Below are 144179 nucleotides of genomic sequence, written 5' to 3' on the forward strand. Positions count from 1 at the left end.
GTTCTGATTTTAGGGGTGGGGTAGTTTTGTTTTTGGGGGTGGGGCTCACGGTATTCGAGGTAGTTTTATTTTTAGGGGTGGGGTATTGGGGTTGTTTTATTTTTAGGGGCGGGGTGGGGGATCGGGGTTGTTTTGTTTTTAGTGGGTTGGGGGATTGGGGTTGTTTTGTTTTTAGGGGTGGGGGGTTCAGGGTTGTTTTGGTTTTAGTGGTGGAAGTGAGGGGTCAGGGTAGTTTTGTTTTTAGGGGCGGGGTGGGGGGTCTGTTGTTTTTAGGGCTGGTGGGGGAGGTCCGGAAAGATTTTAGGGCTCAGGGTGGGAGTTATCTGGGATAGTTTTGTTTTTAGGGGTGGGGGTTGGGGTAGTTTTAGTATTAGGGGTGGGGTACTTCTGGGCTTTAGGGCAGGTGGGGGGTTGCATGCTAGAACCACACATGCCGTTCCCACACATGCCTTTACTAGGCATGCTTTTACAACGAAAAATCGCCATAAAGACTGGTAACAACGCAGTCGTTGTTCTGACTGCGTTGTTCAGGCATGTGTGGTGCCAGCATTCGGTATTCCATCATACATTCGGGGTTTGATATCAAAAGGCCCCTGGGTATTACAGGTGGTGAGAGGATGTCACATACAATGCAAAGCAACCCCAATACAGACAAGGTAACCTTTGCCAATACATTTTTCTCAGGAAGGGTGGGATCAGGTTGCAACAAGGAGCTATAAAACCATGTTGCTTATATCCTAATTGTTTAGTAAGCAACATCTTCCTTGTGCAGAAGAACAGAAAATATAAGCCAGAAAAAAACAATTTGTTCTTCATCGCCATTTCAAAATGGAGACTAGCATATGCCTGAGGAATATCTTTCTTCTGGGGGACTGCTTACTGCGTCTGGATTTAAAAGACACCTCTCTGACATTGTCAATATGTCAAGAGCACAGGGAGAACCTGCAATTTCCGTGGCAAACATAGGTGGTCAGATTCAAGTCCCTCCCATTCATTCTATACTCCACTCCTTGGTGCTTCACGTTGATGAGACCTATGGCAGAGGCCCTCAGAGTATAGGGACCCAGGGTGGTTGCGTACCTGGACAATATCCTATTCCTGGGACAGAAGAGAGGGAGGCTGGTGAAACAAATTCAGGGGCACACAGAGTTGATTCTGTCACTGTGTTTCATTATCAATGTGGGAAAATAAGACTTGGTGCCCTCAGGAAGGATGGAATTATTGAGGTTTCTGGTGGATTCCATTAAGAAGAGTCTTCTGTTGCTAGAAGTAAAGCTTAAGTTGATAAAGGACTTGAGGGTGACGTCACAACATTAGTTTTCTATCCTCCAGTTGATGAGGCTGGTGGGCCGGCTTTCGCCTTCAATTCAGGAATTTTTTCCAGGACTACTTCATTACATGTCTATCCAGGCACTTCCAGTGAGGTCTGGAATATACAAGAAACAGTCCCTTTAGATCAGGGGTCAAAATAGAAGATAAGTTGGTGGCTTAGGCTTGCAGACACACTTAAAGGCGTGAGTCATCTTCCCTAAATCCCCAGGTCTTGTCTTAGAATTGAATAGAAGGATGGTTCAGGAAGGAATACTTAATGTTCATAAATTGTTTAGAGCTTCTTCCTGGCTCCTTTGCAATCCATCTCTCCGAAAACAAATCAGGGTCAAATGTGCAACCCTTCTTTGCATGGACAACATTACAGCAGTCCGGTACATAAACATACTCGGGGGAACCAAGTCATAGCTATTGGCAGGTCTACCCAGGTTCCCTCAGGAACATTGTGTGCAGAGGAAAATATCTGTGAAGGCAGAATACCTTCCAGAACTGAACAATGCAGTAGCGGATTGGTAGTCAAGGTCCACATATGAAAGCATTGAGTGGTGTCTGTCTCTGAACAAGACATGGGATTATTTCAGTGTGAACCTCTTTGCAACCTGCTTGATAGCTCAGTTAGGAGGATTTTACAGATAGAGACCGGATCCCAAAGTTTTAGCAACTGAAGCTTTTTTTCAGGATTGTCCAGTGGGGATCTTTGCGCTTTTCCACCATTTATCGTGATTCCATACGTGTTTCCCAGATCCACAGACAGTTGGCAAAGGTCACATTTGTAACTCCAATGTGGGGGCACAGCCTTGTTTCCCTTCACTCCAAGAAATGCCAGTCAATTACTCAATTTCTTATTTCAACCTTTCCTCAGCTGAGGGACCTTCTGGGGCAATTTCACAACCTGGTTCGGGAGGGCAGATTTACTCTGATGGCATAGAGGCTTTCAAGTTGTTCAAAGGCAAGCCAGGCTTTTCACAATCTGCTTCTACTTATATTAGAGTGTCCTGGGCAACAGACAGGCACAACAAGGGCATGTTAGATAACATCAGCTTCTTGGAGAAGCGGGTGTGTGGGAAAAGGTATTGGATCCCATTTTCTCTGATGTCACAGTTGTGCTCAATTTTCTTGCATCCTTAGCAGTGGGAGAAAAGGCTTATAGAACTACTAATAAATAGAGATCACAACACATCAGAAAGCTGAAAGTAAACTGGTTGGGGAGCAACTGCTAGCTTGCAAATTATTGAAGGGTATCAGGTGTATGCATCCACCTAAGCCTAAGGGCCTGATTTAGAACTTGGCGGATGGGTTACTCGGTCACTACAGTGACGGACATCCAGTCTGCCAAAATCTAATTCCCATAGGATAGGAATGGATTTAGAGTTTGGCAGACGGGATATTTGTGACAGAGTAATCCGTCCGCCGAGTTCTAAATTAGGCCCTAAGTTTTATACTTTATGGGATGTGGAATTGGTTCTACAGCTTTTTCTTTCTTGGGAGGACAATGACAGGTTATGCTTGGAACTGTTGTCAGCAAACATGCTAATGCTATTATGTTTGGTTGCTTTGTGAAGGTTATAAGATGTTGGAGTGCTAACATTAAGCATTGTTCTCCTCTGGGGGTTCATTTTACAATGCCAAGACATAGCAAAAAAGCCTCTGATGCCTTTGAATTTTCCTGCATTACCTTTACAACCCATGTTGTGTGTAGATAAATGTATCAAGCAGTATGTACATATAATGCAGAGTTTGAGGACATCTGAGCAAGTGAGCAGCTTTTGATAACTCTGTGCAAACTATTTAAGTTGGTGCTATATACTGCCCTTAGTCAGTGGGCTAAAACCATAATAGCCATGAAAGGGGTAGACACTGATTGTTTTGGGCCTCAAAACACAAAGTGATGTATGGAATGCTTAAATTAATCTCAGCCACTGGCGATTGCTCAGGTTGCATCCTAATCCAGCGTTCTTTACTCACCATGCCATCTCAGTTTGGACCCAACCGTATGCAAATTAACCTTTGGTCCTGCTCCATTGGGAACAGTCTAGCCTGAACTGCCAGGCCACTTCCTCCCTGAACCAGGAAACAAGCACACAAGGACCGGTTTCACCCTCATTATGGGATTATCAGTCAGCAATAGCTTGATTCCAGTGGCACATCTATGTGGGCTCTTGCCTACCAACCAATGTAAAGAAAAACTTCAGTCAGAATCTGGCCACACTCCCAACCTTGCACAAGTCGGGCGCCTTCTATTTCTTCCAGTGTCCCTTTTGAATTTGGTGTCCATGTATGTAAAGGCAGTATTGTAGTGGGGTGAGTAGGCCCAGGCATGGGTTCAGAGCACACTACTCTTACTGGAATCAAGCTATACCTGGCTGAATAGCCTAGAACAAGGGCGGAACTGGTCCTGGGTTGCTTGTGTTCCAGTTCGGGGAAGGCCTGGCTTGGCAGTTTGGGCTGGACTGTTCCACTGGAGTAGGGATAAGTCTGATTTGCATATAACTGAGTCCAAACTGAGGTGGCATGGTGTGCAAAGTAAAGATGGACTGGAATGCGGCCCGAGCCATTCGCAGTGGCTGAGATTAATTCAAGCATTCCTACCATCACATTTTGTATACAGTAATTGTTTTGGGGCACAATCTGCAAGGGTTGTGTTGGCTCCTAAAGATTTTTGGGCCAGGGCAAGGTTGGGGGATATTTTAAGAACTGCAGATGGGATTAGGGTTTCTGCATTTAAACATTCTATTGCAAACATGTAAAGCATGAAGCTTGAGCAGTTGTGCAAAAGATTTGAACCTGCTTAATAGAGCCTACTGTCTTGTAATAAAAATGTGGATTACCCTCAATGTTATTGAAAGAAAGACCTGATTCTATAAAGGGAAATAGGGCAAATATATTCCCATCTCCAATATTTGTTAGCCCTTCCTATGGCTAATGGTAATAAATCTGTTTGATTGCTTCTAGTAGCAATCTCGACTAGCTAAGCAATGGGTTTAAGCATCTAACAATAGTGTGGCTTTACAAATGAACGCAACACAAGCTGAACATTGGTCCCAGGGGAGGGATGATCAAAGGAAAGTAGTTCTTTCGCTGCCTCTTGATTTTCTGTTAAAATGTATGATTTTGTTTCATCAAGAAAAGAGGAAATGGTGTATGGGCTGTGGCTATTTAAAAGTGGGGGTAATCATTTTTGTGTTAATAACTTCCTGCCCAGGGAAGCAGTATTATGGGAGCTGTAGTGCTCTTTTGTGGGCTGTACAACATAAAGCAAGAAGAGAGAATGCAGAATATTAACCTCCTTTGCCTTAAAGAAATTCATTGAGGATAAAATAATATTATCTAGGATAATCTGCAATCTTCATAAATTTCAGTGCCTACAGACTTTAGGATTTTTAGGAATTCCAATAAAAGTAGCAGTTGTATGAACATCAAGTCCCCTGATGTTTAGCAGCCATTGCTTTTGCTGTAGTTTTCTTACAATAATGGTACTGCAAATTATAAAGTACTCTTGTGAAGATTTATTACATGTACACATATCACCAGAAATCTGCTTCAACATATTTATTGGTACATACAGAGTGTGTATTTTACAGGCCTAGTATCCCATTTGCTATATTATGTGTACTTTGTAACTGACTAGGTAGTGGGGTTATCTTCAGATTTCTCACTTAACATGAAGTGGAGATGGCACAAAAGTAGTTATTAAAAAAGGTCTGCAGACGAAGGATGACCAGTTTTCTGCCATAATACATTACATACCTGTACTTAAGTAGGAAAGAAAGAATTGCCTTAATGCAAATGTGTAAAAACCAAAACTAAGACAGACATATTTTCACTCCATGCTGTGGTAAAACGTGTTATCTCTTATCTGTTGCCTTTAGAGCAGTGGACCTGAAAATACTTTGAAAACTTCAGAAAGATTAAATACTTTATTTTATATAAGATAATATAAAGCAAACTGTGTGTAAAGTGGGGATGTGTTACATACTGCTCCTTACTGACTTCTTTCTATTTCACTTGCACACTTAAATGAGAACTATAACATTCACATACAATGTTTATTGAAGTCTTCTTGAATGCTACTCTGTCATGCCAAGGCATTTCTTCAGTTCTGCAACTGTTTTTTCCATCTGCTGAATGTTCCATTTCCGTTGTCGGTTGCTCAATTGAACTTTATTCAGTTGACAATGCAAACGTTTTAAAATTGCTTCATACCGTTTGTTTTGAACCTATTCCGATTTAAGTGACATAAAATATCTTTAAATGTCTTTGAAATATCTAGTGAATAAACAAAATCACTATGCAATACTACGGCATAAAACATCTATTTGAAAAAAAGTAATGTTCACAGGAATGTTGTGAAGAAAACAAAGATTTATTCTCAGGTAGCAGCTTCTAAGGATGGGACTTCAACTGATGTCATATTCTAGGTTTATGAGGAACACATTCTAATTGCGAATTCTACAATGCCGCCTTTACATAAAAGGACTGCCAATTCAAAAGGAACCCTGGGAGAAATAGAAGGCTTCCATCCTGTGCCAGGTTGGAAGGGTTAACTGAAGGTTTTCTTTACAATGGTTGGTGGGGGCATGCCCAGATAGATTTGAGGAACTGAACATCAGAAGAGCTGCAGCCCACTCCCAAGTTAGCAAGGAAAGAATGAAGATATGCTAAGTAACTTTTTTTCTGTTGAGTTGTTTTTTGTGACCCCTCGTTATTCGGTAATTATCCTTAAGATTCATTATAGTAAAAGTATTTTTGATTGTTAATAACTGGTCATATTTTACAAATTTGTATGAAACTGTATATCGTATAAAAGAATGAGGGCCAGATGTATCATCATCCCGGTTTGCATTTCCTAAATAGCGATTTTTAAGAAATCGCTATTTAAGAAATGCAAAATGGGCTGTATGAAAATTGCGATTCGGTAATAGCGATTTCCTAAAAATTGCAATCGCTATTACCAAATCGCAATTAGGGAATGGGACTCCATTTATTCCTATGGGCATGTAGGCCCATAGTTGTAAATGGTTTTGCATTACCTAATTTGCAAATTCCTAAATTAGGTAATGCAAACCCCAGGGTGCTGGGGGCCTAAGGCCCCCTTTGATGCACCCCAAAAAAATATTTGTGGACATGTAAAGCATACATGGTAGTTTTAAAAATGCATTTGTATTTTTCTTTTTTTAATTTGCACATGCTTACCACCAAAACCTGAGTGTGTGGTAATTGCATTTCCTAAATGCCAAATTCGCATTTAGGAAATGCATGATACATGTGCTTTGGAAATCGCAAATAGGAATTCCCTATTTGCGATATCCTATTTAGAGAATCACAATTTGTGATTCATTATTCACAGTTGCAATGTTAGGGAATCGCAAAAAATAGCGATTCCCTAAACTTGCACTGCACTGCCTCTCGTACATCCCGAAAGGCAATGATATTGCTTTCGCAAATGGTGGAATTTACCGATTCGCACCGTTTGCGAATGCAAAATCCTTTGATACATCTGGCCCTGAGTTACTTACCTTTGGAAATGCTTTTCTGGTGGATACTCTATCGCTGACAGGTGGTTCCATCGATCTCTGTTGTAAATATGTCCCACTGCCTGACATGACCACATGGAGCTACATAAATGGCCCTAGTGCTCTTTTTCAGCACTCAAACACACAGATCCAGAGCTACAAACATACAGATTTCAGATTTACTGAATTTCTCAAAACTAGAAACTTTGGAAATGTGGAGGGAGGTGACCCCAGAAGACAACAGTTTTTAAACTATGCCACATAATGGAAGACGTCAGTAATGGACCCATGGACTTTCCTCTAATGGACGCCTCAAGAACAAGCATGACTGTTTGTCAATTGACAAATGTTGTTTGATGCACACTTTCAGAAGGCACAGGTCGTGAAGTCAATACAGAAGAAGAGAAGGATGAAGTACGTAAAGCAGATCAGGTGCTGAAGTCTGTGTCACTGCCAGAGCTGAAGGGATTGTTAGAAGCTGGGAGAAGCGAGACGGAGAAATTCTGCAAGCTACAAATTGAGTACTTAACATTTGTGATACTTAAGAAGGAAGTCAAGGGATGTGTCAGAAAGGCAGTGGTTGGAAAATAATTGTTGGCCGGAAGGATGGGCTGCTTTATAGTGAGCCCATGAATCCTGATCAAGGAGCTAGCGAGCGGTTAGTGGTTGCATTTGTGCACAGGATTTTCCTGTTGTCACTGTCCCATGATGTGCCATAGAGAAAACACTTGTATATTGGAAAAACCCAGCATGGATTAAACTGTCTTTTCTTCAGGCCAGGAATGTGCAGAGATACACAGAAGTTGAGCAGAACCCATCCCATGTGCAATTAAGTGGTAATTCAGGAGGTAAGACCAAGGCACAATTAGTGCCACTACCAGTTCCGTATGAGAGGGTGGGAATTTACATTGTTGGTCCATTTGAACAAGTACATTTTGGTCTGGTGGCTCTTGCCACCAGGTATCCCAAGGAGGTACCTCTGAAAGCACAACTGCAAAGGTGGCAATCGTAAGGTCAGATTTCCTATGACAACGTTTATGGACCGTGGAACCAGCTTCATCACCTCATAGAGGAGAGACATGTGGGAGAAAGCTGATGTGACCTACCACGTCATCACAACATATCACCCAGAGATGAATGGGCTGAATGAAAAATTCAAGAAGACCCATAGGCGCTTGACTAGGCCTCTACCAGAGTATCGAGGAGGAAGTAAAATCTCCTCAAGCCATGCCTCTTATTGCCTATAGTTAAACTACACTTTAATTGAACTCCAGTCTCAGTAAGAAAAGTCAGAGAAGGGTGGGAAGGAATATCTGAGTCACCATAAAAGGGCATACCCAACAAAGAGTTGAGCATCCACCCGTAACCCTTTGGTATGATCAGGGTAGAACAGCAATGCTCTTTTTGGTCTAGGAGGTGGAGTTTCTTCTCTTCCTTAGAAGGGTGTGGCAGTGCGTAAAAATTAGGCAAAATGATGGATTAGCCTACACGAAAGGGTGTGATCACTTTTGGCAAAAAGGAAGCCCTGGTGAGTAGCACCGCTTTGTCATGATAGATGGAAAGGTAGGGTGGCTTACATGATAATGCCTGCAGCACGCTCACCCTGCAGGCAGAGGTAATGGCTGCAAGGAAGTCTGTTTTTAATGTTAGAAGTCTTAGGCAACAATTGTGAAGAGGCTCAAAAGGAGCAAACATGAGAAATGTCAGAACCAAATTCAAAGTCCTTAAGGGACCTACTGACAATGAGAGACTTAAAGAGGGTTGTCAGGTAACTTAAGATATGCAGAGATAGCAGACCAATAACCTTGGAGGGTGCCCATAGCAAAGCCCTGCTGGGCCAAAGAAAGTATAAACAAGAGGAACTCATAAAGAGAGGAAGAGAGTGGGTCAACTGACTTGTCTGTGCACCATGCTCTAATTTATGCACACGACTGGCATATACCGTTTTGGCAGTTGCATGCCTGGCTGGCAAGATAACTTTTCATACTTCGGGCAGAAGGTCAAAAGCCGTCAACTGCTGCCGCTCAATCTCTACAAAAAGGGCAGAGCCGGGACAGGTTCGGTTGGAGAACCCTCCCCAGGTGCTGTAACAGAAGATCTTCCTGAAGGGGCAGGAGGGTGACAGATGTAGTCACGAAAGGGGCAAAAAGTAGATTGTTCGGGTGAGGGGCAACTGCGAGACCCAAGGACCTGGCCATAGCCCAGGACTACTTAAATCGCTTGAGCGCCAAGATTGCTTTTTCTCCGAAGAGGCAGGTACCATCAAAGGGTATGTACATTAGGATGGATTGGCCATCCCTCGAAAAGCCAGACATCCTCAACCAGGCGTGGCGCCTCAAAGCTACCATCAATGCAACCGGTCTTCCTAGTGAATCAGTCGTATCCAGCCCACACTGTATTGTGAACTGCAGTGCATCTCTGCCATCAGCAACAACTTGGGAGAGAATGGCCCGGGCCTCCTCCAAGACCTGTGCAGATCCTGCACAACCTTGTCCCATACAGTATGGGTGTAATGCACCAAAAGACAGGTAGTGTTCAAGGACCGCAACGCCAGACTGGAGGAACAAAACATCTTCTTGCCAAGTTGATCCAGCCTCTTGAATTCCCTAACAGGGGGTGCGGAAGGGAATGTGCCCGGGGATATGGAGGCTTGGTCGCGCTCTCGACACCTCAAGCACACGAGGTGCAGACCCGGCACGGCCATTGCCTGATGACAAGATCCGCAGGGCTTGAATCCAGTCTTATGATGCACCATAGTGTAGACACTCAAAAATCTTAGACAAAAAAAAAGAACTGTCAAAAAGTGACTGAGGGCTAGCTCTTCTCCGGGATCTGTCAGGCTGGGGCAGAAAGAAAAGAACTGAGGTCAGCGTGGCAGGGTGGCGCCTATATAGGTCCCATGACGTCATATCCAGTGCACATGACACCAACGACGGGCGCGGAGCCGACCAACACCACCTGACAGCGTGCAGAGCTACTGCTTAAGAAAAATCTCAGGATCCAGACTGATGTCATGGGGAAATTCTAAGGTGAGGAATGTACAACTAGAAGTCTCTATCAAATATTCAAGAAACAACCGAAGAATGTGATATGTGCTGAGGAGTGTCTAAAATCTTTTGAGGATCTAAAAAGTACTATGCAATGCATTTGGACTTTTTAAGCCCTCTGAGCGCCCTGATTACAGTCAGCTCTTCATAGTGCAAACAGTTGCCTTAGATAAAGGAATTGGGGCAGTGCTAGATCAACCTGATGACAAGAGTAAAGAGCATCCGTGGCCTTTATCAATTGCAGATTACTCCCTAAACAGCAGAATTGGGCAGCCATTGAAAAACAATGCTTTGCCTTAGTGTGAGCTTTGAGGTGATTTAAACCTTATCCGTATGGTACCAAGTTTGTGGTCGGGGCAGATCACAAACCAATCCAGCGTTAGGTGACAATGAAGGGTGAGTATCCGAAGTTGCTGAGATGGTCTATTTCACTGCAATGTCAAAATTTCACAGTGGAAGACAAAGGCAAAATGAATTCTAGGAATGCAGATGAACTTTACCACCACTCACTATGCAGAGCAACAGTAGGATTGAGCCCAGGACTTCAGTGATAAGAGACTTCAACCCCCATGGTTGAGGTCTAGTAGCCCCTGTCTACCCTTTGGATCCCAAAACGGGGTTTAAAATCATATAAGTTCAAGGCCCATTATTCGACGTTTGTCTGACAGGGAGAGCATCATCTTTCAAGATCATGTGATGGGCAAAATCCAAATACACATCTAACTTCTCACTGAAAACTGAGCAAATTTTCCTCAATTGGTCATACACAGTAAAGGCGAGTGGGACAGTAGGAGGACCAAAATATTCCCCCCCTATAACTAGTGTCTACAAAAGATATCTGGTCCCTTATGTACATTTAAAACAAGATCTGTTTTGAAGGATCCTTGGGTCTACGGTGTGGTGCTCTGTGTGTTTTTTCTAAAAAAGGAGAAAATTTGTCAACCACCCAGGTGGCAGGCTTAATCTTCGGCTACTCCTTTTTATAAATTGCATGATTAATGAGTGTGGTCTGCTCTACCCAGACCTCTTTAAGAGGTTATAAGTGTCTTTTTTTATGCGTTTTTTTGATTGGCATCTGCCAACTAGTCCGGTGAACACAGACCCTATTTATAAAGATAAAAGTGCATCCAGGAAAACTACTAGATTTTTTGGTGCTTAGCAAATAGACCAAACCATTTTGGTGTTCTTTATGTTAATCTGCCCTCCCATCTCATCCAATGAAGTGTCTTCCTCCAGAACTTTATGCTAACTTGATTCGCAGGGAGAAGAGAAGGTTCCTGGGACCAGAGCTCCATAAACAAGGTTCAATGTACATGTATCTTCGAAGAGGTCCCAAACAGTATGGAACGCTTTCTCTAACCAGCCAATTGTTTAGACCAGTCACTTGAGGGGCCCAATATTAGAGATGGATGCTTCCTCCCATCAGAAACTAAACGAGTGTCTTTGTCAAAAGCATACTTTAGAGCTTCACTTGTCCAACGAAAAACAATTTGATTGTATCCGTTTAAGGAACTGAATCAAGATTGGTATGGATCATTTTGGATTATATATAGAATTTTGGGCAGCAGAATCATTCTATATAAGGCTGTCCTGTCCAACAACTTAGTTGGCAGCTTGCTCCAACTAGAGGCATGTCTTTGTGTCTTCTCCCATAGTTCCACCATATTTAATTATCTGCTTTTGCTTTTTGTGGGATCTCTGTTAACACAAATCTCAAGATAATTTAAATATGTGGCCTGGACAGATAACTGTATACTCCAGTTGTGGGGGATGGAACCTCCTTGGTGGTGGTGAGGGGTGGGGGGGGGGAGGGGGCAAGAACAGACTTGCCACTATTGGCTTGGAACTAAAAAGCCTCAGCATATAGCTCCATCATATCCATCAATCTTTTCCTGTCAATTTTGGGTAGCACATGAAAAGGAGTATGTCATCCACAAATATGGATATGTGGTATTCAAAATTCCCTTCCACTGAAATCCCTGTACTAGGCTATCATATGTAATTTGTAATCCAGGCCACCAGTGACTCAATTAAAAGGGCAATGAGTGCGGGAAAATAGGATACCGCTGCCTGGTGCCTCTCTAAATCTCAAAGAAGGACTGAACCCCACTGAACCACATCCTTATCATTGGCTGATCATTTAAAAATCTGACATATGGGGGAGCGTAGCCAACTGCCGAACACGAGGGCCGCATCCCAACCACTGTCATCCTGATTCATCTGACTGAAATTCCCAGCTGAACACTGCAATCTGCAACTCTCCCAAGGGTCTGTTCACTGCTGGCGACAAATGAACCGTCATTCCCAAAAGGTGGCCAGGTGGGGCTTGAGGCCTACAGAGTCGTAGGAGCTTAGGGGCAGTGCACTCGGTGAGGCCGCCCGATGAACTGACCAGCCTAGTGGCACAAGACCAGGTCAGGTGGCGGTGCATTCCTGGGAGCACAGCGACCTCCGTCTTTGCTGGGGAGTTCCCCTTCTACCCCAATGCGAGGCGCCACACGTGACCCAGGCCTGAGGCTGCCGGGGTGTATAGGGCAGCTCTGGCGCACTGTCCCCCCGAGGGACAAGAGCACATGACGCAAGCGGGAGGGGACTGAGTGGCAGAGTCCTGGGCCTCTCATTTTGCTTCTGCATCTTTGGACTGTGAACGTGTTTGGGGTACTTGGGTGGTGTCAGAGGGGAAAGTCGGGGGTTGTCCACTGGCTCCTGGAGCGGCGACTACCCTACACGGCCACAAACTCTACCCTTCAAACAACACTGTCCACAAACACCAGAGGAAAGGGGTCTCAGACTACCCAAAAGACAAAGCTAGATAAATATACCCTCCCGCAAGACCTTCCGCAGGACCAGGCTAAGGGGGATGCCCAGAAACTTGCAGCCAGAAGGGGGTCCCCCCAAAACTGACAGATATAATGGCAGTCTTTCAGGGGGTCCATGGCCCCTGGAACCAAAATATGTGGAAAAGTGAAAGAAGCAGAAGATGCCTTTGTGACTTTGCATGGTGAAACTAACACTCTAAAAGGCCAGGTTGAAGTGCTTAGGGCCAAAGAAGATGAAACGGAGGTGCAGCTAAAAGATCATGAGGTGGCGATAACAGATCCGATAGATGGTTTCTGCATTCCTGTCAGCCAGCTTCTCTGGGGACAGGCCTTGAGAAGACACATTGCTCTCTGCTCCAGCAGGAAGCTCCAACTCGGGAGACAAGTCATCCATCCCAGCTGACAGCTGCATCTAAGGACTGGTATTCAATTTGTCTCTCATCCTTCCCACATCTTCATTTCCTTCTGTTGCTGTAACCACTGACTGGTGGACTTCCGTCCCAGCCTTTATGTGCCTTTTGGAGCTCCGTCTTTGGGGAACTTCAGGTTTACAACAAGTAAGGTAGAAACTACAGTTGCTAAACGTCCTTTTGCCTGCCTAGCTCTATAATGTTGAACAGGAGTAACATGTTACAAAAGTATGCACAAAAAAGTATCTAAAGTTCATGCCTCTTGCAAACAGATAATCTCAAATTTTAAGATGATAGCCAGCCAGTCTGGATTAGTTAATTTGGTAGATACATCTTCTGCATTCCAAGTGCCCAGATTAACAATACCACCCAAATTACAGGGATTACTCCCTTTATGTCCATCCAAATCTACTGCATTAGCAAGTGGAGTACAACGATTGAACGGAGGGATGCAAACTATCAGAACTGTTACTGCCACCTGCCCTCTTAATTTAGGGGCAAATGCCAGTGAGGTAAAACACTTGGCTTTTTGACACAGATGTTGATAAAATAACCCAAAGAGGAGAAGCTGAATGGACGATGGGGACAAAGGCCTGTGCTGACTGAATCCAACAGAAAGACCGCCACCTTGATGCCTTAAATTGGCACAATTCCCAAAATATTCCTTACACAAAGGGCCAACCCAATCCACTCTTGTGACCATTAAAATATTGCTATAATAATAATTATTAATTTTAACCGGGCCACTCAGCCAATGAAAACTTTGTTCTATAATTGCTCAGTTGATTCCAGAACCCGAGGGACTACAGAGGGAATATTAGTTGAAATTGTCAGGGCAAGCGAAGGGAAGGAGATTGACATCGGAAAATCTGTAGTTGTCACATGTGCCTTCGAACTGGCATTGTAAGATGAGACTCTCTGTTTTGCAAATAAAAGTGATCACCCCAGACTAAATATTATCATTAGTACTTGGAGACTGAGTAGTGTGGGAGGAATCCCGGGAAAGTTGTACAGCAGGTAGCAACAAACTTACTTCTTTTAAACTGGGAGCAATTGACCCAGATTGAGATTCAACAATTTTTAATTCCCAATTTACCAGGAACTATGTCAATGGTGCCCAGGCATTCATATAAATACCTGTAGGGTCTCCTCCAAAAGAAACATTCTGCAACATAACATGTCTATTGGGGCATTTGCAACATACAACGGAAGCACCAACGCATTTTCTGTTTGCTGTGGCAAAGAATGTTGGGCCTTTCTAGACCATGTCTTCCCCGCTTTTTTCTGCCACTTTGGAGCAGGCCCGAGTTGGAGGACTCAGGCGAAGATTTGGGGCTGATGAATGCTTTAGTGAATCTGAACTTCAGTAGTTAACATATACGAAGCAACTGGGCCCATACGGCGCTCAGATGATTTAGCTGGATGGATTTCATTTGACAGAGCCAAACACCTTTCAGCAATTTCTATTTCCTTAGAAATCACCCAAACTGCAAGACTTAGAAAACCTTCAATCGCTTGTCTTGGCTAGTTTAACTCCCCCCGGAAGCTTCCTTTTTGCCATGGATGGTACTTACAGTAAACCAAGAAGACCAAAGGGGGTGGCCCTGCATTGTCCAGCCCTAGACGGGCAGACGAGGCAACTCTCGGCCCAGTCTACACGTGGACACGCACCCTGATGTCCCCACGCAGCAGGACTGCTGAATGCACTTTGTTGAGCTAGGCTACCCTTCGTGGCCTCTTCTCCTCTCTCATCAGGTGCGGAAGCAGGAGAGTGTAGAACTGTGAGTCCCCCTGAGCTGCATTCTTCCCACACTGCAGGGCTGCTGAATGTGCTTTGTAGTGCTAGCCCCTTTGTGGCCCCTCCTCCTCTCTCAGCAGGTGTAGGACAATGTGAGTGTGGGACTGCAAGTCCCTGGAGCTGCAGGCATTCTTCCCATGCAGCAGGGCTGCTGATTGCACTTTGTAGCCCTAGGCTCCCTTTTGTGGCCCCACCTTCTTTCTCAGAAGGTGCAGGAGCAGGCTGTGTGGGACTGTGATTCCCCCTGAGCTACAGTCATTCTTCCCATGCAGGCGGACTGCTGAATGTGTTTTGTGGCGCTAGGCTCCCTTTCGTGGACCTTCAATCAGCAAGTGAAGGAGCAGATGAGTGTGGGACTCAATCTCTTGGAGTTGCAGGCGTTTTCCCTGTGCAGCAGAGCTGCTGAATTTACTTTGCAGAGCTCTGCTCTCTTTTGTGGCCCCCCTCCTAATCTCTCAGCAGGTGCGGAAGCTGGTGAGTGTGGGACTGTGAGTCCATCAGAACTACAGGCATTTTTCCAGTGCAGTTGGGCTGCTGAATGTGCTTTGTAGAGCTAGGTTCCTCTTTGTGGCCGCTCAGCAGGTGCGGGGGCAGGTGAGTGTGGGAAGTCGAGTCCCCCAGAGCTGCAGGCATTGACAAGTCTGTCAATCATATCATTTTGCAGAGGGAGCTGCTGCTCTCGGGATGGAGTCCAGTTAATATGGAGGGATGCAAGATTGCAATACGGTACAAAATGGCTGTTCGTGATAGTACAGCAACTGGAGAATTTACTGCAGTTTGGTGGCGCTGAACGTCTTTACAGGGTTGCTTGATAGCAATGCAAGGGTAGAAGTGCTCCGCTGCCTGGGCCAGAAACCCTAAACCATTGTGGTATCAGCTCTAGATGGCCATGCTCGCCAGACACAGGTTGTAAGCCCAGGTTGGTGACAGTCCGTTTGCACATACATGCAGTACTCACCTGTGGTGGAATGGGGCAGTGCCTGTGCCTAGAAGCAGAGCTGTGTTGCTCTAGAAGGAGGGGCAGCACTGATCCGGTTATTGTGGATCACCTGCATCTTCCAGGTGCTCCAGACCCAGATGCTGCTTCCCTGAAAATGGACAAGGAAGACTGGACACAGCCAGGCAACCACAGTGTCTGCCCACTCATCAATCCCATATCAGTTCAGAAAAATTGAGTGTATTTTAATAAATAAATCAAGACTAAAACAATAACAATCTAAACAGTACAACCAGAGATATGCAAGTTTGAAGATTCCAGAGGAAATAACGCAAAAAAGCACAAAGCACCAACTGTGGTTTTCTGGTCATGCTGTACCGGGACAAAGCACAAGTTCAGGCTGACCACAATGAGTGCGGGTGAGCTACAGGGACCCACTTAGGCAGCTGAGAAGAGTACCTTTATCCTGTTTGTGGAGAGTTGCAAAGTCCTGGGTCGATGACATTTTGCCCAGCAGAGGTGATGCAAGGTCCGAGTGAGAAGCTGCACTGCGAAGCGGCAGTTCCAAGGAACTGCAAACTGCAATGCGATGTGCAGCAGTCCTTACAATGGGCTGCTTTGAGTGAGGCTTGGAGATCCACCGTGCAGCAGCAGTTCTGATGGGCTGCGTTGGGTGAAGTAATATCCTTGTGTGGAGATGCTACATGCAACAGCAGTTCTGATGGGCTGTGATGACTATGCAAACTCCTTGCATCACGGAAGTCCATGCAGCAGAGGTGATGTGTTGATTTCAAGGAAAATGATTGAGCAGCAGAGGAAATACGCAGTCCAGCAGGAGATGTGCCACGGAGCAGATCTGTTGGTTCTGCTGAATCTACAGATGGGCTGGCAAGCCTTCAGGCCCAGTTCTAAGGGTCCGGGACTGGGGTGGCACAACTTGGGAGGGTAGAACGTACAGATGGCAGAGTCCAGGTGCCAGGTTCAAGGTTGTTGTAAGTTTGGTATGCTCCTGATACTTCTGATCAGGAGGCCAGCCAACTAGTCCTAGCAGTCACTCTGGGGTTCTGGGTTCAAAGATGCAGGTTCCGTCATTCTCAATCAGGCAGGATGGAAGCAGGTCAGCACAGGTGCAGCAGCAGTCCTTCAGAGCAGCAGTTCAGCAGAGTGGCAGTCCTTTCAGCAGCACAACAGTCCTTCTTCCTTGCAGAGTCCAACGGTCCAGAAGTGCACTGAAGAGTTGAGTCTAAGGGTCCAATATTTTTTCCTGGTGCCCACTGTAAAGTGGAGGAAGCTTTTAGAGGTTTCCAACCCTCTCAGATTTCAGACACCCCTTCCTTCCTGTCCTAGCCCCATCTTAGCCTCCCTCTGTGTGGGGCCTATCCTAGGGGTGACACCTATGTATTAAAAATGAAAGTTTGGGCCTACAATTAGGCTATCTTGACAGGTTGAGATGGCAGTTTACAAGCTGCAAATAGAGGCTGCATGGCAGCCCTGAGACAACTTAAAGGGGTACTGAAGTGGGTGGCACAATCAGTGCTGCAAGCCCACCAGTATCATTTAATTTACATGTCCTGGGCACAGGTAGTGCCTCTTTACTAGGGACTTACAAGTAAATTAAATAGGTCAATATGTATAACCAAATTCTACTATGTTTTAAAAGGAGAGTATTGGCACTTTAGCACTGTTTAGCAATGGCAAAGTGCACATAGTCCTAAAGCCAGCAAAAACAGCCAGCAAAACAGGGGGATTGAAGGCAAAACGTTAGGCAAGAATCACGCCAAGGATGCCAGGTTTAATGATTACTAACTCTACTATCAACAGACAAATACTTTAAACACCCCAACCTAACGCTCTCTTACCTATTCTTCCACCCCAGAAGCACCTGTCAGCCCTAACCACTTCCATACTGTAGGAAAGTACCATCTTGCCTGGCATGTTACCCCCATATTTCACTGTATATATGTTGTTTTAGTTGTATGTGTCACTGGGACCCTGCCAGCCAGGGCCCAGTGCTCATAAGTGTGCCCTGTATGTTTTACCTGTGTTATGACTAACTGTCTCACTGAGGCTCTGCTAATCAGAACCTCAGTGGTTATGCTCTCTCATTTCTTTCCAAATTGTCACTAACAGGCTAGTGACCAATTTCACCAATTTACATTGGCATACTGGAACACCCTTATAATTCCCTAGTATATGGTACTAAGGTACCCAGAGTATTGGGGTTCCAGGAGATCCCTATGGGCTGCAGCATTTCTTTTGCCACCCATAGGGAGCTCTGACAATTCTTACACAGGCCTGCCACTGCAGCCTGAGTGAAATAACGTCCACGTTATTTCACAGCCATTTACCACTGCACTTAAGTAACTTATAAGTCACCTATATGTCTAACCTTTACCTGGTAAAGGTTGGGTGCTAAGTTACTTAGTGTGTGGGCACCCTGGCACTAGCCAAGGTGGCCCCACATTGTTCAGGGCAAATTCCCCGGACTTTGTGAGTGCGGGGACACCATTACACGCGTGCACTACACATAGGTCACTACCTATGTGTAGCTTCACAATGGTAACTCCGAACATGGCCATGTAACATGTCTAAGATCATGGAATTCCCCCCCAAATGCCATCCTGGTATTGGGGAGCCAATCCCATGATTCCCCGGGTCTCTAGCACAGACCCGGGTACTGCCAAACTGCCTTTTCAGGGGTTTCACTGCAGCTGCTGCTGCTGCCAACCCCTCAGACAGGTTTCTGCCCCCCTGGGGTCCAGCCAGGCTTGGCCCAGGAAGGCAGAACAAAGGACTTCCTCAGAGAGAGGGTGTTACACCCTCTCCCTTTGGAAAAAGGTGTTAAGGCAGGGGAGGAGTAGCCTCCGCCAGCCTCTGGAAATGCTTTCATGGGCACAGATGGTGCCCATTTCTGCATAAGCCAGTCTACACCGGTTCAGGGATCCCCCAGCCCTGCTCTGGCGTGAAACTGGACAAAGGAAAGGGGAGTGACCACTCCCCTGACCTGCACCTCCCCTGGGAGGTGCCCAGAGCTCCTCCAGTGTGCTCCAGACCTCTGCCATCTTGGAAACAGAGGTGCTGCTGGCACACTGGACTGCTCTGAGTGGCCAGGGCCAGCAGGTGACGTCAGAGACTCCTTCTGATAGGCTCCTCCAGGTGTTGCTAGCCTATCCTCTCTCCTAAGTAGCCAAACCTCCTTTTCTGGCTATTTAGGGTCTCTGCTTTGGGGAATTCTTTAGATAACGAATGCAAGAGCTCATCAGAGTTCCTCTGCATCTCTCTCTCCACCTTCTGCCAAGGAATCGACTGCTGACTGTGCTGGAAGCCTGCAAAACTGCAACAAAGTAGCAAAGACGACTACTGCGACCTTGTAACGCTGATCCTGCCGCCTTCTCGACTGTTTTCCTGGTGGTGCATGCTGTGGGGGTAGTCTGCCTCCTCTCTGCACTAGAAGCTCCGAAGAAATCTCCCGTGGGTCGACTGAATCTTCCCCCTGCAACCGCAGGCACCAAAGAACTGCTTCACCGGTCCTCTGGGTCTCCTCTCAGCACGACGAGCGAGGTCCCTTGAACTCAGCAACTCTGTCCAAGTGACTCCCACAGTCCAGTAACTCTTCAGTCCAAGTTTGGTGGAGGTAAGTCCTTGCCTCCCCACGCTAGACTGCATTGCTGGGAACCGCGTGTTTTGCAGCTACTCCGGCTCCTGTGCACTCTTCCAGGATTTCCTTTGTGCACAGCAAAGCCTGGGTCCCCGGCACTCTAACCTGCAGTGCACGACCTCCTGAGTTGTCCTCCGGCGTCGTGGGACCCTCTTTCGTGACTTCGGGTGAGCTCCGGTTCACTCCACTTCGTAGTGCCTGTTCCAGCACTTCTGTGGGTGCTGCTTGCTTCTGAGTGGGCTCCTTGTCTTGCTGGACGCCCCCTCTGTCTCCTCACGCAATTGGCGACATCCTGGTCCCTCCTGGGCCACAGCAGCATCCAAAAACCCTAACCGCGACACTTGCAGCTAGTAAGGCTTGTTTGTGGTCTTTCTGCACGGAAACACCTCTGCACGACTCTTCACGACGTAAGACATGCATCCTCCAAAGGGGAAGTTTCTAGCCCTTGTCGTTCTTGCAGAATCCACAGCTTCTACCATCCGGTGGCAGCTTCTTTGCACCCACAGCAGGCATTTCCTGGGCATCTGCCCACTCCCGACTTGATCGTGACTCTTGGACTTGGTCCCCTTGTTCCACAGGTACTCTCGTCAGGAAATCCATCATTGTTGCATTGCTGGTGCTGGTCTTTCTTGCAGAATTCCCCTATCACGACTTCTGTGCTCTTTGGGGAACTTAGGTGCACTTTGCACCCACTTTTCAGGGTCTTGGGGTGGACTATTTTTCTAACCCTCACTGTTTTCTTACAGTCCCAGCGACCCTCTATAAGGTCACATAGGTTTGGGGTCCATTCGTGGTTCGCATTCCACTTCTAGAGTATATGGTTTGTGTTGCCCCTATCCCTATGTGCTCCCATTGCATTCTATTGTGACTATACATTGTTTGCACTGTTTTCTATTGCTATTACTGCATATTTTGGTATTGTGTACATATATCTTGTGTATATTTGCTATCCTCATACTGAGGGTACTCACTGAGATACTTTTGGCATATTGTCATAAAAATAAAGTACCTTTATTTTTAGTATATCTGTGTATTGTGTTTTCTTACGATATTGTGCATATGACACTAGTGGTACTGTAGGAGCTTCACTCATCTCCTAGTTCAGCCTAAGCTGCTCTGCTAAGCTACCCTTTCTATCAGCCTAAGCTGCTAGACACCCCTCTACACTAATAAGGGATAACTGGACCTGGTGCAAGGTGTACGTACCCCTTGGTACTCACTACAAGCCAGGCCAGCCTCCTACACATACACTATGGAGATATATGGGGCTTTGTCTTGTGCACTCATTTCAGCCTGTGCAATGTTACATTTTCTATTGACTTCCTACTTCTAAACCATCACAGAAAGTATTACTTGATTGTTTTGGGGGTTCCATCTCTTTACACATCATTTCAAACAAAGGTATCAAGCATTCAAAGACTGCAGTCAGTTGGGGAGATCTGGGACTGCTGTTCTACTGATTTGTGATTCTTCCTCACCCACTAAGTACTCTGTTCCTTCAGGGATGGTATGTTTTTTAGCAGTGTCCATCACATTCTGTCTCCACACCAACTGGTTCCTCTGGGATTCCTTGGGGAGTGCCTTGCACAGGAATTAGCTTTCTGCCTGTTCCATTTGTATGTATTGAGTGTGCAACTCTTTCTGTTCCTCCACACACTACCATACAGATTCAGGGTTTGAAAGAAGTAAGCCGTGCCTTGGAATATCACTTTCAATTTTGATGAATATAGGACTTTGTAGTCCAGCTTCATTGCTCAAGTGTCGTTTGAATTCCAGAAAATACTCTTGTTGATTAGAAGAAGATGTGCCTGTTAGTCCTGGCCACTTCCAGAATAATGACCTGATCATTATAGCTAAGGAGTCTTACAACCACATGTTGTGGGGGAGGCATCCACTGGAGGTTTGGATGATACGGCTCGATGTGCCCTTTCAGTGATAAAGCATGTCAAAAGCATCTCCTCTTGAACTCAAGATCAACACCATTTTCTTAAAAACATCACTCTGCATTTGACCCTTGCACCTCCTCAGATATGCAGGGATGTTGAATTTCTATTGCCTGACAACTGGGACATATTGTTTAGGGTAAAAGGAAAAATGTTTTCATGTCCTTGGAACAAGTAGGCCCAGCCCCCTTCAGCACAAACCCTTTGCCTGCCAGTTTACAGAGAAGGGAACTCTCTGCAGTTCAGGTAATATGTGTGCCCATATGTTAATGCTGTTTGAACTTGTATTTATGGTTCATTAATGAAAAGCCTTCATTATTAGGGTGAGTGCTGTAAATACATGTTTTAAGATCACACTGCACTAAATGATAGTAGTTCCAGTAAAAGAAAAAAAAAAGTGTGCACACGTTTGAAAAGCTTAACAATATGAGGCTAAATATAATGCTCCCAAAATGCTTTCTGATTAGACGCAAATGTTTGCAGAAGCTTGTAAGCAAGAGTGATGATTCTTTGCTTTCCAAATAAAATGTTCCGAAAAAATGCAAGTAGGCCAAAAAATGTAGGTGCTATTTCTCTGAAGCGTCATTTAGTAAAATGTGTTGATGCATGCTAGTATTTCCAAAAAATATTCCTGATGGAAAAATCACTGTAATAATTTTGAACAATATTATGAGAATCATAAAAATAAACATGCACTGGTAAAGCCAACCGATCCACCATTTTTTGTGAGTCTTTTGGTTTTGTCAATGCGTGAACTGTTTTGACATGGATTTTGTAACACTTTATTGTTAAGGGAACTGCCAGGCCCTCACCAGTGTAACATTTATTGACAAAATAAAAAAGGTTTTTGGTCTCAAAATGCACACATTGCCAACAGCGGCATAACAAAGGCCCTGCAGCCCGCCTCCTGGGGGGGCGCTCAGCACCTGCTCTGAGTGAGTCCAGAGGGGGAGCGGGCCTCCATGTTCTTTGCAAGGGGGCCCTCTCTAGTTTTGTAACATCACTGATTGCCACAGTAGATTCTGTCACTGAACAAAACTACTTTGTGTGCCAATATGCTCCTTGTGGATGAGCAGAATGCGATCACTAACAGTCAAGCCAGCTATTGGAGAAAGAAATAGGAGTTTAATAAAAAACAAAATGTCTCTCCTAACATCAGTCATACCTAGGGATGCAATTCTTAAAGAAAGTCACAAAAGTGTGCCCATTGTATATGTCTTTGAATAAGTGGCTTTCATGAATTCACAAGAACTTACAGAAGTAGACCAGGAAATCGTACTCCTAGAAAATATTTGTGAACTGTATTTATGCTCATGTCAAAATATACTGAGCGTTTACAAGTTCACTTTCCCTCAAACCACTTTTTCCCAAACCTGGAAGATCGTCTACTTCTGCAATTGTCAGGGGTAAATTTCCAACCATTCTCATTATGGGAAAATATTAGAGAAGAGTTGGTTAAAATCCTTAAAACATACAACTTAGTAGGTTTGCAGACTAAAAGGCATTCTAGCACTGTAACTGTAGCTTACTGCTTCCTCCAGTCCCAGTAGGTAGATGTGCGGAAAGGTGGCAAAATAAGGAAATTGCTATAGTTGGGATTGAAATTGCAAGTATTCAAGCCCTAATATAGTAATAGCGTTGGCATAATCAGAGAGGCTATTATCAGAGCTCTTACATAATAACATTGCTGCTATAATTTGTTGCTGTACTACATTGCACCAAAGGGACAAGTCGATTTGTTTACCTGACAAGCAGATTTAAGATGCAACCTGTCCCATGGACAAGTAAATATTTTATTAAATTCCACACCCCTGGATATGCCTAGTATTCATAGCTTTTTGCATCTTGTGCACCTCTCTGCATACTTCACACTGTCCTCAAGTCCTTTAGAATTCTCCATGCGTCGCTGCACCATAGCTCCATAGCTCCAAAGAATCTCTGCTTCTGAGATTCCACCTTCCACTGCTATGACATGTTCTATTACATTATACGGATCCTGGCACAGCTGAGAGAGGTCTGTAGCCCGTTCCTCAATTTTTGATTCAAGAGACAGAATGGATGGGATGGCCTTAGGATAATTTCTGTTAATGAAGGTGGGTGCAGGAACTCTTCATACTGTTCTGGCTGATATGATGATTGAGCAGGTGTGTCATAGGAAACATTTGGAAATGGCGCCATCTTTGTCTGTACTTGCTGTTTGGTGGTTTTGTATTTTACCATGGTGCAAGTATTGGGGTAAAGTTATTCACAGATTGTAGTGTTGCATTGAGACCGATTTTTGTGATACTCTTCATTAGCATACTGCAAGTGGAAGCTTCATATGTACACTGGTATAGAAGTCCTGATGTAAAATAACATTTCTTGTTATGTTATGGTGCAGAGGAATGCAGCATTGGCCATACTGATGAAGTCAAGAAGTGGAAGGAAACCCTCTAAGGACCATCCGGAAGGACTCAGGAAAAGTAAACATCCTTCCAAGTCATGCACATGTTATTAAATTACTTTTAGACAGGAATCTAAAGTTTTTTAGACAAGAAATATGACGCTATGTAGTCAAAATATTATACTAAGAATTTAATGAGATCTAGAACCAAGCCAGCATGTGTTTTGCAACTTTCAAAGTCATTTGTCACTTCATCAGAGCATATTGTTTTCTAAACCTTTTTACCATTAACAACAAAAATTGCAAATCAAACAAGAATGACCCAAAATAATTTGATAAATTAAGGGATGGAAAAGAAATTTCATGGGAAAAGGAAAACAAAAAGCATATTGACATAAACAAACATGGACACATTTAAAAAGCCAAGAATGAATATCATTCACCCTAATTTTCATCTTCAATAAATACATTCTAACTCAATAAATTCATAAATACTTATTAATGCCATATAATTACTCTCCAATTACATTAATGTATTTTAAATCATGGACCCCAAGATCACTACACTGTATACATTGCTTATTGGTGGAGCATAAATATAATACTGCTCCTAAAGGGACAAACCATAAAACCTAAAACCAGACTGATCAGTAAGCAAGTAGTTACTTATGCGTGAGGTTATGGTACACAACATTAATGAACTCCATTTTCATTATTTTATGAAAATCTTACATCTGATCAGGCAAATTGTGGAGGCTAGACAATATACTGAGGTCATTAGAATAAAAAGTTAGGCATAGGATAAAGACAAAAAACGTGAAAAGGATTGCAACTTTTATAAGGGATTGTAACTTTCAGCTATAGCAGATAAATACAAAAGCTAGAAGTATTTTTTAAATTGTGCTATTGCAGATAAATACAAAGGCTGGAAGTATTCTGTTATGAGGAAAAGTGGCTAAACTAAACGTAGGATGTTCACCACCATTATCAGTGAACTGAGTAGCCTAAAAAGATATGCAATTCCTCTTCAATCCTAAAACTGTTTGCAATTTAAAAATCCAACAACATTCTGGTTTTCTTACTACAAGTTCTCTATTGTCACCTTGTCTATTTTGCTTAATAGTACAAATGGCTAGAAATCCTATTTTCAATTCTGAATCTTCAGTCTGAGTTGTGCATATGTACTGACATTGGATACTTAGGGTCTAATTTTCAATAAGCACGAAGATGCTCCAACTTCGTATTTACCCACTACAGCTCAACGTTATGTTCCCTTCACGATATAATGCAAACTTAACAACATTAAGGTCCAAATCCAACCCTCTACTGCAGAATGTAAGCACAATATCAATAGGGTGTGAATCTGGCTTTTCACCCTTTGATTTTTTGTTATTATTTTTGCTTTCCATTTTCCATTATTAAAAGAATGTTTACAATTTCCATAATTTTGAGAAATATACACTTACATTCCACAGTTCAATATCTTTAAAAAAATGGTTTATCCTTTGGTAATTGTCCCTGGAAAATATGGCAACTTGGAAAAACAATGTTTTAAAATCTCAATATATACAATTACAACCAAATCCCACAAAGTGAGAGCGTCCGTTATGATCTTTACATATATGTAGTATCTAAGATGGTGGTCAGTATATTTCTTTGGGAAGATGACCGGCTGCTTCTTGGATGTGGCATAAACTGGGAAAGAAGGTTATTATGTCTCTTTGCTTTGTGAATGTATGCACCCATTTGCTTGCAAAAAAGGACTCCTTGAGAATTATTTCCACCCTATTAAAGTCTTACTTAATTTTCTTATATCAAGTGTTTTCCCATTTTATTTTGAGAGAATTAGCATTAATTATAAAACAGCTTTTGAAGAAATGATCATTCCTGCTGATCCTTTAGGGTAGGTTGTAAGCCCAATCGCTCGCTTGATAATAGATTTTTGGTCAATCCACTTAAAAACATCATGCAAATTAGGGTCTTGTTTCTGTTCTTTAGAGCTGAAACATTTGTACTGAAGCTTTCCTACTGAAAGAATGTTGCCATACTTATTGAAAAGACCACTGTGTAGTAAGGAAAATGTGCCCACGCTTGTTTAATACTGAGACAACAAAATTAAATTGCAGCCTTTGATTCCCTTATAAAAGTTTAAAAGACGTCTTTTCAATCCGTATATTGTGTAGCCTCCACTATGGCATTATCAGACATGATATTTTCCTAAAATAATGAAAATTGATTAATCCTGTATGGCAAAGCCGCATGCATAAGCAACTGCTTGCTAACCGATCAATCTGGTTTTAGATTTTATGTTTTTTCTCTTTGAGAGCTCTATTACATGATTATATGATCCATCAATAAGCAATGCATACAATGCATAGTTTGGGGTTCCTATTTTAAAACTCATGAATGTAATTTAATTGGAGAGTAATCATATGGCATTAAGTATTAATGAATTCAATGTATGAGAACAGTGGTTCCCAACCTGTGGTCCTAGGGCCCCTGGGGGTCCGCGAAGCCTCCTCATGGGGTCTGCGACTGCTCAGAAAAATAAATAATATTAACAGATCAGGTCTCCAATTTTCAGTAATGACTCAGTGGGGGGTCCCTGGATTCCAATAATGATTCAGTGTGGGTCCCCGGGTTCCAGTAATGATAACGTGGGGGTCCACAGAAGTCAAAAGGTTGTGGGTACCACTGTATTAGAATGTCTTTATTGAATCGATCAAAATTAGGATGGATGATATTTACTCTTACATTTTTAAATGTGTCCATGTCTGTTTATGTCTTTTTTTTTTCCCCTGAAATTTCTTCTTCGTCCCACAATGTATAACATTGTTTTTGGTTCACTCTTGTTTGATTATGCAATTTTTTACTTTTGTTAATGTTATTTTTTTTTTTAAAGTAAAGATGATGATACATATGGCTTTGAAAGTCCTGAACTACATGTTAATTGGTTCTAGGGCTCATTAAATTCTTAATCAAATATTTTGTACTACATAACAATGTTTCTTGTCTAAAAAATGTGGATCCCTTTCTATAATGGGCCATCCTTATATATGCATGACAACCTGCAACCTAGTGTTACCTAGTGTCATTGCTCAGCCAAGGTCAGTCATATTGATAACCGTGACCTTAAGTTGCAGGCCTGCCTTCGAACTGCCCCCACCTACTGAGGCCACAAGAAGAAGTTAAGCAGAAAAGGAAGCCCTGCCTATCACAACATTCAACCGTCACCATCGAGCCAGTTCTCCAAACTCTCCACTGAGCTGCTAGGTCTGCCTGATTCATATTTTGGCCATTCTTGGCTCTTGAAGATGTCAAAAGCCACAGGAGCAGTGTCAGGCTGCACATATCACCACTCCATAGCCCAAATGGATCGTACTAGAGATGAGGCACCCCTGAGTCTCAGGATGCTAATGAGAGACTCATATTATTCGGGATATTAATAGAATACTGCAGGATGTAGTGGCCATTCACTACAGCAGGTCCGCTATTCTGGCATTGCATGCCATGCCCCCTCAATGCCGTTGTCTCTTAATAAAAATGCTAGTGCACCTTCTCTAACTTTGTCATTTTGTTTTTTACAATTAACCCTGCCCCTGCATACATATTGTCCATTACTTTTCATTCAGGGCACTCTGAAAAATAATCTGTCCAAACTATATCTCAAAAGACCATTACTCTGAATAGGACCCATTATGTCAATACTGGCTGTTCCCATAACATGCCCAGGCTTGCAATAGGACCTAGAGGTCGTCTCAACACCTTCAAGCTCTTATGCACCCATTCACATGAAACACATTTTCTCAAAAGGTGCTCTACTTCTATATGTATTTCAGGTGATCAAAAACTCTCCTCTAAACACCCCATTATGTAGATAATGCCCTGATGCCCTTCATGACATCGTTTTTTCCTGATTCCCGCAGAATGAATGATTTTGTCTCCTCTGTTTAGAACATGTCCTTCTATTGTTAACTTGCTGCTGGCCTTTTTCCAAAGGGTTACTTACATCTGTTCTAATGAGGTTTTCTTTGGCCAACCATCTTTTACGAAGGACTTCACTTTACACAAAGCTACATCCTTATCATAGCTACGGTTTCATTCATCCTTACACAACACATCATTACCAGTACCCACTACACTGTCTTTGCAAAGTTATCCCAAGTTATTATCTTCATTCACTTCCAGCGGAATAGCACTCTGCATACCACGATATGAGTATTTTGCAGCTTAATTATGATCTATCAATCTTTCCTGATAGGTGTGGCAGAGCTGTTCCCTGTCTCATTTACATTTCAAGGGGGTTGCCTCAGCACACTCACAACTTGACCCCAGGCTTTTGTCACGTCAGACCTCTTGGAGCCTGGGCAGGGGGAAAGGAAATTACAGAACCAATTGTGGGTAAAACACTCCAGATGTTTCTTCTACTTCAAAGCTGGTAGCAGGTATAAATATTAGACCCTAAGACAAAATCTTCAGATCACTCTGGGCCTGTAGAAGACTCAGAAGTAGGACTTCCTGCTGCCTTGTTGCTGGAAGGACTGTGCAAGAAGGACTTCCCTGCTGCCTGAGGAATTAAGACTGGACCTGCTCCTTAAACCCAGAACCAACAGAGACTCCAGGGGCTAGCTGACTGGCCTCCTGTTTTGAGTTACTGGGTCACAAGCTTCAGAGGCCTCGCTGTAACTGGCCAGCTGACCTACTGCATCTGGCCGTTAGGACATGCAACTGCATCTGCTGAGCCCTTCTGGCCTTCTCTGCAGTGAGTTCCTCATCTGCAAGAGGTGCATCCAAAGGTCCTGAACCCTGGTTGGCATCCGTTGAGCTCTTCTTGTGAAATCCTGAAGTTCTGAACTCTGCATACCAGACTTTCAGAAGGCAACTTTTTCAACTGGATTAACCTGGTCCCTTTATCCAGCCCGCACTCCAATATGGTTGACTTAAACTTGTGACTTTGTACCAGTCTAGCTCAACCCGATACCCACTGTTAGAACTTTGTGCCTCTTGGCAATATTTTTTATGTAACACTTAAAAATGGATATCGCTGGTTCTACTGATTGAATTTTGTCATTTTGGTCTCATTGTATGTATTACCATTTATTCTATTTTTTTCTAGAATGGTGTAGGATTTTTCATATGTTGTGTTTTCACTTTGTTACTGTTTGAGCACTGCATAAATACTTTACACATTTCTTCTAAGTTAAGCCTGACTGCTTTTGTGCCAAGCTACCAGAGGGTACCCCCTTCAACCAACAACCCAATTTTTCACAAGTAGCATATCTTCTTGTCACGTTCCTAACTGTATCCCTCTGGATTCATGTCTGAGGGTAATAAAATCTTTCCAATTTTTCAAACAAATTTTCTCTCCGCAACTACTCCTAAACATATCTACTCTGTTATCATGTAATGCTTTCTTCCCCAACTGTTAAAGCACCTATGTTTGTTTCCTATTCCCTATGCTTACCATTTAAAACTACATTGACACTTGAATCACTTCTGGTGTATTTCTGCTCCTTATCAATCATGCATTTAACTCTAATGGTTTTACTTCACCGTTTTGCAAATTCTTGTAAAGTGTCAGACCATGCCGTAGTTGCCACACTTAACTTTAGTTGCATGCCATCTCTTAGTTTCACAGTTTGTTTCTGACTCACAACTCACTTCTCTTTTATTTCCTTATTTATTTGAAGAACTGCCAATCATATTCACCCTCTCTCTAATTTGTGCACTACTTCTTCACAACTTACTGTCATTACTTTTGCATTGCACATTGTAAGCTTGATTCTTCTGATTATGGCCATAATGTCTTGGAGAGATGCTTCTCTATTTATCCATGGTGTCTCTTGAACTGTGCTACTGTGCAGGTGCATTACAATTTGGTAGCAAGTCAGCTCATAGTTGAGTATACCAAATCTACTTGACAATGATACATCATACTGATTTCTAGCCTCTCACACTTTGGAATAAAAGATGCATTTATGTCTTCTCTAGACAAAGGTGGTACTTTCCACTCCTTGTGCAGTGCTGCTCAATGGTGGTTCTTCCTTTCGGTCTAAAAACTAGGTTGACTGCATGCTGAACATTGGAGTAATGGTGCATTCCATTGCAGCTTTATTTTGCCAACCACAGCTCAAGGGCTCTCACATCAGTTCTTCCTCATAGTGACTGACTGCTTGATGTTCTCTGGAGTAATGGCTGCACAATACAGGTATCATTTCTATTAAATGTGCATTAGCACTGCACTCTTACCTTTTCAATCCCTCATATCCTCCATGTCTTTTGGTAGATTGCGATGTTCTTTGTCAGGTCAAAGTATTCTATGTGAGTATAGACAAAGAGCTGGGTACAGGTGGTCAGTGGACCTAAAGCACTTGTTACTAATCTGTAGTGTAAGGAAATATGTACTGCTTTCTAATTGTGGAAGAAAGATATCTTTATTCATTGGATCCACAGCACACAGCTTCTCACAGTTTCTCACCAGGCTTGCTTCCAATCAACTCCCCTAGAAGAGTTCTCCCCATAAACACTAGGCCCCAGTGCCCAATAAGGTGTATCATATATAGTAAAATGAGGATACATGCTACAGCTAGATAGGTCCTCTTTCCTGATACTTTTGAAACAACTATATACAATGCACATGTAAGCAAGAGTACACACAGGGGAATAAATTACCACTGTGGTAGACAATATTTTAATGGCATGGTTGGATAGTTTTCTTACATTTAAAGTACCTTTAGAGCAATTTTAGAAACCTTCAGAGTTCCCAAACGTATTGCTTCATAAACTACTGTATCCAAACTGTGATTCTCTTCTGCCATCAATACAATATTATAGTCAGAAACAGAATATTTGACAAACAGATGACATCAGGGGAACTAGGTGAGCTCTTTTTATTATTTTGGGATAAATATGTCACTTTAGCCCATATGGCAAGTGGCATGAAGCAGTAGCCCCAGTGGGAATATTGCTCCAGGCTATTTTGAAAAGCCTGGTGTTTTATTAGCCTGTAATTACTTGCTCTGGAAATACCATATCCAGTAATACACAGCCCGAGACCCTGAACTTGGAGGCTTCCCCAGTGCCATGGGTACCTGATGCACTTCACAGCCACCTTCCTGCTGCAAAACTAGAGGAGCAGCAAAAGCCTGCCCTGGCTCTCTCCTCACTTACACTCCACACCACCCACAACACAGCACTCACAATAGTCTTCCTACTAATTTACCATGTGCTCCATGAAGGTGGTAAATGGGTGCAGATTGGGGTCTGTTTTTTCCACGGAATAGGTGAAAATCATGCAGTACTGCACTCAGTAGTAACAAGTCCATGTGTTGCTCCCCACTTTGAGGGGAATAATTCATACCCTCTGATATTGTAAATTGGATAATGGTTGTCATGGGTGATTCCCACTTCACCCCTGATAGCCCCCACACCTAAATCAGTGAAAAATGTAATGAGGCCTGAATGCTGATACACCTGTTAAACATGTTTTAATACTTCTTTTAGGATTTTTCAGTAAAAGACAGCTGAAGCCTAACTAATACTGAGAACAAGCAAATAAACACATAAATAATGTCAAAATGCTAATAAACTGTATTAATAATACTGAATGTGTGGAGAGGGAGTCACAATACTCAAAACCAGGTAGGAATGGTGTGAAGGGAGAGAAGGGGAGAAAGTGAAGTGTTAAACTAAAGAGGAGCTTTGGAAACAGTCTACGCTAAAAAGGAGGACAAAAGCATTAACTACTAAGGACCTGATTTAGAACTTGGCATATTAGTTACTCTGTCACAAGGGTGACGGACGGGATATCCGGATGTCTAAATCAGGCCCAAAGCATTTTGTACAGGACACTTATTGTTAATGAATCGTTAGAATATTTAAAATAACATCATATCCTGATTTTGGTACAATTTTAACCCCTTTGCTGCCAGGCCTTTTCCCCTCCTGGGCTGAGCCTTTTTTTGCCTATTTGGGGCAGTTTGTGCTTAGGCCCTCATAACTTTTTGTCCACATAAGCTATCCACGCCAAATTGGCGTCCTATTGTTCCAACATCCTAGGGATTCTAGGGGTACCCAGTGGGTTCCCCTGGAGGAGACCAAGAAATTAGCCAAAATACATCAAAAATGTCGTTTGTTTTTTTTTAAATGAGAAAAAAGGGCTGCAGAAGAAGGCTTGTAGTTTTTTATTCCTGAAAATGGCATAAACAAAGGGTATGCGGTGCTAAGATCACCATCTTCCCTGCTTTCGGGAACAGTCAGACTTGAATCAGAAAACCACATTTTCAACACAATTGTGGCATTTTACTGGGACATACCCCATTTTTACTATTTTTTGTCCTTTCAGTGTCCTTCCAATTAGTGGCAGAAATGGGTGTGAAACCAATGCTGGATCCCAGTAAGCTAAACATTTTTTTTTAAATAAACAGAATTCTGAATTCAGCAAGGGGTCATTTGTGTAGATCCTAAAATGTTTTCCTACAGAAAATAACAGCTGAAATAAAAAAAAGATTGAAATTGAGGTGAAAAAAACAACCATTTTTCTCCATGTTTTACTTTGCAAATTGTTCTTGTGATGTCAGATTTTTTAAAGCAATATACCGTTACGTCTGCTGGACTCTTCTGGTTGCGGGGATATATAGGGCTTGTAGGTTCATCAAGAACCCTAGGTACCCAGAGCCAATAAAGGAGATGCACCTTGCAATGGGTTTTCACTCTATACCGGATATACAGCAATTCATTTGCTGAAATATAAAGAGTGAAAAATAGGTATCAAGAAAACCTTTGTATTTCCAAAATGGGCACAAGATAAGGATAAGGTGTTAAGAAGCAGTGGTTATTTGCACATCTCTGAATTCTGGGATGCCCATACTAGCATGTGAATTACAGGGCATTTCTTAAATAGACATCTTTTTTACACACTGTCTTACATTTGGAAGGATAAAATGTAGGGAAAGACAAGGGGCAATAACACTTGTTTTGCTATTCTGTGTTCCCTCAAGTCTCCCAATAAAAATGGTACCTCACTTGCATGGGTAGGCCTATTGCTCGCAACAGGAAATGCAACATGGACACATCACATTTTTACATTAAAATCTGACGTGTTTTTTCCAAACTGCCCAGCTGTAGATTTTGGCCTCTAGCTCAGCCGGCACCTAGGGAAACCTACCAAACCTGCACATTTTTGAAAACTAGACAACTAGGAGAATCCAGGATGGGGGGACTTGTGGAGCTCTCACCAGGTTCTGTTACCCAGAATCCGATGCAAACCTCAAAATTTGGCCAAAAACACACTTTTTCCTCACATATCGGTGACAGAAGTTCTGGAATCTGAGAGGAGCCACAAATTTCCTTCCACCCAGCATTCCCCTAAGTCTCCCGATAAAAATGGTACCTCACTTGTGTGGGTAGGCCTAGTGCCCGTGACAGGAAATGCCCCAGAACACAACGTGGACACATCACATTTTCCCAAAGAAAAACAGAGCTGTTTTTTGCTATGAGCCAAGCTGTGGATTTTGGCCTCTAGATCAGCCGGCGCCTAGGGAAACCTACTAAACATGCGCATTTATGAAAAGTAGACACCTAGGGGAATCCAAGATGGGATGACTTGTGGGGATCTCACCTGGTTCTACTACCCAGAATCCTTTGGAAACCTCAAAATGTGGCTAAAAAAACACTTTTTTCTCACATTTTGGTGACAGAAAGTTCTAGAATCTGAGAGGAGCCACAAATGTCCTTCCACCCAGCGTTCCCCCAAGTCTCCAGATAGGAATGGCACCTCACTTGTGTGGGTAGGCCTAGCACCCGTGACAGTAAATGCCCCAAAACACAACGTGGACACATTACATTTTCCCATAGAAAACAGACCTGTTTTTTTAAAAGTGCCAAGCTGTGGATTTTGGCCTCTAGCTCATCCGGCACCTAGGGAAACCTACCAAACCTGCGCATTTTTTAAAACTAGACACCTAGGGGGATCCAAGATGGGGTGACTTGTAGGGCTCTCACCAGGTTCTATTACCCAGAATCCTTTGCAAACCTCAAAATGTGGCCAAAAACACACTTTTTCCTCACATTTCGGTGACAGAAAATTCTGGAATCTGAGAGGACCCACACATTTCCTTCCACCCAGCGTTCCCCCAAGTCTCCCGATAAAAATGGTACCTCACTTGTGTGGGTAGGCCTAGAGCCCGTGACAGGAAATGCCCCAAAACACAACATGGACACATCACATTTTCCCAAAGAAAACAGAGCTGTTTTTTGCAAAGTGCCAAGCTGTGGATTTTGGCCTTTAGCTCAGCCAGCACCTAGGGAAACCTACCAAACCTGTTCATTTTTTAAAACTAGACACCTAGGGGAATCGAAGATGGGGTGACTTGTGGGGATCTCACCAGGTTATGTTACCCAGAATCCTTTGCAAACCTCAAAATTTGGCTAAAAAAACACTTTTTCCTCACATTTCGGTGACAGGAAGTTCTGGAATTTGAGGAGCCACAAATGTCCTTACACCGAGCGTTACCACAAGTCTCCTGATAAAAATGGTACCTCACTTGTGTGGGTAGGCCTAGTGCCCGCAAAAGGAAATGCCCCAGAACACTATGTGGACACATAAAAATGATCAAATACTGCATTTTTGGTCCTGGGCTCAGCAGCCACATGGGGAAACCTACCAAACCCAAACATTTCTGAAAACTAGACACCCCAGGGAATCCATGGAGGTGTGACTTGCACAGATCCCCCAATGTTTTGCTACCCAGAATCCTCAGCAAACCTCAAATTTAGCTAAAAAAATCAAATCAAATTTTTCCCAAATTTCTGTGTGGGATCACCGCACCGGAACAAATTTCCTACCACCCAATGTTCCCCTCAGTCTCCCGGTAAAAATGATACCTCACTTGTGTAGGTGGGCCAAGTGCCTGTGACAGGGGAAAGCCAAAAACATGTCGAAATTGAGGGGGAACCAAAAGGGCAGTTTGGAAAAAAAATATTTTTAGGCTGACAGGTGGGGCAAAATGTTTATCGGTATAGGGGAGACAATGCTGGGTGGTAGGAATTTTGTGGATTACTGCAGATTCCAGAAGGTTCCATCACAAAAATGTGTAAAAAATTAGTGATTTCCAGCAAAGTTGGAGGATTGCAAGACATTGTTGGTAAGAAAATGGTGTGGGGTGCATGTGAAGCATTCCACCCTGGACTCACCAAGATGTATAGTTTTCAGATGTGCCTAGGTCTTTTTCTACATGGCAGCGTCCCAAAGTCCAAAAGGTGCAGCCCTCACCATATCAAGTGGGACGATGTTGAGAGTTAGCCAAGCTCTCATGGCCCAAATGTTAAACCAAAAACCAAAATAATCAAATGTCCTCTTGCTTGCTGTGGAATAAGATGTTTTAGGGTGCAGGGGAGAGCTGAAAGACTGTTACCCCCTTTAGTTGGGTTGGGGGCATAACCATGCCCATACTGGTTGGTAGCCACCACCAAACGATTTATTTTTATTTTTATTCCCTGGCATCTAGTAAACTTTCTGCTCCCCATGTGTTTATCAGGGGTAATTGCCCCATCTGCCCACTGGTGGGCAGAACAACTTTGGCACCATTTATTTGGGGTGGGGGTATGGACATACCCCTCCTTCTTATTTTGAAAAATAAATCTTCCTTGGTCTCTGGTGGGCTTACTGGCCCCCTTGGGGGCAGAAGGGCCTTCCAAAAATAGGCTGATCTGCCCCCAAGGGGGGCAGATATGGCCAACAGTAATGTGCCCCCATGGGGAGCGACCCTTGCTCAAGGGGCTGCCCCCCCAAACAAAACACACACATACACACATACCAATCCCTGGTGTCTAAGTGGTTTCTGCCCCCCTAGGGGCAAATTGACCTAATAGAAATAGGCCGATCTGCCCCCAAGGGGAGCAGAAATGGCCTAAAATAAATTTGCCCCCCAGGGGAGCGACCCTTGCCTAAGGGGTCGCTGGCCTTGTGTGAAATTAACGCAAAAAAATAAAAATCCCTGATGTCTAGTGGTTTCTGCTCTAATAAAAATAAGCCGACCTGTCCCCAAGGGGGGCAGAAATGGCCTAAAATAAATTTGCCCCCCGGGGGAATGAACCTTGCCTAAGGAGTCGCTCACCTTGTGTGAAATTGATGCAAAAATATAAAAATCCCTGGTGTCTAGTGGTTTCTGCCCCCCTTGGGGGCAGATTGGCCTAATAAAAATAGGCCGATCTGCCCCCAAGGTGGGGCAGAAATGGCCTAAATACGATTTGCCTCCCAGGGGAGTGACCCTTGCCTAAGGGGTCGCTCCCTATACATAATAACATAAAGTAAATTAAAAATATATATATCCCTGGTGTCTAGAGGTTTCTGCCCATTAGGGCAGAAAAGGCCTAATTATAATAGGCCGACCTGCCCCTAGGGGCGGGAGGGGGCAGAAAAGGTCTAAAAATATTTTGGCCCCCTGGGGAGCGGCCCTTGCCCAAGGGGCCACTCCCTTATGCGTAAGTGTAAAAAGAAAAATATTCCCTGGTGTCTAGTGGTTTCTGCCGCCCTCGGGGGAAGATTGGCCTAATAAAAATAGGCCTATCTGCCCCCAAGAGGGTCAGAAATGGCCTAAAAGTAATTTTGCCCCCCGGGAGCGACCCTTGTCTAAGGGGTCGCTCCCCACATATAAAAAATTAAAAGGTGTCTAGGTGGTTTCTGCTCCCCTTGGGGGCAGTTCTGCCTAATTATATGAGGGCGATCTGCCCCTGGGTGGCAGAAGTGACTTAAAAATAATCTGGCCCCCTGGGGAGCGGCCCTTGCCCAAGGGGCTGCTTCCCTTATGAGTAAGTCTAAAAAAAAAAATCCCTGGTGTCTAGTGGGCATTTCTGCTGCCCGATCGCATCGCGAACGGGCAGCAGAAATGCTTGCAGAGACATGAAAGGAAAGGCCTTTCCTTTCCTTTCATGCCTTTGCCTGCCCCCTCACCTGAGCGGAAGAGAAATGCTGAGCATTTCTCTTCCGCATCGTGCTGGAAGCATGCTTCCAGCGCAATGGGAGGTGACCTCTGATGAGGTCAGCACGCGATCGCGTGCTGAAGTCATCAGTCATCACAGGGGGGGTTGCGGGGTGTCGGGGGTGGAAGGGGAAGCGATTACCCTTCCAACCCTGCCATGAGGGGGGGAGGCCACAAAAGGAGCACTGTGCTGCGGGGTGTAACCATTATGTCCCTCGCATAGAACAAGTTCACTAAATTCTACATCATGATTTGTCTTTGATATGTGCACTCATAAACAAGAGCAGCACTGTACTTGTGCGCACTATGCTCAATCCATTAACTGAAGGAGACTAGTTGAGCCTTGCCCCTCTTTGCAGTTTTTAGGTTTCACCTGCACAGCGCTTGCACTGTGCTTGTAAAATCTATTGTTAATATATATCATAAAAAGGCTTACATTCCGCCCCCTTACATTTCATTGATTCCTGTGCTTGCCACTTACTTTACCTCTGTTTCCATGCTATTTCCTGCTGTTCCTTTTGTGTTTGCTCTTATCAGTGTCTCAAGGCCCAAGAACTCTTTCAGTCTCCATTTGTGGGAGGAGGCCTCTTTTTGCATAGTTGGCACCCACTTTTTGCCTGATGTTGATATGTCCTAAAAGTTATAGTGCCCAGGGCCCCTGCTAACCAGTCTCCTGGGCCAGAGCTCTTTCCCTAAATCTGTTGTGATGCTTGACACAAATAGATACACTCTTTTATATCACTTTAAGTCCCTAGTAAATGGGTACCCCAGTATCCAGCGCATGGGATACTAGAGGGTAGGCCCCTAGGGGCAGCAGCACTGATTGTGCCACCCTCTAGGGTCCTGCAGCCAGATGCACCCAGCACTGCCATTGCAGGATGAGTGTACTGGGGCAAACTTAAAAAGGCAAACCCGACATGGCACACCCCGTGTGCCCTGTCCACTCTACACTGCATATGTTATGGGTAAGTCACCCCTCTGGTAGGCCTTACAGCCCTAAGGCAGGGTGCACCATACTATATGTGAGGGCATGATTGCATGAGCAATATGCCCCCACTGTGTCCTTGCCAAACCTGGGATATAGTGTGTTAACAGAGCAGCCATTTTAAGAACATGTACTGGTCACTGGTCAAACATGAGTTCCCCAACTACAAGATGGACACTCTGCACCCTGGGTTGTTTGGTATCAAACAACTCAGGATGATAAATCCAAGCTGGTACCAGTATTGAATTTTGCCCTAAATGTACGCAGGGGTCACCCTAGAGGTGCCCTCTGCAAAAGTTAATCTAACTGGCATAATTGCTGAATGGTTCCATCCAGCATGCCACTTCCAGACAGCGAAAATAAACCTGGAGGTGTGGGGGAGCTGGCTATCTGATTTGTAAAACAACGTCCTGCCTGGGTGGAGGAGCTAACCCCCTCCCCTTTCCTGGTGCTGAGCTTCAAAGGGCTGCTTCCCCTGAAACTCGAGCCCACAGGCCTACTGCTAGCAGCAGATGGTTTCCCCCTTTCACAACCCCCACTTGTGGTGGGAGCAAAGGTGGGAAACCACACAAAGGGTAGGTGTAGGGGTCTGTGACCGGGTGCGTCAGTGATGATACGCGAACAATGAACAGCTTTTCAGAAGTCTTTTATTGTTTTCTTGATTATATGATGTTGTGAACATGCGATATAGCCTCTCTTGGTTCAATTTCTTCTTTCAACAGCTGGTCTTCAATGCTATTTCCTTTTCTCTCCTTCTTACAGGGCTCCAGGAGGCGCATGTGAAGGAAGACAAGACAAGGTATCGGTAAGTTGCTTTTCTTGTCTCTAAATGTCTTTCCCTCTCTCTGTCTCACCCTTTTCCCTTTCCTCTATCTCAACCTTCGGAGTGTTTTCAGGTACTTCTTTCCTCTGTGTTCTGTTCTCTTTCGTCTCTGTTCCTTTTCCTCTAGTTGGTAGACCTATCTGTCTGTATCTCTCACTCTTCGAACCTTCCCTGTCTGTTTCTTTATCCCTTTGTCTTTTGTTTTTCGTAGCTTATTCTTCTTCTCTAGTCTTCTGGGTCTGTTATTGTCTTCTCACTCTTGTCTATCCCAGCCGTCTTTCTTTCTTTCTGCCGTTTTCTTGCTTGCTTCTCTTTAAGTGTTGAGTACTCCTCTTACTGTCCCTTTCCTCTAATCATTCTTTCCTAGGTTTGTGGGTGGTTTTCCTCCCCTCCCCTCTTGTCCTTTCTTGTCTCTTCCCTCTGCTTCCCACCTTTCAAATCAAATCAAATCATTAACATTTATAAAGCGCGCTACTCACCCGTGCGGGTCTCAAGGCGCTAGGGGAAGGGGGGGTTACTGCTGCTCGAATAGCCAGGTTTTTAGGAGTCTCCGGAAAGCGGAGTGGTCCTGGGTGGTCCTGAGGCTGGTGGGGAGGGAGTTCCAGGTCTTGGCCGCCAGGAAGGAGAAAGATCTCCCACCCGCCGTGGAGCGGCGGATGCGAGGGACGGCAGCGAGCGCGAGGCCAGAGGAACGGAGGAGGCGGGTGGGGACCTTTCCCTTCTCGTTTTTCCCCGGCTTCCCCCTTCTACCACCCGTATTTTCCCCCTGTCTTTAAGACTGACGCACCTGGCTTGGTCACGCTTCTCCAGAAGCGTGGGTGGAAAAGTCGCAAAACGCCTCCCAGTCGCAGCGTTTCTTCCTCCGACTCCGTTTCTTCCGGGTCTTTCGCGTTGTCGACTCCGTCCGCTGGTTCCTCTTCTTTCTCGACGTCTCAGGCGTCGCGGGTAGTTCTTTTCTGCCGTCTTCTCCCCGGAAGCGCTAAGGGATTGGCAAGTGCCCGTTCCTGTTCCGGGCTGGAGGCGGCAGAGTCAGCACCAGTCACCTCCCCAGACGGGCTTGACAGCAGCGGCCCGTCACAGACACTCCCCCTAGAGAGCGGCTGATAGAGGCGCTCTGGACCCGGGTGCCTAGGTAGGTAATCTGCATTGGTCATGTGTGCTCCCGGGGAATGACGAATCTGGAAGGAAAAAGGCTGGAGTGAGAGAAACCATCAGAGCACCTGAGCATTGGTATCTTTATGTTGGGCAAGCCAGGTGAGGGGCGCATGATCTGTTATCAGGATGAAAATTCTACCAGTCAGATAATATCGTAGGGATTCCACTGCCCGCTTAATCGCCAGCCATTCTTTTTCCAATATGGGGTAGTGTTGTTCCCGGGGAAGTAGCTTGCGGCTGATATAGACGATGGGGTGTAACACCCCATCTTCTTTCTCCTGGGATAATACCGCCCCTAGGTCCACATCTGAGGCGTCTGTTTGTACTACAAAGGGTTTGGTAAAGTCAGGACAACAGAGTACCGGTTCCGAAGACAGGCATCGCTTTAACATCTCAAAACTCTTCCTTTCAATAGCAGAGAGGGCAAGTAACTTGTTGGGGCATGTGTTCTTTAGTAAGTCTGTAAGGGGCCCTGCTATGGTTGAAAACCGGGGAATAAATCTACGGTAATAACCTACCAAACCTAAGAAGGCCCGGATGTCATTTTTCATGCGAGGAATGGGTATTTGGGTAATGGCTTGGATCTTTTCTACCTGGGGTTTTACTTGTCCTTCCCCTAGTATATAGCCTAAATACTTAATTAGGGTGTGTCCCAATTTAAATTTTTCTGGGTTAGCCGTGAGATTGGCTTCCCTCAAAGCCTGTATAATGTGGCTTAGGTGTTCTAGATGGTCCTCCCACGTGGTGCTACAGACCACTATATCGTCCAGGTATGCGGCTGCATACTGGTGGTATGGTCGGAGAATTTTGTCAATTAGACGCTGGAAGGTGGCTGGGGCCCCATGAAGTCCAAACGGAAAGACCGTGAAATGATAAAGGCCAGAGGGAGTAGCAAACGCGTTTATTTCCCTATCTTCCTGGCGTAAAGGAATCTGCCAATATCTTTTCGATAAGTGCAGGGTGGACATGTATCTACCTTGGCCTAAACGGTCTAGGAGTTCATCTATTCGTAGCATCGGGTAGGAGTCAAAATATGATGACGCGTTCATTTGTCTGAAGTCTACACAGAATCTGGTGCTACCATCTGGTTTTGGTATGCATACTAGAGAGAGGTATAGCCTCAGGATACCGGGTTGCGTAGTCTACCAGAACTAAAAGGTATTGGCGTCCTTTGACAGATGGTGTTAACGGACCCACAATATCCATGCCCACTCATGAAAAAGGGGTGTCTATGATAGGCAGGGGTTGTAGAGGGACTGGCCCATAAACAGATGGGTTAATCAGTTGACATTATGGGCATTTTTGACAGTGTTTTCTGATGTCAACATAAACCCCTGGCCAATAGAACCTTTTCAATACTGCTGCCTCAGTCTTCTCTCTTCCCATATGTCCCTCCCCCTGATCCCCGTGAGCCAAGTGCAGAACCTGTTGTCTGTGGGTTAGAGGAACCACTAGCTGAGGGTTTCTCCCAGAACTATTGGGACTAGACCTGTACAACAGATTATTTATTTTCACAAAGGAGGTACCTAGGTGTTTTTCAGTGTGGGGTCCTCTCGTTGGGCTTCTCTAAAACTCCCTGTAGATGTTAGAACGGTAGCGGCCCTGGGAACGGACATATGAGTGTCAGTAATCGGGGTGGCTTGGTGTTCCTTTCGTTGCTCTCGTTTTTGTTTTCTGCTGAGTTTCATTTTCAAATGTCTATCGTCTACCTCAACTACCCCATGTGGTGCTTCTTCCCACCAGGCGCTGGTTACATATTCGTGGCAGGCCTTTTCTAACAGTGGGCTGAAGTCAGGATAATCAGTGCCAAGTATTAAATCCTCCCCTAGGTTTGGGATAATTCCAACCATGATGGCTTCTTCTATCCCTCTCCAGTTGAGCATCACGGTTGCCACTGGATATAGTCATTGGTCTCCATGTACACATGTGATCAGGAATTGGGAATGGGGAGCCCTTTGTTCAGGTCTCACTAAATCCTGTCTAACAACACTTTGGCTACACCCCGAGTCTAACAGATCTTTTCTTTCCATGCCATTAATACAAACCCTAAGGGTATACTTTGTTTTCTTATGTCCTGACCATAACACTCGGCCTCTCATCATCCCTATCTCCATGGGTTCTTCTGTCTCTTTTTTTAATGGACAGTTGCAGGCAATGTGTCCCCATTCAGAACAGTGGAAAAATTGAGGTCCGGTTACGGGATGGCTTGAGCGGGGGAAAGTATAGGTGTGACCCAGTCGGAACCGTGAAGCAGCGTGGGTCATGACTGTCCCGGCTTCCCATGTCCTGAACAAGGGTTAGTGGCGGTAGGCGTTTTAGTGGGGATGCTACGGAAATCAGGGGCTCTGTGGTATGCACAAGCAAGTTCTACTGCTGTCTGGTTGGTTAATCCCAGATGTTGTCGGACCCAGTTCCGTGTACTGAGAGGGAGGGCTTCCAAATATTGATCAAGAATAATGGCATCAAACATCTCTTCTCTCGCAGTCTCTGTGGGGTGTAACCATTTACCCCCTGCATGGTGTACACGGTAATATAGTGTATGTGGATTCTCCTGGTGTATCCACTTGGTTTGCCGAAACTTGGACCTGTAGCTTTCCTTATCCAACCCGACGCGTTCTAGGATGGCCTTCTTTATTTCAGTGTAAGGTGTAACCCCTCCGGGGTTTACAGCCTGATAAGCAGCTTGCAATTGTCCTGTTAGCAATGGTGCTATATATTGTCCCCATTTTTCCTCAGGCCAATTAGCAGTACTGGCTACTCGCTCAAAGTTAGTGAAAAACGAGTCAGGATCCTCGTTGTCCTGATACTTCTGAAGGACACTGCTCGGAACATTAGGGTGCACCTTCGTGTATGCAATGGTATCGGTTAACTTTCCTAACGCGGTTTCATGTACCAATTGATTGTTAGCCATGATGGTGGCCTGGCTTTTTAAGGCTGTTTGTAGTGCCTCTCGTTCTTCTTTGGCTTCCTTGAGCTGTTGTTCCCAGACCAGTTGTAAGTGGCGCTGCCCTTCAGCCAACTGCGCGATCATGTCTGCAAGAGTGGGTTTTTCCTCCACGGCGTTGGGTTTTCACACTTCCCGAGATCCCAATTCTGACACCACTTGTGACCGGGTGCGTCAGTGATGACACGCGAACAATGAATAGCTTTTCAGAAGTCTTTTATTGTTTTCTTGATTATATGACGTTGTGAACATGCGATATAGCCTCTATTGGTTCAATTTCTTCTTTCAACAGCTGGTCTTCAATGCTATTTCCTTCTCTCTCCTTCTTACAGGGCTCCAGGAGGCGCATGTGAAGAAAGACAAGACAAGGTATGGGTAAGTTGCTTTTCTTGTCTCTAAATGTCTTTCCCTCTCTCTGTCTCACTCTTTTCCCTTTCCTCTATCTCAACCTTCGGAGTGTTTTCAGGTACTTCTTTCCTCTGTGTTCTGTTCTCTCTCGTCTCTGTTCCTTTTCCTCTAGTTGGTAGACCTATCTGTCTGTATCTCTCACTCTTCGAACTTTCCCTGTCTGTTTCTTTATCCCTTTGTCTTTTGTTTTTCGAAGTTTATTCTTCTTCTCTTGTCTTTTGGGTCTGTTATTGTCTTCTCACTCTTGTCTATGCCAGCCGTCTTTCTTTCTTTCAGCCATTTTCTTGTTTGCTTCTCTTTAAGTGTTGAGTACTCCTCTTACTGTCCCTTTCCTCTAATCATTCTTTCCTAGGTTCGTGGGTGGTTCTCGTCCCCTCCCCTCTTGTCCTTTCTTGTCTTTTCCCTTTGCTTCCCACCTTTCCCTTCTCGTTTTTCCACCGGCTTCCCCATTCCACCACCTGTATTTTACCACCGTCTTTAAGACTGACGCACCTGGCTTGGCCACGCTTCTCCAGAAGCGTGGCTGGAAAAGTCGCAAAACGCCTCCCAGTCCGCTGTTGAGTTGGGGCTCTCCACGCAGGTACGGTCTTCTGGTTCCCGGCGTCCGAGGGAATCCTCCTCCACCGCCGGCTCCAGTCGCAGCGTTTCTTCCTATGTCTCAGTTTCTTCCGGGTCTTTCGCGTTGTCGACTCCGTCCACTGGTTACTCTTCTTTTTCGACGTCTCTGGCGTCGCGGGTAGCTCTTTTCTGCCGTCTTCTCCCCCAAAGCGCTAAGGGATTGGCGAGTGCCCGTTCCTGTTCCAGGTTGGAGGCAGCAGAGTCAGCACCAGTGGCCTCCCCGGACGGGCTTGACGGCAGCGGCCCGTCACAGGGTCTCACTGAGCATGCACCACACCTAGGGGCTTACAAGCGAAGTGGACCCTCCATTTCATTTTCCTCCATGTTGGATGGCAGGAAAATATCCAGTGAGGTTTAGGGAAGTGACCCTTCCCGCAGGAAGTGGTCACTGTAGTGGGTGTAGCCATCCAAGGGTGTGTCTTATTGGACACTACCAGTTTCCCCCTAAAATGCCCACTAAATGCAGTATTCCAGCAAGAAAAGAAGACAGCACCAAAGAACTCGACAGCCCGAGAAGAGAGTACTTGTTGCACCAGATGAGGCTCCAAGACCCCTGCTTGCTGTATCAGAGTCCCAACAAGCACCGCTGTGGAGGAGCTGACCACGGGACTGATCTCAAAAGACCCAGAGGACCTCCAGGCTTTGAAAATAGCCTAAATCTCCCTCTTGAGTGGAGGCACCACTCAAGAAACCAAAGAAACCTACAAGGAACCAGAAAACCGGTGAGGGTCACTTCACAGACTGGACAATATCTCCACAACCGGAAGTCACATCCAGACTCGAAGAGACACCAATGACAGCCCGGATGAGACCTGCAGGTGGGGCAACTTTGGTGGCCAGCACCCTCGTGTGGCCGAATTGTGGCAATACCCCAGATACTGGTCAGTGTATGTCGGACACCACTAAAAATAGCTCACCCAGAGCTTCAACTGTACCAGGAGGAAACCCCTGTTTCGGGACTTCAGTGACACCCAGGACCTCCCACCAGAGTGCTCTTGTCGTCCTGCAAGGCCCCCGGAAGAAGACTTACTTCTAGCTCCAAAGGGTTCCATTGCGCACAGCATCCAAGACCTCCAACTGCCCTGCAACCGGCCGCCCTGAGCCCTGTATCGCAGAATCTGCTGTGTGCCCCAGGTCCCTAACCCCTTACAACCTCAACAGCCGAAGAGGACCCCCAAGGCACCAACTTTAAATCTGCAAACTATCACCTTTTCCAGGTGGCCCCTCCAAGAGGCCTTGTGCCTGTGCCAAGAGACATTCCAGCTCTGCTCCCGCCGGAACCGGGATGCACCCGAGGCTTTCCAGCTAGCACGGTGTGCCCACCGACTGCTTCGACCTTCCTGCAAAAGAAGAGACTGGTAACCCAGCTGTACAATTTTTAATGCATTTTTTAAAGTGACTACCTGTTGATTCCCATGGTGCGTAATTACTCACAGAAAGACTAACTTTATTAAAACTTTGAAAAGTCATATCTCAAAATGTACTTAAAGTATCTTAAAGATCTTGATCTTAAAATATATATAAAAGTCTGAAGTATTTTTATAAATTCTGGTCTCGAGTTATTCATTGAGTGTGTGTGGTGCATGACTGGATTTGTGTGTACAACAAATGCTTAGCACATCTCCTGGATTAGCCTAACTGCTCTACCAGCTCCAATAAAAAATGGGGAATTAGGTGGTCTCATTTTGAACTCTGGAAACCAAAGTGTGGTTGCCTGGACCCCCTGCACAGTGTTCCAAGTTTTACACACTACAGAGATGGCCAGCCTCCTGGATCCTTGTTATGTTCTGAAATTACCATGGTTCCAGGATAAGGCGGATCTTAATGCCCCACCCCTCGGTTCTTATAAAGCATTCTCCTTTACTACCTCCCAATTTGTCTCAGAAACGCCCCCATGGGCCACTGCACCTACCTGTGGTTGGACTACCGTGTAGTGGGGTCCGAAGTCCAGGGTGAGACAGATCTGAACGCCCCTCCATTCTTGGAACGCATTCTCTTCCTATAGTGCCTCCCCGAACCATAATCTATGTGTTCCTCATTGGGTTGTTCACCCCCCTGTTATCTGGGACAATGTAGAGGCTTCCAGACACCCTTTTATAAACTGGGTTTTGAGGGATGGGCACACCTCCTCCAACCTGCTCTGTCCTTCGAAGGCATCCTTCTCGCCCTGCCTCCAGCCATCACGGAGACGTGGGGTGATGGACAGTACATGCCAGCCATGCCTCTTACACCCCAGTCAGGAGGGCTCCGAGGCCAGCACTGCCCTCAAATAGCGTTTCGTATTAAAAACATTAGTATTTTGTGTTACCTTTACATCTCTGGCCTGCACAGGGGATGGAACCATCATATCTGCTATTTCAGATTTTTATTTTGTCTGTGCACTTGAGATATTTAAAAAAGGATGAAACATCAGACTCAGCGAGCAGGGGGCTTCTTCTCGGGCGGTGATGTGAAGAAATGGTGGGTGTGGACTGAAGAAACAGTGGTAAAAATGGAGCTGTCTCCTGCACCATGCTCATTTCCTGCAGTGGATTATGAAATGGAGGCTGGCCCCGGCTATGGCTCTTCCTCCTTCCTAAGGCCACATGCATGTTTTTTACATGTTTCGCCTTTCGTTGCCCTGTGTGCAAATAAATGTTGGTCTTGCAGATGGGGAGGGGCCTGTAGCTACATTTTTTGGTGTGTACACTACAGCAGCAGAAACTGCCACAAGCAGCTTCCACAGACACTTAACCTCATTTTAATTTGCACGGAAGTGCAAGCGCCGAGCCACCCTTGAGCGTGTCATAGCGCTATTTTCTTTACTTTAAGCTATGCTGTACAGTAACACTGTTGCTGCTGTGCAACATGCCTAAAAAACATTTAACAAAGCCAATATATCTTGCATAGGCGAACCATGTTGGCTTTACCATTCCTTGTTAATGAAATGCTCCTAAAATTTTTAGAATGGTCTCCCAGACGTTTGTGTTGGATTTTGGAAATATGACTTATGTCAAAAACAGTCTTCCCATCATGCTTGTGCACACCATAAAATTCCTTAAATGATCTTCTCTTTTCTTCCTGCTTGGCAGTGACAGATGTGCATTTCGTAAAGGCATAAGCCTTGTACACTTTTCTCAGGTGCTATTGCCTTAATATTGCTGCCGCGTTCATAACTGAGCTACGACTCCACAAACAAAACTGAGTGCGGGGCGGTCCTCAGCGCCGCAAGGGGGCACATGTTAAGCTTCTCCTTGTTAACCATCTCATGCATGTCCACCCACCGAGTTTTACATAGAGACGGCGAGGGCTTTCTCTCTGTGTCAGAAGGTGGTCTTTGTTTCTATATATAAGTGCATTTTGCCTGACTGCCTGACTGCCTGACATGATTGATTCCCTCATAAAGAGAGCAGTTTCAGAGGTCCTCGAACCCAAAGAAAGGCAAATGCTACTCTTAGCAGTAACCCACTCAGACTTCCTCCCTGTGAGGGACGCCCCTGTCAGTCACGCTGGGTCCCCTGATCCCCAGAGGGACTGGGAGTCTGGAGAAGCCCAGTAGGGGGTAAGACAAGGAGCAAGAAGGATGATTCTGTGATTTAGAACACCTTAGGGAGACTTTTTGAAATGCAACGACATTCCTGCATTTCCATTCAAAGAAGGCTGGTGTTGAGGCTCCTGGGGCTCCTTCAAAGGAGCTGCCAAAACCTCAGGAAGAACCTTCCTTCTTCCCTTCTAAATTTGGGAGGAAAGGAAGGTTAGCAAACTGCCTCACAGCATTGAAGTGTATCACAAGAGGCTCATGGGTACATCAGACCATCTCAGGGTTCCACAGAGTTCTACAAGTTTCCCAAAAACTGGAATGGAGGCTGTTTTTACACTCACCTTTTCTAAGGAACAAGCAACTTTGGTAGACTCATAGGTTGTAGAGTTGGAGTCCAAAGAGGCAATAGTCTAGTCTCATCTTCATCTCATGGGGCTTCTGAGCAATATTTTTATTGTGAAAAAGAAGAAGAAACAATACCGACCTGAGATCAACCTGCTCAATAACTGGTTGATCTATGGGCAATTCAAAATGGATGGCATTTACCACCCTTGGGATATCCTCCTTCTGAATGACTGGTTGGTCAGGCTAGATCTGAAGGATGTATATCTGACAGTGCCTCAAGCTCCAAATCAACTATCTGGGACTCCTTGCCGGATCCTTTGTGGGGAAGTGGCTAACGTAAGTCAAGGCATCTTACTGTGTCCTCATTCAAATGGACAACATGTCGGTAGTTAGGGAGATCAACCGTTGGGGGGCACAAAGTCCATAATGCTGGCAGGACAGCACTCGCCCAGGGTTTCTGGCATTCCTGTCAGGACAGAAAGATTGCAGCAAGTGTATACCATCTGCCTTGTTCCTTAAAGTAGTAACAGACTGGCACACCAGACATGTGGAGGACTCCAGTGACTGAAAGCTAAAAACGGGGGTCTTTTGCAGCATGATTAGCTATTGGTATACTTGCAAAGTGGACCATTTCGCCACCCACCTCAATCACCAGATGGATAACTTTTACAGGTGGCATCCGGACCTAAGGCTTCTTATAGTAGACACTTTTCTTATAGGATTGGTAATCCTCTTACTCGGACGCAGAGTACTTACACAACTAGCGGGACGGGTGGCATACGGCCGGGCCCGTCTTTACTTTTGGTCACCGGCCCTTTATAATATTTGGATCACCGCGCAGCAACCTATTGCTATACTCTTTTCAGGATTTCCATATGCCTTTGTGCACGTGCACATCGTGAATAATATTTTCGTTTCAATTGGAATACTACCTTGCCCTGAAGAAGCCCATCTGTATAGGGCGAAACGCGTTGGCTGCTTCTTTTTCATGAACCTTATGTCGTAACAAGTTCCTTACACCAATTAAAGTCTTCGGGAAGAAACTAACAGAAGTTTTGCACCATTATTTACTTAACAGTATTGGACTTTTTCTACTCACTGCGTCTTATTGGATGTTTTGAAGTGGTGCACCCCCTTAATGTTCTGTATTGTTGGGGTTCTCTTTTGCCCCTTAGGCTCTTCTTTGCTGCAGGGGCCTTGGTGGAGTTGCACACCACAGAGTCTAAATAGCTACCATCTCATATATTGTGATTCACTGGGTACCCATAGGGATTGATGCGTTCGCGTTGGGCCTGCTGCATCCTGTCTTTTTAGTTTGTTCCTAAGACTGTATTTATGAATTTTAAGATGCAAGGTTATGTTATGTTTGTACTGTATTGTTTTGATCGTTTGGAGCTCTTTTGAGTTCCAAATCATGAATAAAGAATTGAACTGAAAAAATAGAAATTACTCTAACAGCTAGGTGGAGCAACTTTGCCCACATAAATCTAAATATGCAGAAAAAGAAAAACATAAACAGCCTGTCCAGTTCTCATTAAATGCAGGAATGTGTTCATATACATGAGGGATACTTTTACTTCCTTTGACACTGACTACAGAATGCCAATTTTGAATTAAACTATAGTCCTTTTTCATTACATTGTTACATTCAATTCCTATAAGCAAACACCCAGTATATTGAGCATCAGTCTCATTATGTAAAACACTCACACTTTAATATGAATTCAGAGGACTTACTCATTTTCATACTAGCCACTAAATCAAGACCTATGGCAAGACATATGAATTTTGTTTTGCGAATCACAATTTGAGATTCGGGTTTTGGGAATCGCAAATTGTGAGTTGCAAAACAACATGTACAAAAGTGTTGTTAGACCTGACAGCCTTAGGGAGGTCATCCCCCAACTTTTTTGCCTGCCTCCATCCACTTTTCTGACACTGTTTTTGCTGGATTTAGGACTCTGCAATATTTACCACTGCTATCCAGTGCTAAGGTGCATATGCTCTCTCCCTTAAACATGGTAGCATTGGTTCATTCCCAACTGGCATGTTTGATTTACTTATAAGTCCCTAGCACAGTGAACCACATGTGCCCACGGCCTGTAAATTAAATGCTTCTAGTAGGCCTGCAGCACTGATTGTACCACCCACATAAGTAGCCCCTTAACCATGTCTCAGGTCTGCCATTGCAAGGCCTGTGTGTGCAGTTTCACTGCCACTTCGACTTGGCATTTAAAAATATCTGCCAAGCCTTAAACCTCCCTTTTTCTACATATAACTCAGGCCCTACGTAACCCTTAGGGCAGGGTGCTATGTAGGTAAACGGTAGGACATGTACATATGTGTTTGATATGTCCTGGTAGTGAAAAACTCCTAAATTTGTTTTCCACTACTGTGAGGCCTGCTCCTTTCATAGACTAGCATTAGGACTGCACTCATAGACTTTTTGAGTGGTAGATTCTTACCTGAAAGGGGTAACCAGGTCATATTTAGTATGGCCAGAATTTTAGTAGAATACCCTGCTTATTGGTGGGGTTGGATTTATTATTACTATTTTAGAAATGCCACTTTTAGAAAGTGAGTATTTCTCTGCACTTAAAACTATATGTGCCTTAAAGCTGGTCTCCAATCAACGTCTGGTCTATGCTGGTTCACAGCTCCCTTGTGCATTTCACCCAGACAGCCACACAAATAGGACACTCAGTCACATCTGCTGCATTCACCTGGATATTTAATGGGTCTTCCTGGGCTGGAAGGGTGGAGGGCCTGCCACTTACATTTCGAAAGCCAGTGGCCTGCCCTCACACAATGGACTGATAAACCGCCCATCCCCCCCTCCTCCCCACTGGGACCCTGGCAGACAGGACTGAGCTGAAAGGGGAAATTGTGCTCTTCAAAACCACTCTTTGAAGTCTGCCCCACTCCAAAGGCATTTCTGGGTATATAAACTGGGCCTCTGACCCCACCAAATCAGATACTTCTTGACCTACACCTGCACCCTGTCAGAGGAGCTGCCTGACTGCCCAAAGTGCTCATCTGGACTGCTTTGCTGAGAAGAACTGCTGCCCTGCTGTTGCCCTGCTGGCCTCTGACTTTGCTGGAAGGACTCTGCCTTCCCCAGAAATGAACTTCCAGGGCTTGGATTGACCTTGCCTCCTGTTTCTTAAGTCTGAGGGCCAACAAAGACTTCATCTTTTCAAGAAACTCCTTGTGCGTCGAAAATCGATGAACCACCTGCAGAAATCGATGCAAAGCCTGCATTGTGAACAAGAAATCTCCGCACAGCTGACTGGAACAACGCAGCCCCAACTTCACGACTGGAAATTTGACACAGCGTCTACCTTGCGATGGAAAATTCGACGCACCGCCTACCAGATCGACGCAGAACCTGTGCCCTCTTCCAGCACGTCATGGATTTTCAACATATCGTCCCTGGGCATCAAAATATCCCCGCATCGCAGTGAGGACCCAAGGCTGCTTGCTGAAAAATGATGCAAACCCCTTGCTGTGTGGAAAGAAACAACGCATTGTCTGTGCTGCGCTGGAAAATTCAACTCAACACCTTATTTTTCCACACATCTCCTCCTCTGCGGTCTTGTGGCCACTGCTGCTGCTGCTTCTGCTGCAGTCTCTTCAAAGAGCCTGCCGGCTCTGTGTTCGAGGTTCGAGGCCCGCCTCTACCCACAGGCACCGTATTGACGCCGGGACCCTCCACGCACTGAACCCTGGACGTCGGAGCACCTGCCACCCTACTTCCCCCAAGGACACCCACGGACCTTTCTCCTGCCGCAACTGCCACGTCACTCTCTCCGCACACCAAACACCAGACCTCCCAGTGCCAGAATCACCTCCAAACCACCTCAAGTGCATCCTCCTCAATGTCCGCTCCCTGCACAAACACGTCGTGGAGATTTGGGACCTGATAGACACCACCCGCCTGGACATAAGTTTTCTCACCGAGACATGGACTAACACGCCATCCAGACCGGACACAGCCATCCCCACTCTTAAACTCATCAAAGAATTCGCCAAACCAGAAGCTGAGACCACCGACATCCCCCCATCTCAGAATCTCTGCAACAGACTTGCCACCAACTTCCATCAGAAGATTAAAGACATCTATGACAGCTTCGGACCCCAAGACTCGCTGAACTCTTCAACAGCACTCCTGCCAGGACCCTCCAAACCTGGACCCCCTCAAGACGGACGAGACCCGCTCAATCATGAGCAGCATCCGCTCCGGAGCCCCTACCAACCCCTTCCCCCACTACATCTTCAACAAGGCCAGCACCTCGATGGCGCCCGAACTCTGCAAGACCATCAACTGCTCCCTAGAGTCAGCAACCTACCCAGAAGACTGGAAGCACACTGAGATCTGACCACTTCTGAAAAAACCCACAGCCGACCCAACAGATCTCACGAACTACTGCCCCATCTCTCTGCTGCCCTTCCCAGCTAAGGTCGCCAAGAAAGCAATCAACACTCAACTATGCCAACACATCGAGGACAACAACAACCTGGACGTCTCCCAATCAGGATTCAGAACTGACCACAGCACCGAAACCGCCCTTCTCGCCACCACAGACGGCATCCGCTCCCTCCTTGAACACGGACATGTAGCAGCCCTCATCCTACTTGATCATTCAGCCGCTTTTGATATAGTTTCCTACCGCACCCTATGCACTAGACTCCACACAGCTGGCATACGCGGCAAGGCCCTTTGATGGATACACTCCTTCCTAACAGGCAGAACACAGAAAGTCAGACTCCCGTCACATCTGTCACAACCTACAGACATCAGCTGTGGAGTACCCTAAGGATCATCGTTGAGTGCTACGCTGTTCAACTTCTACATGACCCTGGTCGCCCCTATCATCAGGAACTATGGTATGCACGTCGTCTCCTATGCAGATGACACCCAGCTGATCATCTCCTTGAACGAGAAGTCCTCAACAGCCAAGAAGAATTTTAGGGACGGGATGGAAGCAGTCGCCACCTGGATGAGGGAGAGCTGCCTTAGGCTGAACTCCCTCAAAAGCGAGATCCTCATCATGGGACCTTTCTCCTTAGCCTGGGACAACTCCTGGTGCCCCTCAACACCCGGCAGGGCCCCCACCCTCACAGACCACGCACATAATCTCGGCATCATCCTCGCCTCAATGCTCACCATGACCAGATAGGTCAACTCCGTCGCCTCTACCTGCATCCACACCCTCCGACTCCTACGAAAGATCTTCAGATTGATACCAACCGACTGCCAAAAAACCGTGACACGTGCACTAATCACGAGCAGACTTGACTACAGCAGTGCCCTCTATGCCGGAGTCGCCAAGAAGAACCTCAACAAGCTTCAACAAATTCAGAATGCCACTGCCAGACTCGCCCTAAACATTCCCCGTCGAGAGCACATCACTGAACACCTGAAAAACCTCCACTGGCTCACTGTTGAGAAGAGAATCAATTTCAAACTCCTCGTGCACACCTACAGAGCCCTCCACAACAGCGGACCCAACTACCCTAACCACTGCATCACCTGGTACTCCCCTTCCAGACCTCTCCGTTCGTCTCAGCAGTTACTCACCAAAGTACCTGGCATAAAGAAGCCCTGAGCTAGAGGAAGATCTTTCACATACTTGGCAGCAAAGGGTTGGAACACCTTACCCCTTCATCTCAGACAATCACAATTGCTGCCTCAGTTCAGGAAGGACCTCACGACCTGGCTCTTCAACTGATCTCTGAGGACACACACCTCAATGCCTTGAGACCCTATGGGTGAGTGGTGCACTTTAAAACAGTTGATTGATTGATTGATGGTGAGCTGTGAGTTCTGCAATTTGAGATCCTTCATCCAGCTGCATCGTGCTATGCCAGTGGGATGAGGAGCTGTGAGAGGGCTGTGATGAAAACACTCCAAAAAATATATGTACACAATTCAAACAACACTGGTTTGTGCATTAAAATCCCTTACCTAAGTGGAGAACATTGTTTATTTTGAAATGCCATGTATTAATCTGCCATTTCTATTGGATTGTGTTGTACAGCAGCCATTTATATAGTGACTTAATCCCCATTGTGGGGTGCCAAAGAACACAGCATAGAGGAGTGTGTAGTTGTCAGTGTTGTATCTTTATGTCACCCTATCTGGGAAACTTTTTGTTGTTGTGCATGAGGGATCAGCGAGGTGCTCGTGCCATGTCTTGGGGTACAGCTCCTCATAGTGTGATGTAGAAGATGTTAGAGACAGACACGCAAATTATGTTAGGAATTTATGCTGCAGGTCCATTTTTATGTTTCCTGTTATCGATTATGATTTCAGTTCATCTCACATGCAGACTGCAGCAGTTGCGTCTGCTCTATAAAGTTTTGTGAGTCCCTGATGACTGCAGGCGGAGGGAAGGGGAAAGGATGGTCTGCATTATATATAAAGTCCAGCTTGGCGACAAGGGTGTTTGAGGGATTAAAACATATAGGCAGTTCCACAGCACCAGCTAGCTAGAGCAGATGGGCATTTCTCTTGACACTTCTTCGAAGCGTTCACTCACATGTTGATGCAAATGTTTTCCTCAGGCAGACAGTGTCACTTCTACGTCTACTTGTGCGAAGCTTAACGTAGAAAAAAGACAGAATGGTGGAAAAATGCCCGGGTTGCCCGCACATCAAACCATATGTAATGACAAAGTTCTTGAGAAAAGTCCTGGAAGATAACAGCTATCTGGTATGGGGTGGGTGCCGACCGGTGGAAACACCTGTCTACCACAAATGTTCATAGTTACTGACTGCGGAGGCAATCAGTAAGGACAAATAAATATGCAATACCAGGGCACACCAAAAGAAGTCCTGTGTCCAAATTCCAAGTGGTCAATGATAAGCATTGGTCTGCAACAATGAAGCGGGTGCAAAAAGAGTTTATTGGTTCAAGAAGGCGTAGAGTCAGTATCAAAGGCACCAATCCAGTAACCAACGAGTCATCATGAGTGCAGAAAAATTCCAAACCATCTTATATACAGCAAAACAGCCGACACGTGTTTCGTCTCCTAGACTTTGTCAAGGCTGATGGGGTATTGAGAATGAAGGAATCAATTTACCGACGCGAGCAGGCACGGTTATGCTTTGCATACAGGCTTATCAGGGCCATCTGCGCGCTTCACCATCTCTGGTTACTCTGGCCTAACGAGACCGGATTCATATCTGCCTTGGGCGGCGAAATTATTTTCATAAGATTGCGTTATGCAATCCAGGCAATCTCCCAACTTTTGGTCACAGTACAGAACCTTACTGGGTGTAAAATAGGGATACAACAATGGCGAAAACACAACAAGGTGTCACAAAAAGCACGTAGAGGGGCGAATTTTAAAAGAATCACTCTTTACTCCAAATGGTTGCTTCGTTACACCCCTGCTAGAATAAAGGAAATGCACCCAGAGGCATCAGGACTGTGCCCGCGCTGCCAAAAGACCCAGGGGGATTGGCTTCATATGTGCTTTTCCTGTATGCACTTGGTGGGTTACTGGGAGAAGATCTTTCAAAGGATCAGCGCCATGATATCATTCGAGCTAGCCCCTAGCCCATTAGTGGCATTATGGGGCATTGCGCCAAACTCAGACTTGCCTACATCCTCTAGACAAACTATATTTGTGGGTAGCTTGATAGCTAAATCCTTGATTCTCCAGGCATGGAAATCCCCAGTGCCCCCTACTTGTGCGGCATGGGAGGCAAAGATGGAGGCAACACGGGTAAAAGAAAAACGGTATGCTCAACGGGTCGGAGCACTGCGGAGGTATCAGGGTATATGGGGAAGATGAGTAATTCGGAGAATGAATAGGTCTGGGGGGAGAAGGTGGGATCAAGATATAAGATTCTTCTTATAGATATACTGGTCGAAATATGTTTGAGACAAGAGTATTTGAAAGTACTGCAGTACATTAAACTGATTTACAGAAGATGTATGTGATAACAGGATTGAGATGTTGATATATGCAATGTAATCACACCTGCAAATAATTAATAAAAAAAGACACTGCGATTTGTGTCTGGCTTTGAGAGTCATAGTGTCCACAATGCAAGTTCTTGCAAATTGTAAGGAAGAGGTGATAAGAGGAGGGTGTTTCACTTTCCTTGCGACTCGCAATGATATGTATTAACAGTTTGTGACCACTTCTACAGTCGAAACCCTTGACAGACTTTCGACGCCTGATAGGGGGTTGGATCCGTTTGCAAAGCAGAAGCTGTTCATAAGGCACTACTCATGCAACATAAATGTCAACTGCAATCACTGAGGCGTGCAGGTATCAGTTTATGTAACCAATGCATGTTCTCCCCTCAATGTCCCTTCACACAGAGGTAAATTCCTCTTCAAGGAACAGGGAATGTAATCACAGAATTTTGTGAATGCAGGGGTGGAGGTCTTCACTCTCCGCAGAAATCCATTCCTGCATTGACAGCCATTCGCCAGGATTCCCCGTGAGAAAGTTAGGGCCATATGTATGAACACTTTTTCCCATAGACACAGAATGGGTGAAAACCTTTGCTACATCTGGCCCTTAGCTCGTTGGCGTTACTGCATCAAGGGGTCTGCGAGTCCTAGCGACTGTCCTTTGGGCACTGTGCTAGACTTAGTACATCCGACGCAACTCAAGAAAAACATCAGATTCACAGGGCAACATTGTGCAAACACGGTGTCTGAATTTCGACGTAATTCTTGATAGATATATTAGGTGCATATTCCCGACAGCTACACTGTTGTAAAGGACTTTTGTGATTTCACGATCACCTTTGGTTCGAAGACTCCATAAACGATTCATGGACCCATAACATCATTAAAATGTTAATGATCACCTCCATCCGTGAAACGTTAAAATAGAATCACAATCATATGTATCATTATAGTAAGCACTGAACCCTCACAAAAAATTCACAAAACAATATATAATCATAAAAATTACGAAATTCAGTGAAACGTCTCTGTTGCCTTTTCACTAGGTCTGCAGCATGCAAACACCAGATACATAAATACATAGATACATACAAACATGCATACATACATTTGTTAAGAAATTATATAGTTGAAACCTAAAAACAAAAAATCCGCGAAAGTCTGCAAACTGGAACATTGTTCCTTTCAGCACTAGTGAACCATAAAAGCAAATGCACTGTCAGACCTAAAGAGAAAGAAACATTATGTGGTGTGTGTTCGAGAAGTGCTAACTGTGGTAACTCACCTCAATCTCCTTTGTAAGCCTTGCGTGCACTTTTTTCTCTTCTTCAAGCAAAACAAGGTGATCATCGATCGCTTGCCTAACTCCTGTTATTTCCTCCTTTATAGTTTCAATTTCTGCCTGGTGAAGGGAATCATAAACAGTGCTTTCTCTTGGCTTCACTTCAAGAAAGTCGGTCAAAATGAACATGCAACTGATTTTATTCCTTGTAGCACAAGCTGTAAAAGTGATATGAACTGGGCTGGGAAAGTGCAAATAATGCATGATACAATGAAAATATGTGTATGGTAAATCACTATTGCTGTGTCATATCCATCCAAAACAACAGCTGTTTTGGATGGATATGGATACTTACAAACATTTTACTTTCTTGTATTTTTAGGAACACCTCAGGCTTTTTATCATAAATTCTACATTTTTTAAATGTAGAATAATAATTAAAAAGAAAGCACATTAAAACTTTATTCAATATTATAAACTCCAAAAGAATAGGAGCACAAAATGAAATGGGAAGGGCAACTTTTACACGACGGTTGTGATGAGATTATGCAAGCTGCATGTACTGTCAATATATATTGTTCAAGGCAATAAAACATTAAGCCAATGGGATAAATTCATTAAAGACTCAGCGAAAGCGGTACATCATTTGCAAGACAGGCAGGCTCTTGTGAAGACATCTGCAAACCATTAGGACATCTCCATGATTCCAAAACAACATAAACAACTCACTATACAATGAGCTTTTCGCCTTAGACTGAGGTTACACTGGAAGATATTTTATATACTGAGCAACTAAATTTGTATGTAATTGGATAACTCTTTGCGAAGTGCTCATTTGCCACTGCTCTCTTGGTGCTGGCAACAGCTGGATGTGTAAAAAACAGCATCAGCTTAAAGAAAATTAGATGTTTTAGGGTTCTCAATGTCTGAGGTCATCTGGGTGGTTCTCAGGCACACACATAAAACAAATCCAGATTTTCCCAAGGGAAACCCCTTGTTTTGGCTCTCTAAATCCGAGCAGCCAGAGGGAGAGGGATGATCAAAGATATTTGCCTGGATGGTAAGAAGCAATAGGCGTTTCCAAAAAAACATATAGCCCAGCCCACAATGGTCTTTATGGGCAATCTGTAAGGGCTTAAAGAACAAGTTAATTACCTTCAGCAATGTTCTTTATGGTGTATACTTTAACCGCAGCGTCTTCAGTTTCAAATTTGTCCAGGAAGCAGACTAGATCTGGAAACATTTTAGCAATGATGCTTAAGACAGTCTCTTTCTACAGGAGTAATCATTCAAACCCAGCCACCTGCTTATAGACCTCTGTTAGTAGGTATGAAGAGATATCTAAGAACTAGAATTTAGATAAATTTCCGTAAACATTAAACCAACTGGGGCTCCACACGAAACGACAAGGAGAACTGTAATGAGTTAAAATGTTTTATTAACAAATGTAGTTAACAGAAGGTCATCCATTAAGGATTCAGATTTAAGCATCATTGTTACAAGTTTAAAAGCTCCAAAAGTCCACATTTCAAAAGAAGGAAAAATAGAACGTTAACAGGAATTAAATATAGAATACAACATATCCAAAAGTCTGTTCCAAAAAGAAAATCCCTAGTCTAGGTTAAATAGGTATACATCAGAAAAGGGCTATTGGTTAGGCAAATGTCAGTTTCAGAAAACCAAATAAAGGTCTCTAAATGAGAGAATAAGAATGTTTAAGCATAAAACCTTTGCACTGGGGCTCTGGAAATCAGCAGAAGTGAGAAGGGTCTCCTCAGTTCAAAGTCAGCAAGCATTTCCTCTCTAGTCTAAGGAACACACACTATTATTATTCCAGAAGGTACTGGTTTACAAAATTTGGCTTGTTCTCACTACGGGAAGCCAATCATATTACTCAAGCCTCCGGGAACAGGCAAACTCCCTTCTTTCTCAGCACAACACAATGGTCCATACATGGCTATGTCCTTGAATTGTTACACTGAATAGACTGTTGAGTACAGTCAGCTCTTCCCACGAGTTGCTCTCCTACCCTGGCATCTTCTTATTTAGATGAGAACCTCACTATCGTCGTCTCATATATAATATTAAAGTATTCACTAGCTACTGAAATGTATCTGGAAAAACACAGTGGGTCTGATTCACAAAGGGCTTCCGGAACAGTGGTCCTGCAGTTGTGGGGTAGTCTCCTCACTTGAGGCAGAATCTCTGCAATGAGCATTCTCACTGTGGAGATTACACGCAGAGTGTGGAGGCTTCCCCACGACTGCGAGGCCTCTGCCATGAGTGTGGAGGCCCTTTGTGAATCATGCCCAGTATCTCCAATGGACAAACACACAAATGAAAAACAACAGAGATTTAAATGTGCAGGCCTTCCAGCCTTAAACATGCAAAAGACGACATTCAAAATGGCAACAGAAATGCGGCTATCATTTTAAAAAGCATGTTAACTCAGGTGCTGCCCATAATGGCTAAATGCACTCACCAACTACAAATTGTATGATCACTCTTTGCTAATAAATGGGTTACTATGCAAATCTAAAATTGTGCTTCCCCAATCCCCTGTCAAACACAAACGAATCTCCAAGGAACACTTTATTACTTTGCTGATTCCCTCATCTTACACTTAGAGTTTTGCAACTCCTTCCTCTGTATGTAAGCCTTACACTTTTTCTCTTCCATTTCTATTTCCTCCTCTTTTGCCCCTTTCTTTCTTCTCTTTTCTTTCTTGCTTCCAAACATCAAAATCTCTTACACAAAGCAAACAAATTAACCAAATGCCAATAATCAAAACAGGCCTCAATATAGTACCTTTAAATTCCACTACAAATGTTTACAAACCAGCTACTTATAGTAGAGACCCCTTTTCCTAAAGTTCCTAAAATACTTGTTGCTTCTAAATCCTCTAATTCAGGTTTCAACTCAGAGATGCTCTTTGCATACCCCTCTCTCTCTTTGCTCTTGTCAGGTATTCACGCACAGGAATGCTGCACTTTCAACATTTCAACATATTACACACTCCATCTTTCTCTCCTGACAACGTATCTAAAACCAGCTTCTCCAACTAGTAGCTCTCCAGCTACCTGTCAGCAGCTCTCCTGTGTCCATCCCAGCTTTCTAAATTGCAGTGTTTTGCTTGATTAAGTTAACATATTCATTACAAAATTGGGTGTTACAAGAAGAAAGTGTGTGCATTTTCAGAACACATAAGGTGATGTTTAGAGAAAAAATGGCTGAATTTCCAAAATATATTTAAAGGTGATTTTTGAATGATAAATAATGCACTTTCAACATCTTACAGACTCCATCTTTCTCTGCTAACAACGTATGTAAAGCAGGCTTCACCAACGAGTAGCTCGTGAGCTACTAGTAGCTCTCTAGCTACCTCTCAGTAGCTCTCCTGGGTCCACCCCAGCTTTCTAAATTGGTAGCGTTTTGCTTGATTACATTAACATATTCATTGCAAAGTTGGGTATTACAAGAAGAAAGTGTGTGTATTTTCAGAACACATAAGCTGATGTTTAGAGAAAAGTGGCTGAATTTCCAAAATATATTTAAAGGTGATTTTTGAGTGATAAATTATGTGCGGAGACTTATTACTAATATGATTATCTTTGTGCCTGGGGCACTGCAGCAGTGGCTGGCATGTATTGCATACGTATAGGCATTCCAAGTTGACAAAGTATTTTTTATATTACTGCTGGCAAACCTCCTGATGCACTGAGGTGATCACTGCTGGTAGTCTTTGACATGGTGGTCACTAATGTGATCTTATCTAATGTGGTCACTATTGAAACACTAATATTAGTAGCGCATGATGATTTTTGTTTAACATTAAATGTTGGAGACCCCTGATCTAAAGCTCGTCAATCTTGCAAAACCATAGATCTAAGATCTACTAATTTATTATCTACTGCTAACAAAGCACTAGAAGTAATAGTTGCTAATTTGTCCACTACTACAGAAAGCTTTCTAATCTCCTCATTTAAGACTACTCCTTATCCAGGAATAATGGCACAAATAATGTCTCTCACTAAATGTGAGCCATCATTAGTACAATGCCTAGCTCTATGAAGTGGATTCTTCTCAACAGCCTCTAAACTATTTAAATGGTATATTTTCGGAAACACTAAAGCTAAGTAGCATGTACCATCTCAGTCACCAGGTAGTTAAAAACAGACATCCTGTCTACACACGAAATACACTCCGGAGATAACGGGATCCTCTCCAGTAAGAATCGGAAAAGGTCCTCCAAAAACTTTAAACTTGTGCTCACATCCAGTTAATCCCATGTGTCGGGTTCTAGTGTATGTTCTTCTCTTTTAAAGCATAACTTTCCTTTCTGTTTTCGATCTAGTTTCAACTAGGAGCCTCTTTTCTTTGTAATGATCTTCCATTTTTTCCACACGTTCTTCAAAATATCTTACCTTTCTGTTGCTTTGCAAAATACACAAGCTCTCCTTTCTTATAAAGAATTAATACATTTATTCTCTAGAGGACTCGTAGAACATGTCAAATTGCATTCATATGCCTTAACAGTGTCAATTCTACTAATGGGACCTAAAGAAATACCAAGCTGTCTCCATCTCCTTGGCTTGCGGGTGACGGTTCATTCTCTTGTTGAGGGGAACTTCTGAAAGGATACAATCATGATTGAAAAACTAATACTCAAAATGCTTCTGCCTATAAAATGAGCTAAGAAATATACTACAAGTGATTCCATATGAAAGTAGAACATGATGATAGCTTACATCCTCAGCAGCTGAAGCAGGTAAGAGTGCGCAAATAAAGCAACCCTTAGCTTCTAGAGTATGTGTATATTCTTCCAATAATCTAGAATAAACACTTGATGTGAAACCTCCTTCTGAATCATAGTAAAAAATTGTGTTACAGGTTGAGGGGGTACAAACCCTACTCAAGCAGCAACTACAATTCTTGTCAGGGGGAAATCACAAACAAATTCTGGGGAATACCCATGTGCTAGTTTTCTTATAACTGGTGATTTTAACACAAACCTGTTTCAGGAGACAATGGAGGCTCTTGAAGGTCCGGATTGTGGTAGCCGCCAGTTAATTCCTGAACAATTAAGGCCCCAGGGTTGTTTGCACTGCCCGCTAGGAGAGTATATAGTAATGCATCTTAAGAGTATGGGTTTTAAAGTTTTGAATGGTCGTTTACGTGATGATGCCCCCCACAACGGACAAGGTCCGATGGTCGATCTCGCTCCTATTTAGATTATACAATTTGTAATATTGAATTGTTTCCCCTCATTGAAAGGTTTCTGATTTTCCCTTGGAGTGAAAGTGACCATTGTCCACAAAATGTATCTATTAAACCAAGATTTCCTGTTTATGATGTCATGTGGGCAGTGGGTGGGGGTGTCTGTTTCGAGTCACTAAAGCGCATAAAATGGAATGCTTCTATTGGTAGCACAGTACTGATTAAATGTATTAATTTCTTTAACTTTGAGGGATCGGGCTGTGTGTCCCCAATTAAGAATTAAGTCATGGGTCAAACTTTCTTGCCTTTTATGGTCAAAGTTCAACCAATCTGCTCGCAATTGCGCCCCATCCCTGTCTTTTGTTATTTCCAGGGAAACCAGGAATCTAAAGAAAGCGCGGAATAGGCTAGCAAGGGCAATCAGGAAAAGCCCCGATTCTGAGTGTCTATTTATTGAATACAAACAACTGAGGAAAGATTATAGGAAGGCTGTTTACGATGACTATCAGACCTATCTCAGTCAGTTTTGGGTTAAGCTTTTAAGCGCAAGCAAAGATCCAAATTCCACGAAATTTTGGTCTCTTATTAATAACCTAAATAGCAATCAAAGGGGCATGGGCGTTGTTGACATTTCAGAAGGAGCGTGGGCGTCTTACTTGACTACCCATTTTTCCATAGCGAGCAGGATGGGAAACCGTTGGATGAGGGGGCCCATAGATCTACTTCTGCCTTATTTAAAACATGTCCCTCATTTACAGGGTCTCTAATTCGCTCGCAGGGAGTGAGGAAGTCCTTTCAATTACGCCTCCCCCACATCATCTCGAGGGTTAAGCAATTTGGAGCCCCCGGTCCCAATGGACTTCCACAGGCATTATTCAAACAGGATCCTCTCCTTTGGGCCAACAACTTTGCACATTTGTTCGAACACTGCCTCTTAACTTCAACAATACCTGAGTCCTGGCGTGGTGCCATCCTTCATCCTTTATATAAAAATGGCTCAAGGTCAGACCCCGCCAATTTTAGAATGATAGCTCTGCTGGACAATGAGGCTAAGTTCTATGCAAGCCTTTTGCTGCAAGATCTCCGTGCTTGGGCCGAATCGAAGGCCTTAATTCCCATAGTCCAAATGGGGTTCTCTGCTGGCTCAGGCACTTCAACAAATTTATTAGCACTTTCTATTTTGATTGATAGGGCCATCTCATCAGGCTTGATGCTGAATTGCTGTTTTGTGGACTTCAAGGCGGCATTCGATTGGATCCCCCGGAGTGCCCTATGGGCCAAATTACAAAGCTGGGGCATCCCTCCAGTACTCTTGGGTGCCATTGTAGAACTCCATACTAACACCTGGGTCCGTATTAAGCTCGGTGTTGGGTGCTCTCTATCTAGGAAAATTCCTACTGCCCGTGTTGTGAAACAGGGTTGTGTACTTGCTCCTCTTCTTTTTAATCTGTTTATTGCAGATATGTCAACATCTCTTGATGCAGTCAACTCTCATCCCCCAAGATTGGTGGCTTCAGGCTTAGTCATCTGCTTTATGCCGATTATCTTGCTTTATTTAGCTGCACTAAGATCGGCCTTCAACGGTTGCTTAATCAACTTGCGTCGTATACTTCAGCAAATCAATTGGAACTTAACTTGCCTAAAACAAAAGTGGTCCCCTTTGGGAGGAAAAAACATTTGGTCTTCAGCTGGTATTATAAAAGCTGTTTCTGACCAGTCCTACAAATATCTAGGGGTTCATTTTGACTCCAAGGGGACTTAAGGCTTAAGACTTTGGCTTTGTAGGTGGCTTTCTCCAAATTAGCCAAAGTTTTAAAGGGGCCGACCCTTCTTCCCCTAATGGAAGTCATGAGAGCAAAGATTACCCTTTTGTTGGCGTATGGTCAAGAAATTTTGTTGGGCAAAGGCTCTTGCCTATCAAATAGGTTGGTCAATAAAATCTATAAGAGAGTCTTTCATGTTCCGCGCCTGGCTTCCCCCGCGCAGGTACGGTTGGAGTTTGGGCTTCCGGATTTGGTGGCAGTTGACGCTGGTGCTTTTCTGAAGTTGTCTTATAAACTGCGTCATGCCTCGGACGGCCACCTGGAGGCAGTCCTGTGGCAAGAAATTAGTGAGCCGAAATCGAAGTGCACTTATTCCCAATTCTTGGTTGAATGTAAACAGCGATTGGATGCCGGTGATCTTTGGGCAAGTAATACTCCCTATTCTTTGTTTAAATTAGCGATTAAAAGGCTTATTCAACTGTTTTCTTATCACTCAGACTGCTCTCTCCTTGTTCATCGGAAGCATGCCTGGGCAGTAATTGGCTCCTTTAACCCAGGTATGTCTTCTAGTTTTTTCTCTTGCCCTTACGGATTTTGGTTGAAAAAGGCCTTCTTGGCCTTAAGGATGGGTGATTGTTTTTTTTTAAATACCTGCCCCAATGGCAGCTACCCCCCGGGGACAGTGTGACATGTAGAGGCTGCAGTAATGTGGACGAAACCATTGACCATGTGGTTTGCCTGTGCCCAGCTTTACTAAAGGAGCGTATACTCTTGCTCCGGGGCAAATGGAATGCACTGGGAATCCGCTCCTGTCGACAGGCTATCATCCAGTCTCTGGATCCAGGCAATCCAATGTTAAATGTGTTACTGACTAAATTTATTAAAATTGCACAATCTAAATTTAATGGCACTGCGAGCAACGAACAGGTTTAGTTGGAATTTTTCCATGCTCTTGCCTTATTGCCTGCTATTGGTTAGGACGAGGAGCTCTAACGGTATATGTTGATGCTTAGTGCAATTATTATTTAATGCGCCATGCACTTTAGGGCCATGCCTATGCATATTGCCCTGTGTATTATGTGGGTTCCGGGTCGGTTGGTTTGTTTTATTTCTTTTTTATCTCATGATTGTTTCATAGTTTAGACAGAAATGTCTTTTTAATATGTCGTATGTTCAAATTGTGGTGTGCTTTTAGTTTGAACTCAGTCTCTGAGGGTATTTATTTTTGATTGTTTTTTGGCTCTTTGCTTATTTGTATTGGATTTTATTATCTGTACAATAAATTACTAATACTACTACAAACAAATTCTAAATTAGCCTGTGCCTAACCCTGTGGTAGCTTGGCATAAAAGCAGCCAGACTTAACTTAGAGGCAATGTGTAAGGTATTTATGTAGCACTTAAACCAGTAATAAAGTGAAACACAACACAAATAACATCTCACACAATTTAGAAAAAGCATAAAATTGTATATATGATTTAAGATCAAAACAACAAAAATCCAAGCAGTAGTAACTACAGATATGCAGTTTTAAAGTTTTAAGTGAAAATAGCACCAAAAATTACAAAGTGCCACTTGAGGCTATCTGTTTGTACAAGACCGAGTCAAGGTCATACGTTTAGGCCGACTGCGATGGAGGGCAGACCGGGGCCAGGTTAGTCCTGCTGATATAGTTACCTTCACAACCCAGCACAAAGAGTAGCGTAAAGAGAAGGCTGGATGTTGCAGGGGTCGTTGCTGTAGTGCAAAGATCCTGTTGGGTGTTACGGACGGTCATGCGTGGAGATTCGCGTTGGCGAACCCCATGAGCTGTTGATGCTGTAGAGAAAGTGTCACTCTTGCACAGCTGGGCATCGTTGGTGTTTGCTTTAGCGGGGATTCCGCTTCGCAAAATGTTGCATTGGCGGGTAGCAAGATCTTGGCACAAACATGCCCATTCTTGTTCACAAGGACTTCACAGACATCAGGGGAAACTCAACTGAGGCTACACCAAAGGTCCGGGCCCACAACTTGGGGCTCAGGAACTCACTCCATCAGAGGGCAGAAGGGCATCTGGAGCTATGTATGTCCCTGTAGCTCAGACTGACCCTTGTAGTCACTTCAGCCTGGGATGAAGGGTGCGGGTACAGTCTTCCTTCTCAGCAACACTCAAAATAAGTTAAAAATTATTGTAAGTCCTCAGAAAATAAGGGTTCATAGAAAGCAGGTCAAATTCAATAATTTTACTGACATGCTGAAGCATCCATTCTTCACAAGACATATGTTATGACATTAAGAGCTGATTTTTGTTTTGTCACCCTTGTGACTTTTTCAAGTTTGTAAAGTACATGAAATACAATAAGTTCCAAAAACAATGGCAGAGATATCAGTAACCACAAACCATTCGGTGTGCCAAATCATTTTTCCTGTATTACTGTAGGTTAACATGTACATAAGCTCCTCATATCAGGATTGGTTTTCCAATAAGGTTTTTTCACCTTTTCCTGGCTATTTTTTAACACCACGAGATTGTTAATACATTTTTTATCTACGTACAGGGTGTGGTTAGTTACAGGACCTATATATGTGCAGAGTGTGTATTCCTTCATCTGGAACATTTTCATGCCAACATGGCTGCGCCGTTCTCAATAGTGTCTATTAAGGCCCGTGTAGTAGTCTGTTTTCAATGTTTGCCGGGTACCTAAATCAGGAAACAGATGGTGTCGGGTTCCTTTACTTGGGAAGCCACACCTACAATGTTGCTGTTTTCTGTACATCTGTTGTATTTTGGGGGATCTTTTAATGTTGTATATTTGACATGATATCCTTCTGAGTAAATCTGCTGTATAAGTACTTTAGGTATTTACTATTAAGCCTCATAGTTTCGGCTAAACTTATTGTGCGTGTCTGCTGGATCTTGACGACAAGTGGTTTTCTCAGTTTTTCTTTCAATCTAGCAATCTGTTGCTTGTTGTTTATACCACCTTATTGGAGGCTTTTTGTCTCGCACATTTGTTTTACCTGTGCCTAAGTACCATTATGAGCCAGTGGTGTAACTAATGTTTGAGATTGCACATTTTCTATGGTGCAGGTGGCACTTTGATCTTTCGTGAACATTACACTGTTTCATTTCAGTGTACACGCTTTCCATTGTTGCCCCTTTATTTGTAGCGTCTTATTTTCATAATTCTGTTTCACACAGGTAAGGACTTACCAAGGTCCCCCGCCTGCACTCTTGTGACATTTTGGACCCCCATAAATTCTTCAGAATGTCTCTGTGAATAATTAGAGCATTATGGTTGGCTCTGGTGTTTTTTTCTGTGGTATGCTGAATTCTACCAGCCACCTACTTACGTTGTCCTATTGTTTTTGGTCTTATAACATACACCCGCATTGTTTGCCGTGTTCTTATGCAGCTCTCCAACCATCAAGTTCCATCCCTAGGATCTGGAAGAACATGGCTGAAGGGAGATCCTTCTCCTACCTCGCTGCGCAGACCTGGAACACGCTGCAGTGTCACCTCAGGCAGTCAACCTCGCTGGCTCAGTTCAGGAAGGACCTCAAGACCTGGCTCTTCGACTGACTCGCCTCCCCTTCAGTGTTTTGAGACTTGCCGGTGATAAGTTTTGCTCTACAAATATTTGATTGATTGATTGAAGTACCTATTCTAGCCATACATATGCAGATCCTATTGGTTATTTACTATATATCACTTTTCTTGGACAGTTTGACCCTAGTTTACACTGACATGGTAAGTTGACTCTACCCACATTTAATGGATATTATGTTCAGGATAGTTTCATCAATCATTTTCTACCACAGTTTTTGTCCGGACAGTTTTTGGTGACTTTCTTGCCGTTCTGTGACTGTTCCTAACAAGCATAAATTTTGAGATCAAGACTGGCTTCAGTTCACTATTACAGGTATACCCGACCCTGCAATTATGATACTTATCGATTATGCGCTCCCTTTAATAGCATTAATTTTTAGTCATAATAAACTCTGTTTCTATTTAGTTTATTCCTACTTTGGATGTCTTTGCGACTCTACCACTTCAATCAAGAACACTCTTGTAACCATTAGGTTGATAGTTGACGTTGGTTTGGCAATCTTTCACACCTACTTTATATTGGCTAGCTGGAAGCACGTTTCTCTAGGCACTATTTTTTTGTTCACTATGTTGGTGTTACTTCTTTTTCCTTCACTTGTGGATGAGGCATTTTCTTTTACGCTACTATCATTTTTTTTTGTGGAATACAGGAAGAATGATTTGGCACACCAAATGGTTTGTAATTACTGATGTCACCATCCCTGTTATTGTTTTTGGAACTTATTGTATTTCAAGTATTTTACATCCTTGAAAAAGTCATAATGGTCTCAAAACACCTATCGGCTGTTGATGTCATAACATATGCCTTGTAAAGAATGGATGCTTCTGCATGTCAATAAGAGAACTAAATTTGATATGCTTTCTACGAACCCAGATTTTTGACGACTTACAACAATTTTAGACTTATTTTAAGTGCTGTGGTATTCTTCCATATATGTGTGTACAGTGCAGCTGTTTCAGCCATCACTGTTTATGTCTTTGGTAGTAGGGCCTATCATACCAAGTAGCACCGCCCAAACCATTGGTTCAGAACTAATTTACCCACATATACTAAGTACACTTGGAGGTGCAATCAACAACACCACTACTACCCCTCACAGGCGATTCCTTCTCAGGAAGCAGGCCGGCAGGCAGCAGAGCAGCAGAGTGGCAGGGCAGCCGAGTTGCAGTCCTTCTGGCAGCAAAGCAGCACATTACTCCTTCTTCTGAGGCATCCACAGGCCCAGGAGTGTAATGAAGAATTAGGGTCTGAGGTCCAATAGTTAAGCCTGGTGCCCACTTTGAAGTAGGAAACACTTCTAGAGGGTTTCATGCCCCAAAGGTGCGTGCAAGTTCCTGTCTTCCTGCCCTGGCCCTAGATTGTCTGGGCCTCAAAATCAAGTGGGTCTTTTTCTTTTTAGCAAAACATCTAAATCACTGCCCCTTTGGCCTACATTGACCACTGCCAAAACTGTCCATTAGGCCTTGTCTTCTGAATGGTGGTTTTCTAAACAAAAATGCCTTACCACTGGTGCTGTTGTGACCAGGTACCAGCGATTTAGATGGCTTGCTAAATAGAAGAGGCACATTTGATTTTGAGAATTATACAACTTATTGTAACTGGTTTTGAGTATGTTTGCTTGGCTATGGTCTGAAGCTTCAGCATGAATGTTTTCAGTCATATGTGTGACTTATTGGTGCTGAATGTTCCATTCTTGAAGCTATTGTGTGAAAGATCTCACTGGCTCACTCTTTTACCTAGAGTGGTGTAAATTGTCCCTTGAAAATGCACACACATATAGGGAACAAACTTCGGTGCCACCTTGCCATTTAGATGAACCAACGTTACTGCTGGTAAGTCTTAAAAAGTAGGGATTTGATATGAATCTATACTGGTTATGTTAGAAAGATTTGCCTTAGCTCGATGCCATGTGGGTTTGCAAATAGATTTGAGGTGTGATTTGTTTAACCACTGACTTTACCCTCTTTACTAATTTGGACAACCACTCCGAATGCAAATGACGCGGCGGTTTGCGATTTGTGACATTTTGGTGTTTCCGACAGTATGTACAATTTTTTTTAGTTTATAGTCATTGTGGTTGGAGTCCCGTTTAGTGTTTAGGACTATTTTTACCACAATTCTTAATAATTCTAAAGCAAGGCCTTTTAACAACACGTGCCATTTGTGATACATATATCCATGTTTAAAAATAGTGCTTTTAACATGACTAATGTGGCTGGCACATCAGACTAATATCTGACAAGTTTAGGGCACTGTTTCACAATATACAATTCCTGTAGAATTGTGCAAAGTGACAGAGTACGAGACATACATCATTATTATGGGTCAAAAACTATTTAAATAGATATAGAACTCGGTGCCTCCTTTGTCTCAACAGTGAATTTTGGTGGCGAGCAGACAAACATTCAGTTTAACAACAAATCCGTGTGGACTCAGAAGGTAACGCTTTCACACATGTCACACGCTTTCACACATGTCTCAGTAACGTTTTCACACAAGTTTCCTTCTTTGTTCTCTTCTTTTTGTAGTAGAGACCTCAAACAGTTTGACAGCCCCGCATGATAGCCAGTCCCTGGTGATTAGTTTGATATGTAAGCACTCTTTTCATTGTCCATTTTCACACTTGTTCTAGGAGCCGTCTCACATGAAGATGGACGTAATTCATATAGTGTGCCACTTAGAGCATTTATTAATTTGATTTTGAATTTTATTTCTTTATGGCTGAGGTCTAGTGTGTTCTTAATTGGTGGCTAATGTGGTGGGCATGAGCGAGCAAAACATAAATTGTGTTTTTTGTTTTCAGAATACTGGATCCTAAGTGCTGTTGAGTACATCTGGTACAAAAAAGACTTTTCCTGGTGAGAACATCCAACGCTCTCTGACTGTAGAAGGGACATTTTGTAGTGGATAGTTGACACTTCATTGTATTAGTGATGAATAAGCAGGAGTTCTTTCCTTGTTTCTTTTTTGTTGTTTCAGTGACATCCAGTGTTCTGGATCCTGAGGAGAGCCCCTTAGTAATGTAGGTTCAAAACGCATCAACATATTAGAGTATATAGAGTACTCTTTAAAAGATGAGTAGACCTTGAGAGAGGATTTAAAGACTGTTCAACCCTTGTTTGTCCACATATAAAATAATCATGTATTAGCTCCTTCACCTGTTAAATGTTTTTATCTCAGTCCAGCTCTTCCCTGTGTGTTTAATTTGGTCCAGAATCTGGATCCTTTGCTTTCAATTATAGTATTGTATGTCATTTTATGGCTATACTGTGTGTGCCTTAAATGTTTTTGTAGTGCTAACTCACTTATTAAGGTATTGTGTATTGTTTGTTGTTTGTTTCTCTTTTTGTAAATGACAAGGATTGTATACATTGTATTTCATTTAGAAAATGAATGTACATTAAAAATGTTAATGTGGAGCGGCAATTGATCAGGACACCCCACTATTTGTCAAGAATCAATTATAATAGTTTATCATCACCAAGCTGGCTTTCTTTCTTTATTTATATTGGCCTAGCATTACTGTTGAATAGCCAAACCTGTGTGCTATTTATAATGACTTTCCAAAAGTGGCATTTTCAGAAATGTGACAAAAAATCCGACTTTCCCACCACCTGCTCCTAATTAAACATTATCAAATATTTAAATGTAATAAGATTACCCAATGCTATCCTATGGGAGAGGTCACCACCAGGACACAATAAACTAAAAGAACATGTCCAACGTTTTAAATACACGGCATCCTGCCCTCTGGCCTGTTCAGGTCCTACCTGGAGGTGACATATGAATGAAAAAGGAAGATTTAGGCCTGGCAAAAGGTTTATTTTGCCAGGTCGAAATGGCAGTTTAAACCTGCATACACAGGCTGCAATGACAGAGGCTGGTTTGCAGGGCTACTTGAGTGGGTGGCACAATAAGTCCTGCAGGCCCACTAGTAGCATTTAATTTGCAGGTCCTGGGTACATGTAGTACCACTTTACCAGAGCCTTACAAGTAAATAAAATATGACAATGGGGTTTAAGCCAAGTTAACAGAGGTGAAGTGCACAAAGTCCTAAGGCCAAAAAACAAGATCAGCAAAAACAGGAGGGGTGTAGGAAAGTACCATCTTGCCTGGCATGTTACCCCCATATTTCACTGTATATATGTTGTTTCAGTCTATGTGTCACTGGGACCCTGCCAGGCAGGGCCCCAGTGCTCATAAGTATGTGCACTGTATGTGGTCCCTGTGTGATGCCTAACTGTCTCACTGAGGCTCTGCTAACCAGAACCTCAGTGGTTATGCTCTCTCTGCTTTCCAAATTTGTAACTAACAGGCTAGTGACTAAATTTACCAATTCACATTGGCATACTGGTACACCCATATAATTCCCTAGTATATGGTACTGAGGTACCCAGGGTATTGGGGTTCCAGGAGATCCCTATGGGCTGCAGCATTTCTTTTGCCACCCACTGCAGCCTGCGTGAAATAACGTCCACGTTATTTCACAGCCATTTACCACTGCACTTAAGTAACTTATAAGTCACCTATATGTCTAACCTTCACCTGGTGAAGGTTGGGTGCAAAGTTACTTAGTGTGTGGGCACCCTGGCACTAGCCAAGGTGCCCCCACATCGTTTCAGGGCAAATTCCCTGTACTTTTTGAGTGCGGGACACTATTACACATGTGCACTGCACATAGGTCACTACCTATGTACAGCGTCACAATGGTAACTCCGAACATGGCCATGTAACATGTATAAGATCATAGAATTGTCACCCCAATGCCATTCTGGCATTGGGGGGACAATTCCATGATCCCCCGGGTCTCTAGCAGAGAACCTGGGTACTGCCAAATTGCCTTTCCGGGGTCTCCACTGCAGCTGCTGCTGTTGCCAACCCCACAGACAGGTTTCTGCCCTCCTGGGGTCCAGGCAGCCCTGGCCCAGGAAGGCAGAACAAAGGACTTCCTCTGAGAGAGGGTGGACCACCCTCTCCCTTTGGAAATAGGTGGGAGGGCTGGGGAGGAGTAGCCTCCCGCAGCCTCTGGAAATGCTTTGATGGGCACAGATGGTGCCCATCTCTGCATAAGCCAGTCTACACCGGTTCTGGGATCCCCCAGCCCTGCACTAGCGCAAAACTGGACAAAGGAAAGGGGAGTGACCACTCCCCTGACCTGCACCTCCCAGGGGAGGGGCCCAGAGCTCCTCCAGTGTGTCCCAGACCTCTGCCATCTTGGAAACAGAGGTGTTTGTGGCACACTTGACTGCTCTGAGTGCCAGTGCCAGCAGGTGACGTCAGAGTCTCCTTCTGATAGACTCTTACCTCTCTTGGTAGCCAATCCTCCTTCCTAGGTAGCCAAACCTCCTTTTCTGGCTATTTAGGGTCTCTGCTTTGGGGAATTCTTCAGATAACGAATGCAAGAGTTCCTCTGCATCTCCCGCTTCACCTTCTACCAAAGGATCGACCGCTGACTGCTCAGGACGCCTGCAAAACCGCAACAAAGTAGCAAGACAACTACTAGCAACCTTGTATCGCCTCATCCTGCCGGCTTTCTCGACTGTTTCCAGGTGGTGCATGCTCTGGGGGTAGCCTGCCTCCTCTCTGCACCAGGAGCTCTGAAGAAATTGATTTGCAGCTGCTCCGGCTCCTGTGCACTCTTCCAGGATTTCCTTCGTGCACAGCCAAGCCTGGGTCCCGGACACTCTAACCTGCAGTGCACAACCCTCTGAGTTGTCCTCCGGCGTCGTGGGACTCCCTTTTGTGACTTCGCGTGGACTCCGGTTCACTCTTATTCCAAGTGCCTGTTCAGCTACTTCTGCGGGCGCTGCCTGCTTCTGTGAGGGCTCCCTGACTTGCTAGGTGCCCCCTCTGTCTCCTCCTCCAAGTGGCGATATCCTGGTCCCTCCTGGGCCACAGCAGCACCCAAAAACCTCTACCTTGCAGCTAGTAAGGCTTGCTTGCGGTCTTTGTGCGTGGGAACACCTCTGCAAGCTTCATCGCGACGTGGGACATCCATCCTCCAAAGGAGAAGTTCCTAGCTCTCTTCTTTCTTGCAGAACTCCAAGCTTCTTCCAACAGGTGGCAGCTTCCTTGCACCCTCAGCTGGCATTTCCTGGGCTCCTGCCCACTCTCGACACTGTCGCGACTATTGGACTTGGTCCCCTTGTCTTACAGGTACTCAGGTCTGGACATCCACTGTTGTTGCATAGCTGGTGTTTGTTCTTTCTGCAGAATTCCCCTATCATGACTTCTGTGCTCTCTGGGGGTAGTAGGTGCACTTTACACCTACCTTTCAGGGTCTTGGGGTGGGCTATTTTTCTAACCCTCACTGTTTTCTTACAGTCCCAGCGACCCTCTACAAGCTCACATAGGTTTGGGGCCCATTCCACTTTTGGAGTATATGGTTTGTGTTGCCCCTATACCTATGTGCTCCTATTGCAATCTACTGTAATTTTACACTGCTTGCATTACTTTTCTTGCTATTACTTACCTAATTTTGGTTTGTGTACATACATATCTCTTGTGTATATAACTTATCCTCATACTGAGGGTACTCACTGAGATACTTTTGGCATATTGTCATAAAAATAAAGTACCTTTATTTTTAGTACTTCTGTGTTTTGTGTTTTCTTATGATATTGTGCATATGACACCAGTGGTATAGTAGGAGCTTTGCATGTCTCCTAGTTCAGCCTAAGCTGCTTTGCCATAGCTACCTTCTATCAGTCTAAGCTGCTAGAAACACCTCTTCTACACTAATAAGGGATAACTGGACCTGGCACAAGGTGTAAGTACCTCTGGTACCCACAACAAGCCAGGCCAGCCTTCTACAAGGGGGAAAGCAAAACATTTGGGGAAAGACCACACTAAGGCTGATAGGTCTATCAGGCATCTAATATTAAGTCTTACATTTTATTTGAGCTACTGAATGTGCAGGTGATGTAAGGGTAGGGGTAGACTTAAGGATGCCTGTATCACAGGAGGTACTCATAGCAACTAAAAGGGTTATTAATACTAACAGAACACCTGTTACTCTTGTAGCAATCACTTGGTAAAGAAACATGTTTGTCTACAGTAAGACCTGAGTAGAATACAGCAGCAAGGAGACCTGTAATAATTTTCAATTGGTTCTACTTGTGCACAATAAGCAAAACTCCTTGTTATTAATTGCAGTTACTTAATTCGGCTTATATGCAGCAGTCTTTGTGAGGCATCCCCAACCCTACTCTTTCTTTTTGTACAATGGCAACCCTCCTCTTCTGCTGCAGCATTGGCCATAAGAAATTCTTCTTCATTCTTTATTTCTTAATTTTTCTTCTTTCGTTTATATATTTTTCTTTATTTTTAAGCAATGATTGTAAAGATAGTTAAATGTCAGTTCAGTTCAGATACAGTTAATTAGTGACTAATGTCAAAATTCAACAAGTTCAGGAATCAATAACATTTACTGTTTTGGCACATCAAGGGGGCTGAAGTGGTTCGGCTTTCAGCTCATTTGGGTCACTGATTGTCGAACTGGGCACACTGTCCATGTAACAAATAGGGGTGGGCCGTGAGCTCTGCTCCACTGGGGGAGTTAACAGAGTTTTTGGCACTCGCAGAGAGTTGGGCCAAAAACTCTGCTAAGCCAGCAGGAGAGCAAAGCTCACTGGTGTGTGCACTGCACTTGCGCTGTATGGCCCATAACTGGGCTGCACTTTACACTCTGCCCAAAATGAAGACAGCGTTTGTCCCACGACAGGCAAGGAGGCACCTAGCTAAGGCTTTGCTTTCTGCTGGTCCGCGAGGAGCTGCTGAGGGGCTGCACCGGCGCCAGCTCTGGATCCAGGCCTCCCTCCTCTCACTATCCTCAGCAACCTGAGAGCAGGGGGCAGATAGAGGCAAAGAGCCAGGTCTATGGAAACGGGGACCCTGGACCCGGAGAGCATCATTCAGGTCAGACCCTTGTTTCGCTTTCTCTTCTATGTGCACACAGGGGCCTGCTCTGGGCATGGACAGGATTTGCATACAAGGGGGGTCTTTGCTTAGAAAAAGGAGTCTTGCAGTGAGAGCTCCGCTTGAAAAGAACCTGTCTCCTCAGAGTCCCTGGGAAAGGAAGTAGTGTAATGGAGTATGGTGTTGAGGCCAGCAGAGAGAGCTGGAGACCGGGGAAGTATCAGCTGCTGAGTGGTAGGTAGTATGGCAGCCCCCGCCAGATAGAGATGTGTGTGGCCTGAGAGAGTGCCAGTGGCAAGCAAGGCTAGGCACTTTGAAATACCAGGCTCCTGGTGGTGAGCTGATTTTCTGCTGCTAGTGCTGCTAAAGAAAGGGTGATCTCTGAGGCTGTGTGTAAGTGCAGAAGAAGCAATTGCAAGGCTGGTGCAAGACAGGGGGTGTGCTTGGCCTTCCATAGCAAGTTTGTGAAGGAGGGCAGTTGGTGAAGAAAGTGTGCAGGTGTGGTTGAGAGCAGCAGGCTCCAAGAAAGTGGGCTGTCAGCACCAGAGGCCTGAAACAGCAGCTTTTGCTGCTTACGGCAAATACCACCCTAGTCTGGATGGGCCCAATCTTGGAAGGACTAAGCAGGGTCAGGCCTGGTTAGGACATGCGGCATTCAGCACACAAAGAACTCTTTGGAATTTCACGGAGTTTGTACCTAACTCCGTGGAATTCTGCAGAGTAGAACTCCATGAGCTCCACCCACCCTTAGTAACAAGTCCACCCATGTACTGAATATCTGTGAAAAGGTACTCTTGCTCTCTTTGATCTTCTGGGTGTCTCTTTGGCTCCTTCAGAGTCATTCAGACCATATGACTGTGCAATGAGTTCTCGCAAAAGCAGTTTGCCTACAATGAGACTGTCATTCCTCCGTGATGGGTAGACTTCCACCCATTAAGAGTGAATGCACACTATGTATAAGACATATCTCAGCCGGTTACATACAGGCACCTCGATGAAGTACAATTGCATTCTGTTAAAGGGTCCTCTGATCTGGCTATGTGACTCATAGTTACTGGTGTTCTTCTCCCTACATTCATTTCTTGGCAGGTCACACACCTATGGCACAAGTCCTCAGCCATAACTCTAAATCGGGGACTGAATCAATTCTGCCTGAACAATCTGACCATGGCATGTCTCCCTTTGTGTGCATGATCAAGAAAATGTGTAGTTATTGGGTTCAGCAAACTATTAGGCAACACAGGTCTTCCATCTGCTGTGACCCATATCTCATTCGCATTAATGGTACATCCTGCTCTGACCTAATCCCCATTGTTCAGCTTCTGACACTTCCTTCTGTAATCTCTTAAATTTCTCCCATGTATCAACCAGAGACCACAGCATAGAAAAATCGGTGTCTTCATCAGGTTCATTTGTGCACTCCCAGTTAAATGTGTTTGCCACAGTACCATAATACTGAGCAACCCCATCAGCATATCTATTGCCAGGGGTTATATAATCATTCTCACTCCTATGAACTATGCAATTTAATCAAAGCAACTTCCTGTGACAACTGTAAAGCCTCCAATAGGCCATCACATACTGCCCATACTTGTGGGTGACCCAGATGAAGTCATGAATCCCTCGTGACCACAACTGTCCAAAGTCATGACCATACCAAACCCATATTGACTGTCAGTAAATATTGTCACCCTCAATTTGGTCTGGCTCTGGTAAGAATGATAAGTTCTGCTAATTGGGCAGAGGTAACACCACGGAGCCAGGAGCATTTTACTTCTTCATGAATTGTGAAGACAGCAAAAGCTGCTCTCAGATCCACGTTATCTCTTAAGCATAAGCCATCAACAATCATTACATAGTCAGGCTCAGTAGTTCCCAAGTTGCGGTCTGGGGACCCCTGGGTGTCAGCGAAGCTGCCTCCTGGGGTCCACCACTGGTTAGAATATCAAATAATATTAACAGGTTAGGTCCTCAGCTTTCAGAAATGACTCAGGGGGGTAGGACTGCGGGGGGGGAGTTCCCAGATTTCAAAAATGATTTAGTGGTGGTCCCCTGGTTTCAGTAATGATATAGTAGGGGTCCACAGAAGTTAAAAGGTTGTGAACCATTGGTCAGGCTGATCAAGAGGTTCATCCTTAATGTGAGCTTTTGGCTTCGTGGACAAATCAGTGAAGTTGAGACAGTCACGCTTAACCTCATTCCTATCAACTTTATTTTCATGTAATGGTAAGAGCATAGGCTAGGGTCAAAACCTCTTCAGAGTAACATTTTCAGCAACCAAAATGAATTGCTAATGCTACAGGAGCCTGCTAATTGTTAGGCATTGTGTTTTTGTGTATGTAAGCAAAATCTCCACAGTGTGCAGGACCGTCACTGTAAGAGGATGTCCCATTGCTATACTCTTGCTTCTCTCAATACTGACACCAACCTCCGTAACTGCTTCAAGGCAACTGGCAGCCCTGCGGCTACAAGGTCAAGGGTGGTCAAGAAATAAGCCACAGATCTTCTAGCGCCTCCATGCAACTGAGTTAGCACTAAGAGAGCACAGCTCTCCATCCCACTGCAAAACAGAGTAAACATTTTACTGTTTTCAAGTATTACAAGTGACAGGGAACAAGAGAGACGTTCTCTCAGCTCTAGGAAGGCTTTTAGACAATCGTCCGATGGAAGCATATTAGGCACACTTTTGTGCGTCAGCCTCAGCAAAGGCTTGGCCACCAGAGAAAAGTTGGGTATCCAATTTCTATAGTAGCCCACCATTCCCAGAAACATTATGACTTCCCTCTGCATGTTAGGTGGATTTATTTTAAGGATGGCAGTAATTATCTCCTGTGACACCTTCCTTTCTCCTTTCTTAATGTAGGTATAGGCCCTCTTTTTGACAGTGATGCATTTTGCTTGGGGACACCTTGCGTCTGTTCTCAGCCAAATGATTTAACAAGGCAATCGTATCCTGTAGACAGCACTTAAATGTTTTCAATACAGTGACCAAGAACAGAGTTACAGGGCAACTGTAAAGGCTTAAGATTTTACTTCAGGATCTTATTAGAAATCAAAGGGCTCACTCTATAGCCCTGTGGAACTCAGCACCATGCCAGAACTTTTTTCTAGAACCGAAATGAGCAAAAGAACTTGCTTTCCTCATGCAAGGGAACAGAGAAAAAAGCCTCACAAAAATCAACCACTGTGAACCATTCAGCATTACACAGTTTCTGAAATAATATTACAGCTGGATTCAGCACCATGGGATAACATGGAACAACAATAATGTTGATCTTAAATCCTGTACAATCTTATACTTGCTGTTCAGCATCTGCAAGCCCATTATCGATTCATTTCATGGGCTTCCCATTATCTCTTTCAAAATTCCCTGTCGTATCACTGATTCAATCACTGGGGTAATTCCAGCTATGTCTCGGGTGTAAGATTGTATGATGGCAGTCTTGACTACTCAGCATTTGGTTTAACCAATAATCGGACATGTTCTATGCCATCAATGAATCTGATGTCTTTCCTTGAGAAATCCTGGTTTCACAGTATCTCTCAAATCGGGAGGCATGTCCTCTACCCTCCTCACAGGGATTGGCTCTACCGCTGTCTCTTATCTGGCTATTCTGAACTCAACATCCTCATCATGTGTTCAGAACTCAACGCCATATGGTGTACAGTAAATAGCACAATTTAACCTGCACAAAAGATCACTCCCTAACAGGTTTATTGGTACTTAAACAGGGACTTTATTTGAAACAGCGTTAGTTATTTGTTTATTTGTAACACCTACAACTTGGACTTTTTTTTCAGAGAGGGGTAGGCCTGGGACCTCCAAAGTTCTAACAGTCAAGAGGGTAGCACCAGTACAGATCAAAAATTACACTTGATGGTTATTCACCTTTCCTTTTAGTAATGGACCACTCTGGTCTACCTCAAAGATGTACCAAGCACATTATGTTCCTCTCCCCTCAGGCACTGTAATTGTGCCTGAAATTAATTATATTCCCTGAAGGAATTTGGGTTTACTCTTGGGACTTAGTTTCCACTGGACACAGGTTTGCCCATATTCTGCAAGGGCATCGAAGCTTGTTGGACTTGCATCATAGAGGCTTGTGATGGTTTTAATGTTGCATTCTCTGGCATGGGACATTCACAATTTGGGTAGGATTAACACTTTTGTTTAACTATCACTGACTATACGATTGGGGTTATGCTTCAGTGCTGGAATATCTACTCATGAATTTGGATCAATAGGCACACCGTGTCCCCTAACAAGTGAAACACTGTTTCCACCTCGTGCTTTTGACTTCTACTCTGCAAACCTCAACCTTTCATTTCGCCAACATTTCCCACAAAAGGCTGATTTCAAAATCCTTTCTGTGATAGGTTTGTTTGTGCTAACATGAACATTCCCTGAAGTCTCTTCTGTTTCATTCCCTGCTCATCACTACAGTACTTTGCATACTTCAAAATTCCACCCAAACAGCTTGGGCTGCCAACAAATCACATTCTGCTGGAAATGTTCGCTGATCTTCTGCTGCAATCCAAGAACGAATTGTGACACAAACTCCCCATATCTCCCTTTTCAGGATTCTCCTGACTGCTATGTTGTTTAAACACCTGCACAAGGTTTCATAATAAGCAATCACTGATTCTTTAGCTTCCTGAATCATTCTGTAGATCTTAAACCAATCACTACCCTCTAACTGAAACGTTCCCTTCAAAAATGTAATCACTTCATCATACTTCGTCATCAATGTAGGAGATGGTGCATGAGTCCACACATCCCTTTGGGGTTCCGTAGAAGGCCAATGTACAGGTATCATACACTCAGCCCATAGATCACTTGGTATCACAATGTTGAAAAAAGTATTCAAGTTTGTCCACAAAACGTGAAATCATAACAAACCTGTTAACCTGGGAGTGATTCTTTCTCAATTTGGAGAAAATGCTTATAAATGATGCAGGATTACCTTAACCTTATGGCACCTGGTACCTCTCTCGTAGAAAACACCTGAGTTTTCTATCCATCTAAGGGGTGTTTAAACTCTTAGATTGTTAGTTCGCTTCTTTTTCTTTTCTTGTTTTTTCACCCACTTACTCTGCAACCTGTCAAGATCACTCATTTATGAATGCATTTAACCAATTCAGTAATATGTCAACTCATCCCGAAGATCGCATAGTAACAACAACATCATCATCTAGATTAGCTTTGAATCTCTTCTGCAAGGAAAGACTTCTAGAATGACCTGCATCATATTTTTCTGCCACATCTTTTCATGTGTCATAGCTGCATAACTTGAGATATCTTTAGTCAAATATATCAGTTTGTGTTCTTGGTACTGATTTAAATGTGAAAGGTCTAAACATCCTCTAATATTCTCTTTCAATTCTACCTTCAACTTTGGTAAATCTAAGGGTCTAACATTAACCTGACTCGTGTATGGTGACTAATGGTCTCATCTGTCCCTCAAACTATGGGGCTAAAATGTAATCATCAAATGTCCCATCCCACTTTAAGCAATTGGTGTCATGAAGACAAGTCTCCCTCCTTCTCTTATGGTTTGTATGTGTTGTGGTGGGCTCCAAGCAACAATCTGGTAATTCTGTTGGGGTAAACCCTGTTATGGCCACTCCACCTACATCTCCTGGAACTCAAGGAATCAGGGCAAAAGTCTCATGGAACAGGAACAGCTGAAGTCTAAATGTGGCCTCTGTGCAGGAGCAGACACAGCAGGGGTAGGAACAACCGTGGCAACTACAGTAGTAGCTGTCTCAATCTGGCGCCACTGCACCACAGCCATCAAGATTCAGGACAGACATAGGTATGTTGAACAGGACCTCGTAGGGGGTGCACCCTCCCAGGGACCTTCTAGGCAGATTGTTAAGTGCTCTCTGGATTCCATATAGGTGACTAAGCCAACTACGACCCGTACCTAATACTCTCGCTGTTAAGGATTGCCTTAAGTTTTAGTTTTGTCGCTCCACAATACTTTACCCTCAGGGTGATAGGGAGACGAATAATGCAATCGGGCCCCAAACGTGGCCATGGTGTCCCTGAATGCCCTTGAGGCAAAAGCAGGGCCCTGGTCTGAATGAAATGCTGCAACTGCATATGTCCCGCTAAAGACATGCAAATCTTTAATAACATTTCGAGTGTCAGCTGACCATTGTGGCCATAAGCATAGGAATCTGAAGTAAGAGTCAACAGCAACTAAGATGTAATTGTATGCACCATCAGGTGTCAAAGGACCACAGTGGTCCAGGTACACATATTGTTGTGGTTTGATAGAAAATTAGGAGAGGTGTCTGCGGTGAGCGCTTGTTGCTGGCTTCTTTTATTTGTTGACAGATGTCACAACAAAGGACATACTGTTTGGTCTGTTTATATAGAACTGCCCACCAGTAATATGTTTGCAATAAGGAAACAATAGCTGCCACACCTGCATAGGCAGAAGCAACTGCCTCATGCACTGCTTTTATCAACTCTGGTCTCTGCTCTTCGTTGGGAATCACACTATCACCCAACCCTGGTATTGTTACAAAGGCAACGTTCTGTGCATTTATGTGGTAGGAATAGTTGGCGGGATATGTCTTCGGTAGGGGCTTGCTCTCTGCTGCAGCTTTTACAGCAGCCAATGTTTCATTATCCAACCTCATTCTAGAACGAGTAATAGCAGCAACAGAAGCCGTGGCTACTGCTAATATGGCTGCTTCATCAGCCAAGGCATTGCCTGCAACATGTATCCCTACATGTTGATGACCAATTGTATGGACTACATGGGCACTGGGTAGCATCTCTTTCAGATCTGCTACTTTCTCCCATAGTAATCTGTGTTTGATGGTGTTCCTTTTTGAATCTCTGAACCCATTTTGGTGCCAGTAATGCAGATATTCATTAAAGAACTGAACACAATAGTACCAATGACACACTTTCAGTGTTGGCTGTTTCAGATCCATATGTTCCAGTACCAATACCAGAGCCTTAAGCTCTGCCAACTGTGTAGTGCAGTTCCCTAGGGTCTGTGTGTAAGTGTTCTGAGGAAGAAATTTGCCATCCTTCATGACAGCACTCACAACTGCACAAGCTGCGGAGTACTGTTGTTTTGTACCTACAGCCAGTTGTGCTCAACCATAAGTATATATATTAATGTTTGATATTGATCAAGAGCCAACATATTTGTTAGTACTGGATATTCAAGATCATATTGAAGGAATTCTTGAGTCTGACGTTTTGGGTCAAAAACATAATCTACATCAGTGGCAGTCAGAGACATTGCCCCTTGGATCCAACGTGGATGTAATGCTTTAGCGTTTTGGACGCTTGCTTTCGTAACAGCCGCAAGGGCTTGTATGGGTGTTACGACAATAATGTGTCTTCCCTGGGCCAGAGGTCTCTCTTTTATGACAGCCATCTGAACAGCAGTCAGAACATTTTCTGTGGGAGCAAAGCGTTGTTCAGCTGTGTAGTATATGTGTGATTTGTATGCTATAAGTACGGTAGCACCTTCATTACATGTTACATAGGTGAATCCGATGGCACCAACAATTACTATGATGACTACATTTGTTTTGTTATCACGTGTAAGTGTTTTGCATCAATCATGTCCTGCTGCAATGCTCTTAGAATGTGTGTGTTTTTGACTGTCCAACATTTACTTGAAAAGTCTGGCCATATTAAATCATACAATGGTTTTATACATTGTTCATAGTCTGGAATGTAAGTTCTGCCAAAATTGAAAAAAGTATTTTTCTGCACTTAAAACCATCTGTGCCTTACAACCTGTCTCCAATCAACGTCTGGTCTGGGCTGGTTGACAGCTCCCTTGTGCATTTCACCCAGACAAACACAAGATGCTGCAAAGAACTGCTGCCCTGCTGTTGCCCTGCTGCCTTGCTGGTCTATGACTGTGCTGGAAGGACTTTGCCTTCCCCCAAAGTGCTCTCCAAGGGATTGGATTGAGCTTGCCTCCTGTTCTGAAGTGTTAGGGACAGCAAAGACATCAACTACTAGCTTTTTGCTAGTACCCGACTCCAGAAACTCTAGAACAACTTCAGCTATGTCAGTGACGCCGCAGCCTGCTCCCGCTCCATGGACCTCGCTGCAAGCAATGACCGCAGCCTGCAAGGCAAGCCTGACGTTGCAACGACTCTGCTGATGTCACTCAGGGTCATCGTAACACTGCGATGTTGACACATCAAGTCCTGACGGACCGGAACCAGTGACCCCGCCAGGTCACAAGGAATTGACGCATCGCAGCCGCCGCCTCATTTCCCCCTGAATCTGGACAGAACCGATGCCTCACCTCCACCTGCTTCGCAGTGTGGAACTAACACCTCTTACCTCGGAAGCCGTAAGGGACTGACGCGGAACCGACCCCATTGACGCCTCTTTACGACTTCATGTGATGCCCTTGTTCCTCGTTTTCAAAAGGTACTGTATCTGTGGGTCCGTGTGACTCTGTGTCCGGTATTGTTGATGTTGGTTTGTGGGGAACGACTCTGTCAACGTCGCCATGAGAGCCCGTGTTGGAGCTATTATGTTTTCTAGGTGCTTTAGTTTGATTTAATCTTCAAAAATTGATAAATTTGCTTGTGTACATTGGTTTTTCATAGTTTCAAAAATATTTAATTCAGATATATATTCTCTATTTTCTAAACCGTTGTGGTGTCTTTTGTGGTGTTTTCACTTTCTTATTGTATAAAGTTTTGCACAAATACTTTACACATTGCCTTCTAAGTTAAGCCGGACGGCTTAGTTCTCACCTACCACAGGGTGGACACAGGATACTTTGGATTGTGTTGTGACCTACCCTGGCTAGAATTGTGGTACCTACTTGGACAGTGGTGCATACCTCTGCCAACTAGAGAGCCCGTTTCTAACAATGGTATTTCAGGCCGAAATAGCTGCCACCTTTTTCTTTCTAAATTGTTGTTCCTGTTTGGAGATTTCTATTCCTTTGCTATGGAAGTTTCAGTCAAGCGTTGTGAATCGTTTCTTTGTTTCACATACTTGTTTCGCTGTACAGAACGACCACCTCTCTAATTTTGTTTATCCTTTGAGTGTTGAAATCAACAAGATTGGCGTGTTATCAGTATATTGATATCTATCAGGAGTTTTCAAACTATCTCTATTTCTTAAGATGTATCATTTATCGGAGGTCTCTAGCTGCGGAGATTCTCCTCTATGTTTTATATTATCTTTATTTTGTTTTTGTTTGGCCCAGAATTTTTTAGAATCCTCTGTGGCTTGCTTGGTAAAATCCTGATTGGATGCACCTTGTAGTGGTGGCTAACTTGGTCTGGTTCCCAAATTGTCCAGACCTATACTAAAATAGGTCTCGGCGATAATCATTGCCAGTTCATGCTCCTGATCCTGTACAGGAATATCCCAGAGCCATGTGCAAACTGCCAAGGCTACTGCTTCCCCTTTAATAATACTTAATATTATTGAGGACACTGTGGCAAAGTTGCATCCCCAGATCTAGGACCAGGGCAGCCCCATATTCATCTTGAATCTGTTTCAACACTTTCGGACGATTTGCAAGTGCTGGTGTACTGTGTGTGGTAGTGTAGAGTACAGCAGATACTGCACCCCATGTGGCACAGCTGTTCACCCGGGGAACCATCCCAAACGGCAAGCACACTGTGAGAATCCTATGTGTAGCTTGGGGTGCCATATGGGGAAACACTGCTTCCAAAGCGCTTATTTTTTGTGCAAGTCAAAACATAATTTCTTCACGTTTGGTGGGTACTTTACCCATAACCAAATGTACTGTCACAGGATTATTTCCTGCCGTAACCATATGTGGTTGCACTAGAGCAGCCCTTGCTGGGGCAATATTTAATGTTTGCAACACAAATTTATTAAGCCTTTATATACTTGTACTAAATCATTATATAGGCAGCGCACTTCTGCTACCGCCATGGTGTTAGCATTTGGCTATGGTGTATGTGTGGCCAGCTGTGGCCAAGTAAGGCATTCATTACTTAAAGGACCTAGTCAAACGTTGTGTGCAACGTGTGGTAGGATGCCATCAAGGCAATTTATATGTTCTTGATAAGATATAAGGTATTTCTATGTATGCATAAGGTCGGTATTGTGCAGGTTCGTTAGCAATAGAGTATTGCTGAAATACACGTGTTCATGTCCACTCCTGGAAAGTTGATCCAGAAATAAAAAATGACAGTTCTATATGCTGCATTTGCCTCAACTACAAATGTGACTGTTCCTCCCTCCTCTGTATGAGGTAATTAGGGTGTCTTTAGCATGTAGTAAGGCCAAGACACTTGGGAGAGCCGTAATTCAGTGCCTAACCAATGTTGGCGGTGCCAGTTCGTAAAGAATCATTACAGTAACAAGACTGCTGGATTCGGGCAGAAGCACTACTGGGCGAGGGGGACTGAGTCTGATCCTGCTCTGTGTGACAACTGTCTGCCTAACCCTTCCGACCAGCTTGCAGGATCTCACCAGTACCCAAGAGTAATAGATGATTTGTGGCAGTCATTAGCATGTCCTCTGGAATTCTCAGGGAAAGCGTAGTGGGACAGATCTTACCCCTTTCTCTCAATCATATATGGCTCACACATACAAAGGCAAACCAGAAGTAAGACGGGGTTCAACAGGTTTTATTGAATCAACTGCATTCTAAGTAAAAAGGCAGGTATTGCGATTATGAGGATGATAAAACATAATAAAAGCAAGGCAATGACAAGGAAAGTGAAATATATGAAAAGTCCCACCAAACAGTCACAACAGTGGTTCTAAAATCACTACCTGCACTACTAAGATTCCCTACAAGAGTATGGCCGTGTAAGCACTAATCTGCCCATCAGCCCCCCCCTGGAGAGCCCCATCCCTCATACCTTTGAATGTAGGTAAAGAAGAGGTCTGTTGGTCTACCGCTAATTCTCCCACATGGAGGGAGAGAGAGACTGTGTCAGGTCTCAGCAGAATCTTGCAAAGGGGACGTGGAGTATACGATGGCAACTGGTTGGAATTCCCCTTTATTGTGTACGGGGCAGTGAAGTGTTTTATAAAAAAAAGTCTGGTGTACTGAGAATAGTGTCCTGATGTGACAACATGTTTATTTCTGTATATAAGATCTTGGGTCATGATGAACACTTTGTACCAGCAATGATTTTTAACTTACAACGTACAACCTTGGAAAGAGCACAGCATGAGAATGTTGTGAAGAGAAAAGAATAACAGAAGTCTGTGTAAAGGACAAGAAGATAAAATTATAAAAAACATCTTCACTAAAAGAAGGTTTCAGCTAAAAAAATATAGAAAAATAAAAATGCATGCCTCAGAATGAAAGGACACAAGCTGTAGGCCTAGGCTAATATAACGTGCCTTTGTAATAGCTAAAGTAGCTTCATGTCAGGGGCAACTATAGAAGGAAGAGTGGGAGGTGGTCCTCTAATCACATTTGGGTCAACAGGCGATGAGATAATAGTACTACTACTAGTAGTAGCACCGGCTTGATCTGTAGACTGGGCAGCATAAGACGAAGGATGTGAGGGGAACAAGGCATCTAAGAGATCATCATTAGAGTCACTATCAACGCTAGACTTTTCTGTAGCATCAGCATTTTTGTCTACCTGTGTTCTTTAATTTTTAGACTTTTCTGTTGTAATGCAGGATACATCCTAGTTCCCGCAACTACGCATTTCCTCCACCAATGCTCTTCATCCCACGTAATTATGCACTGCTCTCTTTCATCTAGTCTGGTATTTCTCTTTCTCCTTGGCAAGTGCAGCACGCTCTCAGACATTTAAAGCCTCATACTGAGCAAGTTTAGGCAGAGGTTTTATGTCATAAAATACTACCCTGAAATTATCAATAACTCTCACATTAATTGTGGCATACTCAGGATATTGTAATGGCCCTTTTTTCTTGGTGATCTTATGCCACTGACGAAGCCACAAAGATGTGTGAAACCACTTACCTATTGCCATATAATGACCTGGAGTACCTTTTTGTGGAGAGTCCTCACCCTCATGGACAGAAACTCACACATCATCCCTCATCAAAACCAAAAGGGTACTGAAGCATTTCATGATTACAACAATTTAGCACTGAAATTAACTAATCTCAATTCAAATATCCTGTGTTTTAGTCCAAATAACAATTCAATAAAGATCGACAGGTGTCTAATCCTAGTGTGGATCTCTTCTGCGTGGACCTATCAAAGCGCAATTCTTGGTGACACAACAACCAATCCTATCTTGAAAATTCGCACCACCTGACCTAACCTCATGCTGCACTCTCTGATACAATCCTCACTCCTAGCAGAGGTTCACCCTTGTTTACTTGTGTACATCAACCTCTACACACATTAAAGCAAGCACAATTAAAAAATAACTCTTCTTTGCCACTAAAGAATTTAAAGTAATCACTCACACAGGAAACAGCCTGAAAAAAAACAGTTTCCAACTTACACACACAGACCCACACACACACACACACACGAAATCTCGACCAGCGGGAAATGATCCTGACTATTGCAGCTTCTCTTATACACATTAGGCTGTATCCGCACTAATCACTATTAGCAACAATCAGTTACAGTTCCTTATCTCAATTATGCGCTTTGATGGTTCCTCACAAACCAACACCACATAACCTAGGAGACAAGTTAAACCCCAATATATTTTTATCTATACTAGATATCGGGATCTTGAAGTACAACAAGCACAATATCAACTTCAACAACTCCACATCGAGCACATATACACATCTACACAACTAGACCATGGTCATCACCACAACGCAAAACACACAACTTCAACACAACACCATAAGCTCAACATAAACAACTGTGTTGCATAACCCTATTATTCTCTCTTCCACCACTGCAAACACATTTGGAACTACCAAAACCATCAATCTTCAAAGTTGGGCCACGGAATTTAGGGGCATGGCCAAGTTGGGCTGGGGCAAGGTCGAATCTGGTCTAGATTTTCTCAACCTTCCTATCTCCTCTCCTGTGACAGAACCATTCAGAGATCTTCGCCAACACATGTTTCGTATATACTATAGGTACACCAGTAGATTTCATCAGGGCTACAATGACAAATATACAAGCTTTAAAATTTACCCCTAAATCAGGTAAGGACAAAAACCATCACCAAGGTCACATTAACCATATCACCACATTTGAAAAGAAATATGCACATAGTGGGTTCCAAGAGGATCAAAACTTACATTGGACAAGGATTTATATGTCACCAATGGCACTAACCAATAAGTTATCAAAAAGAAAGAAGACAAGAATTGAAGTAGCAAAATAACCAAGATGGATAGGGAATACGAAAGAGAACTAATGAAACATCTGCTCACCTAGAACCAAATCATCAATGTGTATCAAAAGTCCCAAAGTATTCAACTAAACGATCATGAGGAATCTGAAATATATGCAGGCTAATATCACCTCATGCAAAAAACTCATCAAGCCATTATTTGGTCAAAATGCAAGGGTATAATATAAGCTCACCTAAAATCCAAGCAGCATATCCCTGTATAGTATAAAACATCATTATACGAAAACCATCTCTTCTACTATAGGTATACAGGGAGTGCAGAATTATTAGGCAAGTTGTATTTTTGAGGATTAATTTTATTATTGAACAACAACCATGTTCTCAATGAACCCAAAAAACTCATTAATATCAAAGCTGAATATTTTTGGAAGTAGTTTTTAGTTTGTTTTTAGTTTTAGCTATGTTAGGGGGATATCTGTGTGTGCAGGTGACTATCACTGTGCATAATTATTAGGCAACTTAAAAAAAAATATATATACCCATTTCAATTATTTATTATTACCAGTGAAACCAATATAACATCTCAACATTCACAAATATACATTTCTGACATTCAAAAACAAAACAAAAACAAATCAGTGACCAATATAGCCACCTTTCTTTGCAAGGACACTCAAAAGCCTGCCATCCATGGATTCTGTCAGTGTTTTGATCTGTTCACCATCAACATTGCGTGCAGCAGCAACCACAGCCTCCTAGACACTGTTCAGAGAGGTGTACTGTTTTCCCTCCTTGTAAATCTCACATTTGATGATGGACCACAGGTTCTCAATGGGGTTCAGATCAGGTGAACAAGGAGGCCATGTCATTGGATTTCCTTCTTTTATACCCTTTCTTGCCAGCCACGCTGTGGAGTACTTGGACGCGTGTGATGGAGCATTGTCCTGCATGAAAATCATGTTTTTCTTGAAGGATGCAGACTTCTTCCTGTACCACTGCTTGAAGAAGGTGTCTTCCAGGAACTGGCAGTAGGACTGGGAGTTGAGCTTGACTCCATCCTCAACCCGAAAAGGCCCCACAAGCTCATCTTTGATGATACCAGCCCAAACCAGTACTCCACCTCCACCTTGCTGGCGTCTGAGTCGGACTGGAGCTCTCTGCCCTTTACCAATCCAGCCACGGGCCCATCCATCTGGCCCATCAAGACTCACTCTCATTTCATCAGTCCATAAAACCTTAGAAAAATCAGTCTTGAGATATTTCTTGGCCCAGTCTTGACGTTTCAGCTTGTGTGTCTTGTTCAGTGGTGGTCGTCTTTCAGCCTTTCTTACCTTGGCCATGTCTCTGAGTATTGCACACCTTGTGCTTTTGGGCACTCCAGTGATGTTGCAGCTCTGAAATATGGCCAAACTGGTGGCAAGTGGCATCGTGGCAGCTGCACGCTTGACTTTTCTCAGTTCATGGGCAGTTATTTTGCGCCTTGGTTTTTCCACACGCTTCTTGCGACACTGTTGACTATTTTGAATGAAACGCTTGATTGTTCGATGATCACGCTTCAAAAGCTTTGCAATTTTGAGAGTGCTGCATCCATCTGCAAGATATCTCACTATTTTTGACTTTTCTGAGCCTGTCAAGTCCTTCTTTTGACCCATTTTGCCAAAGGAAAGGAAGTTGCCTAATAATTATGCACACCTGATATAGGGTGTTGATGTCATTAGACCACACCCCTTCTCATTACAGAGATGCACATCACCTAATATGCTTAATTGGTAGTAGGCTTTCGAGCCTATACAGCTTGGAGTAAGACAACATGCATAAAGAGGATGATGTGGTCAAAATACTCATTTGCCTAATAATTCTGCACTCCCTGTAGGTACTACCTATGATATATACATTGTAACATTCCATTGTCCCGGATTTAAAATGTTGTTCCTAGAACAGTTGAAAACGAAATTCTAAGCATGCACGTCAGATCAAAGGTGCATCAATGAAATGTTATACTGAGAGTTTCAAAAGTATCCCATTAGATGTAAAAGGGATACCAATAGCTACATTCTACACCCCATTAGCGCTCCGTAAAGCCCCATACATAGGCCCTCGTTATGACATTGGAGGTCTTTTCCGAAGACCACTGTGGTGACGGCTGCCAACAGACCGCCGCTGAGGCAGAACTCCGCCCGCCAGATAATGACACACAAACACAAAACTGACCGAAACCAGCCACAACACCAATGCCGCCAGACCCAATGGAGGCGAAAAACTGTCAGACCCAACACCCACCCACTATGGCAGCAACACAACGTCCTCCAAATAATGGACCACAAACCAGCACATCGGACACTCAACGGCGGTCACTCGTTGGCGGAGCAGACTGCTGCAGTAGAATTGGACACCCAATACCAACAGAAGCCAACATTGGCCAGATGAAAAAACCCACACCTGGCACATACACACACAGTACACACCTGCCAACAGCACTATAAAACACACCACCACACAACCCACAATCCTTTGCAAACACGAAAAACGTACCACACCTTGCCAGCAAAAGACAATACAAGAACTGCACACACAAACCACAGCCACCTATTCACCTTTCACGCATCAAACACCACACACCATACCCCAACACACATCGCACACTGCACAACACACACACCACGCCCACCACACAATAGGCATGTCCCTACAGAAGAATCCCCGTTTCACAGATAAGAAGTTGCTGGTGATGGTGGAGGAAATCGTCAGGGTAGAGCCACAGCTGTTCGGTGCACAGGTCCAGCAGATAACTATTGCTAGGAAGATGAAGCTATGGCAGAGGATCGTGGAATGGGTGATCTCCATGGGAACATATCCACGCACAAGGGACAACATTTGCAAGACGTGGAACAACCTACAGGGGAAGCTTCTTTCCATTGCATCCAGGCACCAAGTTGCCATCATGAGGACTGGCGGTGGACCCCCACCTCCTCCCACACAGTTGACATCCTGGGAGGAGCTAGTCTTGCCAATCCTGCATACTGAGGGCCTCACTTGAGGGCTGGACACTGGTAAGTCACCATTATAACCCTACCTCCACCAATACCTGCATGGCATATCACCCCCTCACCCTGAACCCTACACCCCACTCCATCCCATACAGTGCACCACCCCAATAACCATCCTCAATTGTGTACCCCTGCATGCCCTACCGACTGAAAGCATACCCACTGCAAGCACACCCCTCTCAGCTCTGCATGCACACACAACATGAATGCATGGACCACATGTAGCATTACCAATCCCACAGTCCATAACAATACACTAACCAAAGATGGGAGGACAACACCCATCCCATAAGGAAAACCAGAAATGCAGAATATGTGGCAAACAATGACTGTAACAAATCACTTACATGTCCACGGGTGCCCCAGCCAATGTCAGCGGTGATCATGTGCCACTGCAACCCAGTCCACTACCAGAAGATGCCCTCAGTGATGACAGCAACTCTGGATGTCCCGATCTAGATGAACTCCCTGGCCCATCTGGGACCACTGGTCAGTCGGCTTCCACATCCCACACCCAGTCCACCACAGGGCCCCGCCCATCAGACTCCAATACCACAGCAGCCACCCAACGTCCACAAACCTCTGTCTCCAGGACACGTCGATCAAAAGTGTGCCCACCTGTACAGGGACCTGAGTCAACACCACACAGCCAAGATGATGAAGGTCCTGGTGGAAGTGGGAGTGGGCACACCGTTCAGGGGACAGAGGCACAGGGGGCCAGGGCCAGGGCCAGTGGGAGGTAAGTTTTGCGGCAGGGGATGCCAGACCAAGGGAACCGACTGCCCAGGAGGCACCCACACATGGCCTCAGGGCATACCAACAATCCCAGGACAGGATGGGGCAGGTGATTACCATCTTGCAGGAGAACCAGCGGCTGCACAGGGTACACCACCAGGAGGTCATGCAGCAGTTGCAGGACATAAATGCCAACATGGCCTCCATTGCAGGGGTGGTGGGTGACATGGCCAATACGATGCCTCAGAAAAGAGCACACCAGAGGGCCCCTTCCATTAGCCAGTCTACTCACCAGCCAAAGTTTGCTACAGCTAGTGGATACCACTCACAGGCCACCAGCACCCCTCCCTCTGCAGAAGGTGAACCACCCCGAAAATGTTCCCTGCGACCCAGACAGACACCAGAGACTGTTGCCAAGACCAAAACCACCACCAGGAAATGAGCCCCTCCAGAATGCCTGCCTTGTGTGCCACTGAGTCACCTTGTTCACTTTGGACTGCATTTGCTCCTTTTTTCTATGGCCCCATTGGTAATGGACCTGTGCTACAAACCAACTGGGCCACTACACTGAAGTTTTCGTCCACCATCACCCCAATCTGTTTCACTATCCCATCCTTTTTGTCACTTCAGAAAATACCCTTGAACACAACTGAAGTATTTGTGCTTTATCATACAACAATATGCAGTGTATTGAACTGCATTATCCTATGCAAATGTCCTGTAATGTGTGAATCCATCCAACAAATGTGTTTAAGCAGTCTGTAGTCATCACATCAGTACACAGTTGTTACCACACAAACATCTGCAAAAAGGGAAAGCATAAGTGACAGTCAATTCAAAAGTAAAGGTAGTGCTTGGCACAACACAGCAGGCACACAGCACTTATTTGTAATGGAGATATGACCAGAAGTACAGTCACTGGAAGTACTGCTGTATTATATGTGTCCTGTTGTCTACATCCTCCTCCTCACAGTTTACTGCGTCCTCTGCTGCCACAGGTGTATTGCCTCCCCCTTCCTCCTGCAGGCAGGGCCAAATTGTGCATCATGCCACCACTATCTGGCAGACTTTCTTAGGGGCGTAGCATAGGGATCCACCAGTTAAATGGAAGCACCAGAACTTGGCTTTCAGTAGACCAAATGTGCGTTAGACAACCATCCTGGTACGCACATGTGTTCACTGTGCCGATTTTCTGGCCCTGTTCTCGGATTCCTCACTGGGGTCAACAGCCAGGACAGGTTTGGGTAGCCAGAGTCACCTGGAAGTAGTGAGGGATAAACATTACTCATGTACAATGGCATGGAGTACAACTTTAGTTGGCTTACACTGACATACATTGGGTGAAGACTCAAGCTCACCTATGAGCCACACTCTCTGGCTCTGTAGTCGTGCCATCACCTGTGGGACGCTGTTATTCCTCAACACATAGGCATCATGCACAAATTCAGGAAACTTGGCAGTGACATGGGAGATGTATTGATCAGCAAGGCACACCATCTGGACATTTGGAGAGTGGTAACTCTTCCAATTCCTGTAGAACTGCTCATTTGCCCTCGGAGGGACCAAGGCAATATGGGTTCCATCAATGGCCCCAATCACATGTGGTATGTGTCCCATGGCGTAGAATGCAGCCTTTACAGTGGGCAAATCTTTACTCTGGGGTAATGAGATGTACCTGCTCATGTGTTTGAGCAAGGCAGCCAAAACCCTTCCAAGCACAATCGAAAACATTGGCTGTGACATTCCTGCAGCCAAGCCCACAGTCACCTGGAAAGAACCATTTGCCAGGAAGTGGAGCATTGACAGTGCCTGTACTGCATGGGGTATTGCTGTTGTGCTACGGATAGCAGGAATCAGATCTGGCTCCAAATGTTGACACAGCTCAGTAATGTGGCCCTGTCCAGACGATAGGTGATTATGATGTCCACTAGGGGTCTATACACAGGTGCTTATCTCCTCCTCCTCCGCAGTGGCAGGTAACTAAGTAAACCAAATATGAGATGTGTGTGAGTACAGGAAGTATGGACACACAATATCACAGTACACAGAGCATGTATGTATGTAGCAGACTGCAATCATCGATACCTATGATGCACATTAAATTGTCCAACATGAGTACCAGGATTAAGAATTGACAACTGCCTATCCTGTATGCAGGGACAGGTGGAAGTGACCTCAGTCTGCCGGTGTTTAGCGTCATGGCGGAAGGTGGTCTGCACCACAGTGAAACTCCTCATTGGTTAACATAGAGCACTATGGAGCACAGGAACCAATGATGATCAACGCCAGCGGTTTTCACCGCCGCGGACGTGACCGACATTTTCTCAGTACCACTTCACTTGATTCCTGACTCTCTACTGATCAACACCTCCACTGCGTGTGCTGCGGCATCCTGTGTCTGGAACCTGCGGTGGGCCATGCTACATGGTAAAGGGCCACAGCCTTCACATCGGAGTTGTTGTGGATGGGGTCTTACCCTTATATGGGCAGTTGTATGGGCCTCCAGACCAACAGGTGAGTACCTCATGGGTATTTTGGATGCAACATGGCTGCATTAAGATGTATGTATGTGCTGGCAGTGTATCATTCGAAGGGGGTTGTTTATGCTGCATACAATGTGTATGCAGAGGTACGGGTAATGTGTGTGCTAAATGTGGGATCTATGCAGTATGTAAGCCATTTCTGTTACAGAATGGAGTTTTGAGTTCATGGTGTCAATTCGTCTGTGTTCCCTATGCATGTCAGCGCCCATCAGAAGAAAGGGTTGTGGCATGACAAAGCCAATGACGTGCAGACCCTGGGGATCCACAGCCGTCAGAGCACCCACGGAAACGGTGGGAGGACCTGAGACACTGGGCCAGGAAGACCAAAGAGGCCCAGCTGGGGACGGCCTCTGAACAAGGGAGGAGTGCCTGTCGGACCCTGACCTCCGTAATGGCCCGCATACTGGCGGTGGCCAATCCTGAGTTGGATGGGCACTTGAGGGCAGCACAGCGGCCACAAGGGGGTAAGGACAGACTGTGTGGTATTTTTGTTTGTTGCCTGCCATGGGTTTGGGTGCAAGGTTCTAGACAGTGGATGCACCAAAAATGTCAGTTTAGCTAATCTTGTGGAGTCCTGCTTAGCAATGTAGGGTGGTCTATATATTTGGTATTGGTAAGTCGCTGGCATACCATGGCAGACATGGCTTAGTGAGTCCCAGTAGGTATGCAGATGGTAGTGTTTGGGTTCATTTCTGCTGTTGTTCCCAGGTAATGGTTTGTCATTGTGGTTCATACTGCAGTGTTAGTCCCAGTGAGTGATTATGATGTGTATGCCATATGTGCTGTTGTTGCTGTGATTGGCCACCTCCTCTCCTTTTCTCATCCTATCCTTGTGTGCATTAGCATCATCTGGTAAAGGAGCAGGGGCACCAGCGAGTGGGAGAGCTGCAGCCCACGGGACCCAGGAGGCAGAGTCCACTGATGCCGAGGGGACCAGTGGATTGTAGGGGAGCACCACAGGGGAGGCTGGAGCTACAACTACAGACTCTGATTCCTCCTCCGATGGAAGCTCTTTAGGGGTGGCAGACCCCTCTGGGACCACCCGAGCTACTACATCTTCTGCCACCCCCGTATCAGCATCGCCCTCCCTGTAGCCCCTCATCAGGTTGCCCGTGCCCACTCACCCCGGAGGGTGGGCGTCTCCTTCGCCTAAGGCACCTCAGGCCCTGCCCCAGTCAGTCCAGTTGCCCTCACTGAGGAGGCTATTGACCTTCTGAGATCCATCTCTGTAAGGCAGTTAACCATAGTGAATGCCATCCAGGGGCTGGCATTCCAGATACAGAAATGCAATACCTACCTGGAGGGCATTCACATTGGCTTGGCTGCCCTACAGAGATCGTTTCAGGCTCTGGCCTCCTCTTTGACGGCAGCCAGTGTCCCTGGTTCTTCTGTCCCCCCTCCAACTACCTGTTCCCAGTCCAAAAGCCCTTTCCCCCAACCCATCTCACACACACAATCAGACAAGCATGCACACAAGACAACAGACAGGACTCGCACAGACAAGTAAAAGGCACCACACTTTACTTCACAAGCACACACACAGCCAACACACAGAAGCACATGCAACAACAGCCACTGCCTCCACTGTCTCCCCCTCTCCTCCTCCCTCACAGTCACATCAACACTCACACCTGCAAGCACTGCATCATCAGTCCCAGATCCTGCCACCTGTACAGCCTTGCCCACTGTCACCGCAACAGCAGACACGCAGACTAGCACCCCATTCACCACATGTGCAGTCACCACCGCCATCAAAACCTCAAGCAGCAGACCCACCTCACTTGCAGACACCACAACAACATACATACAAACGTCCTGTTTGTCCTCTCCCACCCTGTGTGCCCACCCCCCTCCAAAAACACATAAATGCTCCCACTCAGGCACTCAACAACCATACACCTCACACACACACACTGTACATGCACCTGCAACCTAGCCCAGCCTCCTACAACCACTCCCTCTATCTCCAATCCCAAACCTCCTCCCACTGCCCGCCCCATTGGACCTAAGAAACTTCCTTTCCCTCCTTGACCTCTTCCCTCCTCCCCTCCCGTCCTGCCCGTAAGAGGAAGATCCCTCTCCCCAGCCCAGTACCTCCAGCTGCCAGTCCACTCCTGTTTGTCCCCCTGGAGCTACACCTTCCACTAAGGGGAACAAGAGTGGCACTCCGGCCCCCCACCCCAAGCAACCACCTCTACCCCCTAAGCAAAGACACGCCCCCTCCCAAACCCAAGTCCAAGGACCCCCCTCCCAAGAAAACCGCCCCCACACCCTGAGGTGCCTTGCTACCATCACCATGATGCCCCTGCCCAATGGAGTGACTTGGGCTGTCAGGAGTCAAGTTGGGCCTTGGACGTTGCCCTGTGGCTTTTGCCTAACATTGGACTGGCCAATAGCCCTTTGTATATAGGTGCCTCATCAGTTGTGTGTGCAAGTCCACCGAAGAGGTTGGACCAAAGGTATGTGTCCTGGCTTTCTTTACTTCTGGCTTATGTTGGTGTAGGATTTCTCTGCAGATTGTTCTCGGTGTGTGGTGTGAGTGCATGGTGTGTGTTGTGAGTGTGGGTGTGTCATTCTCCCCTCCCTCCCTTTTGTGCTAGGCGGCTGTACTCACCACCCTCGTCTTCATCTGCATTGCTGCTCCTGGATTGCCATTGCGTGGTACAGCATCAGCAGGACTTTCAGTTCAAGTTCCATGGCGGCAGCGGACTCTTCTGTGTCCCTGGAGGTGAGTGTCTCCTTTTATATGATTAGTTATCGCCAGGCTCTTGGTGGCGGTGGTGCCACCCCGGAAATCCTGGCAGTCTGCTATGTCATTATATGATGGGCAGGGTGTTGTCTTCCGCTAGCCTGAAGATGGCAACCGCCATGGTCAGTGGATGGACCACACTGGCGGTTTGGGTGGTACATTGGCTGTCTATGGGAGGGATCACCGCCATGGTTATAATTTGGCGGTCTTCACCGCCAGCCTGGCGACGGACATATCGCTGTTGCCAGCGTGGCGTCAGCTGACTGCCAATGTCATAATAAGGGCCATAGTGTGCTAACACGTGCAAAATCATGTCTAAAAGTAACTAGCGAGACTTAGTAACAAATGTGTAAATAATCTCAAAGACAAATCTCTGCATTATTGTACCGATGATCCCAAAAGGTATCCCATTTAATTGGAAATGAATGCCAATATATGCATTTCTCTCCCTACGTTTGCCCCATCATCCGCTGTACCTGACACTGCACTGGGTAAACTAATACATGCCAGCTCATTCATATGTGGTATGCTACAGCGTATTGCTTCCAGCAATATGTGTTGCCCTAACAAACGAGTGAGCCCACTCAGTTAAAGTAAGCAAACGCTACAAAGACCGTTTACAGAAGGAGAGTGCTCCAACATCCCAGTAATCCAACGCGGAGTACCACAGTTTCTAAAACAGCGTTCCAAATAAAGGCCATCTTGTGTCTCATATTTACAGTAATAAGAAAAGGGACTAACTGTGTGTCGGCCACAGCCATCAAACAAAAGTCAGACTAAACCCTGCGTGGTGTAACTGCGGTCGCCATCTTAAAGTAGGTTTAGTTGAAGAATTACCCCTCACAAAAGGTAAGTGAAACAAAACGTACAACCATAAATGGCTCATTGAAGGAAATGTTGCTACTCCAAAGCTACTCTGAAAAAGAGGTGTTAATATAGATACAAAGGCCCATATTTATACTTTTTTAGCGCCACATTTGCGCTGCTTTTTGACGCAAAAACGGCACAAACTTACAAAATACAATTGTATTTTGTAAGTTTGTGCCGTTTTTGCGTCAAAAAGCAGCGCAAACGCGGCGCTAAAAAAGTATAAATAAGGGACAAAATGTATAAATATGAAAAACGAAAATGACATTGAAGGGCAAGATTCCCAGTATCAATGTAGGTCCATGTTTCAAATAACTCCACAATATACAGTAATAAACACTACATTTTCTTGTCACCAACAATAAAATCTACCAGTACTCAATGTCCCAGATTCATTATGTACACATGTATTAAAAGAATCGGTCTAATAGTCTCAGCCAGTATTCAATGTCCCAGATTCACTATATACACAATGTATCAAAAGAATATGTCCAGTAGTCTCAGCTTACAAATACAATGCATTCTATTGGTCCCCCCAAAAAGTAATGAAGTTCATGGTCAATGTGCAGGCCTTCATCTACTGCTTTTAATATCAAAATCCAGAATGCTTCCTCTCTCCTCAATTTCAACAAAAGGTTATCACCTTTTTTTATCAGGTTGTTCTTTCTCACTACTATAGAATTGAAAATTCTGATGGTGATCTTGTTTATCATACTCTAAAGTTTGTAATGTAAACAGGTATTTAGGATTGCCTTGTTTGACTACCCTCAAATGTTCAGCAATTCTTTCCTGTACTGGCCAGATAGTGCTCCCAATGTAAATCTTGTTACATTTGCCTATCAGAACATATATTGCAAAGTGTGTAGAACAGTTAATATTAATTTTGATGTTGAATATTGGGCTATTATTTTTTCTCTGGCTATCCTTCATACAGAACAGTGCTCACATTTGTAAAAGCCATTGGTCTGTGAAGGCCACCATGATGTCTCTTGTGAAGGTTTGGAATACCTTAGACTATGAATATTTCTAATTGTACGTCCCTTACTGAACGTAATGTAATGACATGTGGTAATAGAGGAATTTATCTTATCCTCTTCCTTAAACAAGTGGCCATGTCTACTGAGTATCCTTCTCAGTTTGTCAACATTACTTACAAAAGTAACAATAGATCTGAGAGTACCATAAAAAACTGAAAGACTCTTCTTGTTATCTTTCAGTTCCTTGGATCTATCCAATTTCAAAGCCCTGTGGCTAGCAGTCCTTACAGTATGTTTATCATGGACTCTAAAAAGGCACCTTTGAACTATGTTGCCAATATTCACTATATGTTCAGCATTGGAGCTGGAATTATCCCTAGTTCTGAACACTTCCCCATAAGGTATTGCACCCAATTGGCATTTTGGGTGTGCACTTGGTGCTTGCAAAATTGCATTGAAAGAAGTCTCCTTTGTGTACATTCGACTGTGATGTTTGGTCACTGACATATAGTTCAACATCTAAAAATTGTATTCTCTCTAATAGTTCAATGTGCATGACATGTTGAAAAGATTAGAGCTGAGGTAGGCTACAAACTCCAACAGATCTTCAGATGACCCAATCCAAATAATCAGGATATCATCAGTGAACCTACTCCAAAAGTGGATATGATCAATCCATTGTGTACTGCCCAGTCCCCAGACCGGCCCCAACTCAAACCAACCCAAAAAACGTTTGCATAAGATAGGAGCAAATCTGGAGCCTATTGCAGTACAATATGTTTGGTTATACCACCTGCCTTAAAATATAAACACATTATTGTCCGAAACCATATGTATCATAGTCAAAGCATCTCAGTGTGTAACAGGAGTTCCACAGGTCTTTTCTTTAGGAAATGTTTGACTGCCTGTGAGAAAGAGCCTCTTTTTGACATGGTAAGCCCCCACTTTTTGCCTGAAATCTGATGTGGTTTCAAAGTTGTTAGTGCACAGGGCACCTGTAACCAGGTTCCCTGGGCCATGTCTCTTTCCCAAAACTGTTGTGATGCACTGAAAGAACTGGAAACACCTTTAGGTGTCCCTATAAGTCCCAGGGCATGAGGTACTAAGGGTAAGCCTCTGAGGGCAGCAGCACAGATTGTGCCACCATCAGGGACCTAAATTGCAAACCTAAATTGCAAAACTGATATGGCACACAGCCTGTGTGTTCTGTCCACTACACACTGCATGCAATATAGGTAAGACACTTCCGGCAGGCCTTCCAGCCCTAAGGCAGGGTGCACTTTCCTGCATGTGTGGGCATAGATGCATGAGCAATAGGCCTCTACAGTGTCCCTGCCAAACCTGTGGCATTGTAAGTGAACAGAGCGGCCATTTTACATGCATGTACTGGGCATTGGTCAGTACGAGTTTCAAAGCTATATGACTGCCACTCTGCACCCTGGGTTGTGTGGTATAAAACAACTCAGAATGTTAAATCCAAACTGGTACCAGTATTGGAATTACTGCAAAGTGTACCCAGGAGTCACCGTAGAGGTGCCCTCTTAAATCGCTTACTACCCTGGCATGGTTGCTGGCCGGTCACAACCTAGCCTGCCACCATCAGACAGGATTCTGGAACCCTGGGGGGAGAACCTGTGCTCTCTGAGTCCAGAGAACAAAGCCCTTCCTGGGCAGAGGTGTTACCGCTCCTCCCCCGGGAATGTGCACAGACCTGCCTATAAGCTTCAAAAGGCTTACTGCCCTTGAAACTCGTCCCCCAGCCCTGCAGCTAGCAGCAGATGGCCGCTCCTGTTGCAATCCCCACTTTTGGCAGAAGCAACAGTGGGAAAATGCATAAAGGACAGGAGGAGAGGCAACCCCAAACTTGCACCACCCCAAGGATGTTGCATGTGCAGTGACTTCTCCATTTCATTTACCTCCATCTTGCATGGTAGGAAAATAGCATATCAGGGATAGGGAAGTGACCTCTGCCCACAGGAAGTGGTCACATAGTGGGTGTAGTCACCCTAAGGTAGATAGCCTATTGGTCACTACTAGGTACTCCCCTAATCGCCTACTAAGTCCCGTTTTAATGGGCACTCCTGGACCTGCAGATCAGATTCCAAGGACACAAGAAGCCCAGCAACAAAAAAGACATGGCTCGAGAACTGCATTCCTGCTGCACAAAGAAAAAGGCACCAAACCTTGCCTGCTGTACCCAGGACCCGACAATCGCCGATGAAGAGTTGCTCAGACATCAGTCAGACTCTAAAAATCCCCAGAGAACCTCCAGTCTTCTAAGAATTGCTGAAGATCTCCCTCCAGAGTGAAGGCATCACTCCCCTGCAATAAAGACCAAAAGACCAGTGAAGTCCAGTTCACGGACCAGCTGCTGACCAAGGAACAGGATGCCGCAGTCGGATCAAATTTCACCCGACAGACTGTGAGGACAAAACCTGCAAGTGTGCCAAGTTTGGTGGCACTGCGACCTCCAGGGCCTGAACCGTGCAACAGCTCTGGTAATGGCCACTCAATGTCGGACTTCAGGAAGGAAAACACACTCCAGACTCCCAAAGGACCAGGAGGAAGCCCCAGTCAAGGGACTTCAGAAACCACCAGAACCACCCATCAGAGTGGCCCTGCTAACCTGCAAGCGACCCTCAAAGTGACATGTCTCCTGCTCCCAAGGGCACCTTTGTGCACAGCTCTTAGCTCATCTATCTGCTTGGCAACCGACCTCCCTTGGCACTAAACTGGAGAACCGGCTGTGCTCTAAGGGTTCCCTACCCCTTGCGACGTCTACACTCCAAAAGGACCCAATAGACTCACCTTGAAGTACAGCTGTGCATTGCTTTTCCAAGTGGTCTCCCACAGTGGTCTTGCACCTGCTCCAAGGACTTTATAGCAGCTCTTCCCGCTAAAACCGGGAGCCACCCAAACTCCTCCTGCTAGTCCACAGAACTTCCTGACGACCTCGACCTATATTCAAAAGGAGACACTGGTAAACAAATTGCCTGATATTACATGTATTTTTACATTTTCTCCTATTGATTCCTATGATGCGTAATTACGCACCAAAAGACTATTTTTGCTAAACTTTGAAAAATCAGAACTTAAAAAGTACTTACCGGATTTTGATGATCTTGGTCTCAAAAATGTTATAAAACTCTGAAGTACTTTTGTAAATTGGTCTTGAGTTATTCCTTTGAGTGGGTGTCTTGCTTTAATAATACTGTGAGTACAAAAAATGTTTTACACTTCTCTAAGATTGGCCTAATTGCTCGACCAAGCTACCATAAAAATTAGAGCATTAGGTGGTCTAGTTTTTACCTCTGTAAACCAACTTCTGGTTGCCCGGACTCTCTGCACGGTGCCTGGTTTTGCACACTACATAGAGAGCCAGCCTCCTACACTGGTAACATGCCAAATTCCGGTAAAATATTCTTGTATAGGGACACCACATCCAAGGGAGCGAAAAGCATGTTGTCTACCCAGTCAATATCACATAACAAGTTAAGGATGTGTTTGGTGTCTGTAACAAATGAGGGTAAATTAAAAACAAAAGGTCGCAAAATAAATCCACAAATTGTGACATCCTCTCAGTGGGTCCTCCGAAACCGAGACTACTGATCTCCTGGGAGAGGGTTGGGGAGGGGGAGGGTCTGCATAGATGAGTGCTCATTGGGTAGCCACCCATCATGTACACCCACCACAGATGGTCTCGGAAGACAATATTTATGGCTTAATGTGTCATGTGGGTCTGGTCTGCTATTGATATGATACTTGTTCTACTGAGTCCTCTTCAGAGTAGCAAGGCCAACATCCCCGACTTATCTCTGTCTCTGTAAATGTGGGATATATTTTTGTGCATATTTTATCCAGTCTATTGTATACCTTTTCAAGGTGCCTTTTCTGTCGAACTACGGTCCATACATTTCCCCCCAATTGTGGAAAGCGGCATGTCATTTCTTGTAATATCCGCTCCATATCAGTAATGTCCCTCTTGAGTTGTCCTGCCACCTCTTTTGTTTGGCAATGGCAGTATCATTAATTAGTACCTTCATTGCCTCCCATTCAGTGGCTCTCTTTCTTGTTGATCCCCATTTAGCATCCAAATAGTGGGTTAATACCTGTAGAACGGACGAGGTAAATGCCCAATCTATTTGGGCCTATGTTCTTAACCACCAGGTAGGTATGCCAGCTCTCCTATGCCCTTGTTTCATTGTCAAGACCACTAGGGAGTCATTTGAAAGGGACCTGTCCTTAAAATCCACATCCAGGTAGTGTGTACACAGGTCTGGCTGAGGAGAAAATAGTTTAACCTGCTGCAGAAACCATGGGAGGGTGAGTTATAGGAGTATACTCTATCTTCGGGAGTCTAGTCCTCCATACATCAGTCAGATGCAGCTGGCCTATAAAGCCTTACAGCTGATTCAACATTGTTTTCAGGGTGGATGCATATTCCTCTCAAGTGACATGACTCAGTCAAGACAACTACCGCCCTGTTGGAAAATGGCCCTCTCTTAATGGTCACTTCAAACTTTTTGCCTTCCTCCTCCTTTTTTTCTGACTTTGTTTTTGTTGGCTTTAAGACTCTGAGCACTTTACCAGTGCAAAACAGTGCTAAAGTCCATGTGCTCTCTCCCTACAACATGGTAATATTGGCTCCTACCCAATTGCCATATTTAATTTACTTATAAATCCCTAGTAAAGTACACTACAGGTACAAGTGGGCTGTAAAATAAATGCTGTTGCTGGGCCTGCAGCACTGATTGTGCCACCCACATATCGGACCTGTCATTGCAAGGTCTGTGTGTGCAGTTTTACAGCTGCCTTGACCTGCCATATAAAACCCCTTGTCAAGCTTTAAACTCCCCTTTTATTACATATAAGCCACACTTAAGGTAAGCCTTATGTGACCCACCAGGCACGGTGCAGTGTATTTAAAAGGCAGGACATCTACTCTTAAGTTTTACACGTCCTGGTAGTGAAAAACTCCCAAAACCCTTTTTCACTATTGTGAGGCCTTCTACTCTCATAAACCAGCATTGGGAATTCCTCAATATACTTTTAAGCTGTAATTCCTGATCAGAAAGGAGTAGCTACATAATGTTTCATATCTTTGGAATGGTAATGATAAATCCTCTTTACTGCTAAAGTCAAATCTAACATTTCTATTTTAGAAATGCCACTTTTAGAAAGTAGATATTTCTCTGCTCTTACTTCTCTGTGTGCCTTCCAGCCTGTCTCCAATATACATCTGGGCTAGGTAACCCATCTACATACATTTGCATTCTGATGGTCCTTCCTGTGCAGGAAAGGAGGACGAGGCTCACACTTACACTTCAAAGGGTAGTGGCCTGACCCCACACAAATAACTAATTACCCCCTACAGATAGCCTGGCAGACAGGACTGGGTTGAAAGGGATACTTGTGCACTTCAAAACCACTCTTTGAAGTCTCCCCCACTTCAATGGCACATTTGGGTATAAGTACTGGGTTTGTGACCCCACCAAAACAGACACTTTTTGGATCTGTAAAAAGACACTTCTGGATCTTGAACTGGACCTCTGTCAGAAGAACTTCTGTGTGGCTTAAAGGACTCAACTGGACTACTTTTATGCTTGTTGCCTTGCTGTCTGGTGCTCTCTGACTCTGCTGAAGGAGAGCAGAACTCTGACTTCCCTCCAAAGTGATCCTCAAGGGCTTGCCTCCTGTTTCCGAAGTCTCAGGACCATCAAGAACTTCAACAGGGTACTGCTGCTGTGAGCCTTTGCCACTCGTGAGTCCGGCCACTGTACTTGTGACAATGATCAGCACATGTCTGAACATCAGCCTGCCTTGTAAGAAGAGCAAGCGTCCTGCTTCTGACACAGATGCTGTCCTTCCAGTGCGGCCACCATGTACCTAGGAACAAGATCGAGCATCTCACTCAGTGCAAGCCCGAGCACCCTTCTTCTACACAAGACGCCGCAGCACCCCGGGCAGACACTCCAACGCAACTTGTGGCCTGTCTGCATGTGTTGCCTTGACAACCCAAGACTCGCTTGCCTCAAAACATTCCTGATGCGGAGTTGCCGTGCAACATTGTGCCTCGCCTACACCTACGAATGAGCGACTTGCCAAAAGACACCCTTTTTCCCAGAGGAAGGTACTGTGATTCCTGAGACCTGTGATGTCTCTGCAAGCCAACCTAGGCAGGATTACAGGTGACTGGGTGGGGTTTAATTAAAACATTTCAGTCTCAAGGGACCACTTAGAGATTTCCTTTTTGAGGACTTGGGAGAGTATTAGGCTGGTGCTCTCTCTCTGTGAGAAAGCTCATTTGTCTTCTTTTCAGTATTACCAGAACCAAAAAGAAGCAGATGTATCTATAGCACTGTGACTTTACTGCAATAACTTGAAAATAATACATTGGATTTGTGTTATATTGGTCATATGTTGGTTGTAATATACTAAGCTATTTTTCTAACCTACGTTGGAGTATTTTTGTAGTGTTTCACTGTGTTAAGCTTGCCTACTATGGGCCAAGCTACCAAAGGGTGAGTGCAGGATAATTCAGGTTATGTTGTGACTTACCCTGACTAGGACTGTGGTCTCTACTTGGACTGGGTGCGTAACTCTGCCAACTGGCGACCCAATTTTTAACATGCCCATGTCATGGGGGTGCCTAATTCCTAGAGTACCAATTCTAACAGACCGAAAAAAGGACGCCCTCAAGATTAGGGGCATACACATTTAACATGCTCAACAGCTTACTGTTTAGCTTCTCATTATCAATAGCGACCCTCCGGAACCCGTTCCACAACATTACTTATAAAAGAGACTCCACCATCTATCCAAATAAACACCCTACTACAGTAGGAAGAGAAAAATACTGAGTTTAGTGTGTTCCTGCGATGTTGGGTGTGTTTCCTGTAGGATCACTATACCAACATGGTGCTGTTTTATGTAGAATAAAAATCTGTGCCTTTTTGTGTATTATTTAGCTCTCACGTTCCTTGTGAGCATTTTTATGTGCTCTATCCCAGAGCTTCACACAGGACAATGTCAATGAAGGCTCCACATTGCTGTTTACAAAATAAATCAGTGTAGTCAACAACCGTGCCTCTATGAATAATATATGGCTTGGAAATAAATTCCCTGCTTAGCCTTGTGTAAGTAAATCCTGCTTTTCCCCTACCACCTTCTGCAGGCACTAACCTGAACTGCATTATTTTGGCACCTGCATCCTGGGCAGTTTCTTAGCGTGAATATCTGAGCCTCAACTCCTACAATCCAGTATCTGTGTGTTACAACATCAAATATCTATATTGGTTCCTGGTCCATGTACCCTTTCCCCATCTAAAAACTTCCTATTAATAACATTATCCACAACTTAATCCAACCAGTACAGGACTGTACGGCTTCAGGCCCCCCTCTTGGGAGTCAGGCCTTAAGGTCAGAAGCCCCTGTGCCACTGAGGTGTCTGGCAGCACCATAACTACTAAGCCGGGGAAGGCTGGGGAAGAGTTTTCCTCATTTCACATAGCCCAAATGGAATCTCACTTATAGTCATTATATGACAAAGTCTGCCAACATCCGGTTCTTATCCATACACAAGAGTACACGTCTCTAAAAGCACCTTTGAATTATTCTATTACTTAGCGCTCATTATGCCATCCAAATTAACCTCTATGTGCCTCCGTGAGAGGGAGGCCTCAACTAAGCTTTTCTCAGGAGTCTGCAAGTCAGTGTTGTTTATCTGTGACAGATCTGTACCCCTGTTCCCCTTGTGTCCAGGCTACACTCAAAGATCCCGTCGCCTTCAGACAGCACTTGATTATGAGGTCAGACAGGCTAGCAAATAGGCCTCTGCAGCTGGATCGAATAGCTTCTGCCTCGTACACATTGATTCTTGAAAGTTGTGTGCTTTGAGTCTTTGCACTCCTGACTATTTTCCCCATATCAGCACACTTCCCAAGAGTCCACTTGCTCTATACCACGGATTACAAGCACACTGTCTCTTCTACAGGAGTCCTTCCATTTCTACCATAATCACGCTCTTAGCCCGTCATCTCCTACCCAGGCAACACTTGGGTACACCTTCAACACATCACATAAAGAGAAGAAGAGCAAACTGTAAACATAATCAGACTTGCCCTTAATTTATTTCAACATGCTTACAATGTCAAGCCAGATTACTAGGTCCTGTGCTGGGCTATGATCTAACTTAGTCCCCCCTGAAGAAATCTCTCTCTTATCTTGGAGCTTGGGATCATCATGTGGAGCCAAATTCAGCACTTCTACTCTCTGGTGTCTGAGGTAAGGCACTTTCTGTAACAAAGTACACCAGGTTCTATGGAAAAACATCAATCTGATGGCAGAAATGCAGCAAGAAGTAAAAAGATTCCAAGTGCAGATTGTCAGAGAAATGTATCAGCTGTTGGAGCATACAATGCTACATTCACTTCAACTTCATATTTATTTTATATATTTTCTGTAACACAGCAAGTGGAGGATAGTTAGTGATGCAATATGAAACTATTTCAGCTAACAAGCAGGTAATATCTCTTCTCAAGGGAAGAACATTAGAAGAACTCAAGACCTGATACAGTGTTAAACTATAGAAAGCTGACTTCACTGAATATAGTCTTTACTTGTCTATGCCAAAGTTAGAACAAGGCTATGCTTACTTGATCAACCAGGCCAAATGAGCAGTGGACAGCACTGAAATAAAAAATAGCAGTACATGTAAATTGTTTGTTAATATGCGATAACGAACAGGCTTTAGTAGTACATTAAGCAGGTATAAACATAATTTTACAATGTGGTTTGCCAGAGACTATGTTTCAGGTTCTAACACTGTGGCAACTCTAAAAGCAAATAATACATTCATGGAAAGTCAAACAAACCAAACATGTCTGACCTGTACTTGCTTAATTACATTCCCATCCGGATTCTCAAGCTCAATCAGTAATTCCTCTTTTCTTCTTTTTAAATTATTGATAGCATCTTTTTTTTCAAGAAGTTCATTCATGATTGGTAATTTGCTCTCTATTTCTGAAAAAACCTGTATGTGTGAAGCCATCCTTTCCCGATATGCAGTGTTTCTTGACAGCAGTGCTTCAAAATCTTCTTTTCGCTCTTCTAAATTAAATTTTATTCTCACATTGTCTGCGTACACTGACTGGTTGTGGGTTACAAGGTATTCACAGTTGAGATTTGTTGTTTCAATTTCATCATCTTTCTGATAGATTTCTTTTTCTGTTTTCTTTGTTTCTGCTAAAATAGTCATTCTTTGTCTTTCAAGTTCATTGAAGTGAGCCTGCAATATATTTTAACATTTATCTGAGCCTGCAATATATTTTAACATTTATCAGAGAACCTAAATTAATCTTTACACAATAATATATTGTAATTATCCACTAAAGTCTAAATGTTTCCCTTAGTGAGTAGGACTATTATCTGAGCCCACTTAGAATGTTTTCATTTTGAAGGTAACGAGATGCGAGGACCTGTCTCTGAAGTTGAGGGGATCATCAAACTGCATCCATGTTTCAGAGAGTGGCTACTACCCTCTTGGACACCAACAGTGGTAACAGCATAATCATAGAAAGCATTGGCAAAGCCAAAAGGTCTTGCCTATGAGAGCTATTGGCTTTTGTAGTGATTTTTAGGACAATGGGCAGTGGGGGGCGGTGGGAGGGGGGACAGCCAGCTGACTACATGGTGGAAGGGAGGAGCACAGATAGCAAGTTGAGAACAGAGGGTGGGCAGGAGGAGCTGGAACAGTAAGCTGACAACAGAGGGTGGGTGGGGCAGGGATGGTGAGAAATTGATAATGGAGAGCAGACAGTAAGGGATGGGGAGGAAGTAGTAATGAAGGGCGGCAGGAGGGGCTGGGGCAGCAAGCTGACTATGGAGGGCGGGAGGGACTGAGGCTGCAAGGTAACAACAGTGAGCAGACAGGAGTGACTGGAGGAGCAAGATGATTATGGAGGATGGGTGGAGGGGCTGTGAAAGCAAGCTTAAAACATTGGGAAGGTGTGAGGGAATGGGGTAGCAAGCTTACAATGGAGGGAGGGTGGAGGTGATGGGCCAGCCAGCTGACAATGGAGGGCAGGCAGTAGGGACTGGGGTAGCAAGCAGACGACGGGATGCAGGAGGGAGGGGATGGGGGTTGGGGCAGCAAGCTGACAATAAAGGTGAGAAGGGAAAATGGAAAGCAAACTGACAAAGGAGCGTGGGTGGTTACAGGGACAGCACACAGACAATCAGGGCGGCCAGGAGGGAATGGGGAAGCCCACAGACACTTTAGGATATGGGAAAGCAAGCAAACAATGGTGACTGGGGAGCAAGCGGAGAAGGGAGCAAGAACAGCAAGGGAAGGTTGGTGGGGTGTAAGTAAACATGGAAGCTGAGGGAGGGAAAGATAGAGGAATACGGAGGGGGAGAAGTACATGAGGGAAACAGGTGGAAAATGCAGCTCTTGTAGAATGCTTAAACAAAAACAATAAAGTAGCACCTGAAGAATGAGCAGTGAAAAGACAGAAGAAATGCATCCGTGCTCCCAGGGAGGTGCAAACACAAGAAGAGGGAAAAAAGCCTATGGAAACTGAAGAACCACACCAATGACAGTGACAATTAAGCCAACTAATGGTAAACAATGTGTTGTAATATAACATGTATTGTAACAGGCAGTTAATGCACCGTCTTAGGTGAGACCTAAAAACTGGTATGCCTGCCATGGCCAAACATTGACTTTGCAAATGCTTGTTTACAGATGCAGTTTATGCTTCCAGATTGGGTACATATTGCTTCCAGAAGTGTTTGTAATGCATAGTGCTAACTCTGCAGTGAAACCAATATTCAATATACTTGTAATGCCTGGCATCTGCTCCTACTACTGTGGTGTAATTTTCTCTTTTTCTCTTTTGTGGGTACATACCGACATTGGATATTTGCATCCCAAACTAAAACAAATGTGGCTGAACCATTAGAACTGTTTGGGTTCTCTGATTATGTACCACAGGTGAATTAATACCTGTCAATTTTATACTGTGATACATGTTTAAATAAACTTCATTTACCAAAGGTTTGTTATCAACGAGACGCTTGCAAACAGACCAAATTGAGACCAAGTTGTCATGCACCAACACAACAAACGGGTTTGGTTCTTGATAAAGATAATAATAAACAAAAGCCAGCATGATGCCCCAATAGCTTAAACTCTTGTGCTGAGATGTGCGGTGATCAGGAGGTCACGAGTAAAATAAAATGAGCCTTCCATGGTTCCAAGGTGGTTAAATTAAATATAATTACATTTAAAATGTGTATTAGTATAGTATATAACCAGTTTATTGTTATCAGAAACACTTAATGACATTTTAAGTATGCCTTTTTTCTAGAGGATCATTTTATTGTCAGGAATGTGACTTCTTTGTATAATAGTTACAGTCTTTATATCTCTGCTTGGAACAAATAAACGTATTGCTTGTCACATTTTACTGTCACCTAACAAAAGGATAACAATAATGGGAATGTTACACCACAGAAGCTCATCAGGAGGATTGCAATTATGGCAATGGAATGGCAATGTACTTTTCAACAGAGCTGCTTCTTAATGTTTAGGTCTTAGTGTGTGACATCCCCCTCCTTTCTGCAGCATCCCCCTCCTTTCTGCACTCACTTCTGTGACAAACTAAATGCCACTGTGTTAGAAATTGGATTTCTGGTTTGCAGAGGTTTGCACCCTATCTGAGCAGGAACGACAACCCTAATTAGGATAAGTCATATACACACTAAAAGTTAACCTGTGCTCACTCTTTGATAGCTTAGCACAGAGCAGTGAGGCTTTACTTAAGAGGCAGTGTATAAAGTATGTGTGCAACACTTCAAACAGTAAAGCAGTGAAAACACCAAACAAAAAGACACTATGCCTGGTTAGAAATACAGACCTTAATTTTATGAGTAACACAAGACCAAAATGACAAAAATCCAATTATTAAAAGTTGAGATAAGTTTTTAAAGAATAAAATGCAGTATAGTTCTTAAAAGCATAAAGCACCAACTGGGGATATCTGGCCGCACCAGAGTGGTACAAATCCAAAAGGTCAGGCCGACCGCGATGGAGCACAGGACGGATACAGTGCCAAGTATGCCCTGCCGAAGTTTTACCTCCTCAGAATTGAGTCAATAGTCCCGTTTGCGGGGAAGAAGCGCATCCGGAGCAAGGAGAGCCCGCTGGCGGTGGTCCCTGGGTGCGAAGGGTCGGCCGGGCATCGCAGACACTGTTGTGCGAAGAGATTAACTAGCAGCGGCTTCCGCCAATTCTTCATTCAAGCGGCGCAGTTCCCCTAAAGCTGGATTTCAGGAGCCACAAAACTCTTTTAAGGTCCCAGGAAGGCAAGGTCGTGTCTTGGAGGTCAGGAGCAGGCTGAAGATGGGTCCAGGACCTGTAGCAGGAGTGTACAGATTTGGTGGGGTCAGAGACTCAATGCTGAAACCCAGTTATGCCTTTGAAGTGGGGGAGACTTCAAAGAAGGGTCTTGAAGTACACAGAGGTCCTTTCTTCCCAGCCATGTCTCCAGACTATCAGTAGGCGATAATCAGCCTTTCGTGTGGGGACAGGAACTGCCTATTCAGGCACTGTCGATTCAGGTGTAAATTGTCAGCCCTCCCTTCCTGCCCAGTAAGAGCCATCAGAATGCAGAGGAGTGCTCAGATACACCTAACCTTTTTCTATTTCTGGCTGTCTAGAGAGAATGTACAAAGTGTAGCTGTCACCCACCCCAGACGTGTATTAGAGACAAGCTGCAGCTTTAAGAACAGGGAAATGTCCACTTTCTAAAAGTGGCATTTCTAAAACAGTAATGCTAACTTCAACTTTACCAGTAGAAATTATTTATCATTACCATTCTAATGATATGAAACATGAAATGGCTACTTCAGCTTAATCAGGAATTATAGCTTAAAAGTGAAATAGGGAATTCTCAATGTTAACCTATGAGAGGAGTAGGCCTCACAGTACTAAAAAACAAATTTGGGAGTTTTTGACTACCAGGACATGCAAAACTTAAAAAGTACAAGTTATACCTTTCACTTACACAGCACCCTGTCCTATGGGCTACCTAGAGCCTGCCTTAGGGATAATGTATGTGCAACAAAAAAAAAGATTTAAGGCTTGGCAAAGGGTTTTAAATGCCAAGTTGAAGTGGCAGTAAAACTGCACATAAAGGTTCTGCAATGGAAGGCCTGAGCCATGGTTAGGGGGCTACTGGAGTGGGTGGTATAATGAGTGCTGCAGGCCTACGAGTAGTCTTAAATTTACAGGCCCTGGGCACATGTAGTACACTTTACTAGGGTTGTGGATTCAGGGCAAGAACATCTAGTTTTCCTTCAGGTTCTTCAGACAGCAGGGCAGTCCTTCTTCTTACTCTTCATAGGTTCATGAGTGTGCTTACAGGAGATTTGGGGGGCCCATTTAAATACCAGCTCTAGTATGTGGCTGTCGATCAAGTCTTTGTCCGCCCCCTGAATTGGTGCTAGCTTGACTACAGAAAAAAAGAACTGGCAAACCCAGGTGGGAGCTGCATCTGCTAGTGTCAAGGTAGGCTCTTTTGAAGTTAGGGAGGGGCTGGGTAGAGCCCCAAGTTACACTTTGAAGCTCAGGAAGGGGGTGGTTAGAGCCTACAGGCCATCCGGCTCAGGAGAGGAACGCCCTTCCCAACACCAGATGTCCTTTGTCCACTGTCTGGGAACAATAAACATAACACTTTAGGGGAGTGATCAAGAGTCAGTTGACACTGGCAGAAAGGCACATTTGCCTTAACCAGGAAAGTGTCAATTTTCTAAAAGTAACTAATCTTCAAAAAGAAAGGGGAAATAGATTATTTGTGAGTTTGCTCTGCTTCCTGTTTCTAAGTACCTTTTAAATAAAGAGAACACACAAATTTTCATAGAAAAGCCTCTCTATATGGTGTTAGGGGGCATTCCTATTTGCTTAAAAAGACCCTCACTCACTAGGGTTATTTGTGACATGCTTCATCATTATGTCTGCACCCACAGTACCTTCTGTATCTGGGTGGACTCTACGTCAACAGATAACAGAGCACTTGATTATTCTTAGGATGAGAGGTCAGTAAGCGCTGGGAGGCCTACAGGTAGCCATGCGCAATACAAATCCATATAACATAACAAGTTAGGATTGCTATAGGTATCCAATGTAGTTCTTATGTTTATTGTTGGATCCCTTGGCAAGATTAAAAACAAGTGGTTTAATGAATAGGGAATTTCAATAGGCTCCATCATCAAAAAGGTCTACATGTTTCAGCCGTTATCATCGTCTCTCTGGTCAGATGGCTTTCTTCAGAACCAAAAGGTATTAAATATCCCAATGTATAATGTACACTTTATGTGCACTATTTGTGACCTCAATAGCTACTGTGAATTTTAACTTATTCACACTTCATTTATCCTTAGATGCCTTGTTTGCACACTATACTGCAAACTTTCATAGCTGGGTAAAACGTAAATCAGAAAGAGAAAACGAGTTCGAACTTTACTCCACTGTACTCCACTTGTTTTTTGTGAACAATCTTGGTGGGCAAAGCACACTATACAGTGAATACACAATGGCGCACATGTATTTTTCTTTAGTTAAGACCCTACTACTCTAGCTCTAAAGAGGCTTGAAATTTAGCCTTCTTTATCAGTGACAATATACTGAAAATAGTTGTGTAACACATGTAGTTTTATCTCAAATGCAAACTTCCTTGGTGTCTTTGTCCAGGCTCCACAGAGATTTAGGGCCTAATTACGAGTTTGGTGGTCCAGGGACTGCCATTGCAGCGGTCTGACCGCTGCCGTGTTGGCAGTCTGACCACCGGATTACGATGTTGGCGGTTTGCTGAACTAGAGACCGCTGGTGTCCCGCCAACTCTGCAAACCATCCGCCGACCGCATTGACGGCAGCTCGGGAAAAGCAGCTGTCACAGAGCATAATAGACAAGGGTACAGCCATACATTATGATGTGCTGATAATGGCGAAATCAAAGGAAATGTGGTGCTAGTTCCCACATTTCCTTCTTTTCCCTTCAGCCAGCAACGTGGGCTCTTTCATCTAGGGCACCCCTTCACAGCAGCAACTTCACCCCTGAAAAAAAAAAATACAGGAAAATACGATTAGCATTTTTCTGCCATTGACTGGACTGGGAAGATATGGCCCAGTCCCCAGCAGTGGAATGGTACATGCCCAAAGTATTTTTACACATCAATCGTGCATATGTGTATCTTTTGGTCAAAACATGCATATGTGTACCTTCTGGTCAAAATGTACACACCAGCATCGAAACAAATCTATATAAGAAACACATCTATATACCTTTATTGCTGACTGCGTCCGCCGCCGGTCCACAGCCATCAAGTACATCACCGCTGGGCCAGCAGTAACACTGTAATACGGCGGGCGGGAGACTATAGACTCAGCGGTCTTTTTGGGATAGCCACCTTTGGGGTCTGGCGGTCCAACCGCCAAACTCATAATCAGGCCCTTAGAGATAGATGGACCCCGTAGTCAACCACTGCGATAAATTATTATTGAAAATAGCAAATGTTTAATGTCAATTTAAATCCCTTCTCATAGAGACTAACTAATTATTGCAATCCTCCTCTAAACCGTCACTTACTTCGTCAAAGGTTAATGCCCAGGTGGGACCCAGTCATGTTCTCTAGACACTGCATCTTACCTCCTGTAAGTGTCCCAAGGCTACTTCAGCATCTTCCATGTCACGTAATGCATCAGAAAACGTGCTCATGACATTGTGGGTGTCCCCTGACTCGACACTTCTATCTGCAGCCTTTCAGCATCATCATGTAAGAAATATACCGGAATGTTTTGTGTAGCCCCATTTTCCAGGAAATCATCTTTCAATCCCATAAATTATTTCTTGATGCACTGTTGAAGGGGTGAACATTACAGAAGATGTTCTTATTGTGGGTAATCTATATTACCTTTAATGATTATCAAGTGAAACAAAAGATGTAGACCTGGATCAATTTGTTTATGTAGCCTGAGTATATGACATGAGAATAGGGGTTCTTATACATGTTACCCCAAGGGATGTCATTGATTAGTCGTTCCTTGACAATAGCCAGACTGTTTATCTAACACTCCTATTTGTCAAATAGAATGTTTTCAGAGTGTTTGCTGTTGCTTTCTTGTTGTTCAACTGCTACCTATTTCACCATGTGCCCCTTCTTTATGTAATGGTTGGCCATTTTGGGGGTGTTGTTCTTGCACCGTACATTGCTGCTATGTTCACCTTTGCAGATCTTGATCTTCCTGCAGGTTATTCCTTTATATCTAGGGCGACATGGACAGGTAACCATATAGGTTACCTAATTGCAATTCATATGTCTTTTTGGAGTCCATGGTGTCTTAAGACCCAGTTCTAATATCTTTGCAAGGCTCGTGAGGTGGCACATGCTGCAATGGCCACATGGATAATGGCCTATGTTAGAAAGAGACAATGGATTAGGATTAGAATTTGCATTCATCTTTGGCTTCTGGTCCCTCGTATGTACCAGGGATTCTCTGAGAAATCTTTCTTGATTATGTCAAGATGTTTTTTCCCAGGATAGAGATCCTGAGTTTAGTATGTGTCAGTTCTTCTGAATAACCTTTTTGACCTGATTCTAGGCTATTTTGTAAGCTGTGACATAAATTAGTCTTTGGTCATGGATTTCCTTGGGTCTTGTTTCTAGGAGTGCATCCCTTTTTAAGTTTCTGGCCCTCATTTTGGCTTTCTGTATGATGTACTCTGTGTAACTGTGTTCCCTCAGTTTATTAGAAAAGGTTTCTGTGTGAATTTGAAAATCGAAGATTTTACTGCAATTCCTTCATATACAGAAAAACTGCCAATAAATGAGAGATTTTCGCTCAATGGCCTGGGGTGAAAGCTGTCAAATTTCAATAAGTTGATTTTGTCAGTAGGTGTGATGTATATCAGTATACATCAGCAGAGCAAATCAAACATTCATCCCCAGTCACAAAGATCTGGGTTTAATCCATCGTTATTTTGCTCATCACGCCACCCCAGGTTGGACCCAGCCATATGCAAATTAGTCTTGACCCTGTTCCTAATGGGAACAGTCCAGCCCGAACTGCCAAGCCAGTTCCTTCCTGGACCGGAAACAAGCATCCTAGGGCTGGGGGTGAATGTCTGATTTGTTCTGCATTCCGTCCATCATCTGTTGTTTTTGTATTTGTCGCACCAAGTGGGAAGGGTATGCCCAGACGTGGGTCTCGTGCTTGCTATGCCACCAGATTCAAGCTAGCCTGGCTGATGAAGGGTGATACCCTGAAACCAGTCCCAGGATGCTTGTTTCTGGTCCAGGGAAGACCTGGCCTGGGAGTTTGGGCTGGACTGTTCGCATGGGGAACAGGGCCCTTTATTAGGGCAGCAGCCGGGCCCCTACCACAGATGATTGGCTGAAAGATATGACACACTGCATTACTACCAGTGAACTCTACGCCTCATTACAACCACCAACCTTTAGACCCAAAGACATTTGCAAGCTCCTCCAAACCTACCTTTTAACTTTAGACACTGATGCCACTGATGATACCGCTGACTAACACAAGTAAGCTATACCAACTGTCAACTCCATAACAGAACACTCAATAAACTGCATGTCCATATGTTACCTCTTTCGTCATCACTATCCACAGGTCTCTATCCCAGTGAATCTCCATAATCAGCCTCCCAGCTGCATGCTAGCTCTACTTTCCCATATTAAATCATAAGTGTTTACCAAATTGATTGCAAGCGAGGATGTATTGATATGATCTGGGCAGCATTGTTTGTCTTTGCAAACTGAAAATAAATAAGTACTTTTAAAAAAAGATCATAATGTCCATTGTAAACTTTATTGTTTTTGTTGGACTTGGCCCTCTTTGCAGGGCCATTCCCAGATGCTTTGCCTTCACACCTCCATTTTTGCTGAATCCGTTTTTGTTGGCATAGGACTGCTAACCAGTGCTAACATGCTTGTGCTCCCTCCTTAAAACATCGTAAAATTAGCTTATATCCAATTGGCATATTTAATTTCCTTGTAAGTCCCTGGTAAAAAGGCACTACCTGTGCCCAAGGCCTGTAAATGAAACGCTACCAGTGGCCCTGCAGCATTGATTGTGCAACCACTTAAGTAGCATTGTAAACATGTTTGAGCTCTGCCCTTGCAGCCTGTGTGTGAGCAACTTTAAACTGCCATTTCAACCCGGCAAAATGAACCTTTTGCCAGGTCCAAACCTTTCTTTTTAGTTTGACATGTCCTGGCAGTAAAAACCACTTACATTAATTTTTCACTACTGGAGGTGTACCTCTCCCACAGGATAAAACTTAAGTTACCTTATTACATTTAATAAGCCTGAATTTCCAAATGGGAGCAGGTAACCAGTTCATGTTTGGTGTCTTTTGAATGGTAATGAGAAATCCTAACTTATAGTAAAACAAATTTTAAATTACAATTTTGAAAATGCCACTCTTAGAAATGTATGTATTTGGGGACTGGGCCCTTATGAGACAGCTGGGTTCAGCCTCTAAGTGTATATAAAACCAGTTACCCAACTGTAATTATTCAACAAATCCCTTTGAATATAAAGTCAAGTAAATAAATTACCTTAACCGGTGTATTTACTATCAGTTATTTCATGATCTTCTGTGCAATTTCCTATACAATTAAAAATATCCGTATGACCACATTCAGACAATCAATAAACACATTATTGCACTACACAACATTGTACATGACTGTAACATTACTAATACTGTAGTAACATAAAATTAAAAAATTTACTCTTATGACCAGCCTGATAACATACAAAAATGCAGAGGTTTGCGATTGCTATTATTTTATATGCAATTACCCTCTTGCTATTAGTGTCCTTTGGTGGTACTAGATCAGTTCTGTTCCAGTAGACGTTTGAGTTTTTAAGTCTTTTTTGAAGGTCTACTGTATGACTTTTGTCCAAGGATGACACTCCAAGTTTTCTGTCCACGTGGTTCGAACCTCTTATAGCTTTTGGTTTCTCCTCAGGGCCCTGACCCATTAAAAATTCTCGTTCTCTTTGGATTAGAACTCATTCATTTTGCTTTGCACAGATTCCTCTTCTATACTATATTGGTTTCCTTCTGTTGTCCTTTAGGTTCATATTTTATTTAAAGATTGCATTGAGGCTTAGCATCTCTCCGGTTTTGGCTTGCTTCACTTTTCCATGTTAAGATAATTTATTTACTTGACTTTGAATTATAAGAAATTTGTTGAATAATTACAGGTAGGGTAATCGGTTTTATATATACTTTTAGAAAGTTGGCATTTTCTTGCCTTGACCATTTGGTGCATGCAGCGTGTCTCTGGGTCACATAACTGGGTGTAGTCGACAGCTGGGCCTGGTGTATTCCCCCTAGACGGACACACAAAACGGAGCTTAGGTGGGCCTGGATGGGCAATTACTGGCAAGATGGGAGGGAGGAACTTAATAGGTTGTGCCGTGCCTCCACATAAAGGGCTGCATACCTGCTGTAGTTAGTCTGGAGACAGGGCAAGGGAGGCAGGGCACCTGTGCACGTGAATGCCATGCCTCTACAAGCTTCTCCCCACTTTAAAGGCACAGCTGGGTATAACTATTGGACCTCAGGCACCACCTCACTTCTGGACCTGTGGATACTCTGCCTGGAAGGACAGGTGTGCTGCTGAAAGGGTTGCCACTCTGCTGGACTTCTGACTTGAAGGCCCTGCTGTGCTGACCTGCTGCCTTTGTGCCTGGATGAGAAGGACTGGACCTGCATCTCTTGAACCCAGAATGAATCCAAGGGCTAGTTGGCTGACCTCCTGATCTGAAGTCTCGGGGTCATAAAAGGCATCCAACAACCCTGCACCTGAACCTGGATTCTGCCATTGCTGAGTCTACCCTACCAAGTGGTGCCATACCAGTCATGGACCCTTGGAAGTGGGCCTAAGGTGCTTGCTAGCCTCTGTGAATCCAGTGGAACAGACACATCTCCTCTGCTGCGCGGCACAACCCCAAACAGAATGGATGCATTGGTGCTGATGAGTGGATTGTGCCACTCGTAAAGACCTGCACTGCATCACAGCCCGTCACTCCATCGAATCCACTGCTACGCAATGCAGCCCGGGTGCAGGGTCTTGCATCTTTCGTTCACAGCAGCCTAGATGATGCCACCAAATTCCACTATGCAGCTTCAAAGCTCCTCGGAATCAAACCATCGCCCGAATGCTCGATGCATCCATGATGCTCGACTTCGCATCGCAAGCGCTCGTTGCCGGGATCATTGACGAGAATGCAGAGCCTCGTATCTCGGTATCACCGTACCTCAGAACCGACTCATTGCTTCAGCTGCACAACGAATCTTTGAAGTGGAACCTCGTACTTTGTTCAGAGGGCCTATCTGGGACCCTCTAAACAGCCTGCACTCAATCACAGTCGGCTTGAACTTGTGACTTTGGCACAGTGCGGCACAACCAGAAACTCACATTTGGTGCTTTGTGCTTTATGGTGCTATTTTCATTAAAATCTTTAAAATGTCATCTCTACGGTACTACTGATTGGACTTTTGTGTTTTAGTCTTGTTTTATTTGTTAAAGAAAACTCTGTTTTTTAACTTGAAGGGGGATCCTTTGTATGAAGTGTTTTTCAGTTTATTACTGTTTGAAGTGCTGCACAAATGCTTTACACATTCCCACTAATTTATATCTGACTGTCTTGTGCCAAGCTGCCAGAGGATTGAGCACAGGCTAATTTAGGGTTGTCTTGTGCCTAGCCCTGACAAGGTTTGTGGGTGCTGCTTCACCAGGGCTCACACCCCAGTCAACCAACAGCCAAATGTTTTACTGTTATGTCTCCAGATACTGCACTATTTATGCCCTTAATAGCTACTGTGAATTCAAACTCATTCATGCTACATTCATCCTTTCGTGAATGAGAGCTAAATTGGGATCAAGATCAACCTGAATGGACTTTGAATTCTTTACACACAATGTTGAAAAGCATGAATAATTTTACCCCTCAAGCAGAGATTGTACCATAGATGCACATTTTTCACTGACCAAAGGTATTTTAATTAGAACAAACAATCTTGCAGAAAGTAACACATATTCATAAGCAGATATGACAACCAATGATCAGATGGTCACATCTGCTTCATTTCTGATAAAGGAAAGTGAAAAACTTCATAATGATAGGGGGAGTATTTAAAAGTCAGGCCTTTCACAGTAGACATCCCTGTAACAAAAGAGGAAGACTATTTGAAGACCTGATATACTGCACCATCCAGATGTTGGTAGACTAGAGAGAATCACAGGCTACACAAGGGAACCATATAATGGAAAGGCTTGAATAGGTTGTGATAGAGAATAGTTGAATTGCTATTCCCTAACGAAAGTACAAGTATGCACTAGAATTAGCGTAGCACTTAGAAATAGCCCAAGGAGCTAGGTTACTAAAAACCCAATAATATTGTTAGAAATGTTTCTACTGTTCACACCGACCATAAGATAGTCACATTCATTTTTGTTATCTGTGTGGTTTCCATTCATATTTTAAGCACTAGATTAGTATTTTAAGCTAAACATTGTAAAGTACTTATCCTGTTTCTTAATGTTTTTTTGAGTCTGGTATTTAAGAAAGATGGTTTGGAGGTACACTGTTTCCAGAACTCATCTTGTAGAACTGGTATGTACTGGTAAACAATTCCGGCGTAGTATTGTTCTGTGGATTGAGTATGGGTGGGAGTTCAATAGAATTCTAATTCGTATTGGTGCACTGACCAAGTCCTTGCGCCACAGGGATAGATATCTTACCCCTGCCTTTCTGGGAGGGTGGGGGGATTTTCGATCGTGAGACAGGGCGGCCCTAGATTGTATCAACTGTAATCAGGAATCCAGATTCACTGACAAAAACAGCATGTCAGATGGGTTGATCGGGCAAAAGCTGATGTACCAGTGTGGATTTCAGGACCTGAAAAGTACTGTGCTTCCGGATACTGGAAGCCATGTCACCCTTATCTATAAACCATACAAGAAATACTAGAAGCATTTACCAGAGGGAGTTGTTTCTACACAGTATTGGAGCTGCTCTCTGTGAATACATTAGATACATGGCGGTAAAGATCTATATTCCCCAGGAAGTTGCAAGCAGGTATGTACATCCTTGCTTTCACTGGAGAAACCAGTGACAATGCGGCCCTTTGGTCTAGGGAACCAATTACAACATACCTAAATAATCAAGATATGCAGAGAAGCTACTAGGTCAATTTATGATCACACTTTAAATATATATCGTTTCTGTCAGCTGGCAGATCAGAAGAAGGAATTCAGAAAGAAGCCTGAAAGAGTGGCTTTGAAACTAACAGAATAAAGACATACATTTACGTATGCTTATTGATGACAAATACAACTGCAGAAATTCTGACAGGTGGCGATTTTCCGCAGTCGGAAATATTGGAAAAAATGTGAAGAAATGTCCATATTAATGTGGGAAGGGCAGAAGAGTGTCCATTGGCAATGTTAGGAGTGCCCACAAAGTCAGGTTTGTGGTTTGAAATATCCCCAGTGCAATTTCCAACCCGAAATACACACATAAACATATTCTGAAAATGTTGGACTTAGAGTACATTTAGTGAAAAAGTGCTCGAATATCTCCCTACATTCAGAAGGTGTAAGAAAATGATTTTTCTCGATATAGATGTATATTTCGTATGTAGGGAAAAAAGCAAGCACAACACACAATATTAGTGTTAAAGGAATCTCGTACATGCCTGAAAATCCACAATTTACGTACAATTCAATATTTTTATGAATTCCTTAATATAAGAATCGTTCCCAAAAATCATAGGTATAGGCCCAATATTCGTATAGTCATTCTTTAAAAACATCGATACAATAAACATATAGTACAGACAAATACAGCTAGTGTTTTAACCTAGAACAGAATACAGTGCCTTAACTTAAAATTTAACAATAAGAACACAAATATTCAGCTGAAACTTTATACTAATGTACATTCACTACATATTGCTTGCTATACCTCACCTGAAATTGAAGTAGAAGTTTTTTGCTTTTCTCCATTTCTGAAGTTTGAGACTGTTGCTGAAGTACTACCTGTTTTACAACATCAGACAATGAAGGTATTCTTTCGTCAGTCATTTCTGAGCAAAAAAAGCATCAAAGGGATATATAAAACAAATATCAATAAGTGCAGCAATAATTAATGTTGTTTTCTCCACATCATAGGATACTGTAAATATCTAATTGGATTTCTTTCACCAAAGAATAACATTTTACCTCATCGCAAAAAATATAGGTCTTGCAACAAGTTAAAGTACGCTGTATTTAGCGTTACATCTATTTTAATAAAGAACAGACTCGCCTTTTAAACTATCACCCATCTTTCACGTACCATTCAAGAAATACCAAAGTTGATGAGAGAATCTCCCCCACAAGTGAAAACCTCTAGCGGTACTAACGCGTAGGTGATGGGAAGTAAGAGTTTAGAGAAAAAAGTGCCTCACTTTATAGGAGTCCGAGCTTTGCGGACAGGATTAGCGGTACGGCTGAACAGGCTAATTATTCCAGGCACGTCTACTACTTGAAAATGGGAACACAAACTGAAACAGGATTGCACTAAACGTCAGGGCGTTATTTTCTCTCACTGAGCGTAGGGGACAGCAGGTATTGGAACGCTGGCGGCCATATTGTAGTGGAGATCTATGACCTAGAGTGGTTTGTTCCTGCTACTACTGAAAAAACCTGTAACTTTTCACTTGTTAGCTTCAGCTCGATTGTTTCAGAGCCCTGTGATATATTCTCATACACTCGTAAGTTTTCTTTTAACCTAGTTTTCCTAGAGTTTTGTCTAGCTAAGCCTTAGATTTACTCTATCCAGTATAGTTGCACATTGAGTGTATCTATCACAGGCATGTGAGACAGGTACATCAAATTTTATGGCAAGAACGGAAGCTCATATAATGCCTTATCTTTTCTTGTTTATTAAATAGCAGCGCAGTCAAAAACTAAAAATCCCAAAAGGCCAGCAACGGTAGCCAATGGGAAAGAAAATCTAGTCCAGTGTAGCTCACCAACCAATCCACCCCCCTAGTAGTTATCTTGTCCGTGAAGAGCCCTCTTTTCTTGCTGCTCGTGCTCAAGATAAGTACTTTTTATAACGTTTTCCAATATTTCAGTCACATTGTTTTATTGCTATTTTTATATGCGTATGTTTAACAGGACGCCGTTTCCTTGACGCACGCTCGTTTCCGTCGGCTTGTAGCCGCACGCTTTACAGTTTCTCTTGCGCTTCGGTCGCGCTTCTGAACCTTTACTGCGACGTTCTCCTCGACTCGCGTCGACATTTTAGGACGACAGTTGAGGTGAACGTTGCGTTTTTGTTTACCTGCCACCACTTCGTTTAGCCATATTTACAGAGCGTTTCTTCATTTGTGCTCCGGTTTTCTTCCCTCGTGTGAACTCAAGGCTGCTGCTTTGTCCTCGGGGAGTTTCATGGCTCCGGTTTCAGGTCACTCCCTTTTTTCCCCGCCCATAGGCGGAGTTTGCTTCCTCTGTGGCTGCAAGCTTTCAAAAATGTAACCCTTGCTATACCGTTAGTTTTAGTCAGTATTTTTCTAGTTTCACAATGGAGATTGATAGTTCTCATATGGCTGACAATTTAAATGAGGAGGAGGATTCTGTCAAGGACAATTTGAGTGACTTTATTCAAGTCTCAGTGGAACAGGCAGTTTCTGCCTCTATAAATAAATTATCAAAAAATTTGGAAAGATTGGTGTTTAACCTATTATCTAAAATGATTTTGGCCCAGTCTGCGGTGGATAGCAGAACGCGCCCTCTTCCCAAAAATACCTCAAAAGTGGCACTGTTAGTTGGTGAGATTTCCTCACGACAGATGGAGGACGTGGCTCCTCACAGGCCTCCCTTAAGGGAGAGGATTACAAATATAAAATCGTCTCTCAAATGTTCTGAGAAGTCCAAACATATTTCATCCCCTGTAATAATTTCAAAGATACTAGACACTGATGACGATTTGGGTGATGCTGTCTCAGACGCTGATGAGTCCAATGAGGACAATGAAGATCCTTTTTCTGCCCCTCCTCCGAAAAAGTCCAAACCCTCAACTTCAGACACTTCTAAATCTGTCACAATTTCTGACTTTCAAGGAGTTCCTATGCTTGACACAAACGAAAACAATCACTCTCACTCAACTGAATGGTTTGCAGCAGAATATCTTGGAGAGTATGTTGCCTCACATCTGCGCACTCCTCTGGATGAACAGACTAGAGCAAAATTACTTTCTGAATGTCCTCGCCCATCTCTTCATTCAAAAATCTCCTTAACACCTACGATTGACCCTTCACTCCTTACTTTTTTCACCAACTTTGGCTAAGATCCACGCAAAGGAGTGGATAAAGCATGGTCCTCATGCCAAGACAAACTTTAGATGTGGTGGGCCTGTTAACACGCATTTTTGACTTAGCGGAATCAGCTAGGTTAGAACATGCCTCTGTTGACCGAAATGAATTATCTTTATGGGTCCAACACGCTGTATGTCTATTAGGCAATGCTAATGCTACTATAACGCATGAGCGGAGGAAGGGGCTTCTTCTCAAACTTGATCCCAAGCTGGTGAACCTGGCAGTGTCAGATCCGGGTATCAAAGCAGAAGGTCTATTATTTGGAGACTCCTTTATTAAGGAGCTTAGCAAGTACGTAGCCACTTTCGCGTCTCTGGATAAAGCACAGCAGTCTTTGAGGAAGATGTTGTCTGGTCGGGTTTTCGCCAGGGCCAGCAGAGGTAGTTACCGCTTTGCCGGCCGCTCATACAACACCCAAGGTTCCCGTGCCGCTTCCCAATCCTCGTACCAGGAATATAGACCCCAATTCTACCCACAGAGAAGCTTTGGATTTCGTGGCAGAGGCAACTGAGGATCCAGATATACCTCTCAAGGAGTTGAGTCACCCTTCTGGCCTTCCTATTGTAGGAGGTCATCTAAAACACTTTCCTCCAAAATGGCAGGTCATTACTGCGGATCCATGAGTTTTGAACACAGTTCAGGGTTATATTATGGAGCTCTATTCAGAACCTTTTCAGGTGATGCTCCCTCATACTCCACAGTTTTCTGCAGAAATGACAAATCTAATTTCGCTGGCGGTCCAAGCTCTGCTTCAAAAACAAGCTATTGACCCTTGTTGTCTAGATCCTTCAGGTTTTTCTCAGTTCTGTGTTCCTGGTTCAGAAAAAAAACAAAAAGATGTGTCCAGTGATCAACTTAAAACAATTCAATCACTTTGTTGTTTATCGCCATTTGAAAAAGGAGACTATTTTACACCTCAGAGACTCTCTCTTACAGGGAGACTGGATGGTGTGTTTGAATCTTCAGGATGCGTATCTCACTGTATCCATTCATGCTCAATCGAGAAAGTTCTTACAATTCCAATGGCTAAACCAGATTTTTCAATTTTCCTCTCTTCCTTTCGGCCTATCTTCCGCTCCATGGTATTTTACGAAACTCATAAAACCGGTTGTAGCTTTTCTCAGAGCTCAGGGAGTCAGACTAATCATTTACTTGGACGACATTCTGATTGTGAACCAGAATCTTTCCTTCCTCCAATCTCAGGTCCAATTAACTTGTTCACTCCTCTCAGACCTTGGGGTTCATCATCAACCTGGAAAAGTCTGCCTTAGTTCCAGTTCAGCAAATAGAATTTCTAGGCTTCCTCCTAGACTCCGTCTCCGCTACTCTTCATTTGCCCTCAGCAAAAGTAAAATCTATCAAATCGGAAATCCTTCAGATATTGCGCACAGCTCAGTTTTCTCTCTGAACTTTAGTAAGAATAGTCGGTCTTCTCTCCTCTTCGATTCAAGCTATCTTTCCGGGCCCCCTTCATTATCGAGCTCTTCAAAGACGCAAGATTCAGCATCTTCAGAAAGGTCTCACCTATTCAGACATCATTTCCCTAGATCAAGAATCTCGAATAGAGTTGCAATGGTGGCTAGACCATTTGGACACCCGGAACGGCAGAACCATTTGTGATCATCCTCAGCATCCCAACTCCTCATTTCCTTTAAGAAACCTTTTAAGCCTGTTTCATCTCCTACCCTAGCTCGTTGGGTTAAGTGGGTTATGTCTTTAGCGGGCATTGATACTTCCTCTTTTGGAGCACATTCATCCAGAGGACCTATGGCTTCTAAGGCATTTTGGGCTTGTTCTGAACTGGAGGATATTCTGAAATCGGCTGACTGGTCAAATGATAATGTTTTCAAGGCATTTTATTACAAACCTGTTCAACATGCTTTTTTAACTGTGATTAATTCGCTTTAAACAAGCATAATATGAGCCTCAGTTCTTACCATAAAATGTAGATTTTCCTAGTATGTTATGAAGGAAATTCCAAATTTTATTAAAGATACGGAGGAGAGTATTATCCCACCTCATTGTACTTACTTCTGTTTTTTCTCCCTCCCTAACAGAATCATCTACCACGACACAACCTTCATCTCAAGGATAATATTCCTCTTCGTTTCCAGAGACAGAACTATATGAATACTTCGACTGCCTCCTCAAATCTGTTCCAGAGTCTGTTGATGTCTTTCAAAGTCTACATTAAGTTGTGAACTTTTTCCAAGGACTTTTTTCAGTTTTAATGGCTTGTTGTATTATTTTATCTATTGTTCCTATGTTTTTTACCTTTTGATCTCTCGCACAAGAAACAAGGGCTGTTCACGGACAAGATAACTACTAGGGGGTGGATTGGTTGGTGATTGGTGGGCTACCTTGGACTACGTTTTGTTTCTCATTGGCTACCGTTGTTCGCCTTTTGGGATTTGTAGTTTTTGACTGCGCTGCTATTTAATATACAAGAAAAGAGAAGGCATAATACTCGCCTCCGTATCTTTAATAAAATTAAGAATTTCCTTCATAACTTACTAGGAAAATCTACATTATTTGTGAGGCCCAAGCAGGGTTGGTGCTTGACAGTTTTTTGCCAGCTTGATCAGAATTTCAATGTCCTGGCCAGTACAAAATTAGTTACATCACATAACGTCAGTATTTTTTTACCCCTTAGTGCATTCTTTTAATACCACATCATACCTGCCAACAAATCTGAGTCAAGCCAAAAATGGCTTTAATTTAACTTTACCCCACCTGAAATTGCCCTTACTGCAATACAAGTCATTAACGATCAGAAATTCTCCAGATTATTTTTTTAAAAATCTTCCTCCTTCTGCTTTCCAAATGTTGGACAACTAAAACAGAAAGGCTGTGTTAAAAATGAATACACACTATTTTCTAAAACATTCTATTTAAGTATCATGTCCGGAACTTTGCAGCAGCCCTGCCAAGTACCATGCATCAGGGGCAAGACTAACACATTTTAGTGCTGGTGTCCTGATCACAGTACTAAAATGCATTAATCATGCATTTAAAGCTCCCCAATGCCACCCCACAATTCGCCTTATTGAGGCTGCAAGGAGTCAGTTGAGGAGGCAGCAAGCGCTGCCTGTAGAGTTGCCACCTGGCCTGTTTTCTAGCAGCACAGCAGGTATTTTAATGCCCTGGCTGATACAAAAATAAGAAAAATCAGCTAAAGCTGGTATATTTTAACCCTTATCTGTACATGCTTCAAACAGCGAATATAAATAGAAAGCACTTTTAAGTGTGCTCTTGAGTTGCACTATGACCGCTGACTAATGACTAAAGTATACAAAGGGAGAAACATCATGTTACAAATAAATTCATCCAATTTTACTTAAAGTCCTGTTTAGTATAAGGTCCGGCCTTTGCGGACTCTTAAAACAATAACAAATGACCAGTATTGTTCTCTGGGAGAGGGAGCAACCCTACAGGGGTGGCGCCTCCATGAGGGCAGAGGAGCATCACCCCCCAGCCAGCAGCACCAGCTGCAAACCTTTTCAACTGCGTTTATTATCGTTTTCTTGAAAAAGGGCGGGTCACAGGCTATGACGAGCACTTAAGGGGAGTGCGCAGAGCACTCCCCTCAGAGTGCATGTGTGTTTGGCTGGCCATCTCGGGCTGGCCAAACACACATGCGCAGTGGGCGCTCTCCAGCGTTGCTGGGCTCGAAAGAGCCTGCACAGGCTCCCAGTCTGCCTGGGAGCGCCCTGGCTGGGAGCCTGTGCCTGCAGTCGAGGAGGGACACAGAAAGGAGCAGCGTTTTATTATTATTTTTTATTATTATTGTTTTATTTAATTTAAATTCTCCATGCCCACCACCCTCTCCACACTCCCCGGGTGCCACCCCGCCCCTTCTGCAGGTCGCGAGCCGCGACGCAACCCTAGGTGCCGAAACAGTGTGCTGCCTAGAGAAGAGCCTGCTATGTCACAATAGATGGAGCCCCTGTTGTCTCAATCTTTTATTGATGATCTAGTATTGCTGTTATTACAACTAAGCACTATACAGGCCGGGGCTCACTTCAATCAAGATGAGTACCGTCTGTAAGTGTCTGTAAGTGTCTCATCAGCACCTAGTCTCTCAATGCTTTGTGACGAGGTGATAAAAGAATTAAACACGCTGTAGTGTTTGAATGGTGGCCTCAAGCTGCTACTAAGTCAGCGGGTGCCAGCTTTCTTTTTGTTCACTGAGCCCACTGCTGATAGAGCACAGAATGGGCACCAGCCTCATCCATGCCTGACCCTCAGAGGTGCTTGAGCTGTTGAACAGGTCATGCACTCACACAGACCATTAAAAACCATCACTATGCTATTAGAAGAACTCAGGCAACGCTTTTATTAAAAAAAAGATAAGGCTGCTAAAACAGCAAAAGAAAGTATTGTCAATAGTAAAATTCATGACAGATCCAGCTGCAAAAGATCCAGCAGTGGTGCCTTCAGCAGTCTGCTGTAATGACATAGATTGATTTTTCTCCAGGGACCTTTTTCTGGTCAAGGAATTGATTCCCCCAAGTGAAATTTCCAGTTGACTTAAAGTCTTCAAAGAAACTTTTTCTGTTTTCCTCCCTATTGAAGATGAAGTCATAGCAGCCCTCGCTAACAAGGTCAAATCAGACTTTCTTCTATACCTTGCACCCTGTCCATCCTGTACTAAAGGATATCCTGAACTATATTTTTTCCAGTGAATTGACGCGTAAGGGGTAGTACTATAGTATACTGTAGTTAAACCTCTTCTAACAAAATCTGCTTTGGATCTTCTACTATTAGTAAATTACAGAGCAATCCTCTCACGTCTCTCCTTCAAGGGGATGGTTCCAGAGAAGCTTATCATTAAGCAGCTGTCAAAAATTCTGTAACAGAACATTCCTCTTAGACAAGATTTTGTGTGGGCCAAAGCACTGAGCCAGTGCCCCTGGCTGTGGCCAAGGACCTCAAATGCACTTTGGATTCAGGCAACACTGCAGCCTTAATCGTGTTAGTTCTAAGTGCTGCTTTTGGCACTGTTTCCCACACAATTTTACTTGAGAGGCTACGGAACTCCGGGGTAACACAGTTGACATGGTTTTCTTCCTTCCTTCAGGATCACAGTATTCAAATTTGGGATGAGCCTTAAACTCAGATGTCCTGCCCTTGAAAAGTGGGATCCTTCACGGATCCTCTCTGCGTCTGAACTTGTTCAATGTCTATATCCATCCCTTAGCAGATATTGTTCAGTTCTTTGGTCTTACCTTGGTATTCTATGTGGATGACACCCAGCTGCTCATTTCTTTAACCCTAGAAAAGCATTCCAAGGAAGCTCAGTTAAAAGCCATGCCTTACAGCAGTTGCCAAGTGGATGGTTAATTGCTGTTTAAAACTCAATGGTGTGTAAAATGGAGGACATGATAGTAGGTAACAATCCAAATTGCTGGACAGCTGAGTGCTGTGTAGACAGCCTTGGGCCTCATGCCCAGCCCAAATCAGCCATACAAAGTGAAGGAATCTGGTTTGACGACAAGCTTTGTAGTTCAGGTGAGGACACTGGCAGCAGGTTGTTTTGGCATTTTGAGAACCATAAGAAAGGTTCTGGGAATTCTGCCCTGTTCGACCCAGAGACAAGTCCAGGCCCTGATTACATCTCACCTGGGCTATGGAAATGTACCACACATGGGTCTCTCTCAAACGGTACTAAGAGGACTGCAGATTGTTCAAAATGCAGTAGCTTGCCTCTTGCCGAGGCTTCTTAAACACATCTGAATGTACCTTTCTGATAAAACTTAATTGGCTTCTGATTATAAAAAAAAGATTCAATTCATAGCCTTATGTTTTGCATTTAACAACAAGGGCCCTAATCTGTTGCATCAACCTTAATACTCCAGCGAGACCATGTAGATTCTCGACTTCCTACTCTGCCATAATTTCAGATGCCAGATTCTTCTTGTTTCTAAATTATGGAATTTTCTTTTATCTATCCTTCAGAATACCCCTGATGAACGCATTTTTAGGAAATCTCTTAAGACTTGGCTGTTTGCACACTCATGTTAAGATCTTCTCTGGCTCTTTCTTCTATGAATACTGGCAGGCCCTCTGGGGAAACAGCCATTGCAACACGGTCATTGCCATGCATGACCGTTACCACGGAGGCATTACCACGCATATACCTTTAATACGCATGCCTTTACAAAGCATTCCTTTACACAAAACTACCTTTACCATGCATGCCTTTACCATGAATTTCATTCTAAAGGCATGAATGGTAAAGGCATTTGTGTGGTAAAGGTTTTAAAGGTACTATTATTTTTTAATTTTGTAAAGGCATAAATGGTAATTGTGTATGCGTGGTAAAGTTTTGCAGGTAAGTACAGGTAAGTATTAAGGCCCTCATTATGAACACGGCGGGAAAGACCCCAACAGGCTGGTGGTCTGGACCGCCAAATAATGAAGCACATGAAAAACAGGCAGCCTGAAAAACACTCACCGTCAGCAGAGGAGTGTCGACAACGACGGAAGAGGTCGCCCACAGGCCGACGGAATGGCCCTACCCGCCCAACAAATAATGAAGCACTAGACCGCTGTCAATTCCGGGACAGGAACCACCGCCACTCAAAGCCTGGCGGAAATGAACCAAATAAAAGGAAACACTCACCGGAGGCACACACAACACACCGAAGCAGACATAGAGAGAAAATTGGAAATCATGCCAGTGCTTCTCCTTGCCATATACCTCTACGACCATGACCGCCGATGAAGACGACAACGGTAAGTACCACAACCTACTAAACAACGGAAGATAGGGCACAGTTACATACCCACCCACTCGCCCCACCCCGCAACGCACCCACAACCCCTCACAATATCACAAGCCATACACACCTGAGCAAGAGGTACGTACCCGACACAAGGCCAAGACAACCTGCCCAAAGTACATACATGTGCACAACACCACCCCACAATGATTATATGACGGAACACTGAATTAAAAACAACTACTAACCTTAACAACGAGGTCGGATTACCGACATCGTCCTTACTACTAATGATTTTACCACGAATGCCTTAACAACGATATGTCGTTGTAAAGGCATTCCTGATAAAATCATTAGCAATAGGCACCATTCACCCTACATCCCTCACCCCACCCCCCCAACCCCACCCCAAAACCTAAAACCCCCTGACCCCCCACCCACTCCCCAAAACCAAAAACGCCCCACCCCCCCAACCCCACCCTAAAACCTAAAACCCCCTGACCCCCAACCACTCCCCAAAACCAAAAACGCCCCCCCAACACCACCCCAAAACCTAAAATCCCCTGACCACCCACCCCCTCCCCAAAACCAAAAACGCCCCACCCCACACACCCAACCCCACCCCAAAACCTAAAACCCCCTGACACCCCACTCCCTCCCCAAAACCAAAAACTCCCCACCCCCACAACCCCACCCCAAAACCTAAAACCCCCTAACCCCCCACCCCTTCCCAAAACCAAAAACGCCCCACCCCCCCAACCCCACCCCAAAACCTAAAACCCCCTAACCCCCCAGCCCCTCCCCAAAACCAAAAACGCCCCACCCCCGCAACCCCACCCCAAAACCTAAAACCCACTGACCCCCCACCCCCTCCCCAAAACCAAAAACGCCCCACCCCCCCAACCCCACCCCAAAACCTAAACCCACCACTTACCTTCGCCAACTCCCTTCTTTGTACCTTAACCACGCATGTTCGTTGTTCAGAACATACGTAGTTAAGGCACAAAAATACGAAGTCGTGGTTAAAAAAAGCGTTGTTACGCTTTCGTTAACCACGACTTTCGTAATAAAAAAGTCGTAAAAAAGGATGTTTTCCCCCCACAATGAAACGATGAACCACGTATCCAGAGTGTGCAAACACCAACACTGGGCACACAAACTTTATTACAGCTCCAGTAACAACAGATTGTCCAAATTAGGCCATTGGCCAGTCCAAGTCAAAAACTTGACTCCCACATGTGCACATTGTACTCCACGTGGGGGAGGCGGGAGTGGGGATTTACGTCTGGGGGTGTTGGGCTTCCGTTTGGTAGGTGGAGGGGGTTTTGGTTTAGCCTTGGAAGGTGGGGAAGTGGGCTTGGACCGGGGGTTGGCAGATAGACCAGGGCAAGCACGGGGCCTCTTGCTCAATGGGGAAGGGGCACAGGAATGGGAAGGGCAGACAGGGGTGGACTTGGACGTGGAAGGAGTGGACAGGGCAAGGAGGTGGGCACGTTTAGGGACGAGATGGGGTGGGCCAGTGGGTTCAAAAAGGTCTACACGGGACAGGAAACGTTTTTTAGGGGCAGTTGGGTGGACCTGGAGGAAGGTGTGGGAGTGGAGGTAGAGGGAGTGGTTGTAAGAGGTGTAGTTGTGCGTGACGCAGATGCAGGTGCCTGTACAGTATGCTGAGGTGTGGTGGATGTGTGTTGGGTGAGTGTCTGGGGACGTCTGAGTGTAATGGGATGAGGTGGGGTGGACACAGTGGGACAAGACAGGCTGCCAGCGTAAATGGATGTTGTCTGGGTGTCTGCAAGTTTGGTGATCGTGCTGCAAGTGTTACTCAAAGTCGTTGTGTTGAGTGCAGGTGTGGTGTCTGGGGTGCATGACTAGATGTCTGATGTTGTGGTGACTGCAAGATTGGGGCCAGCAACAGTGAAAGAGGGTGCAGTGCTTGTGAGTGTGCATGTAGAGGTGACAGACAGGGAGGCGGAAGAGGTGGACACAGTGGGGGAAGTGGATGTTGTTGTGTGTGCCTTTGTATGTTGGCTGTGTGTATGCCTGTGGTAGGAAGTGTGACGCTTGTGTTTCTCTGTATGTTTTTTGTGTGGTGAGGTGTGTGCATGGCTGTCTGAACGTGTGCTTGGGATGGGTGAAGGGAGTGGGGTGCTGGAAGGGGTAGAGGTGGTTGGAGGGGGGACAGAAAGACAATGGACACTGGCTGCCGTCAAAGAGGAGGCCAGAGCCTGAAAAGATCTCTGTAGACCAGACATGGCACCGTGAATGCCTTCCAGGTATGCATTGCATTACTGCATCTGAGATGCTAGCCCCTGGATGGCATTCACGATGGTTGTCTGCCCTACAGAGATGGTCCTCAGGAGGTCAATAGCCTCCTCAGTGAGGGCAGCAGGGCTGACTGGGGCAAGGGATGAGGTGCCTGGGCCAAAGGAGACACCCACCCTTCTGGGTGAGCGGGCACGGGCAACTGGGTTGGGCATAACTGGGAGGGCGGTGATGGTATGGGAGCTGGTGGTGGATGTCAAAGATTGGGTGGGCCCACCAGGGTCCACCACTACCAGGGAGCTCCCATCGGAGGAGGTCCAGTGGTACTTGCCTCCCCCGTGGTACTACCCTCGCCCTCTAACCCACTGGTCCCCTTGGCGTCTGTAGACTCTGCCTCCTTGGAACAGTGGGCCACTGCATCCCCACTCGCTGGTGCCACTGCTCTCTCTCCAGATGATGCTGATGTACACAGACAACACAAGAGTACAGGGGGTGGGGAGACAAAACATAAGAGAAAAATAATAACACCTGAATGGATGTACATATTTGGTTCACTCATTCTCCCAAGCTAATACACCAACATGCAGCACCTACAGCTATAGTCATGCCTATGCCCCTGACTAGTTCCCACAACCCTAGCATACAACCATCTCCCACATTACAGAAGGACCTGAGGAACTGCAGAACTGCCCCTTATCATCTAATTGCCCATGGTGACCGTATTGTAATAAGACACCAGTCAGAGTCCCTGCCACTAGACAGCATACATAGTATAGCACCCTCAGACATCCATCAAGGAGGCATAAAATGGTCTCGGTACTCACCCCCTTGTGTCTGCTGTGCAGCCCTCAAGCGCCCATCCAAGTCTGGATATGCCACCGCCAGAATACAGCGCATTAGGGGGGTCAGGGCCCAATGGGCACCTCTTCCTCATTGAGAGGACTTCCCCAACTGGGTCTCGCAGGACTTCCTGGCCCAGCGCCGCAGGTCCTCCCACCGCTTCCTGCAGTGGGTGCCCTGCCAGTTGTAGACCCCAAGGGTCCGCACCTCCCTGGGGTCCCCTCTTCTGATGGGCGCTGACCTGTAGGGGACACACAGAAAAGAAAACAGAGGTCAGACAATGCCCATTTGATACTGCTGACTATACGTCCCCTATGGGACGGACGCTTAACATCATTTCACCACCTCACTCACGCTGATTGTCAAACATTCAACGCCTGTGCAGTGATAAATCGTGCACACATGCATACAGGTATCCACCACCATCACTCACATCCATGCACCCATCTGCCTACTCACCTGCACCTCTGGTCGCCAATATAACTTGGCATACAGGAGTGGGACCCCGTCCACCAGCTTGTCCAGCTCCTCCGTGGTGAAGGCCGGGACCCTTTCCTCTGTGACTCGTGACATTTGAGTAATCAGAGTCAGGACACAGCAGCACACTCAGTGGAGTACTTGCATGCACGGAATCCGGGAGTTAAGTGAACCTGGGGTAACGAAATGGCGTACGCTCCACGGCGGTGTGCACCGTCACTGCAGGCAGCGATCATGATAGGCCCATATTCCCCATTGACAACCATGTTAATCAATGAATGGGTGCACGTCGGTGAACACCGCCTTCTGCCATTACAACAACCGCTAGCGGTATGAGGTCACTCCCACTGCCACATATCTGGATGACAGGGGGCTGCCATTTTGCAAGTACTACACAGATATTTCTTGGTCATGGGCCCCATGCAGGCCCTACGTACCCCAGCACTCATTCGCATGCCTAAATGACTATTTACTCACCACAACAGTCCAGACGTATCAGTTAAGACATGTCACTCCAGTTGTACATCCTACAATGTTTATGTGTAACCTACATGTTGGAGATCCATGTTTAGTACACAACAGATTGTGCAAATGAATTTGTGTCCCTCACATGTGTTCTCCACTCCTCCTGGGTACAGACCTATGTGGCGAGGGAGGGCCCCATCTGTGTGCAGACCTCTTGTTGATTTGGATACCATGGTGGAACGTCACATCATTATCAATTACAGACTCACTCATGCTACTATCCATGAACTTTGTGCATTACTCGATCCTGTACTGAGACCAGAAAATCGGTATCAACATGCCATCCCTACTGAAGTGCAGATGCTCTCTGTACTTCATTTCCTGTCCACGGGCTCATTTCAGGTGACAGTGGGCATGGGTGCAGGGTTTTCACAGCATTTCCTGGATGTATTTGTACAACACCTGCAGACATATGTGAAGTTTCCCCAAAGTGCTGAACTACCTGCCATCAAGTCAGAATTTTATGCCTTTGCCAACATTTCCGATGTAATAGGTGCCATCGATGGCACCCACATAGCTCTCATCCCCCCCAAGAGTAAGTGAACAGATGTATAGAAACAGGAAGAACTTCCACTCCATGAACATACAATTGGTGTGTACTGCAGACCACTACATTTCACATGTGATTGCCATGTTCCCTGGATCAGCCCATAATTCATTTGTGCTGAGGAACAGCAGTGTGCCACAAATGATGGAACAACTAGAAGGGGACAGAGGATGGATCATAGGTGTGTGATTTTGCCACTTTTTCTGTACATAGCTGACAGCCAGGCTGTCTGCAGTTCAGGGTAGTTAGTTACAGTCCTGTTTTGCCCATTTCTGCAGGTGATTCTGGCTACCCCAACATGCATTGGCTCCTGACACCAGTAAGGAATCCTAGAACAGATGCTGAGAGGAATTACAATGAGGCCCCTGGACATACTAGGAGGGTGATAGAGCGCACTATAGCTCTCCTGAAGGCTAGATTCCGTTGCCTCTATCTCTCTGGGGGATCCCTGTGCTATGGCCCTGAGAAGGTGTGTAGAATAGTAGTTGCCTGCTGCATGCTGCACAACGTGGCTGTGAGGAGATATATCCCCCTACTGGAGGAGGAGGGTGCTGTGTATCTAGACCAGCTTCCTCTGAATGGGGATGAGAGTGATGGTGATGATGAAGAGGGTAAAGATGTCCACTTCAGGATCCAACTGATCCAACTATACTTCCAGTGACTATGAGGTACTGTTCACTGATTATGTTGTCTGCACTGCATTATGTTAGTCTGACTTATTCACTATGGGGGTGTGGGGTCTGTAGCTATTGACACTGTTACATGATTGTCAGGTGCCATGTGACATGATAACCAACATGGTGTACATTTCTGTTCCCTCCACACAATGTTGTGCGTGGGGTGCCTTTCCTGCAAGAAAGGTATGATTTTTATATTTACTGGCAAATGCATTCACACTTTCAGTTGAATCAACATAATGACAGGGGACATTGAAATTGGTGTACATGTGTTTTAATAGTTGTCAGGGATGCATTGGTGCTCTTTACAGTGATAGGGAGTGGGCTGATGGTGGATGTCCATACTCGCTACATTGGTGGCAGTGGGTATAGGTCCATCTGTACCTTGCAAGTTGTTGGGTGCTATTGGCCGGTGAGGATGGTGGCACAGTGGCACACTTGGGAGACAGTTTGTGTCAAAGTCACTTCTTTGAGGGTGCCTTGGCAGTTGTTCCAGTGGCATATCTGGGTCTGAGGGACCGTTTGAGGTGTATGGGTAGGGGTACAGGCCTCCTGTGTGTCCTCAGACAGTGACACCAGTCCAGTTGCTGCTGCTGATGTTGATGGCTGGTCTGTGTCCTGGGCAGTGGTAGGGGCTTCGTGGTTTATGAGGGTCTCAGGCTGGGTTGGGTTGTGGTGCTGCAGCACTCCTGCAATAGTGGCCGTTGTGGCATTGAGTTGTTTCCACTGCTCCATGGTCTCTTGGTGTTGGGCTATCTGCAGCATTTGACTCTGCTCCAGGGTGGCCAGGATCTGGCCCATCCTGTCTTGTGTATGGTGGTATGCTCCCAGGACCTCTGAGATCACCTCCTTGGCTGCAGCATTAATCCTTTGGCCTCTCCCCGGGCCACTGATTCCCTCCCACTGGGCCTAGCCCCCTGTGCCTGTGTCCCCTGCACAGGTCTGGTGGTACCATTTGTACTGGGGCCATCGTCATGCTGCCTGTTGGTAGGTGAAGATTGTGGCCTCTGTACTTGTGTTCCACCAGTCTGTGGCCTGGATACACTGGTGTGGGATCGTTTGGCATGTGCTGATGTTGGTGGCTGGGTGGTAGGGCTGTCAATGGTGCCCTGGGTGGGGCTGCTGGAGGGTGACAGTTCAGGACTGTGTGACAGACCAGGGTATTCCTCAGTGTCCACAGTTCCCTCTCCAGTGTCCTATGTGGTGCCTCTGTCTCCATGTGGGGCGCTGGCACTCCTTGGCCTTTCCATCAGGGTGGCATGGGTGGTGGTGCCTGTGGGGGGGAAATGGACATGTATGTTACATTTTCTCATTCGGATGAGGGTGCATAGCTCTGGCCTACTTTGTGCAGTTTATTCCCCTGTTGGGCCTGCAGGGACCTTTTGTGGGGTTGCCATTGCATTTTGCATGGGATGTGGTGGTGCATTATGGGTGGTGTAGTGCCATTATGATACCTTGCAGGGGTGGGTGGCTGTGCACAGGGGGAGGGATGTGGGCATGTTGGTGGGTTTGTGGGCATGCAAGGTGACTGGATGTAGTGATTGAGGCCAGGGTGGGGTGTGATCCTGGTGGTAGATGGAGGGGTGAGGTGGTGCATGCATTCAAGGTGTGGTGGATATGGGGTAGTTGTAGATGGCTTACCATTCCTCCAGTGAGTCCAGTGAGGTCCTCAGGGTGCAGGATGGGCAGTACTTTTCCTCCCAGTCGGTGTATTCGGGGATGTAGGTGGGGGTCCTCCAACAGTCTGCTGGACAGCAATGTGGTGCCTGGATGGCATGGACCTCACCTTCAAGCGCAGGTCTTTCCATCTCTTGCGGATGTCATCCCTCGTGTGTGGATGGTTTCCCACTGCTTTGACCTTGTTCACTATGGTGTGCCATACCTCTATGTTCCTTGCGATGGGTGTGTGCTGGACCCGTGCCCCGAAGATTTGTGGGTCGACCTTGAGTATCTCATCCACCATTGTTCTTAGCTCCCCTTCTGTGAAGCGTGGGTGCTTCGGGGGTGTCATGTTGTGTGATGTGGATGCTGTGTTGTGTGGATATTGGTGAGGGTGCTGTTGTGTGGGTGGGTGTGTGAGTTGTGTGTTATGTTCAGTGTCTGCGTGTAGTCTTGTCAGTCTGGCTTATCCTATTGGCGTTGCAAAGGATTGTGGGGTGTGTCTGTGCGTGTTTTATAGTGTTGTGGATGTGTGTCAGGTGTGTGGGTTTCTAACTTGCCAATGTGTGCATGTCTTGCTGTTGGGTCCCATTGCTGGCCGTGGCGGTCTGTCCCGCCAATGGTCGTTCGGCATCCACTAACTGCCACAGTGATTTGAGCATCATTATTTGGAGGGCAGGGATTTGTGTACTTGGTGGTGGCGGGGTGGAATGTGCAGCCTTTCCGCCGACAAGGTCCTGGCGGTGGCTGGTGGAAACAGAAATTTTGGCAGTTTCTGTTTTTCGCATCTTTATATGGCGGGTTTCTGTTCACTGCCAATGGCGGTCTTCTGTTCACCGTCGCCACGGCAGCCGACGGTGTTTACCGCCATGTTCATAATGACCCCCTAAGTGTTTTATATAAGGTTTTTGGGGTTTAGGGTGAGGAGAAGAACCTGGTCCTGCTATTCGAACAGTGCTCTATTGCGGTCAACCTTAACTTTTGACTTTGATTCAAACGGGTGCGACCAGATGACCCTGTTTGACGTTTTGTTCTTTTGGTGCAATTTTTAATTCAAATTTTAAAAATGTATATCTCTGGTTCTACTTATTGAATTTTTGCCATTTTGTTGTAATTTTAATTATTAACATTCACTTTATTTATTTCTAAATTGATTTGGGGTTTTTCTTGTGTTGTATATTCACGGTACTGCTGTTTGAGTACTGCATAAACACTTTTCACATTGCTTTTAAGGTAAGCTTGACTGCTCTTGTGCCAAGCAACTAGAGGGTTAAGCACATTTTTATTTAGTGACTTTTGGGATTCACTCTGACAAGGATTGTGATTATTATTTGAAGTGGGTTCTCACCCCCTCCAACGTCCTACAGTAGGCAATGTGCATCAATGTCACTTTATCATTGGGGGTGGTCTGTCACAACATTACTGAGCCCCTCTTTATAGTCACGGTGAGGTAAAATGTGTATTATAAAAGCATGTTAACATACAGTTTAGGGTGCATATTTTCAGATACAGATCACATGCAGATATGTCACATGACTATGATCATGAGTTTTATTGGTGCCCTGAAGAGGCCTCCTGACTGTTTAAGTTGTCCTAAAAATAAAATAGCTTTTATCCCAGAAACGTAAAGAGAACAGTTTTTTTACTCACTGTAATACACATGTTCATTTTCCATGTTGAAAAGTTTACCATATATTGAGTAAATGAGGGTAGTTTCTAAAAATATTGTAAATGTACTGCCTTAAATGTTGTAATACTTAGGTGCAAACGGTCTGAGAAATGAGAGATGGCTTTGAATCTCTCCCTTATATGCGTCTCTGACATCCCACCTCTGGGCCTTTAGAAATACTGATAACTGTTTCATACCTTGTGTTTCAGAAAGTAGGCATCTATCAGTGCATGAGCCTCACTTATGTCCAGCTAGTAAACAATGTGAAGGCCAAGAGCCTAAACATTGGGCTCTTGTAAATTACTGGTGGGCCCTAAATCCCACAAGTCTTTATAGTGGGAGTTGCTGGAGAGCTGGGGTAAGAGTCTCCAGCATTGCCCACCCTAAATTAATGGGAAATTCGAGTAGTCAGGCAGTCCTAAAGAATGGGGTGCCATTACCCATTCAAAAAACAATGATTCCAGTGTTGCACGACAGTGCTGACGATTTCAAATTTTGTCATCCTTGGTTGATCCGATGATTACTATAGATTCCTGGATGCAATTCATACAGAAATTCCAATCTTTATTTCTGGTTACAAACTAGTAATAGCATTACCAAAGCATGCTTCACTATTTTATGAGAGCACCATACAGCCAACATGTGCTTTGTGCCCTGGTGGCTAGCAAGCCTGGGGCTGGTTCAAGGGGGTTGAGGAATTACGGTCCCAAGTCAAAATCAAAAAGTTGCTCGTACATAATCTGTGAGAGGTTCTGTCAGGGTGTGGACCGCATAATTAGTTTGACCAATCCTCACCCTGACCAGGCTGACTCACATGGAAATGTCTGAACGATGTGACTGCTAAAGATAATAAGGAATGTATTTTGTATGCCTGAGACGTCTAAACTAATTACGTTTTGACCTGAACAGTTGGAAGAGGCACTTTTGAGAACTAGCTTCTCAGGCGCAGCTGATCAACCAGTCAGCATGAAAGAGTAGACCATATCAGCAAGCCACGGCTCACACGGTTACTAGCAAGATCCCCTCTGCAGGAAAACACATTTGATTATTGCAGCTGTGAGCCACAGTACCTTAACCAAGGAAAGTGTGCTCAAAGGGTGGCGCAAACAACTACTGTACATGCGTCTGCAGAGGAGGAGGGTGAGGTGGGCAGGGAGCCACTAGGACGGTGCCTCATAGCTCAGTCCAGACAGTAAGTGCCAAAGGCAACTGCAGGGGCTAGCCCTTAAGAAGGTGTCTGGCCACATGACTAAGTGATGAAGAAGATGAGGAAAAAATGTTCCTTATTTCATACACGGACCAAAGACATGCACCAAAAAGGCAGCAGTTAGCTTGTGACATTGACATCGGAGGTCGGAGTGTCTTGGCACACAAAGACACTGGTGCCTCCATTAACTTAATGGACCTTCAACAATACAAAGGGCTCCAAGCATGAACTCCACTAAGAAATACCAAGACAAAAATCTTTCCTTATGGCGGCAACAACTGACTGCCTTTGTCAGGGACATTTGAAGAAAACCTCCGAAACAAAGAATGTGAAGATGCTAGCAAAATTATTTTTTACCATTGAAAAAGGGGGCACCCTGCTCAGCTGCCAAACTGCTGAAAAACTGGGGCTAGTAGCATTTACTCGACCTAACCACAGCCACCGGACAGAGCAGCTGCAGATTTCAGACACTTCTTTAAAGAGCTGGAATGCCTCAAAAACTACAGCATTCACACTACACACTAGTGACACAATGCAACCACAACCAATAATCTTACAATATTGGTGTGTCCCGTTTTACACAGGTGGAAGAAAAACTGGAGGGACTGGAAAATTGAAAGAGGCTTGGGATCATTGAAAAGGTGTCCAACTCTATCCTAAGGGTGTCACTCATGGTGATAGCTCCGAAAGCCAAGTATCCGGGAGAAGTGTGGTTATGCATTGATAGGCAACTCATAATCGCAGATATCACAGGTGCCCAGTGGGTCTCAGAGACAGATCTGAATTCAGGCTATCACTGGCTACTTCTAGGACACTCTAGATGACACATCACAACATTCGCAACTCACCTCGGCCTAAGAAGGTACACCAGGTTAAACTCTGGAATATCCTCTGTAACCAAGGTGTTTTAGAATGCAGTGAGGAGGGTGATGTCTGGCCTTCAAGGAGCAAACAACATCAGTGATGATGTATTAATATATTCCAATTCACAAAAAGAACACTACACATCAGAGCAACATTACTGTGGATCTCTGAGTATGGACTACTGTTGAACAAAGAAAAGTAAAAGTTCTTTTAACAACAAGTTGAATTCTTTGTCTCATCAGAAGGCATCAAGATAGACCCTCAGAAGGTCGACGATAAATGTAATGCGCCTGCACCAACATAAGCTGCAGAAGTGAGGTGCTTCCTTCAGATGACTAACTTTTCCAAACCTTGCCAACCTGGCATGTACTCTTACTGAAGCCCATGCCAAGTGGGAGTGGGGTGAATGACAGCAGACAACTTTCACACAAGTCAAAGATGCCCTACTGCACAACATCACCAAGGTGTACTTTGATCTGAGGAGGAATACCAAAATGATACTTTATGCCAGCCCTTTAGGCATGGAGCTGTTGGTACAAGAGCAGCGCAAATGACAGTGGACACCAGTAGCGTTTGATGGGTGAACTCTGACTAAAGTGAAAACTTGTTATGCCCAGGTAAATTGAGAGTCTCTGGTCATAAAGTGGGGGTGCAGTTATTTTCATCTATATTTCTTTGGAAGACAGTTAAAAGTTATGACCAATCACAAGCCACTAATGAATCTATTCTCAAAACTCCTGGAGATCACCTCTGGCGGCCACCAAGCAGTATATGCACTTTTTTATACGAGTGGCATGTCCGCAAGCATTAACCCTTCAAGACTTCATCTAACCCACCAGCCAGGATCAGTGCTAAAACAAAGTCACAGAAGCCATCTGCCAAAACAAATGGGTGACTTTCCTGATAAAGCTGTGCCAGTATGAACAGAGATCAAGGAAAACCTTAGAACAACTATGGTGGGCAAGAACTGAACTCAATGCGACAAGCGATGATCTGATACTCAGAGACCATAGAATTGTGGTCCCAAAGAACATGCAAGACTAAGTAGTGGCCCTAGCACACAAAGGACACAAGGGAATGACAATACCAAGGGAAGTCTCAGAGAGAAACTTTGGTTCGTAGTGATGAAGCTGAATATCGAAGCACAGTGACCTGTGCCCATGATCATCAAACTCACCTCCACCCCCATGCAGACGTGGACATGTGTGAGCATAGGTTATGGGAGTTTTCCAGACGGACGCCACATTCTCATCCTCATGGATTCATACTGAAAAGTTCCTGTTGAAGAGATTATAAAGACCATGGCTTTTGAGCACATCAAGCTGAAGATGGAAAAAATATTTGAAACCTTTTGACTGCCAATGGAAGTCCGATCTGACAATGGACCACCATTTCAAGGGTGTGCCTTCCAGAGCTACATGGAAAACCTTAACATCAAATACCACTACATTACCCCCAGGTGGCCACAAGCAAATAGTGATGTAGATAAGTTAACCTGAGCATTTACAAAGGCACTTCAGTAAATCTCCAACTTTTTCTATGGTGAGGGCTACTTCTGGTAACTGAAAAGCATGATGGGCTACCGCTTAATAAATAGGTGTTATATAAGGGTACATAAAGTCAGAGTAACTTAAACACTGCCCCTGATGTATCCCATGTTAACATGTGGAGCCCGCAAGTATCCGTTTTGTCTCTTATTTATGAGTCACACTAAGAGGTCTCATTTAGACTTGTGTTTTCATTTTTATGCAATACATAAGATGACGCAG

The 144179-nt window shown here is 44.5% G+C and overlaps 1 protein-coding gene across 1 annotated transcript; it reads right to left on the reverse strand.

Annotated features, from left to right (window-relative positions):
* Positions 1–5396: 5396 nt before the first annotated feature.
* CCDC122 (coiled-coil domain containing 122) lies at positions 5397–108752 on the reverse strand. Its single transcript, XM_069203186.1, has 3 exons — positions 108380–108752; positions 56834–56950; positions 5397–5546 (listed from the first exon to the last, which is right to left on the reverse strand). The coding sequence occupies exons 1-3, from the start codon at positions 108746–108748 to the stop codon at positions 5397–5399; spliced, it is 636 nt and encodes a 211-aa protein (XP_069059287.1). The 5' UTR covers positions 108749–108752.
* Positions 108753–144179: the final 35427 nt, after the last annotated feature.

Source organism: Pleurodeles waltl, chromosome 8, assembly GCF_031143425.1.
Source record: "Pleurodeles waltl isolate 20211129_DDA chromosome 8, aPleWal1.hap1.20221129, whole genome shotgun sequence".
NCBI classification, from domain to species: Eukaryota; Metazoa; Chordata; class Amphibia; order Caudata; family Salamandridae; genus Pleurodeles; species Pleurodeles waltl.

Coding starts and splice junctions, on each gene's coding strand:
- CCDC122 (XM_069203186.1), bottom strand. CDS start 108,748: ATGACTATTTTAGCAGAAACAAAGAAAACAGAAAAAGAAATCTATCAG. Junction 56,951..108,379: donor ATGTAATTAAGCAAGTACAG/GTCAGACATGTT, acceptor TCCCTTCACCAG/GCAGAAATTGAAACTATAAA. Junction 5,547..56,833: donor GGCTTACAAAGGAGATTGAG/GTGAGTTACCAC, acceptor AAATCGGAATAG/GTTCAAAACAAACGGTATGA.